Below are 144,179 nucleotides of genomic sequence, written 5' to 3'. Positions count from 1 at the left end.
GTATTTGATCTGAGTCTGGCCACTGGCCTATACGCACTAACCAACTACGCGGGAAAGATATGGGCACTCGACGTCGTGGTATCAGCTGAAGCCTTCGTGACGTTAGCGACTGAGCGGCGCGCGCCGGATTGGAACGTAAGCCTGCTCTTGTATTAAGGGGGCTAGTTCTGCTTCCGGCCGCATTCGCAACGTGCAGGTGTGCAATGGGCGATGGTCCCAGACCCTTGCGCGCATAGGATTTAGACCGGCGTGCTGACCTCTCTGTTGTGCCTAGGTGGGGTTGCAACGTGTTGATCTTCCGAGGCCGGGCATGACCTAGGAAAGTGTGTCCGGCCAAATGGGATCGAGCGTGTTGGGTTATGTGGTGCACCCCTGCAGGGAAGTTCATCTATTCGAATAGCCGTGTCCCTCGGTAAAAGGACGACCCAGAGTTGTACCTTGACCTTATGATAACTAGAACCAGACACTTAATAAAACACACCCAGACAAGTTCCATAGACAACCCGATGATCGCTTTTCCACAGGGCAACGAGGGGAGGATCGCCGGGTAGGATTATGCTATGCGATGCTACTTGGAGGACTTCATTCTAATCTCTTCTACATGCTGCAAGACGGAGGCTGCCAGAAGCGTAGTCTTTGATAGGACTAGCTATCCCCCTCTTATTCTGGCATTCTGCAGTTCAGTCCACTCATATTGCCTCCTTACACATATACCCATGCATATGTAGTGTAGCTCCTTGCTTGCGAGTACTTTGGATGAGTACTCACGGTTGCTTTGCTCCCTCTTTCCCCTGTTTTCCTCTTCTTCTCTGATGCCTTAACCAGACGTTGGAGCCCAAGATCCAGACGCCACCGTCGACGATGACTACTACTCTGGTGGTGCCTACTACTACGTGCAGGCCGCTGATGACGACCAGGAGTAGTTAGGAGGATCCCAGGCAGGAGGCCTGCGCCTCTTTCGATCTGTATCCTAGTTTGTGCTAGCCATCTTATGGCAACTTGTTTACTTATGTCTGTACTCAGATATTGTTGCTTCCGCTGACTCGTCTATGATCGAGCACTTGTATTAGAGCCCTCGAGGCCCCTGGCTTGTATTATGATGCTTGTATGACTTATTTATGTTTTAGAGTTGTGTTGTGATATCTTTCGGTGAGTCCCTGATCTTGATCATACATGTTTGCGTGCATGATTAGTGTACGATTGAATCGGGGGCGTCACAAGTTGGTATCAGAGCCGACTGCCTGTAGGAATCCCCCTTCCACACTCCTTGGCCGAAGTCGAGTCTAGTCACTACAAAACTTTTACTAACATGGATGTGTGCCTTACGGGCCCACATTGCCTTTGGGTGGTATTAGGATCTTTTACTTCTCGACCTTAATCTGGGGCTCTGAACTCTCTCCTACTCGGGTTAAACGAATTTACTAACTCTGACATTAGGATCCCGTTACCACGTTCACCCCAAAGTTGGATAAGCCATAGTTATTCTGTAGGATAGTATTTTGAATAGTGCCCATATTGTCATTTGACTCCATTGAAACATCTTTGTTTTCAGATGGAACCCACGAGGAAGGTCGTGCGCCACACGGCGGCCATTGGTGCCTCAGGATCACCTGCTGTGCTAGCTGAGATGATGACCTATCTAGGTTATCGCTGGCACCTTGAGTACACCGTCTACGAGGAGTACCAGGACTTTAACCAGGAGCAGTATTGTGCCATCGTCCACCTCTACTCTCGGGAGTATGACTCCACTACTGTGCTGCATACTGCTCATGGTGTTGGAGTGACCATCAAGATGGCAGTCCACGATGCTGCTCATGCTACTCTGACATGTCTTCGTGGAGAGTATCGGGCGTTGGACACTTCCCCTTTAAGGCACATTCCTATCGCATCTGACGTTGGTGCAGAGGGATACTACACTGCTGCGTACTCCACCGTCACCCGAGATCCCTTCCACCATCAGAACCTAGTTCTGCATGCTGATGGGCTGGACCGAGCTAACAGAGCTCTTCGCCATGAGTTGTACACCACTCGTCAGCACCTTTATAGTGCTCTGACGCTGTTGCACCCCTTTGTCCGATCTGGACAGCTGCCGCGTTCTGCGATCTACCCAGCCAGGACCGTGATGCCCCACAGTGTCGGTTGGCCAGAGGTGGGAGGCTACTCTCCCACACTTGGTCCTCTTCTGCCACCTGAGCGTCGGGTTCTATACCAGAGTATCCGCGGCCCCCAGGCCGCTGACGTGGAGGACTATCTGTTGCCTCACTACCAGCTGTCAGGCTACGACTACCTTCACAGTACCTCCTGGGACTGATGTAGTCTTGCTTATTAGTATTAGATGCATTCACCGCGAGCCTGCGTGCCGCCTATCATGATTCGTCTATGTACTGAACTCTGTGTACTGAAATCTATGTCCGACCCCTTTTGTAAGTTATGCGAACTACTATGTAGTATGTGTCATGCTCCTTTCATTATGCATGTTTCATCCTGAATGATTCTTGTCTATGCAAATTTCTCAATGCTGAACTACCCCTGTTATATATTAGCAGGATGGTTAGACCAGGTGGTCATGGTCGTGGCGGCGACGCCCCACCACCTCCTGAGTACATGGCCGGTATGATCCAACAGCTCGAGATGAATCGCCAGTTCATGGTGAATATGATGGCTTAGTTCCCTCGCCCCAATGTGAACCAGCAGCCAGCCCAAGTGACTCTGCAGGATTTCATGCGCCTCAACCCGACTGTGTACCGCAGCTCAACTCAGCCGCTGGATGCTGATGACTGGCTCCATGACATCACCTATGAGATGGAGTCTGCTGATGTAGCCCCTGCCCGCTATGTCACCTTTGCTTCCTTCTTTCTGAAGGGACCCGCAACTCAATGGTGGGACAACCACATGCGTACTCTGCCAGCTGGAACAATCATCACCTGGCCAGACTTTCAAGCTGCCTTCCGTGCCCGCTTCATTCCTCACGGGATCATGGATAGGAAGAAACGTGAGTTCCGCAACCTCACCCAGGGCAACAAAATTGTAGAAGCTTATCAGCGGGAGTTTCTGGACTTATCCCGCTATGCTGAAGAAGACATTGCAACTGATGTATGCAGACAGGAGAAGTTCCGTGACGGCCTTCAAGCTGACATCAAGCTCGCACTTCTAGTGCATGACTTTGCCGATTTCGCCACCTTGGTGAATAAGGCCATCAATGTCGAGACTGGTCTGCAGGAACACCAGAGCTCTCGCAGGCGCAACCGCGACACGGGCTCATCTTCGGGCCCGCCCTCGCAGAAGCGTAAGATATGGATCCCGAACAACATGTACCATCCAAATGCACCTTCCCCAAGGCAGACCTATGTTGCACCTCGTCTGCCTCCTCCACCATCTAGGCAGCCAAGGCTTCCAGCTCCACCACCCCAAGCTCCTGTTCCACTCCCAATAATGGTCTATGCTACAAGTGTGGTCAACCAGGTCATCGTGCGAGGGACTGCAGTCAGAATTAGAATCAACTGGCCCTTCCAGCAGTTGGCCGTGGTAACAACCAGCCCCGCAATAACAATGCCAAGTCTTATGGTCGTGTTCATGCCAACCACGTTGATCTGAACGAAGCTCAAGACCAGCCTGCTACTATGATGGGTACACTCCTCGTAAATTCAGTACCAACATCCGTTTTATTTGATACAGGCCCACCTGTCATACGGGTGTTCATTGGATATCCATGGAGCAAAAATTATACCCATGCCCAATCCGGCTGTTCGCGGGTATCCAGATCCATGGATCCATGGGCAGAAATGTGCTCCATACCCTTTCTCATTCGGGTCGGGTATCCACGGGTATCCGGATCCATGGTTAAAATTGCCATCCCTAGATACAGGAGCATCGCATTTGTTCTTATCAGCAGAATTTGCATTCATGCATGGCATTAAATACGAAGAGATGAACACTCCGCTAGTGGTACACACCCCTGCGGGCCAATGTCAAACCTCTATGGTTAGTCACAACGTCCCCGTTGAAATCGAAGGGTTGGAATTCTATGCCTCCCCCATAATCCTGAAGTCGTCTAGCATCAACCTCATTCTTGGTATGGATTGGTTGAAAGCGCATACTGCTTCTATAGTTTGCGCCACTAAGACCGTCCATCTGCTACACCCTTATGATGAAATAATTATCTACAATGCTCGTCTGGTTCAAAATGCCGAGGCAAGGATTTATGCGTTGAATGCATCGAATGTTGCACCCCTTGAGGGCATTGATAACATCCCTGTTGTTTGCGATTTCCAAGACATCTTTCCTGAAGAACTTCCAGGGATTCCCCCTGCTAGAGCTGTCGAATTCATCATCGACTTGAAACCAGGCACCACTCCTATAGCCAAACAACCCTACAAGCTGCCGCCACATGAACTCATTGAGCTTAAGGAGGAAATCGACAAATCTCTTCACAAAGGTTTCATTCGCCCAAGTTGCTCTCCTTGGGGAGCACCTTCTCTCTTTGTCAAGAAGAAGGATGGGACAAACCGATTGGTCCAAGACTACCATCCTATTAACCAAGCTACCATTCAGAACAAATATCCTCTTCCTCGGATCAATGATCTGTATGACCAACTGGCTGGTTCGTCAGTGTTCTCTAAACTCGACTTGAGGTTGGGTTACCACCAGATCCGTGTTCGTGAAGAAGATATCCCGAAGACCGCATTTGTGACTCGCTATGGTTCATACGAGTACACCGTCATGTCTTTTGGATTAACCAATGCTCCAGCCACCTTCTCTCGTCTGATGAACTATATATTCATGGATTACCTCGACAAGTTCGTCGTGGTTTATCTGGATGATATCCTGGTATTTTCCAAGAATGAAGAAGAACATGCTGAACATCTTCGTCTTGTTCTGGAAAAGGTGAGAGAGCATCAACTCTATGCCAAGTTCTCCAAATGTGAATTCTGGCTACCCGAAGTAACCTATCTTGGGCATGTCATCTCTAAGGATGGTATTACCGTCAACCCTGAACGAGTTCAGGCTATTCTCGATTGGACTCCTCCGAAGAATGTCAAGCAAGTCAGAAGTTTTCTCGGACTCGCCAGCTATTGTCGTCGATTTGTCGAGAACTTCTCCAAGATTGCTAGACCTCTGACTAACCTGCTTCATAAGGGCGTCAAGTTTGAGTGGACAGAAAAGTGTCAGGAAAGTTTCCAGGCACTCAAAGACAAGTTGACTTCTGCCCCAGTGCTTGCTCCTCCAGATACTAAGAAGGACTTCGTCATTTATTGTGATGCTTCACGTTAAGGCTTAGGCACTGTCCTAATGCAAGAGCGCAAAGTGATTGCTTATGCCTCTCGTCAATTGCGCCCTCACGAAGAGAACTATCCATTTCACGACCTCGAGCTTGCTGCTGTTATCCATGCACTAAAACAATGGCGACATTACCTTCTCGGCAATCGTTGCGAGATCTTCACTGACCACCAAAGTCTGAAGTATCTGTTTACTCAACCAGACCTAAACCTCCGTCAGCAGAGATGGATGGAGATTGTTGCAGATTTTAACTTGGGTATTTCGTATACCCCAGGCAAGGCTAATGTAATGGCTAATGCCTTGAGCCGCAAGTCATATTGCAGCCACCTCCAGGTTCACAAAGTTTAACCCTCGCTTGTTGAAGAATTCAGGAAGCTGAACCTCCATATTGTTCCTCCTGGTGCTCTCACTCCCCCTCCTCCCGGGAGCCGCAAAATAAACCTCCATGTTGTTTCCCAGGGTTCTCTCAATACCCAGGTTGCTATACCAGATCTCGTGGAAAGCATCAAGACGCTGCAGAAGTATGACTCTCAAGCCCACAAGATTAAGTGCTACCTTGAAGAAGGAAAGCCCTCGTTCTTCACAGTTGATGATACTGGCACTTTGTTCTTTAAAGGTCGCCTAGTGGTCCCTTCAAAAGATAACCTGGATATGACTCAGGAGGTTATGAAAGAAGCCCATGATACACCTTTGTCTATTCATCCCGGTAGCACCAAGATGTACCAAGACATTCGTCAAAGATTCTGGTGGTCTAATATGAAGCAAGATATTGCTCCTTATGTTGCTGAGTGTGACGTTTGTCGTATCAAAGCAGAGCATCAAAGGCCTGCTGGAACTCTACAACCTATCTCTATTCCTGAATGGAAATGGGACCATGTTGAAATGGACTTCGTCACCGGTTTTCCCAAATCGTAGAAAGGTAATGATGCTATTCTTGTCATCATTGACCGGCTTTCTAAGGTTGCACATTTTCTGGCTGTCAAAGAGACTATCACTGCTAGTCAGCTGGCAACCCTCTACATGTCCAGAATTGTCTCATTACACGGTATTCCACTGGTTATCAGTTTAGACCGTGGCAGTTTATTCACTTCAAGATTCTGGGCAAGTTTCCAAGAAGCTATGGGAACTCATCTGTCATTCATTACCGCTTTTCATCCTCAGTCGCAAGGGCAAGTTGAACATGTCAACCAAGTTCTCGAAGACATGCTTCGAGCTTGTGTTATTTCCTTCGGCAAGAAATGGGAGGAATCTCTCCCGTATGCTGAGTTCTCTTATAATAATAGCTATCAAGCTAGTCTGAAGATGGCCCCCTTCGAAGTGTTATATGGACGAAAGTGTCGAACCCCTCTGAACTGGTTAGAAACTGGGGAACGTCCACTCTTTGGTCCGGATATTATCCAACATGCCGAAGAACAAGTTTGCATTATTCGCGAGAATCTCAAGAGTGCTCAGTCGCGTCAGAAGAGTTAGTATGACCGTCATCATAAAGACATGGTCTATCAACCTGGTGAAAAGGCCTATCTTCGAGTTACACCAATGAAGGGTGCTCATCGCTTCGGAATCAAGGGAAAGCTAGCTCCTCGCTATATTGGTCCATTCACTATTCTGGAAAGGCGAGGAAAAGTGGCATATCAACTCGAACTTCCGCCGAACCTTTCTCAGGTTCACAATGTGTTCCACGTGTCACAACTCCGCCGCTGCTTCAAGGACCCAATCCGAGCAGTGGATCATGAAGTGCTCGAATTGCAACAGGACCTCTCTTATAAAGAGCATCCGGTCCGCATTCCCGACCAAGCTGAACGCCGCACACGTGAGAAGGCGATCAAGTTCCTCAAAGTCCGGTGGTCGCACCATTCTGAAGATGAATCCACTTGGGAACGCGAGGATCGCCTGCGTGATGAATACCCCGCGTTGTTTCCTTCTACCTCCTAAATCTCGGGACGAGATTTCTTGTAGTGGAGGAGATTTGTAACGCCCGGATAATTAAGCTACAGTGAAACTCTGCAAATGATGCCACGTCACCTTCGTTACTGTTGCTAATCTTGCGTTAGTTCAAAACCGGTCCAAAAATCAAATTCAAAATATGACAAAAAAAGAAGTTTTCAAACATCAAAACGAAAAAGTTCGGTGGGTGCCAAATATTGCACTGGCAATTGTTGTGGAGAAGACATGTTTTTAGAAAGTGCATAAATATTTTTAAGTGATATAAAACAGAAAAGAAAAAAAAAGAAAAAGAAGAAAAGGAACAGACCCCCCTGGACCAGACGGCCCAGCTCACAGCCAGGCCCGCCCACCTGGCCCAACCGGCCGACCCAGCCCGTTCCCCTGGTCGCTCTCTCCCCTTCCCTATTCCCCCGACCAGGGTCGGAACAGGGGCGCGTCCTCGCCCGACCGCCTCGCCGGCACCGTCGCCGGGAGGGGATAAGATCGCCACGCCCCCGCCTCCTTGATCCCCTCTCCCACTCACCCCGCTCGCCCTCTCGGTCCCTGCGCCTCCCTCTCCCCTCAGATCCACCTCGCTATATCTCCTTCCCCTTCGCATCTAAGCGCCACCGCCGCCATGGCTCCGGCCTAGCCATGACCACAGTGCCCACCCCGCCACCCCACTGTGTCTGCAAGGGCCACCGTCGTCCGCTGCTTCGAGTGGTGCAACCCGTTGGAGACTGGAGCCACCGCAACGCACACGACGCTGCCGTCTTCCTCCTCTGCTCCGACGAGCTTCGCTGCCGCTCTTCACCAACTCCAGCGAAGCCCCTGCTGCTGCTAAACCCCCAAGGGCCACCATGTGTGCCGCTCGGTGAGCCCCTGCTGCCTCCTCTCTCTCTCGCGTGCCGTAGCTACCTCGTCGCCGTTGCCGTGAGCCTGTCGCCGCGGATCGCCTCGCCGCCATGGCCATGCTCTCCGACGTGCTCGCCTGAGCACGACATCGTGTTCCTGGAGCTTCTAGGAACCCAACACGCACGCGCACACGCCTTCCCATGCCCCCTAGCACTGGATTCACTGATGCCCGAACTCCGGCGTCCGCTTCGCCGCTCGCCACCGCTGTCTCCGGCTGTTTCTGGCCAAGCCCCCTCCACCATTCGACGCGCCTCGACGCGCTCGTCTATTCGGTCCCAAACCCGCCTCATTCGAATGGCCCATAGCGCGATCCCCGTCCGCGCCCGAACTGCCATCCGCCGCGCTCGTCGCCGGCGACCATTCTGGCCACCCCCGCCGCCGTGCTCCCCTCCATTAGACGCGGCGCGAAGAGGCCGTTCTAGAGAGCCTAGCCGCGCCCGATTTGGTGCCCCATAGGAGAAACCCGACGCTCGCCGACGTTCGGCCGCTGCGTGCGAGCTCGCCGGAGCTACTCCGGCGGCTCTACTGAGCTGGCACACCGGGGCCCACCCCCTGGATCACTGCCTGTGGGCCTAGGGGCCCCAACTAGCCATGTTGATTGAAGTCAACTGCGCTGATGTGGCAGCTAATGCCACTGACATGCGGGGCCACGTCGTTTAAAACATTTTTGTAAATAAATAAAGTTATTTCCTTAATTAATTTAGTTAACTAAATAGTCACTGGCTGTTGGGACCCACCCACTAATTAACCCATTTAGTTAGTCTAAACCCCCTATTAGTGCCCCTGACAATGACATGTGGGTCCCCCTGGACCCACCTATCTGGTTTGACTAGTCAACCGACCAGTTGACCTGCTGACATCACTATGATGTCATGCCTGCATCATCATGCACTATTCTAGATAATGTTGGATTTAAATAAATAATTAAAATCAGAAAATGATTAAAACTTTAGAAAATCATATAAAATAATCCGTAACTCGGATGAAAATACTTTCTACATGAAAGTTGCTCAGAACGACGAGACGAATCCGGACACGCAGCCCGTTCGTCCTCCACACATCCCTAATATATCAAACATGCAACTTTCCTCCTCCGGTTCATTTGTTTGTAAACGCGAAACTCCGGGGATACTTTCCCCGATGTTTCCCCCCTTCACCGGTATCACCTCCTACTGCGTTAGGGCACACCTGGCACCATTACTTGTCATGTTATGCATCGTTATGCATCTGTTTTGCATTGTATTCATTGTTTCTTCCCTCTCTTCTCTCCGGTAGACTACGAGACCGATGCTGCTGCTGCCCAGTTCGACTACGGAGTTGACGACCCCTCCTTGCCAGAGCAACCAGGCAAGCCCCCCCCCTTGATCACCAGATATCGCCTATTCTCCTCTATACTGCTTGCATTAGAGTAGTGTAGCATGTTATTGCTTTCCGTTATCCTATTCTGATGCATAGCCTGACATTGTTGCTACATCTGTTGACACCTTACCTGTAATCCTAAATACTTAGTATAGGATGCTCATTTATCATTTGTGGCCCTACATTCTTCTCAGTCTGCCTTGCTATACTATCGGGCCGTGATCACTTGGGAGGTGATCACGGGTATATACTATACATACATACTATACAGATGGTGACTAAAGTCGGGTTGGCTCGTTGAGTACCCGCGGTTGATTCACAAATTGGGGGCTGAAAGGACATACTTTCCCGATGGCCCTCTATGTGGATCTTTGTGGCGGAGCGACAGGGCAGGTTGAGGCCACCTAGGAGAGAGGTGGGCCTGGCCCTGGTCGGCGTTCATAGGTTGCTTCATAATAACACGCTTAACGAGATCTTGGTATTTGATCTGAGTCTGGCCACTGGCCTATACGCACTAACCAACTACGCGGGAAAGATATGGGCACTCGACGTCGTGGTATTAGCCGAAGCCTTTGTGACGTCAGTGACTGAGCGGCGCGCGCCGAATTGGAACGTAAGCCTGCTCTTGTATTAATGGGGCTAGTTATGCTTCCAGCCGCATTCGCAACGTGCATGTGTGCAATGGGCGATGGGCCCAGACCCTTGCGCGCATAGGATTTAGACCGACGTGCTGACCTCTCTGTTGTGCCTAGGTGGGGCTGCGACGTGATGATCTTCCGAGGCCGGGCATGACCCAGGAAAGTGTGTCCAGCCAAATGGGATCGAGCGTGTTGGGTTATGTGGTGCACCCCTGCAGGGAAGTTAATCTATTCGAATAGCCGTGTCCCTCGGTAAAAGGACGACCCGGAGTTGTACCTTGACCTTATGACAACTAGAACCGGACACTTAATAAAACACACCCAGACAAGTTCCACAGACAACCCGGTGATCACTTTTCCACAGGGCGACGAGGGGAGGATCGCCGGGTAGGATTATGCTATGCGATGCTACTTGGAGGACTTCATTCTACTCTCTTCTACATGCTGCAAGACGGAGGCTGTCAGAAGCGTAGTCTTCGATAGGACTAGCTATCCCCCTCTTATTCTGGCATTCTGCAGTTCAGTCCACTCATATTGCCTCCTTACACATATACCCATGCATATGTAGTGTAGCTCCTTGCTTGCGAGTACTTTGGATGAGTACTCACGGTTGCTTTGCTCCCTCTTTCCCCTGTTTTCCTCTTCTTCTTGGATGCTGCAACCAGACGTTGGAGCCCAGGATCCAAACGCCATCGTCGACGATGACTACTACTCTGGAGGTGCCTACTACTACGTGCAGGCCGCTGACGACGACCAGGAGTAGTCAGGAGGATCTCAGGCAGGAGGCCTGCGCCTCTTTTGATCTGTATCCCAGTTTGTGCTAGCCATCTTATGGCAACTTGTTTACTTATGTCTGTACTTAGATATTGTTGCTTCCGCTGATTCGTCTATGTCGAGCACTTGTATTTGAGCCCTCCAGGCCCCTGGCTTGTATTATGATGCTTGTATGACTTATTTATGTTTTAGAGTTGTGTTGTGATATCTTCCCGTGAGTCCCTGATCTTGATCGTACACGTTTGCGTGCATGATTAGTGTACGATTGAATCGGGGGCGTCACAACATAGTAATCTAAAAAAAATTCCTACGATCATGCAAGATCTATCTAGGTGATGCATAGCAACGGGGGGAGAGTGTGTCCACGTACCCTCGTAGACCAAAAGTGGAAGCGTTATGTAACACGGTTGATGTAGTCGAACGTCTTCACGATCCAGTCGATCAAGTACCAAATGCACGACACCTCCGCGGTCTACACACGTTCAGCTCGGTGACGTCCCTCGAACTCTAGATCCAGCTGAGGCCGAGGGAGAGTTCCGTCAGCACAATGGCGTGATGACGGTGATGACGAAGTTACCGGTGCAAGGCTTCGCCTAAGCACTACGACGATATGACCGAGGTGGAAACCTGTGGAGGGGGGCACCGCACACGGCTAAAAGATCAACTTGATCAACTTGTGTATCTCTGGGGTGCCCCCTCCCCCATATATAAAGGAGGGAGGGAGGAGGAGGCCGACCAGGGGAGGAGGCGCGCCAAGGGGGGGCAGTCCTACTCCAAGTAGGTTTTGGCCCCCCCTTTCCTATTCCAACAAGGAGAAGGGGGGAAGGAGGAGGAGGAGAGAAGGAAGGAGGAGGGTGCCGCCCCTCCCTTTGTCAAATTTGGATTAGGGCAAGGGGGGCACGCGCCACCTCCTGGCCGGCCCTCTCTCTTCTCCACTAAGGCCCATGAGGCCCAATACCTTCCTGAGGGGGGGGGTCCGGTAACCCCCGGTACTCCGGTTTTATCCGAAACTTCTTTGGAACACTTCCGGTGTCCGAATATAGTCATCCAATATATCAATCTTTATGTCTCGACCATTTCAAGACTCCTCGTCATGTCCGTGATCATATCTGGGACTCCGAACAACCTTCGGTACATCATATCACATAAACTCATAATACCAATCATCATCGAACGTTAAGCATGCGGACCCTACGGGTTCGAGAACTATGTAGACATGACCGAGACACATCTCCGGTCAATAACCAATAGTAGAACATGGAAGCTCATATTGGTTCCTACATATTCTACGAAGATCTTTATCGGTCAAACCGGATAACAACATACGTTGTTCCCTTTGTCATCGGTATGTTACTTGATCGAGATTCGATCTTCAGTATCGTCATACCTAGTTCAATCTCGTTATCGGAAAGTCCCTTTACTCGTTCCGTAATGCTTTATCCCGCAACTAACTCATTAGCCACATTGCTTGCAAGTCTTATAGTGATGAGCATTACCGAGAGGGCCCCGAGATACCTCTCCGAAACACGGAATGAAAAATCCTAATCTCGATCTATGCCAACCCAACAAACACCTTCGAAGACACCTATAGAGCACCTTTATAATCACCCTTTTATGTTGTGACGTTTGGTAGCACACAAAGTATTCCTCTGGTATTCAGGATTTGCATAATCTCACAGTCTGAGGAACTTGTATAAGTCATGAAGAAAGCAGTAGCAATGAAACTGTCACGATTATAATGCTAAGCTAACGGATGGGTCATGTCCATCACATAATTCTCCTAATGATGTGATCCCGTTCATCAAATGACAACACATGTCTATGGTTAGGAAACATAACCATCTTTGATTAACGAGCTAGTCAAGTAGAGGCATACTAGGGACTATATGTTTTGTCTATGTATTCACACATGTACTAAGTTTCTGGTTAATACATTCTTGCATGAATAATAAACATTTACCATGAAATAAGGAAATAAATAATAACTTTATTATTGCCTCTAGGGCATATTTCCTTCAGTCTCCCACTTGCACTAGAGTCAATAATCGAGTTCACATCGCCATGTGATTTAACATTAATAGTTCACATCTGTATGTGATTAACACCCATAGTTCACATCACCATGTAACCAACAAGCAAAGGGTTTACTAGAGTCCATAATATAGTTCACATTGCTATGTGATTAACACCCAAAGAGTACTAAGGTGTGATTATGTTTTGCTTGTGAGAAAAATTTAGTCAACGGGTCTGTCACATTCAGAGCCGTATGTATTTTGCAAATATTCTATGTCTACAATGCTCTGCATAGAGCTACTCTAGCTAATTGCTCCCACTTTCAATATGTATCCAGATTGAGACTTAGAGTCATCTGGATCGGTGTAAAAGCATGCATCAACATAACTCTTTACGACAAACTCTTTATCACCCCCATCACCGAGAAACATTTCCTTAGTCGTCCCTAAGGATAATTTTGACCGCTGTCCAGTGATCTACTCTTAGATCACTATTGTACCCCCTTGCCAAACTCATGGCAAGGTACATAATAGGTCTGGTACACAACATAACATACTTTATGGAACCTATGAGTGTGGCATAGGGAATGACTTTCATTCTCTTTCTATCTTATGCCATGGTCGACCTTGGAGTCTTACTCAACTTCACACCTTGTAATACAAAGAAGAACTCCTTCTTTGACTGATCCATTTTGAACTCTTTCAAAAACTTGTCAAGGTATTTACTCATTGGAAAATCTTATCAAGCTTCTTGATCTATCTATAGATCTTGATGCCCAATATGTAAGCAGCTTCACCGAGGTCTTTCATTGAAAAAATCTTATTCAAGTATCCCTTTATGCTATCCAGAAATTCTGTTTTATTTCCAATCAACAATATGTCATCCACATATAATATTAGAAATGCTACAGAGCTCCCACTCACTTTCTTGTAAATACAGGCTTCACCGCAAGTCTGTATAAAACCATATGCTTTGATCACACTGTCAAAACATTCATTCCAACTCCAAGAGCCTTGCACCAGTCCATAAATGGATCGCTGGAGTTTGCACACTTTGTTAGGACCCCTTGGATCGACAAAACCTCCTGGTTGCATCATATACAACTCTTCTTCCAGAAATCCATTCAGGAATGTAGTTTTGACATCCATCTGCCTGATTTCATAAAATAGGGCAACTGCTAACATGATTCGGACGGATTTACGCATCGCTACAATTGACAAAATCTCATTGTAGTCAACACCTTGAACTTGCCGAAAACCTTTTGTGACAAGTCGAGCTTTGTAGATAGTACCACTACTATCAGTGTCCGTCTTCCTCTTGAAGATCCATTTATTTTCTATGGCTTGCTGATCATCGAGCAAGTCCACCAAAGTCCTCACTTTGTTCCCGTACATGGATCCTGTCGGTGTCAAAACCGGCGGATCTCGGGTAGGGGGTCCCGATCTGTGCGTCTAGGCGGATGGTAACAGGAGACGAGGGACACGATGTTTTTACCTAGGTTCGGGCCCTCTTGATGGAGGTAAAACCCTACGTCCTGCTTGATTAATATTGATGATGTGGGTTACAAGAGTAGATCTACCACGAGATCAAGGAGGCTAAACCCTAGAAGCTAGCCTATGGTATGATTGTTGTTCGTCCTATGGACTAAGGCCATCCGGTTTATATAGACACCGGAGAGGGCTAGGGTTACACATAGTCGGTTACAAAGGTAGGAGATCTACATATCCGTATCGCCAAGCTTGCCTTCCACGCCAAGGAAAGTCCCATCCGGACACGGGACGAAGTCTTCAATCTTGTATCTTCATAGTCTTGGAGTTCGGCCGATGATGATAGTTCGGCTATCCGGACACCCCCTAGTCCGGGACTCCCTCAGTAGCCCCCGAACCAGGCTTCAATAACAACGAATCCGGCGCGTATGTTGTCTTCGGTGTTTGCAAGGCGGGTTCTTCTTCATGCTCCATGTGTTTGCCAGATAGTGTCCGGTTACTTCATAAATGCTGCGCTCCTTGGCATCCGCGTCCAATAATGGTCTTCTTCCACGCGTCGCACGAATGCGAAAAGCCAGGGTATTTTTATGTTTTACCCCTTAACTGCGCAAATAAGCTGCCTATAAGAGAGGCGAGGATCCAGATCCAAATCACATCATCCTCCTTCCGCAAGTACTCATCGAGGCGCATCTGACACCAAACCCATTCCAACATGGACAGTCGATGCGGCTCCTCTTCTCGCGCTCCCAGCCCTAAGCCAGGAGATTGGAGGAGATACTCAGTCCTGCACAACGAGTTAGTGATGCTCCAAGCAGAGGGATATCTTCCCCCGGCCTTCATGGTTCCGGTTCGAGCCGGACTGGCCACCTACAAAGGTGGGAAGCAGGCGGAGAGCGCCCCCAATCCCTCCAAAGGAGAGCGGGTGTGCTTCGTCTCCTACTTAATAAGGGGACTCGGATTTCCTATACATCCATTTCTCCGGGGGCTCCTGGAGTTCTACGGACTCCAGCTTCATCACCTCACACCTGCCTCCGTTTTGCACATCGCGGGCTTCGTAGCTCTGTGTGAGCTTTTCTTGGGCATTGAGCCCCATTTTGCGCTGTGGAAGAGGCTGTTTTGCCTCGTACCCCGCTCTCACGAGGGGTCGATATATCAAGTGGGCGGAGCCGAAATATGGCGCATCGCCAGGACCGGATACCTGTCCGGGACCCCGAAGAAGGCGTCCGAAGACTGGCCTTCGGAGTGGTTTCATATGGAGGACGCTCCGCTGCCGGATCCAGTCTGGATCGGCCTTCCGGAGTTCAACAACGCTCCTCTGAAGAAATGCCTAAGTTGGCGCCCACGGAGCCCTCAACGAGAAGATGATAGGAGCGTCCAATACTTGATGGGCCGGATACGGCTGCTAGCCCATTCTGGATTAACCATGATCGGAGTCATGGCCACATGCATTATGCGTGGGGTGCAGCCGCTCCAATACAGGGGTCACCCTATGTGGGACTTCAACGGAGACGACGACGCCACCCGTCACGGCCGCAAGGGACCTGGCTCGACCGATGATCTGGTGAAGATCCTGTCCGGCATGTACAAGGGGGAGAAGGAGGATTTCCTCCGCACGAATCCTCTGAACGGATTTTCCATGAACAACCCTCGTTGCTGGGTAAGCGGTCGCATGCATATCCGATCCGTGCCTTTAAAGGCAACTGTCTTATTGTATGATTTTGACACAGGAACTGCGTCGGGATGTGGAGGGCATAAAAAGCCCAGCCCCACAACCCGAAGACCCAGAAAGGTCCCTTGATCCGGCCTCCGAAGAGGATCCGGACTTAGCGGTGGAACTGATCGACGGGGTGTACCACCAGCTCAGCATAGATAATGCTTTAGTCGCCATTATGGCTGACTACCCCGGTTTGTGTCCGGCTTCCCCGGTGAGTACGACCGAAGTCCTGGCACCGTTACTTCTTTAATGCTTAGTTCTGACCACCGTGCACCAACGGTGTTTGACAGGAGGCGCCTTTACGGCAGGAAGTCGAGCCCGCGGTGACCGGCCAACATGGGCCAGTCCGGCCCAGCAGGAGGAAGAGGAGTGCAACGCGAACTAAAATGTCACCGCAACGGTATGGAGCACCGCTATTTTTAAGGGAAGGATTCCCAGGAGGTATATTAATGCTCATAACTTTTCCAGAAAGAGCGCTCGCCGGACAGTGTCCGGAGAGGTTGCCAATCAAGCCTCCGCCAGCCATGCTCCAACACATGGCCCGGGAGGGGAGGCGAATACAAGGCATGAGCCAGACGCTCCTCCGACGGAGGATGCCGACAGGCTGTCCGCCACCCAGTCTGAGGTGGAGAGTGCCATGAATCACAGGCGTCGCCGGACAGTTCTTCATGACACGTGTTTCTCCCCAGAGGCGTTAAATGCCTTTGATGCAGGAAACGGCACCTCCGTGCCGCTCAAGATGGGTTAACCAGAGCCGCGGAGCAGTATGTGAAAGACATACGTGTAAGTAATTTTAATAGTTATATATACCAGTAGCCCCCGAGACTTAAAATAGTTAAAATAACTGATTTAAGGATCAATTTCTATGCAGGATCTTACGGAGAAGAATACCCATATGTCCCAGGAGCTCCAAGAGTGCAAGGCCCAACTTGAAGCCACACTGGCCGCCACAGGGGAGCCATAGAGACCCCCGCTGGTAAGACGTACTTCGGAAAGATAATTAATTAACAAAGTGCGGCGTAAATCTAACAATAATATTGCAGAGGGCGCCGGACTAGATCCGGACAAGCAACAACTACTGCTTCAGCTAAAGGCCGGCAAGAGGGTGCTTATGAAGGTGCAGCAGGAGAGAAACAAGCTCCAAGATGCCCACACCCAGCTAGGAGAAGAGCTGAAAGGTGTTCGGGCCTAGCTGTCTGGCTCCTTGAAGGAGAATCAGCGGCTTCATCGCGGCATTTATAGTAAGTGCATGAGCAAATTCCTTTGAAAAGAAGAATTCAGCGAGGAAGTCGATTGACAGAAATATGTCTTTAGGTGTGCTCACAGGTCACCCTGCGGAGGAAATGCCTGGGTTAATAGGTGACCAACTTCTCGAGCTGGCGTAATTGTTCGAGCGTGTTCGGCAGGCGATGAGTGGCGTCGTTCAGGCTTTATGGCCATCCGTCTCCCTACCCGAGGGCCTTGGTGAGCTTGCTGAGAAGCTTCAGGGAGCACGGCGACGCCTCCGTTTGTGGAAGATATCGGCCTGCCGTCAGGGCGCCAGGGAGGCCTGGGCCATGGTGAAGACGCGCTACCCGAAGGCTGACCCAAACCACATGGCCGAGGTCGGACCTGCGGGGCCTGATGGGAAGGAGATCCCTGTGAGCTTGATGTACGGCCAAGTAGAACTGGCCGCGAAATATTCCCAACAGGACTGTAAATTAGACAGCCTGTTAGATGGGATTGAGGAGGAGTACAATCAGTCGGTTTGACGATGTAATTTGAAATGACATGTAAGATGCCTTCTAGCCGGATTGTAGATCATTTGTCTTTGCGGACCGTTTTGCTTCAACCTCGGGACCCAACAGTCCGGAGTGTGTCCGAATACCCTTACGGTTATAAAAGAACCGGGGCATGCATGGAGACAAGGCGTCGGGGTCATAATTGCTTTATCAGACAAGTGCCCAACTAGTTATGTTATATTACATGGTTAGTAAGAAACATCTTCCAGGGAGAATAGTTCCGTTAAGGGTTCCTTTCCCTGGGAGGCATGCCCTAAGGTGCAATGCCAAACTGCGAAAATAGCAGAAAAAGCATCTGGGGGCAGATAAATAAGTAAGTAATAAATCATCTTTTAGGTCACCGACCGAATATTCTCTTAAGAACGCTAGCTTTCGGCTTCACCCAGTCTGAGGTACACATCCGGCTGACCCGGCAGTAACAATCGCAGAGGTGCTCCCTTTACCTCCTAGCCGAACAATCGGGAACATAGGGGTAAGCACAGGAGCCAGGCAACCCAGCTTGGCCAAAACTTAAGTCATATCGATGCATATAATGGTGAATAAAAGGTACATGCGGAAGTATGTAACATGTATTAGGCGTGAAGCCCATATTAATAAGCTTCTGGTAAAGAAGCCCCCAGGTATAATGAGTGCTAGGAGCACATCAAGTGTGTGCGAACAAAGCGCAAATCAGCCTATAAAACGTATTGAGAAAAAAAAGGTGGGAAGAAGGAGGGGGACAAGAGACAGTAAAAAAATATAAAAAGGCGGACGGGGGAGTGAGACGAACTCTGAGTCTGGTGTTTAGGCGTAGAATCTTTGGAGACGGGCTGCGTTCCATGGGTTCGGCTCGAGTCGGTTGTCAGATGCTTTACGTAGACGGTATGCTCCGCCGGTCAGGACTTGGTCAATGATGAAGGGACCTTCCCACTTGGGCTTAAGTTTGTCCTTTTTCTTGTCCGGCAGGCGTAGAACGAGTTCGCCGACATTGTAAGTTTTGGCCCATACTTCTCTGCTTTGATATCTTCGAGCCTGCTGCTGATAAAATGCGGAACGAGCCTTTGCCACATCCCGCTCCTCCTCTAAGGCGTTCAAACTGTCCTGCCGATCCAACTCGGCTTCTCTTTCTTCGTACATGCGCACTCGAGGTGAGTCATGAATTATATCGCAGGGCAGAACTGCCTCTGCGCCGTATACCATGAAAAATGGTGTGAATCCAGTAGTTTGGTTTGGCGTGGTCCGCGGTCCCTAGAGTACGGAGTCGAGCTCCTCTACCCAGTGCGTGCTAGATTCCTTGAGGGACCGCACTAGTCTGGGTTTGATGCCGCTCATGATTAGACCATTTGCTCGCTCGACTTGACCGTTAGTTTGTGGGTGATAGACTGAAGCGTAATCGAGCTTGATGCCCATGTTTTTGCACCAGAGTTTAACCTCGTCGGCCGTGAAGTTCGTGCCGTTATCAGTGATGATGCTGTGGGGGACGTCGAAACAGTGTACTACCCCAGATATGAAGTCTATCACCCGTCCGGATTCTGCCGTTTTAACCGGCTTGGCCTCAATCCATTTGGTGAATTTGTCCACCATGACCAATAAGTATTTGTGCTTGTGGGTTCCCCCTTTAAGGGGTCCAACCATGTCAAGCCCCTAGACCGCGAATGGCCAGGTAATGGGTACGGTTTTGAGGGCGGTGGGTGGCATGTGACTCTGATTAGCAAAGAGCTGGCAACCGACGCATCGTTGGACTAAGTCCTGAGCATCTGCCCGGGCTGTCGACCAATAAAATCCTGTACGGAAGGCCTTGCCTACAAGGTCCCGGGCTGCAGCGTGGTGCCCGCCGAGTCCGGCGTGAATTTCAGCCAGGAGATTCCGCCCCTCCTCTTCGGAGATACACCTTTGAAGGACTCCGGTTGTGCTTTTCTTATAAAGTTCTCCCTCATGGACCTTGTAGGCTTTAGATCGCCGAACTATGCAGCGGGCCTCATTTTGGTCTTCGGGAAGTTCCTGCCGAATTAAGTAGGCTAGGAATGGTTCTATCCACGGGGCAATTACTGCCATTATTTCATGAGCTGAAGGTGTTATTTCAATGGCTGAGCCGCCGATTGTGTCAGAATGGTCTGAGTTAGGTGATGCAGCTGGCTCCGGATTGTTATTTCCGGACTCCTCTTCCCATAACACGGATGGCTTAAAGAGCCGTTCCAGGAAGATGTTTGGAGGGACGTCGTCTCGTTTCGCACCGATGCGCGCTAACACGTCTGCTGGTTTAAAAGAGGTGGACTTGGACCTTTTATCGAGTATCACATCGTCCCTATCCACCGTGGAGCGTAGCGTAGTTAGTTCCTCTGCCGCTAGGGCTTCGGACGATGCCTCTAGGGCCAGTGCGGCTATCTTATTTTCAGTGCGGAGTGCTGTATCTGGATCACTGGCAAGAGTGATTATCCCATTGGGTCCGGGCATTTTGAGCTTCATGTACCCGTAGTGGGGTATAGCTTGGAAGATTGTGAATGCCTCTCGCCCTGACAAAGCGTGATATCCGCTACCGAATGGGGCCACTTGGAATGTGACCTCCTCGGACCTGTAATTGGCCGGTGAGCCGAACACTACATCTAGTGTGATTTTTCCTGTGCAGCGTACTTCTCGACTAGGGATTATCCCTCTGAAGGTTGTGCTGCTTCGCTCGATGCGGCTCCAGTCAATATCTATTTTTTTGAAGGGTTTCCTCGTAGATGAGGTTTAATCCGCTGCCGCCATTCATGGGTACCTTGGTAAGGCGAAAGCCGTCCACTATCGGACTGAGGACCAATGCGGCTGGTGCTCTAGCTATTCGGAATTTAGGTTCGTCGCTGGCGTTGAAGGTGATAGCCGTGTCACTCCATGGATTTGCTGTTGCTACTTGGTAGACTTCGGCGAGGCCGCGGATTGTTCGTTTTCGCATGTTATTTGATGTGAAAGTCTCGAAGACTGTTAATACCGTACTGGTACTGCTGGGCTGTTTGCCCGGGGCTAAAAAGCCTTCGCCACTTTTGGCCACCTACCGTAGTATCCAACATGCTCGAAGGCTGTGTGTTGGAGTGGCGCCCTCCGTACTGTGGATTTTGCAGGGTCCGTTGAGCCAGCCCTCCAGTACGGTTCCATGCCCTTTAGGGTTTTTTTGCTTTTTGGTTTTTAACCCAGGTGCTTGAGTATGGCGCACCCTTTTACTTCGGACTAGGGTTGTAGTCAAGGCCGGATTGTCCCAAAACCCAGTTTTGGTGTTCCTGGCACTCTCCACCGCATAGTATTTTTGTACGATGGTCGCTAGGTTGACGAAGCATGTAACTTCGCGACGACTTATGGCGTTCATGATTCCCTTGTCCGTGCAATTGTTGCAGAAAATTGAAATCGCGCTTTCTTCGCAGCAGTCCTTTATCCTATTCATAACTAGGAGGAATCTGGCCCAGTAATGATGTACTGTTTCATCGGGCTCTTGCCGTATTCGAGATAGATCGCTTATGTTTGGGTGGGCGAGTGGAATCAAGTTCGGAACCACGCCCGATCTGAGGCTCAAAGGCCAAGAAATTTCCGGATTTGGAAGCTTGACTTGCTGGATGCTTTCCAACGAATCTAGTCCGATGCCTGACTCTAAGTTCAGTATTTGATTAGCGTCCGTCCCTCCGCGGGAATCCGGCTTGGAGGGATCAGGAATCCGGACATAGTTGGTTTTCAACGTAGAAGAAGGGTTGCCGCATTGTTCCTCTACCACGACAACATGGTGGGTAGCCTGAGGAGAGTTAATCTCTCTCAGATCGGTTTTAAGCCCAATCCGATCGTAGTCTGTAGAGACTCCCAGGGCGGAAATGCGATCCAAGAGCTCTTTTACAAAGGATAGCTCAATCGGATCTAACTGCTCGGCGAATTCCGAGCTGACGTGAAGATCGCTTTTGATGACCTGAGAGGTCATCGTCGGAGCGGTGGCCGAATAGGCGGTCATAAGAAAACCACCTAGCCGGATAGTCTGGCCGGCGGCCAGAGCTCCCTTGATGACGGCGCCGTCTTTGAAGATGGGAAAAGGCATCCTTCCTGATGGTGACGGCACAGAGGAACTCTCAATGAAAGCACCAATGTCGGTGTCAAAACCGGCGGATCTCGGGTAAGGGGTCCCGATCTGTGCGTCTAGGCGGATGGTAACAGGAGACGAGGGACACGATGTTTTTACCCAGCTTCGGGCCCTCTTGATGGAGGTAAAACCCTACGTCCTGCTTGATTAATATTGATGATGTGGGTTACAAGAGTAGATCTACCACGAGATCAAGGAGGCTAAACCCTAGAAGCTAGCCTATGGTATGATTGTTGTTCGTCCTATGGACTAAGGCCATCCGGTTTATATAGACACCGGAGAGGGCTAGGGTTACACAGAGTCGGTTACAAAGGTAGGAGATCTACATATCCGTATCGCCAAGCTTGCCTTCCACGCCAAGGAAAGTCCCATCCGGACATGGGACGAAGTCTTCAATCTTGTATCTTCATAGTCTTGGAGTCCGGCCGATGATGATAGTTCGGCTATCCGGACACCCCCTAGTCCGGGACTCCCTCAGATCCCATCTCAAATTTCATGGCCTCAAGCCATTTCGTGGAATCTGGGCTCATCATCGCTTCCTCATAGTTCGTAGGTTCATCATGGTCTAATAACATGACTTCCAGAATAGGATTACCGTACTACTCTGGTGCGGATTGTACTCTGGTCCTACGAGGTTCGGTAATAACTTGATCTGAAGTTTCATGATCATCATCATTAGCTTCCTCACTAATTGGTGTAGGAATCACTAGAACTGATTTCTATGATGAACTAATTTCCAATTCGGGAGAAGGTACAATTACTTCATCAAGTTCTACTTTCCTCCCACTCACTTCTTTCGAGAGAAACTCCTTCTCTAGAAAGGATCCATTCTTAGCAACGAATATCTTGCCTTCGGATCTGTGATAGAAGGTGTACCCAACAATTTCCTTTGGGTATCCTATGAAGATGCACTTCTTCGATTTGGGTTTGAGCTTATCAGGTTGAAGCTTTTTCGCATAAGCATCACAGCCCCAAACTTTAAGAAACGACAACTTTGGTTTCTTGCCCAACCACAGTTCATCAGGCATCGTCTCAACGGATTTTGATGGTGCCCTATTTAACATGAATGCAGCTGTCTCTAATGCATAACCCCAAAATGACAGTGGTAAATTGTTAAGAGACATCATAGATCGCACCATATCCAATAAAGTGCGGTTACGATGTTCGGACACACCATTATGTTGTGGTGTTCTAGGTGGCGTGAGCTGTGAAACTATTCCACATTGTTTTAAATAAAGGCGAAACTCGTAACTCAAATATTCTCCTCCACGATCAGATCGTAGAAACTTTATTTTCTTGCTACCATGATTATCCACTTCACTCTGAAATTCTTTGAACTTTTCAAATGTTTCAGACTTGTGTTTCATAAAGTAGATATACCCATATCTGCTCAAATCATCTGTGAAGGTCAGAAAATAACGATACCCGCCACAAGCATCAACACTCATTGGACCGCATACATCGGTATGTATTATTTCCAATAAGTCCCTAGCTCGTTCCATTGTTCCGGAGAACGGAGTTTTAGTCATCTTGCCCATAAGGCACGATTCACAAGCATCAAATCATTCATAATCAAGTGATTCCAAAAGTCCATCTTTATGGAGTTTCTTTATGCGCTTTATACCAATATGACCCAAACGACAGTGCCACAGATAAGTTACACTATCATTATCAACTTTGCATCTTTTGGCATCAATACTATGAATATGTGTATTACCACGATCGAGATTGAATAAACCATCAACATTGGGTGTATGACCATAGAAGGTTTTATTCGTGTAAACAGAATAACAATTATTCTCTTTCTTTAATGAATAACCATATTGAAATTAACATGATCTAATTATATTCATGCTCAATGCAAACACCAAATAACATTTATTTAGGTTCTGCACTAATCCCGAAAGTATAGGGAGTGCTCGATGATGATCATATCAATCTTGGAACCACTTCCAACACACATCGTTACTTCATCCTCAACTAGTCTCTATTTATTCAGCAACTCCTGCTTCGAGTTACTAATCTTAGCAACCGAACAAGTATCAAACACGCAGGGATTACTACAAGCACTAGTAAGGTACACATCAATAATGTGTATATCAAGTATACCTTTGTTCACTTTGCCATCCTTCTTATCTGCCAAAAATTTGGGGTAACTCCGCTTCCAGTGACCATTTCCTTTGTAGTAGAAGCACTTAGTTTCAGGCTTAGGTCCAGCTTTGGGCTTCTTCACGGGAGTGAAAACTTGCTTGCTATTCTTCTTGAAGTTCCCATTCTTTCCCTTCGCCCTTTACTTGAAACTAGTGGTCTTGTTTAATCATCAACACTTGATGCTTTTCCTTGATTTCTACCTTCATTGATTTCAGCATCACGAAGAGCTCGGGAATTTCTTTTTGTCATCCTTGCATATTATAGTTCATCACGAAGTTCCAGTAACTAATGGTGACTAGAGAACTCTGTCAATCACTCTCTTATCTAGAAGATTAACTCCCACTTGATTTAAGCGATTGTAGTACCCAGACAACCTGAGCACATGCTCACTGCTTGAGCTATTCTCCTCCATCTTTTAGCTATAGAACTTGTTGGAGACTTCATATCTCTCAAGTCGGGTATTTGCTTGAAATATTAACTTCAACTCCTAGAACATCTCATATGGTCCATGACGTTCAAAACGTCTTTGAAGTCCTGATTCTAAGTCGTAAAGCATGATGCACTAACCTATCAAGTAGTCATCATATTAAGCTAGCCAAACCTTCATAACGTCTGCATCTGCTTCTGCAATAGTTTTGTCACCTAGCGGTGCATCAAGGACATAATTCTTCTGTGTAGCAATGAGGATAAACCTCAGATCACGGACCCAGTCCGCATCATTGCTACTATCATCTTTCAACTTACTTTTCTCTAGGAACATATAAAAAATATAGGGAAGCTATAACGCGAGCTATTGATCTACAACATAATTTGCAAAATACTATCACGACTAAGTTCATGATAAATTAAAGTTCAATTAATCATATTACTTAAGAAATCCCACTTAGATAGACATCCCTCTAGTCATGTAAATGATCACGTGATCCAAATCAACTAAACCATGTCCGATCATCACGTGATATGGAGTAGTTTTCAATGGTGAACATCACTATGTTGATCACATCTACTATATGATTCATGCTCGACCTTTCGGTCTCCAGTGTTCCGAGGCCATATCTGCATATGCTAGGCTCGTCAAGTTTAACCCGAGTGTTCTGTGTGTGCAAAACCGGCTTGCACCCGTTGTATGTGAACGTAGAGCTTATTACACCCGATCATCACGTGGTGTCTCGGCACGACGAACTGTAGCAATGGTGCATACTCAGGGAGAACACTTATACCTTGAAATTTAGTAAGGGATCATCTTATAATGCTACTACCGTACTAAAAAAAGATGCATAAAAGATAAACATCACATGCAATCAAAATATGTGACATGATATGGCCATCATCATCTTGTGCTCATGATCTCCATCACCGAAGCATCGTCATGATCTCTATCGTCATCGGCGTGACACCTTGATCTCCATCATAGCATCGTTGTCGTCTCGCCAACTATTGTTACTACTACTATCGCTACCGCTTAGTGATAAAGTAAAACAATTACATGGTGATTGCATTGCATATAATAAAGTGACAACCATATGGCTCCTACCAGTTGCCGATAACTTTGTTACAAAACATGATCATCTCATACAACAATTTATATCACATCATGCCTTGACCATATCATATCATAGCAAGCCCTGCAAAAACAAGTTAGACGTCCTCTATGTTGTTGTTGCAAGTTTTACGTGGCTGCTACGGGCTTCTAGCAAGAACCATTCTTACCTATGCATCAAAACCACAACGATTTTTCGTCAAGTGTGTTGTTTTAACCTTCAACAAGGACCGACCATAGTCAAACTCGATTCAACTAAAGTTGGAGAAACAGACACCCGCCAGCCACCTTTGTGCAAAGCACGTCGGTAGAACCAGTCTCATGGACGCGGTCATGTAGTGTCGGTCCGGGCCGCCTCACCCAACAATACCACCAAATCAAAGTAAGACATTGGTCGTAAGCAGTAGGCCTATCATCTCCCACAAATCTTTGTGTTCTACTCGTGCATATAACATCTACAAATAGACCTGGCTCGGATGCCACTGCTGGTGTCGTGGAATTGTCACGTCAGATGTCCTCGTGAAAGGACTTAGTTGTGGAGCCATCGCAACTAGGAAGCTTGAAGGGGTGAAACGGGACAAAGGACACGAGAGGGTTTATACTAGTTCGGCCCCTTACGGTGAAGGTAAGGCCTAAGTCTAGTTGGGTTGGTATTGATGTTTCGATGACCAGGGAGCGAGATACGCTATGCCTGGCTCTCGATGAGTTGTTTCTTGCCCTAAGCCGCCAGTGGGTTGTCCCCTTATATACACGGGTTGACGCCCTGCGGCTTACAGAGTCCCGGCCGGCTCATAAACAATGTCCGGCTTGGTGACTAGTTAAGTCTACCTTATGATACAAGTAATATTATTACAGCGGGTTACTACAATGGGCCTTAAGTTGCCTGCGGGCCTTAAGCTCTCTATGAACCGCCATCTTCATACTTTGTCTTGGGCTTCTCTCTGGTGACTCCTCTTTGCGTAACCCGGCCCCTCCTGGGCGGCTTACACAAATAGTTATATCCCCAACATTAGGCCCCAGATTGATTTGAACCGGTTCATGTCAATCTTAAAATACCTTATGAACCGCCCTGCAGTCTTTTATCTTGCGCAAAGGATTTTAACCCGCCATGACGTCATCATCTAACTCCGGGTTAAATCTCTGTGACGTCATCTTCATTAAAGCTTATTTTTTATACGTCACATCTTCAACGGATCTTTGTCTTTACTGACCATCCCGAGAATCGAGGCGCCAGAGCCGCTGGATAATGAATGTTATCTCTTCATTTTTGCGCCCGCTCGGTCAGTCTTCCCTTATAAATAGAGCGACCTAGGTCTTCCCCAGTCGTCCTCTTCCTCTTGCCTCCTCCTGTGCTCTGCCGCTGCCACCGCCGAACCCCTCGTCTTCATCGACTCAGGCCGCTGCATCGACCTGACTCCGACTAGAGATCAACGGCGAACTCCCGCGGCACATCTGCATCTGTGAGCTCTTCTCATTCCCTTTCTCAGATCTGCGTTGAGTTCTTGCCGAGTTCGTTGATGTTCATCACTGCCCGACGCAAACCTTCTCTAGTTCTTTCCTCCAACGCCCTGTTTAGACCGTAGAAACTACATAGAACTGCTGCAGTGCTTATTTGTATTGATCTCGCATAGGAATAGATCTCATTTCCCTTGCATAGAACCCCTTTTCGAGTATACGAGCTTCTCTGCTTTGTTTTTATGTCTAGGAAAATGTCTTTCCAGGGCAATATTTTGATCCAAAGTAATAACTGTCCTCTGTGAAACTTGTCTTCATCACCCGGAAAACCTCCTATGGTAAATGTCCTGAAATACAACTGTCGAGGTATCCGGCTTAAATAAATGATACAGAACCTTGACTGTCCTTCATGACCCGGAAATTTCTTGAATTGCACTTGATACTTGTAGCGGCTTAAATATTGTTGCACAGTCATCCTTATATCATTAGGCCCCTCATTAAGCCGCCACTTTTAATCAAGATTTTCCTCCCGGGTTAAAATTGAACCGGATCTTCTTGTTTTCCATAGGCCAATTCCTGTGATGGCTCCTAAGGCTACCAAGGCCCCTGTAACTTGCAATTGGGTTCCATCCATAGTGACCAATAGCAAACTAGCTGAGTTTGTAAAGTCTGGGCATCTGCCAAAAAAGGACGTCATGTCGTACCGTGCCCCTGACCCATCTGAAGAAAAGCCTCACCCCAAAGTAGGGGAAGTAATCATTTTGATAGATCATATGAGCCGTGGATTTGCTCCTCCCGGCTCAAAATTCTTCAGAGAGGTTTTAAATTTCTTTGACCTTAGACCTCAAGACATCGGACCCAATTCCGTGTCAAATATTTGCAATTTTCAAGTCTTCTGCGAGGTGTACCTGGGAGAGGAGCCAAGTCTGCTTTTGTTCAGGGAACTTTTTTACATGAACCGGCAAAATGAACGTGCCAACGGGCCCAGTCTTGAGCTTGGCGGCATCTCAATCCAGCGACGGAGAGACTGTCTTTTCCCTTATGCTGAGCTGCCGAGTCACCCCAAATCTTGGAACCAGACGTGGTTCTACTGTCAGGACACTTCTCCGGCTGATGAAAAGCCTCTGCCCGGCTTTCGCGCCCTGCGCCTTGAATCTAACCATCAGTTACCCGACAAGCTGACAACACTTGAACGCGTGCCTCTCAATCCTACCATCAGGAAGATTAAAGCTCTCTTGGGAAATGGGTTAAACGGCATCGATCTGGTCCGAGTCTGGGTTACTTGGCGAATACTTCCATTAAGCCGCCGTCCCGGCTTAATGTGTACTTATACTGGAGAAAAGACTGATCCGCAACGCCATAGCCCTGACGACTTACCAGATGACGTGGTGGATGCTACAACCCAGTCACTGCTGAAGGAGGGCACTGTGACGAGCAACGCCTTCGGTTTACTTCCATTTTGCAAGAATAACCCGGCCCCTGCGGTAAGTTATCAATCATAACAAATGTTTACGGATATATGATACCTTTCTTGATACTCATGATTCTTTAACTTTTTCCACAGGCTGGTGATGACTTTTGGAAAGCCAAATATGACCATGAAGCTGCCAAACAAGCCAGAACGACCAAGAAAGCTGAAAGGAAAGCCGCCAAGGTAGGAACCTCGAAGAAAAAGAAACCCAGCGCCTCCGACTTACTCAGATTGGAGGATAGCTCTTCGGATGAGGAAGAGGTAATCTTTAAATTTTCTTAAGTCCCTTGTTATCACCTGTCTGACATTTTATCCTTTCAGGAGGATACGGGGAACAGTCGAGCAGCTAATGAAGAGGTAACTATAATCTCCTCCGACTCAGAGCCTTTGCCAAAGCGAAAGACCCGAAGGGTGACCCGGAAAGTAAGATTTTCACATGCACTTGCTTATCAAGATCCTCAATTTATTTTGAAGCAACAACAGCTTGAGAACCGGAGGCAGACCCGGAACAACAAGGATGCAGAACTCTCCTCCGGCTTACCTGATGTAACCAGGAAACGTCGGACTGAGGTTATCTCCGATTTACGCTCTGTCTTACCTTTAGCAGGCTTAATTCGTCAACCTCTCAATTCATCTGACTCCAATTATCAGGATACCTCTCCTTCTTCTGGTGAATCCATGCAGTCAAATATGCCGACTTTCAAAACTGCTCCCGGGTAATGTAAACTTATGCACTTTTACCTTACCCGTGCTTGCGTATTCATCCTTCTGCTTTTGTTAACAGTATGCAAGTGAAGCCCAGCAAGCGGGCAAAGAAGAATAAGCCGTCCGAAGAACCGGTCGTGGCTGAACCGGTGATTAATGCGTCTGCTCCAGACAACGCTACCCATCAGCCGCCGCCTGACCCGGCTTCTGATATTCCAGTGCCAACCTCTGATCCACCTACCGAAGACATTCTCCACACAAGTGACCCGGAGACTCCTAGCCCGGTGAAGAGAAATGACCCGGAAGTTGAGATTGTGAAGTCCCAATTTGTTGAACCAGGGCGGCCTACAGTCCTTGCCAAATGTACTGCCAAGGAAGAGTTTGCCCAACGCCGAAAAGCCAAGCAGGACATTGCGGATTATACTCACCTAAGCATTGGTGATATAGTCTCAGGCTATCTGAATCAAGTGCATAATAGCCGTGACCTGGAAATTGACATGGTGAAACAAATACAGCATAAATCTGAGGTATAAACTTATACTTTTATCTGAGCCTTATATATACTGTACCAGCCCCCAAGTCTACTGCTTATGAACAAATACGCTGTAGACTTAGAAATCTGCTTTCACTTGTTAACTGATCCGGCTTAAAAAGAATTTATTTAACCCGGTATAACATAAGGTCTTTAAATTTGCAACACACATTAGTCCCCAAGTGTCAAGTATCTTTACTTGTAAGGTGCTTGAGACTTAATATGTTTGACCCGACAGGATAAAGTTAAAATTTCTTTCAGCATACATTAGCCCCCAAGTGCCAAGTATCTTTACTTGTAAAGTGCTTGGGACTTGAATGTTTACCTTATTAGAATCCTTACCATAACCCGGTGTCAATGCAGGCTGCCATAAGTCAATTTGAATCAGAGCTCGCTGCCCTGAAGAGTCGTCTAGAAACTCAAGAGCTTGAGACGCAAAAAGCTAACACCAAATTTGAATTTAGTGTCTCTGAAAATGAGAAACTAAAGAAGAATTTTGAGTCGAAAAGGAAAATTTGGGTTGATGAAAAGGCTTCCCTGGTGACTCGGGCGGAAACAGCCGAAGCATCTCTTGCAGAAGCAACAACTGAGCTGTCAAACTTAAAACAGCAAATATCCCAAATGGTCTCAGCCATCTTTGGTAAGTTATTGTGACATAGTTTTAACATGGCAACCGTACAATGACTATTGTAATAAGTACTTCCGGCTTACCGTTATGCTTGTGCACATACAGGCTCCAGGAGTGTCAATCTGAAGCAGAACACGTTGATCAAGCTTAAAGCAGTTTATACGTTAGTGGAACAGCTATACTCCGGGACACAACGTGCCCTGGCCGTTGTAGCTTTATCAACTCCACACCCCCGCCTTTTGCAAGATGTTTTGAAGAGCCTTGCCTTTCTTCCTCAGCGGATCCAAGACTTAAGGCGTTCATCTTCAAGAGCCGGGGCCGTAGCTGCATTGAGCCGGGCAAAAGCATGGCTCCCAGAACTAGACCCGGCAGATCTTGCTCTTGGATATCCGAGTCTAAAGGAAGACGGCAATGCCTTTGATGATCATGACTTCCACGCCTGTGTTAAGGCCATACGTCCGGTGGCCACCCTTATTGGAAACGATACTGACCTCAGCAAGTATACGTCGGCTTATGACAGCAACAACCGGAAAATCCCAAATGCTCCATATGATCAAATCAGCCTGATACCTCCAATTCGTAAGCATACTTTTGCCCCTGAAGTGGACCCGGCCGGTTTAATAGATGATGAAGCTGAATTTGAAGCTTTGAGCGGCATTGATTGGGCTTCATCAACTTTCCAGGAAACAACAGCCGACGGAGAAGCGGAGAAGGGTAACCCGGAGCCTTCAAGCCCGCCGAAGGAGTGAATCACCGGGTGTTTGGCCAAAATACAATGCTTCACCTATTCAGACTCGGGGAGTCATGTAATAGGGTAGAAATAACTTATTAATGCTCATCATGCCTTCGTGCATGCTTTTATCACTTAACGCTTTTCGTAAGCCGCCATGGTTGTATATTTCTGGCTTTTACTTCCTTGGCGTGTTAAATTTTGCTTGCCTTATTCTGCAATCCTTGAATGATCTTCCCGGCTCATATAATGTTCACCCGGTACTTAAATAACCTGGGGTGACGAATATTAAACCGGTAAGACAAAAAACACTTTAAAATGCTTTCCACAAGGTATCAGAATGATCAAAAAATACTTTTACAGGCCTCTGATTCGGATACAATCAGTAAACCGTTCCAAAGGGGTTAAGCTAAGATTCGGATACGATCATATAGCCCCCAGTGGCGTGGCGATGCCAATCAAGTGGGTATCGACAGCTATGTTCTCTTTGGTTCGAATACGACCTATGTTTGAACAGGAAGCCCCCAAGTGACCATAGGATTTGTTTAATGACGCTGATTCATATACGATCCACGTCAGACCTAAAGGGGTTAAGCTGTGATTCAAATATGATCAGGAAGCCCCCAAGTAGGCTTGGCAAGTATGCCGATCAAGTGGGTATCGACAGCTATGTTCTCTTTGGTTCGGATACGACCTATGTTTGAACAGGAAGCCCCCAAATGACCATGGCTAGATTCAGATATGATCATAAGCCGGACCAACGGTAAGACCGGATTCAGATTTGATCCGGTCCCTATTGGTTGTTTCCACCACCTGTCAAAAAGGACATATACACTTTTTTGAGGGTGAAAAAAGGACAGAGGTCCTGCTTTATTACTTTATATAATATGTACATTGTCAAAAATATATACATCTAAAGAGCCGGTGGCTTAAGTATAATAAGGCCGAAGATGGGCTATATTCCACGGCCGGCGGGTCTCCTCCTCCGATTTACCTGAGTCCTTGTGCTCTCGAATATCGATGAGGTAATATGACTCGTTGTGCAGATTCTTGCTGACCACAAAGGGTCCTTCCCAAGGAGGGGATAGCTTGTGCATATCGGTCTGATCCTGGATGAGCCGGAGCACTAAATCGCCTTCCTGAAATGTTCTGCTTTTGACCCGGCGACTGTGATAGCGACGAAGGTCTTGCTGGTAAATCGCCGAGCGGGCTAGTGCCAAGTCTCGCTCCTCATCCAACAAGTCAAGAGCCTCCTGTCGAGCCTTCTCATTATCAGCCTCAACGTAAGCCACCACACGGGGTGAATCGTGCCGGATATCACTTGGCAGAACTGCCTCTGCTCCATAAACCATGAAGAAAGGCGTGTAACCCGTTGATCTGTTAGGCGTAGTGTTGATGCTCCACAGCACAGAGGGCAACTCTTCCACCCAGCAACCCGGAGTCCGCTGTAAGGGGACCAAGAGTCGTGGTTTGATACCCCTTAAAATCTCCTGATTAGCTCGCTCTGCTTGACCATTGGACTGAGGATGAGCAACAGCCGAAACGTCAAGCCGGATATGTTCCCGTTGACAGAATTCTTCCATGGCACCCTTGGAGAGATTAGTGCCATTATCAGTTATGATGCTATGTGGAAAACCAAAACGAAAGATCACCTTTTTGATGAACTGCACCGCTGTGGCTTCATCACACTGACTGACCGGCTCTGCCTCAATCCACTTTGTAAACTTATCCACTACCACCAGGAGGTGCGTTTTTTATCCTTAGACCTTTTGAAAGGTCTCACCATGTCAAGCCCCCAGACTGCGAACGACCAAGTAATTGGAATCATCCTCAACTCCTGAGCCGGCACATGAGCTCGTCTTGAGAACTTTTGACACCCGTCACATTTGCTAACAAGATCTTCTGCATCAGCATGAGCCGTCAGCCAATAAAAACCATGACGGAAAGCCTTGGCCACCAGAGATTTTGAGCCGGCATGATGACCACAATCCCCTTCATGGATCTCTCGAAGTATCTCTTGACCCTCTGCAGGCGGCACACAACGCTGGAACGCACCTGTGACACTGAGATGATGTAACTCGCCATTAACAACTGCCATGGATTTAGATCATCTGACAATTTGTCTCGCCAAGGTCTCATCCTTAGGCAGCTCTCCCCGGGTCATATAAGCCAGATATGGCAATGTCCAATCCGGAATGATGTGAAGTGCAGCCACCAACTGTGCCTCCGGGTCTGGCACTGCAAGCTCTTCCTCTGTAGGTACCTTGACAGAAGGATTATGTAAAACGTCCAGAAAGGTGTTAGGCGGCACCGGCTTACACTGAGAGCCCAACCGGCTTAAAGTATCCGCCGCCTCATTCTTCCTTCTGTCAATGTGCTCCACGTGATACCCTTTGAAGTACCCAGCTACAACATCAACTTCACGATGATAAGCCGCCATAAGGGGGTCCTTAGAATCCCATGTGCCTGAGACCTGCTGAGCCACAAGATCTGAGTCGCCCAAGCACCTTACCCGGCTTAAATTCATCTCCTTAGCCATCCGGAGACCATGGAGCAAGGCCTCGTATTCAGCTGCATTGTTAGTACAAGGAAATATGAGCCGGAGCACATAACGAAATTTGTCACCTCGAGGGGAAGTTAAAACAACCCCAGCCCCTGATCCTTCTAACTGCTTGGACCCATCAAAATGAATAATCCAATATGTATTGTCTGGCTTCTCCTCAGGTGCCTGCAACTCTATCCAATCATTGATAAAATCCACCAGCGCCTGAGATTTGATGGCAGTACGGGGCATATACTTTAAACCATAAGGCCCAAGCTCAATGGCCCACTTGGTGATTCGCCCTGTAGCTTCTCTATTCTGAATGGTATCTCCCAAAGGAGCTGAGCTCACCTAGGGTGACCTTGGAAGTACTGCTTCAGTTTCCGATTTGCCATGAACACACCATAAACAAGCTTCTGCCAATGTGGATACCTTTGTTTAGACTCAGTGAGCACCTCGCTGATGTAGTAAACCGGCTGTTGAACCGGATACTCCTTGCCTGCCTCCTTTCGTTCCACCACGATGGCCACACTGACAGCCCATGAGTTAGCAGCCACATATAACAATAGCGGCTCTTTATCAATGGGAGCTGCAAGAACCGGTGGCTTAGACAACTGTCTCTTTAAATCCTCAAAGGCAGTGTTAGCAGCATCACTCCAGAAAAAAGTGTTTGTCTTCTTCATCATCTGGTATAGCGGCAAGGCCTTCTCCCCTAACCGGCTTAAAGCAGCAACACGTCCCGCCAGGCGTTGAACATCATTGATACACGCCGGCTTAGCCAGAGAGGTGATCGTTGTGATCTTCTCCGGATTAGCTTCAATGCCTCTATTTGACACCAGAAAACCCAAGAGCTTTCCTGCAGGTACACCAAATACACACTTGGCCGGGTTAAGCATCATCTTGTAAATCCGAAGATTGTCAAAGGTTTCTCTCAAATCGGATATTAAAGTTTCCTTTTCTCTAGATTTCACCACGATGTCGTCCACATAAGCATGAACATTGCGCCCAATCTGATCATGCAAACAGTTCTGCACACATTGCAGATAAGTTGCCCGGGCACTCTTGAGCCCAAACGACATGGACACATAACAGAAGGCCCCAAACAGAGTGATGAAAGCTGTCTTCTCCTGGTCCTTAACTGCCATCTTGATCTGATGATAGCCAGAGTAAGCATCCAAAAAGCTCAAAGTTCACAACCTGCCGTAGCATCAATGATTTGATCAATACGGGGGAGTGCAAAAGGATCAGCCGGGCAAGCCTTGTTTAGGTCCGTGTAATCCACACACATCCGCCAAGTGCCATTCTTCTTGAGTACCAGCATCGGGTTAGCCAACCACTCTGGATGAAAGACATCGGGTTAGCCACCTCTTCTCCAATGGCTGCTCGTCTCTCTTCGTTGAATCGTCGGAGAAACTGCTTGACCGGCTTATACTTTGGATCAATATTGAGAGTGTGCTCAGCGAGTTCCCTCGGTACACCCGGCATGTCAGAAGGTTTCCATGCAAAGATGTCCCGGTTCTCACGGATGAACTCGATGAGCGCGCTTTCCTTATTAGGATCCAAATTGGCACTGATACTGAACTGCTTAGTGGTGTCCCCCGGGGTGAAGTCAACAAGCTATGTATCAGCGGCCGATTTAAACTTCAACGCCGGGTTGTGCTCTGTAGTTGGTTTCTTGAGGGAGGTCATATCCGTCGGGTCAACATTGTCTTGATAAAATTTGAGCTCCTCCGCGGCACAGGCCGTCTCAGCGTAAGCCGCGTCACCTTCTTCTCCTCCCAAGGCTACCTTTAGACTCCCATGCACGGTGATGGTGCCCTTGTAACCCGGCATCTTGAGCTGTAAGTAAACATAACATGGCCGTGCCATGAACTTAGCATAAGCCGGTCGCCCAAATAGAGCGTGATACGGGCTCTTGATCTTGACCACCTCAAACGTCAACTTCTCAGCCCTGGAATCATACTCATCTCCAAAAGCCACCTCTAATTCAATCTTACCAACTGGGTAAGCTGACTTACCTGGGACCACCTCATGAAAAACAGTGTTGGACGTCCTCAGGTTCTTCTCAGTTAACCCCATACGCTGGAAGGTCTCATAATAGAGGATATTGATGCTGCTACCTCCGTCCATGAGTACTTTAGTGAATTTTTATCCACCAACCTAGGGTGCTACAACTAAGGCTAACTGACCCGGATTATCAACTCGTAGAGGGTGATCCTCCCTGCTCCAAATGATAGGTTGCTCTGACCATCTCAAATAACGAGGGACCGCCGGCTCAACCGAATTTACAGCCCTTTTATGAACCTTCTGGTCACGTTTGCATAAGCTAGTGGTGAACACATGGTATTGCCCACCGCTCAACTGTTTCGGTTGGCTCTGGTAATCCGACTGCTGCTGTGGTTGTCCTCCCTGACCAGCTTGTTGTTGACTATTTCCACCCGGTTGTCCCTGAAAACCGGAATTTGAACCGCCACCCGGGACATGAAAGCCGCCGGCCCCTGAACCGCCACCAGGTCCATGACCACCATCGAAGATATTGGAATTTTTAAACACCTTCATGATCGCACAATCTTTCCACTAGTGAGTAGCGGGGTGCTCCTGGGTGCCGTGTTTCGGACAGGGCTCGTTGAGTAGCTGCTCAAGAGATGGACCTGACCCGCCGGTTCGAGGCCATTTACCCTTGTGTCTCTGATTGTTACCCTGTGTACTAGCATTAGCCACAAGCTCCGGACTACCGTCCGCCTTACGCTTATTGCTGCCTTGATTCCCCGGGTTATGCTATTGACCTTTTCCATTACCGTTCCTTTTACCCTTCCCTGTTTTCTTATCGTCAGATGCAGGGTCCTTGGTATTATCAGAATCGGCGTATTTGACTAAAGTCGCCATCAGCGTTCCCATATCGGTGCAGTCACGCTTTAGGCGTCCCAATTTCTGCCTCAGTGGCTCAAAGTTGCAATTTTTCTCCAACATGAGGACTGTAGAGCCGGCATCCATCTTATCAGATGAATGAATTATCTCCTTGACCCGGCGTACCCAATGGGTGGTGGACTCACCCTCCCCCTTCTTACAACTTGTCAAGTCCACGATTGACATGGACTGCTTACAGGTGTCTTTGACGTTCTGGATGAACTGGGCCTTTAACTCCTCCCATGAACCAATGGAATTGGGTGGTAAACCTTTTAGCCAGGACCGGGCCGTTCCATCTAACATCATGGTGAAGTATTTAGCCATTGCCGCGTCGCTAACCTCCAACAGCTCCATGGCCATCTCATAACTCTCAATCCATGCTCCGGGTTGTAAGTCGGCCGTGTAATTCGGCACCTTCCGAGGTCCCTTGAAGTCCTTAGGCAGGCGCATGTTGCGCAAAGCCGGTATCAAAAAAGGAACTCCACCGGTTCTGGTGGCTACTCCCAACTCAATAGAAGTCGTTGGGTACTCCAGGATGTCCTGATGAGCCATCAGCTGAGCCGCCTGTTGAGCCGCCCGCTCGTTCTCCTGACGTATTCGGTCTTGCACCGGGTTATAGCCCCCATGTTGGTTACGGCATTGGGCGTTGCTTGATAAAGCTTCGAACTCCATGTGCCTGCTGTAACTAGGGCTCCAATTCTGACGAGGTGGCGCTAACCAAGGCGGAGGGGTTGAATGAATCCTATCCCGGCTGTAAGAATAGGTCTCCTGCTGAGCCAGGGCCGTCTGGACAAGTTCCCTGATCCTCCGGGTCTCCACTGCTGTTGGATCATCACCGTCCACTGGAAGAGCTGCTAAACGTGCTGATGCTGCGATTAAATTCTCCATGGGGTTGGAAAAGTGACCCTCCGGTATTGGTACATAACGCAGCGGTGCCATGCTCATATGAGGAGGTGGCATCTCCTGACGCTGAGCCGGTCCTCCCGCTCCGGGTGTCATAAACTGATTGGCATTGGGCGGGTTACTTGGGCCGGCCCCGGGTGTGGCAAAAAGAACCCTAGGATCGTAATTCAGAGGCAACCGGGATTGGGCCTTGTGGTGTCTCCTCCTCATTACTTCATTGGACGTGTTTAAACTCATTGTGAGCTGATAAGCCTCTGACTGCAACCGCTGTGCCCGGGCATCGAGAGCCGCCCGCTTCGTAGCTAGCCTAGTATCCTGAGCTGCTAAGGCCTCCTTGGCTTGAGCTATCTCCTCACGTACCTGTGCTACCTCGGCGTCATGCTCATATTTGTTTGGAGGGATAACCGTGGCGGTTAACAGGGTCGTAAGCTTGTCCATGAGGTCTATCAACACTTGAGCCGGCGGACGCACAGGGCCTCCTGCCCTGGCTGCTCCTAACCCGGAAGTAATTGCGACCGTGGTTGTAGAGTTTTGTCTGGGTTGAGTCCCAGCTATAAAGACTCCTGCCCAATTTGGCGGCTCACAGGAATACTAAGGCCATAGGAACAGCCCCCGAGCGCACCATCTTGAACTTGATACAAAGAATCTGTTGAACCGGTGGACGAATCACCGTCAGAGGGGACGGCCGTCCAACCGCCGTCTTCAGGGCCTTCAGAAAGCTCTTCTCCGTGGACGCAGCCCACAAAGACGCGCTTCATGCCGGGTTGAACTCGGGCGGGTTTCGCACGCTGAGCCATCTCGACGAGGTCGGTGCAGTTGTCTGGTTCAGGCCTCGGCTCACCAATCCGGCCGATGAAGACGTGGATCCCTCCGAAGGGGACCCGGTACCCGTACTCAATTGAGCTGGCGTCGGGGCCCCAGCCTTCGTGGTCGATGTAGATCTTGCCGCGACGACTCTTGGTCATCCGGCCCACTACGTATCCCTTGAGCCCTTCGAAGTTGCCCTTCAAGAACACAAATCCACCATGCGCTGGCCCCACGGTGGGCGCCAACTGTCATGGAATTGTCACGTCAGATGTCCTCGTGAAAGGACTTAGTTGTGGAGCCATCGCAACTAGGAAGCTTGAAGGGGTTAAACGGGACAAAGGACATGAGAGGGTTTATACTAGTTCGGCCCCTTACGGTGAAGGTAAGGCCTACGTCTAGTTGGGTTGGTATTGATGTTTCGATGACCAGGGAGCGAGATACGATATGCCTGGCTCTCGATGAGTTGTTTCTTGCCCTAAGCCGCCAGTGGGTCGTCCCCTTATATACACGGGTTGACGCCCTGCGGCTTACAGAGTCCCGGTCGGCTCATAAATAATGTCCGGCTCGGTGACTAGTTAAGTCTACCTTATGATACAAGTAATATTATTACAGCGGGTTACTACAACGGGCCTTAAGTCGCCTGCGGGCCTTAAGCTCTCTATGAACCGCCATCTTCATACTTTGTCTTGGGCTTCTCTCTAGTGAGTCTTCTTTGCGTAACCCGGCCCCTCCTGGGCGGCTTACACAAATAGTTATATCCCCAACAGTTGGGGAACATAGTAATTTCAAAAAAATTCCTACAATCACGCAAGATCTATCTAGGTGATGCATAGCAATGGGGGGAGAGTGTGTCCACGTACCCTCGTAGACCGAAAGCGGAAGCGTTATATAATGCGGTTCATGTAGTCGAACGTCTTCGCGATCCAACCGATCAAGTACCAAACGCACGGCACCTTCGCGATCTGCACATGTTCAGCTCGGTGATGTCCCTCGAACTCTAGATCCAGCTGAGGCTGAGGGAGAGTTCCATCAGCATGATGGTGTGGTGATGGTGATGATGAAGTTACCGGCGTAGGGCTTCGCCTAAGCACTACGATGATATGACCGAGGTGGAAATCTGTGGAGGGGGCACCACACAGGGCTAAAAGATCATCTTGATCAACTTGTGTATCTCCGGGGTGCCCCCCTCCCCCGTATATAAAGGAGAGAGGGAGGAGGAGGACGGCCAGGGGAGGAGGCACGACAAGCGGGGGGGGGGGGGCAATCCTACTCCAAGTAGGTTTCGCCCTCCCTTTCCCATTCCAACAAGGAGAAGGGGGGAAGGAGGAGGAGGAGAGAAGGAAGGAGGGGGGCACCTCCCCCTCCCCTTGTCCAATTCGGACTAGGGCAAGGGGGCGCGTGCCACCTCCTAGCCATCCCTCTCTTTTCTCCACTAAGGCCCATGAGGCCCAATAGCTTCCGGGAGGGGGGGGGTCCGGTAAGCCCCGATACTCCAGTTTTATCCGAAACTTCTTCGGAACACTTCTGGTGTCTGAATATGCTCGTCCAATATATCAATCTTTATGTCTTGACCATTTCGAGACTCCTCGTCATGTCCGTGATCATATCCGGGACTCCAAACAATCTTCGGTACATCATATCACATAAACTCATAATACCAATCGTCATCGAACGTTAAGCGTGCGGACCCTACGGGTTCGAGAACTATGTAGACATGACCGAGACACGTCTCCGGTCAATAACCAATAGCAGAACCTGGATGCTCATATTGGTTCCTACATATTCTATGAAGATCTTTATCAGTCAAACCACATAACAATATACGTTGTTCCCTTTGTCATCGTTATGTTACTTGCCCGAGATTCGATCATCGGTATCATCATACCTAGTTCAATCTTGTTACCGGGAAGTCCTTTTACTAGTTCCGTAATGCTTCATCCCGCAACTAAATCATTAGTCACACTGCTTGCAAGGTTTATAGTGATGAGCATTACCGAGAGGGCCCAAAGATACCTCTTCGAAACACAGAGTGACAAATCCTAATCTCGATCTATGCCAACCCAACAAACACCTTTGGAGACACCTGTAAAGCACCTTTATAATCAAACTTTTACGTTGTGATGTTTGGTAGCACACAAAGTGTTCCTCCGGTATTCGGGAGTTGCATAATCTCATAGTTTGAGGAACTTGTATAAGTCATGAAGAAAGCAGTAGCAATGAAACTGTCACGATCATAATTCTAAGTTAACGGATGGGTCATGTCCATCACATCATTCTCCTAATGATGTGATCCCATTCATCAAATGACAACACATGTCTATGGTTAGGAAACATAACCATCTTTGATTAACGAGCTAGTCAAGTAGAGGCATACTAGGGACTATATGTTTTGTCTATGTATTCACACATATACTAAGTTTCCGGTTAATACAATTCTAGCATGAATAATAAACATTTATCATCAAATAAGGAAATAAATAATAACTTTATTATTGCCTCTAGGGCATATTTCCTTCATAAAATGGATGATTAAGATATATGAGTCCTTGAAGTAAAGGGTCGGATGATGGGATAACAAAGACAACTTGGGACGGATGAAACAAACACCGTTGCGAAGAACTGAGAATTGATCTAGAAAATATGGAAAGGATAGGATTAACTTGAAGGGAAGCACGCCGGTTAGAAAAGAATGAACATGACAATCTAGATGATCAAGAAGGATTAGCACTCCCATAAAATATGAGAACACCACTTAGGACTGGTATGGAATCTACACTAGACTTCGAAGCAACTCGAATACCACAAATAAAACCAATCAAAGGATTTGGCTTGCAGAATAAGCCGGAACAAACATATGATAGAGATTTCATCCGAAATTTTAATGGTGGGGCCCACATGGGTTCGATCGTACATCACCATCATTTACAATGCAATGCACATGACATACGAAGCGTCTGTCGTTGCCAAAACCGGCAGATCTCGGGTAGGGGGGCCCAAGCTGTGTATCTAAGGATCAATGGTAACAATGGACAAAGGGACACAATGTTTACCTAGGTTCGGGCCCTCCTTAAGGAGGTAAAACCCTACATCCTGCTTGATTATATTCGATGAATATAGGGGTTACAAGAGTTGATATACCTCGAGATCGTAATGGCTAAACCCTAGCTTGTCTAGCCTATGACTATTATGATTGTGATAGCCTCTACAGACTAAACCCTCCGGTTTATATAGACACCGGAGAGACCCAGGGTTATACAAAGTCGGTTTACAAGATAGGGAAATTGTACATCCAAACACCAATCTTGTCGTTCACGCATATAGGAGTCCTACCCAGACATGGGAGATGATCTTCTGCCTTGTCTTCACGGCCCATCAGCCCGGCCCATGTCAAATAGGCCGAACACCTGAGGACCCCCGAATCCAGGATTCCCTCAGTAGCCCCCAAACTCGCCTTCAATGATGATATAGTATCCAGCTCATGTCTTCGGCTTTGTTAGGCGGGTTCTTCTCCACACTCCGGATCGACGACAGCCCGGTATCGGCTTCTATGCCCCGTCTTTATGACTCCCTCCTGCCGTTGCCTCAATTTCCACGCGTTAGGTGAATGCAAATGGCCTATTATTTTATTTCCAATAAGCCCATTGCTTCGAATGGGTGACATCTATAAAGGAGGATAAATCCCCAAATGTCATCCCACCTCACGCAAAGAGCATCGGAGCAAAACCATGAAAAATTCCAAAACATGACGAGCGCCCCTAGCTCTTCCTCGCACCCCCATGGCCCTCAAGAGGGTGATTGGCGAAGCTGTTCAGTGTCTCATCTCGAACTGAGCCGACTTCAAACGCAGGGATATCTCCCTCCCGCAGATCTAATCTCTGTACGGGTGGGTTTGGCTTCGATGGGCAACGATGCATTAGCAGAGAATTTCTCCAACCCCGGGTGAGCTTCGTCTCGTTTCTTCTGAGGGGCTTAGGATTCCTGATTCATCCCTTTCTCAGGGGTCTGTTAGAATTCTATGGGATCCAGCTGCACAACCTCACGCCAGGTTCGATCCTGCACATTTCGGGTTTTGTTGCTCTCTGCGAGCTGTTCTTAGGCTGCGAGGCTCATTTCGAACTATGGAGAAAATTCTTCTGCCTCGTCCCCTGCCACCAAGGCGGTTCTATATTTGAAGTGGGCGGTGCCGAAGTATGGCACATAGCCGGATCATGCTACCCCATCGGAACTCCCAAGAAGGGGTCCGAAGAATGGTCTTCGGAATGGTTCTATATTGAAGATGTTCCCCTTCGAGACCCAGTTCGGCCTGAGCTTCCCAAATTCTCCAGTGCTCCTCCAAAGAAGTTACTTAATTGGCGTCTCCGGAGCCCCAAGCAGGAAGACAACGCGGAAGTAATGAGGTAAGTTAGCAAGGTCAGATTACTTGCCCACTCTGGACTCTCCATAATTGAAGTCATGGCTATCGCGATAAAGCGATGCATCCAGCCTCTTAAGTCTAGAGTGGCCCCTTTATGGTGTTACAATGGGGATGATGACTCATCTTGCTATAAGCACGAGGGTCCGGATACCTCAGTCACTCTGGCCGCCATTATGGTCGATCTTTACAAGGGGGAGGAAAAAGAATTTCTCAGCTTAAATTGTCGGGAAGGTTTTTCCATGTATAACCCTATTGACTGGGTAAGTTTATCATTTTATCAGCATTGTTCTACCTCGTTATAGAGGGGTGCTAACCATTCTGACTGTCTTCTGAAACATACATGGAGGAAGGTAGTCGAAAACATTCACTGCCCCTCCCCTCAGCCAGAGGATCATGCTCACAATGAGGACCCCAGCTTCGGCGAGGATCCGAATATATTTGTGGAGTTTTATGATGGAGTCTATTATCAAGCGAGTCTTAACGGTTCGGAAGTGGCGATTACAGCCGACTACTCTGGCTTTTATCCTTTCATTAAGGTAAGTGTTCGGAAATCATCTTCAAAGAGAGGATCCCTTGTTTGCACCTCACCCATCACACTGAACCATGTTTCATAGGATCGGCGCTCAGCGAGTGCTACATTTTGAGCTTGCGTTGGTTTTCCTTGAAGAGGAAAGGGTGATGCAGCAATAGTAGAGTAAGTATTTCCCTCAATTTTTGAGAACCAAGGTATCAATCCAGTAGGAGGCTCCTCAAAAGTCCCACGCATCTACACAAACAAACAAAGAACTCGCAACCAACGAAATAAAGGGGTTGTCAATCCCTTCACGACCACTTGCGAAAGTGAGATCTGATAGAGATAGTATGATAAGATAAATATATTTTTGGTATTTTATAATGTAGATTAGAAAAGTAAAGATGCAAATAAAAGTAGATTGAAAGCTTATATGATAAAAGATAGACCCGGGGGCCATAGGTTTCACTAGTGGCTTCTCTCAAGATAGCATAAGTATTACGGTGGGTGAACAAATTACTGTCGAGCAATTGATAGAAAAGTGAATAATTATGAGATTATCTAGGCATGATCATGTATATAGGCATCACGTCCGTGACAAGTAGACCGACTCCTGCCTGCATCTACTACTATTACTCCACACATCGACCGCTATCCAGCATGCATCTAGAGTATTAAGTTCATAAGAACAGAGTAACGCATTAAAAAATATGACATGATGTAGAGGGATAAACTCAAGCAATATGATATAAACCCCATCTTTTTATGCTCGATGGCAACAATACAATACGTGCCTTGCAACCCCTGTTGTCACTGGGTAAGGACACCGCAAGATTGAACCCAAAGCTAAGCACTTCTCCCATGGCAAGAAAGATCAATCTTGTAGGCTAAACCAAACTGATAATTCGAAGAGACTTGCAAAGATAACTCAATCATACATAAAAGAATTCAGAGAAGATTCAAATATTTCTCATAGATAAACTTGATCATAGACCCACAATTCATCGGATCTCGACAAACACACCGCAAAAAGAGTTTACATCGAATAGATCTCCACAAGAGAGGGGGAGAACATGGTATTGATATCCAAAAAGAGAGAAGAAGCCATCTAGGTAATAACTATGGACCCGAAGGTTTGTTGTAAACTACTTACAACTCATCGGAGGGGCTATGGTGTTGATGTAGAAGCCCTCCATGGTCGATTCCCCCTCCGACTGAGCGCCGGCGAAGGCTCCAAGATGGGATCTCGCAGATACAGAAGGTTACGGCGGTGGAAATTGTTTTTCGTTGGCTCCCCGGATGTTTTCGGGTTTACGTGGGTATATATAGGAGGAAGAAGTACGTCGGTGGCCGCCTGAGGGGCCGAGGAGACAGGGCACGCACCCTGTAGGGGTGGGCGCGTCCTCCTATCTCCTGGCCACCTCGATTGCTTCTTGACTTGCACTCCAAGTCCTCTGGATCACGTTCGTTCCAAAAATCACGCTCCCGAAGGTTTCATTCCGTTTGGACTCCGTTTGATATTCCTTTTCTTCGAAATACTGAAATAGGCAAAAAAAACTAGCAATACGAGCTGGGCCTCCGGTTTGTAGGTTAGTCCCAAAAATGATATAAATATGTAAAATAAAGCCCATAAACATCGAAAAGGTGTAATATAATAGCATGGAACAATCAAAAATTATAGATACGTTGGATACGTATCAAGCATCCCCAAGCTTAATTCCTGCTCGTCCTGGAGTAGGTAAATGATAAAAACAGAATTTTTGATGTGGAATGCTACCTAGCATAATTCTCAATGTAATTTTCTTTATTGTGGCATGAATGTTTAGATCCAAATGATTCAAAATAAAAGTTCATATTGACACAAAAAATAGTAATACTTCAAGCATACTAATCAAAGCAATCATGTCTTCTCAAAATAACATGGCTAAAGAAAGTTCATCTCTACAAAATCATATAGTTAGGCTATGCTTCATTTTCGTCACACAAGAATGTTCCCAAATTCTACACCCCCGATGACAAGCCAAGCAATTTTTTCGTACTTAAATAATCTCAAACTTTTTCAACTTTCACGCAATACATGAGCGTGAACCATGAATATAGCACTATGGGTGGAATAGAATATGATGATGGGGATTGTGTGGAGAAGACAAAAAAGGAGAAAGTCTCACATTGACGAGGATAATCAACGGGCTATGGAGATGCCCATCAATTGATGTCAACATGAGGAGTAGGGATTGCCATGTAACGGATGCACTAGAGCTATAAATGAATGAAAGCTCAACAAAAGAAAACTAGTAGGTGTGCATCCAACTTGCCTGCTCACGAAGACCTAGGGCATTTGAGGAAGCCCATTGTAGGAATATACAAGCCAAGTTCTATAATGAAAAATTCCCACTAGTATATGAAAGTGACAACATATGAGACTCTCTATATGAAGAACATGGTGCTACTTTGAAGCACAATATATGAGACTCACTATATGAAGGACATGGAGCTACTTTGAAGCACAAGTGTGGAAAAAGAGATAGTAACATTGCCCCTTTTTATTTATTTTCTCTTTTTATTTTTATTTTTTCTTTTTTTTCTTCTTTTTTTTGGGCCTTTCTTTTTCCTTTTGGCCTTTTCTTTTTTTTTTCTTTGGGACAATGCTCTAATAATGATGATCATCACACTTTTATTGATTACAACACATGAATTACAAGTCGAAACTAGAACAAGATATGACTCTATATGAATGCCTCTGGCGGTGTACCGGGATGGTGCAATGAATCAAGAGTGACATGTATGAAAAATTATGCATGGTGGCTTTGCCACAAATACGATGTCAACTACATGATCATGCAATGGCAATATGACAAAAGTAATGTATGTCATGATGATGAACGGAACGGTGGAAAGTTGCATGGCAATATATCTCGGAATGGCTATGGAAATGCCATAATAGGTAGGTATGGTGGCTGTTTTGAGGAAGATATAAGGAGGTTTATGTGTGATAGAGCATATCATATCACGGGGTTTGGATGCGCCGGCGAAGTTTGCACCAACTCTCAAGGTGAGAAAGGGCAATGCACGGTACCGAAGAGGCTAGCAATGGTGGAAAGGTAAAAATGCGTATAATCCATGGACTCAACATTAGTCATAAGAACTGATACGTCCATTTTGCATCACGCTTTTATATCAATATTTATTGCATTATGGGCTATTATTACACATTATATCTCAATACTTATGGCTATTCTGTCTTATTTTACAAGGTTTACCATGAAGAGGGGGAATGCCGACAGCTGGAATTCTGGCTGGAAAAGGAGAAAATGTTGGAAACCTATTCTTCACAACTCCAAAAGACCTGAGACTCCACGAAACAACTTTTTGGATTTATTAAGGAATTATGAGCAAAAGAAATAGGCCAGGGGGCCCACACCCTGTCCAGGAGACAGGGGGCGCCCCCTAGGGGCGCGCCCCTATCTCCTGGGCCCCCCTGGTGGGCCTCCGGCGTCCATCTTCTGCTATATGAAGGGTTTTGTCCTGGAAAAATTTGTGGGCAAGCTTACGAGACAAAACTCCGCCGCCACGAGGCGGAACCTTGGCGGAATCAATCTAGGGCTCTGGCGGAGCTGTTCTGCCAGGGACACTTCCCTCCGGGAGGGGGAAATCATCACCAACGTCATCACCAACGATCCGCTCACCGGGAGGGGGTCAATCTCCATCAACATCTTCACCAGCACCATCTCCTCTCAAAGCCTAGTTCATCTCTTGTATCCAATCTTGTATCCAAAACCACAAATTGGTACCTGTGGGTTGCTAGTAGTGTTGATTACTCCTTGTAGTTGATACTTATTGGTTTACTTTGTGGAAGATCATATGTTCAGATCCTTAATGCATATTATTACACCTCTGATTATGAACATGAATATGCTTTGTGAGTAGTTATGTTTGTTCCTGAGGACATGGGTGAAGTCTTGCTATTAGTAGTCATGTGAATTTGGTATTCGTTCGATATTTTGATGAGATGTATGTTGTCTCTCCTATAGTGGTATTATGTGAACATCGACTACATGACACTTCACCATTATTTGGGCCTAGAGGAAGGCATATGGAAGTAATAAGTAGATGATGGGTTGCTAGAGTGACAGAAGCTTAAACCCTAGTTTATGTGTTGCTTCGTTAGGGGTTGATATGGACCCATATGTTTAATGCTGTGGTTAGGTTTACCTTAATACTCCTTTTTGTAGTTGCAGACGCTTGCAATAGAGGTTAATCATAAGTGGGATGCTTGTCCAAGTTAGGGCAGTACCCAAGTGCCGGTCCACCCACATATCAAATTATCAAAGTACCGAACGCGAATCATATGAGCATGATGAAAACTAGCTTGACGATAATTCCCAATGTGTCCTCGGGAGCTCCTTCCTCATTATTAGAATTTGTCCAGGCTTATCCTTTGATACATAAAGGATTGGGCCACCTTGCTGCACTTTATTTACTTTATTTACTTTTGCTCGTTACTATTTATCTTATCACAAATCTATCTATCACCTACTATTTCAGTGCTTGCAGAGAAAACTTTACTGAAAACCACTTATCATTTCCTTTTGCTCCTCGTTGGGTTCGACACTCTTACTTATCGAAAGGACTATGATAGATCCCCTACACTTGTGGGTCATCAAGACTCTTTTCTGGCGCCGTTGCCGGGGAGCATAGCACTCTTGGTGAGTGGAACTTGGTAAGGAAACATTTATATTGTGTGCTGAAATTTTCTATTACTTGTCACTATGGAAACTAATCCTTTGAGTGGCTTGTTTTGGGGTATCTTCACCCCAACCAGAAGAGCAAAGAGATGCTCCTCAACCTACTGAACCTTATGAAAATGTTCACTTTGAGATTCCTTCGGGTATGATAGAAAAACTGCTAGCTAATCCTTTTGCAGGAGACGGAACATTGCATCCCGACTTACACCTTATCTTCGTGGATGAAGTTTGTGGATTATTTAAGCTTGCAGGTATTCCCGATGATGTTGTCAAAAGGAAGGTCTTCCCTTTATCTTTGAAGGGAGATGCAATGACACGGTATAGGCTATGTGATGATACGAGATCTTGGAATTATAAGCGATTGAAATTGGAATTTCACCAGAAGTTCTATCCTATGCATCTTGTTCATCGTGATCATAATTACATATATAATTTCTGGCCTCGCGAAGGAGAAAGCATCGCTCAAGCTTGGGGGAGGCTTAAGTCAATGTTATATTCATGCCCCAATCATGAGCTCTCTCGGGAAATGATTATTCAGATTTTTTATGCTCGGCTTTCTCTTGATAATCGCAACTTGCTCGATACTTCCTGTGCTGGTTCCTATATGCTGAAGACTATTGATTTCAAATGGGACTTATTGGAAAGAATTAAACGCAACTCTGAAGATTGGGGTTCCGACGATGGTAAGGAGTCAGGTATGACACCTAAGTTTGATTGTGTTAAATCTTTTATGGATACCGATGCTTTCCGTGGATTTAGCTCTAAGTATGGACTTGACTCTGAGATAGTAGCTACTTTTTGTGAAACTTTTGCTGCTCACGTTGAGCTCCCTAAAGAGAAGTGGTTTAAATATAATCCTCCTGTTGAAGTGAAAGTAGTTGCACCTATTACAGTCGAAGAGAAGACTATTACATATAGTGATCCTATTATTCCTATTGCTTATGTTGAAAAACCTCCTTTTCCTGTTAGGATAAAAGATCATGTTAAAGCTTCGACTGTTGTTCGTAAGAGTAATACTAGGACCTATACACCTTCTGAGAAATTAATGTTGAACCTGGTTTGTTATGATTAAAGATCTCTTGGATGAGGACTTAGATGGGCATGTTATCTCTTTCTTGGGTGAAACTGCTAATATTGCTAGACCCGATACTAAGACACGTAGACCTGTTGTAGGCACGCCTGTTATTTCTATTAAAATTGGAGATCATTGTTATCATGGCTTATGTGACATGGGTGCTAGTGCTAATGCGATACCTTATGATCTTTCTAAAGAAATTATGCACGATATTGCACCAATTGAATTAGAAGATATTGATGTTACTATTAAGCTTGCTAATAGGGACACCATTAAACCTATTGGGATTGTTAGAGATGTTGAAGTCTTGTGTGGGAAGATTAAATACCCTGCTGATTTTCTTGTTCTCAGTTCCCCACAAGATGATTTTTGTCCCATTATTTTTGGTAGACCCTTCTTGAACACTGCTAGTGCTAAGATTGATTGTGAAAAGAATATTGTCACTGTTGGCTTAGATGGTATGTCTCATGAGTTTAATTTCGCTAAGTTTAGTAGACAACATCGTGAAAAGGAACCATCTAGTAAGGATGAGATTATTGGTCTTGCTTCCATTGCTGTTCCTCCAACTGATCCGTTAGAACAATATTTGCTAGACCATGAAAACGATATGTTTATGAAGGAAAGGGAAGAAATAGATGAAGTGTTCCTTAAACAAGAACCTATGCTAAAACATAATCTTCCCGTTGAAATTCTTGGGGTTCCCCCTCCACCTAAGGGTGATCCCGTGTTTGAACTCAAACCATTACCTTATAATCTTAAGTATGCTTATCTTGATGAAAAAGAAATATATCCTGTTATTATTAGTGCTAACCTTTCAGAGAAAGAAGAAAAAAGATTATTGAAAACTCTGAAGAAGCACTGAGCTGCTATTGGATATACCCTGGATGATCTCAAGGGCATTTGTCCCACATTATGTCAACACAAAATTTCAGTGGAGAAAGATGCCAAACCTGTTAGAGATCCTCAAAGACAATTAAATCCCAAAATGAAGGAAGTGGTGAGAAAGGAGATACTAAAACTCCTTGCGGCAGGTATTATTTATCCCATTGCTGATAGTGAATGGGTAAGCCCTGTCCATTGTGTCCCTAAAAAGGGAGGTATTACTGTTGTCCCTAATGATAAAGATGAATTGATCCCGCAAAGAATTATTACAGGCTATAGGATGGTAATTTATTTCCGCAAGTAAAATAAAGCTACTAAGAAAGATCATTACCCTTTACTTTTATTGATCAAATGTAGAAAGGTTATCCAAACACATGCATTTTTGCTTTCTAGATGGTTATTCTGGCTTCTCTCAGATACCTGTATCAGAGGGGGATCAATCTAAAACTACTTTTACTTGCCCTTGGTACTTTTGCTTATAGACGTATGCCTTTTGGTTTATGCAATGCACCTGCTACCTTTCAAAGATGCATGATGGCTATATTTTCTGATTTTTGTGAAAAGATTTGTGAGGTATTCATGGATGACTTCTCCGTCTATGGATCCTCTTTTGATGATTGTCTGAGCAACCTTGATCGAGTTTTGCAGAGATGCAAAGACACTAGTCTCGTCCTGAATTGGGGAAAGTGTCACTTTATGGTTAATGAAGGCATTGTCTTGGGGCACAAGATCTCTGAGAGGGGTATTGAAGTTGATAAAGCCAAAGTTGATGCTATTGAAAAGATGCCATGTCCCAAGGACATAAAAGGTATAAGAAGTTTCCTTGGTCATGCCGGTTTTTATAGGAGGTTCATTAAGGACTTTCCTAAAATCTCTAGGCCTCTGACTAATTTATTGCAAAAAGATATTCCTTTTGTCTTTGATGATGATTGTGTAGATGCATTTGAAACACTTAAGAAAGCTTTGATCACATCACCTATTATTCAGCCACCTGATTGGAATTTGCCTTTTGAAATTATGTGTGATGCTAGTGATTATGCTGTAGGTGATGTTTTAGGGCAAAGAGTCGATAAGAAATTGAATGTTATCCATTATGCTAGTAAGACTCTTGATACTACCCAGAGAAATTATGCTACCACTGAAAAAGAATTCTTAGCAATTGTGTTTGCATGTGATAAGTTTAGACCTTACATTGTTGATTCCAAAGTTACTATTCACACAGATCATGCTGCTATTAAATATCTTATGGAAAATAAAAATGCTAAGCCTAGACTCATTAGATGGGTTCGCTTGCTCCAAGAATTTGACTTGCATATTATTGATAGAAAGGGAGCTGAGAACCCCGTTGCAGACAACTTGTCTAGGCTAGAGAATGTTCTTGATGACCCATTGCCTATTAATGATAATTTTCCTGATGAACAATTAGCGGTTGTCAATGCTTCTCGCACTGCTCCTTGGTATGCTGACTATGCTAATTGCATTGTTACTAAATACATACCGCCTAGTTTCACATACCAGCAAAAGAAAAAGTTCTTTTATGATTTAAGACAGTACTTCTGGGATGATCCACACCTTTATAAAGAAGGAGTAGATGGTATTATTAGACATTGTGTGCCTGAGCATGAACAGGAACAAATCCTACGCAAGTGTCACTCTGAATCTTATGGAGGACACCACGCTGGAGATAGAACTACACACAAGGTAGTACAATCTGGTTTTTATTAGCCTACTCTTTTCAAAGATGCTCGTAAGTTTGTCGTGTCTTGTGATGAATGTCAAAGAATAGGTAACATCAGTAGACGTCAAGAAATGCCTATGAATTATTCTCTTGTTATTGAACCGTTTGATTGTTTGGGGCTTTGATTATATGGGACCTTTTCCTGCCTCCTATGGTTATACACATATTTTAGTTGCTGTTGATTACGTTACTAGGTGGGTAGAAGCTATTCCAACTAGTAGTGCCGATCATAACACTTCTATTAAAATGCTTAAAGAAGTTATTTTTCCGAGGTTTGGAGTCCCTATATATCTTATGACTGATGGTGGTTCACACTTTATTCATGGTGCTTTCTGTAAGATGCTTGCTAAGTATGATGTCAATCATATAATTGCATCTCCTTATCACCCGCAGTCTAGTGGTCAAGTAGAGTTGAGCAATAGAGAGCTCAAATTAATTTTGCAGAAGACTGTGAATAGATCTTGAAAGAATTGGTCCAAAAAACTTGATGATGCATTATGGGCCTATAGAACTGCATACAAAAATCCTATGGGTATGTCTCCATATAAGATGGTTTATGGAAAAGCATGTCATTTACCTCTTGAACTTGAACACAAAGCATATTGAGCTATTAAAGAGCTTAATTATGACTTCAAACTTGCCGGTGAGAAAAGGTTATTTGATATTAGCTCACTTGATGAATGGAGAACCCAAGCATATGAGAATGCTAAGCTTTTCAAAGAAAAAGTCAAACGCTGGCATGATAGGAGGACACAAAAGCGTGAGTTTAACGTAGGAGATTCTGTGTTATTGTTCAACTCTCGTTTAAGATATTTTGCAGGAAAACTTCTCTCAAAATGGGAAGGTCCCTACATTATCGAGGAGGTCTATCGTTCTGGTGCTATAAAAATCAACAACTTTGAAGGCACAAATCCGAGGGTGGTAAACGGTCAAAGAATTAAACATTATATTTTAGGTAATCCTATCAATTTTGAAACTAATATTATTGAAACCATAACCCCTGAGGAATACATAAGAGACACTTTCTAGAATGTTCCAAACTCCGAAAAGGCATAGGTACGTGGTACGGTAAGTAAACTGACTCCAAAACAACTCTAATGGCAATTTTCATCAGTTTTGGATTATTTAAGGATTTTAGGAAGAAAGAAGTAGTCCGAAAGGGACACGAGGCTCCCACGAGAGAGGAGGACGCGCCCCCCCTTGTAGGGCGCGCCCCCTGTCTCGTGGGCACCTCGTGTGCCTCCCGGACTCCGTTTTCTTGTATGTTACGTATTTTGGTCGGTAAAAATTCATTATATATACTCCCAAAGGTTTTGACCACCGTATCACGCAAATATCCTCTGTTTTCGTTTCGAGCTGTTCTTGCTGCAGAATTGAACAAGATGTCGTCCCAAGATTCGGAGGGAGAAAGCTACATATCTGATTATATTGCAAATCCAAAAGTATATGGGGATGTGGAATGCTATGGCTGGACCACAGAGGAAGAAGAAGACTATGATCCAAAGAGGAAGGAGGAGACAAGCTCTGATGAAGAGGACGATCCATTGCCTCAACTTGGTGATATGCATGTGGAGTTCAAGAAATCAAGTCTCCCTAAGGTCCAATCTATCTCACCACGTTTTTTGCAGGACAGCAAGGCAACACTATGCAAAAAGATAATGAAACTTGAACTCGAGAATGAGGATCTGAGGGAGGAAAATTTTTTAGCCTCAGACGCAAGCTAGAGAAGAAAAGTGTGACAACTCTTACTTCACCACCTCCGAAGAAATAATCACATGGGTATGGGCACTCCCCTTGGCAACTGCCAAGCTTGTGGGAGGTGCCCCGGTATCGTATCACCATCACACTCCTATCTTTACCGCTTTAATTAGTTCGATCCTTTTAGTAGTATCTTGATCTATTAGTTCGAAGTTTTGATATCAAGTAGTTTTGAGTTTTTCGTTGTGATCTCTTTTTGTAAGTGAGTCCGTGTGCTATCTATAACAAAGACTAGTGTTGAGTCAAGGGATTTTCTATGTTGCTATGATCTTGAGAAAGTAGAAAGAACAAAAGAGTTCATATTGATCTTATGGATAGTGATAACTTCACATATAGAAAGTATGAGGCATAAAAATTGTTGAGAGTTGATAAACGTAGCCTTGGTCATCGTTGCAATTAATAGGAAGTGATAAGGAAAGAGGGGTTCACATATAGATATATTATCTTGGACATCTTTTATGATTGTGAAGCACTCATTAAGTATGACATGCTAAAAGAGTTGACGTTGGACAAGGAAGACAACATAATGGTTTATGTTTTCCGACATCTCAGTTAAAGTATATTGTTAGTGAACTTCTAAACATGTTGAGCTTGCCTTTCCCCCTCATGCTAGCCAAAACTCCTTACACCAAGTAGAGATACTGCTTGTGCTTCCAAATATCCTTAAACCCAGTTTTGTCATGAGAGTCCACCATACCTACCTATGGATTGAGTAAGATCCTTCAAGTAAGTTGTCATCGGTGCAAGCAATAAAAAATGCTCTCTAAATATGCATGACTTATTAGTGCAGAGAAAATAAGCTTTGTATGAACTTGTTGTGGAAGTAATAAAAGCGACGGATTGCATAATAAAGGTCCACATACAAGGGGCAATATAAAGTGACGTTCTTTTGCACTAAGATTTTGTGTATCCAACCATGAAAGCGCATGACAACCTCTGCTTCCCTCTGTGAAGGTCCTATCTTTTACTTTATGTTTTACTTTAATACTTGAGTCAAGGTGATCCTCACCTTTTCCTTTTTCATTTTATCCTTTGGCAAGATCTTCATGTTTGAAAGATCATGATATATATATCCGATTGGATGTAAGTTGGCATAGGCTATTATTGTTGACATCACCTAAAGGTGAATACCTTGGGAGGTAACACAATAAGCCCCTATCTTTCTCAGTGTCCGGTTAAAACTCTATAACCACAAGTATTGCATGAGTGTTAACAATTATGGGAGACTACGAGATAGTTGAGTATGTGAGCTTGCTGAGAAGCTCTATTATTCACTCTTTCTGATGTTACGATAAATTGCAATTGCTTCAATGACTGAGATTATAGTTTGTTAGTTCCCAATGAAGTTTTTGAACCATACTTGACATTGTGAATTTCTTATTACTTGAACATAGGAAATCATATGACAAAATCCATATATGTTGCTGTTATTAGAATGATCATGATGCCCTCATGTCCGTATTTTTATTTTTATCGACACCTCTATCTCTAAACATGTGGACATATTTTTCGATTTTGGTTTCCGCTTGAGGACAAGTGAGGTCTAAGCTTGGGGGAGTTGATACGTCCATTTTGCATCATGCTTTTATATCAATATTTAGTGCATTATGGGCTGTTATTACACATTATATCTCAATACTTATGGCTATTCTCTCTTATTTTACAAGGTTTACCATGAAGAGGGGGAATGCCGACAGCTGGAATTCTGGCTGGAAAAGGAGCAAACGTTGGAAACCTATTCTGCACAACTCCAAAAGACCTAAGACTCCATGAAACAACCTTTTGGATTTATTAAGGAATTATGAGAAAAAGAAATAGGCCAGGGGGCCCACACTCTATCCAGGAGATAGGGGGCGCGCCCCCTATCTCCTGGGCCCCCTGGTGGGCCTCCGGCGTCCATCTTCTGCTATATGAAGTGTTTTGTCCTGGAAAAATTCGTGGGCAAGCTTCTGAGACGAAACTCCGCCGCCACGAGGCGGAACCTTGGCGGAATCAATCTAGGTCTCTGGCGGAGTTGTTCTGCGGGGACACTTCCCTCCGGGAGGGGGAAATCATCACCAACGTCATCACCAACGTCATCACCAACGATCCTCTTATCGAGAGGGGGTCAATCTCCATCAGCATCTTCACCAGCACCATCTCCTCTCAAACCCTAGTTCATCTCTTGTATCCAATCTTGTATCCAAAACCACAAATTGGTACCTGTGGGCTGCTAGTAGTGTTGATTACTCCTTGTAGTTGATACTTATTGGTTTACTTGGTGGAAGATCATATGTTCAGATCCTTAATGCATATTATTACAGCTCTAATTATGAACATGAATATGATTTGTGAGTAGTTACGTTTGTTCCCGAGGACATGGGTGAAGTCTAGCTATTAGTAGTCATGTGAATTTGGTATTCGTTCGATATTTTGATGAGATGTATGTTGTTTCTCCTCTAGTGGTGTTATGTGAACGTCGACTACATGACACTTCACCATTATTTGGGCCTAGAGGAAGGCATAGGGAAGTAATAAGTAGATGATGGGTTGCTAGAGTGATAGAAGCTTAAACCCTAGTTTATGTGTTGCTTCGTTAGGGGTTGATATGGACCCATATGTTTAATGGTGTGGTTAGGTTTACCTTAATACTCCTTTTTGTAGCTGCGGACGCTTGCAATAGGGGTTAATCATAAGTGGGATGCTTGCCCAAGTTAGGGCAGTACCCATGTGCCGGTCCACCCACATATCAAATTATCAAAGTACCGAACGTGAATCATATGAGCGTGATGAAAACTAGCTTGACAATAATTCCCAATGTGTCCTCGGGAGCTCCTTCCTCATTATTAGAATTTGTCTAGGCTTATCCTTTGCTACATAAAGGATTGGGCCACCTTGCTGCACTTTATCTACTTTATTTACTTTTGCTTGTTACTATTTATCTGATCACAAATCTATCTATCACCTACTATTTCAGTGCTTGTAGAGAAAACCTTACTGAAAACCGCTTATCATTTCCTTCTGCTCCTTGTTGGGTTCGACACTCTTACTTATCGAAAGGACTACGATAGATCCCCTACACTTGTGGGTCATCAAGAACTCAGATACTTATTTGCAAAAATTTAGAATTCATCAAAAACCAAGCACTATGTGCATGCTCCTAGAGGGATAGATTGGTAGGAAAAGACCATCGCTCGTCCCCGACCGCCACTCATAAGGATGCACAATCCAGGTAAACTTCATGCTTCAAATTTGTTACACAACTTTAACCATACATGCATGCTACGGGACTTGCTAACTTCAACAAAAGCATTCTTTAAATTCATAATCACCCAACTAGCATGACTTTAATATCACTACCTCCATATCTCAAAACAATTATCAAGTATCAAATTGATTATAGCATCCAATTCACTTCCTATGATAGTTTTTATTATACCCATCTTGGATGCCTACCATTCTAGGACCAATTTTATAACCACAGCAAATACCATGCTGTTCTAAAAGACTCTCAAAATAATATAAGTGAAGCATGAGAGTCTAGAAATTTCTACAAAATTAAGCCACCGCCGTGCTCTAAAAGATATAAGTGAAGCACTAGAGCAAAAACTATCTAGCTCAAAAGATATAAGTGAAGCACATAGCATATTCTAATAAATTTCAATCAAGTGGGCTTCTCCCAAAAGGTGTGTACAGCAAGGATGATTGTGGTAAACTAAAAAGAAAATACTAATATCATACACGACGCTCCAAGCAAAACACATGTCATGTGGCGAATAAAAATATAGCTTCAAGTAAAGTTACCAATGAACGAAGACGAAAGAGGGGATGCCTTCCCGGGGCATCCCCAAGCTTAGGCTCTTGGATACTCTTGAATATCTTGGGGTGCCATGGGCATCCCCAAGCTTAGGCTTTTTCCACTCCTTATTCCATAGTCCATCAAATCTTTACCCAAAACTTGAAAACTTCACAACACAAAACTCAACAGGAAATCTCATAAGCTCCGTTAGTGAAAGAAACAAAATCACCACATAAGGTACTGTAATGAACTCATTCTTTATTTATTTTGGTGTTAAACCTACTGTATTCCAACTTCTCTATGGTTTATAAACTATTTTACTAGCCATAGATGCATCAAAATAAGCAAACAACACACGAAAGGCAGAATCTGTCAAAAACAGAACAGTCTGTAGCAATCTATAACTAACGCAAACTTCTAGAACTCTAAAAATCCTACCAAATAGGAAGTCCTATAAAATTTGTCTATTGATCAGAAACAAAAAGAATCAACGCAAAATCATGTTTCTGTGATTTAACAAAACTAAATTCGTGCGTGCAAAGATTCTGTTTTTCAGCAGAATCAAATCAACTATCATCATAGGTTATCCTATAGGTTCTACTTGGCACAAACACTAACTAAAACATAAAAACACATCTAAACAGAATGTAGATGCAAAATTTATTACTAAACAGAAACAAAAACAAAAAACACAAATAAAATTGGGTTGCCTCCTAACTAGCGCTATCGTTTAACGCCCCTAGCTAGGCATAAAAGCGAAGATAGATCTAAGTAGTGCCATCTTTGGCACTCAATTCCTCAATAGAGCACTTATAATCTTTAGGGATTTATCCCTTTTTAGCAATGATTAAACCTTTAGGCAAAAATTCAAGAAATTCGTTTGTAGCAAAAGGTTCCTTAACGATAGAGAGACAATTGGGATGAACACTTATGGATTTGAGATCCGCATTTCCCTTACTAGAAGATTCACCCTTATTTTAGGAACATAACTAAATTTGGCAGTTTTGGTAGGAGGTTTTGGAGTGTTTTTCATGGAAGAAAACGCCGAACCCAAGTTGGTAATGATATCCTCAAGTTTAGCGATTCTTGCTTAATCTAGATCTATTTTTTCATTAACTATAGGTTCTTTCTCTTTAAGATTTTTCAAAGTAACTCCAACCCTAGATCCATATTGAGTAATATGATTATGAATCTTTTTATCCTAATTTTCAATCAACTAAATAGTGGCAATTTTATTTTCAATAATCTCAAGCCGTTGCATAACATGTTGTAAAGTTAAAACAGTTCCATTAACCAAAAGAGGTGGTGGGCCAAACAAATCTAACAAAGCATTATAAGCATCAAACGTATGGCTACTCAAGAAATCCCCTCCAGTAACGGTATCAAGAACACATCTATTCCAAGGAGTAGTGCCCACATAAAAATTGCAAAGAAGAACAAAAGTAGAAAGCTTCCAAGGAGTAGTGCCCACATAAAAATTGCAAATTCTATGCCAAGCATCTTTTAAGTTTTCTCCGTCCCTTTGCTTAAAATTGAGAATTTCATGTTCGAGAGTAATAACAAGGATAGGAGGACTAGCCATAACAATAAGGTAAACGATCTAACACACAAGCAAACGGAAAAAGGCAAGCGAAAGAGAGGAGAAGATTGGGAAAGAGAGGGCGAATAAAACGGCAAGGGTGAAGTGGGGGAGAAGAAAACGAGAGGGAAATGGAAAATAATGTAAATGCGAGGGAGATGAGTTTTTGATGGGTACTTGTTATGTCTTGACTTGAGCGAAGACCTCCCCAGCAACGGCGCTAGAAATCCTTCTTTCTACGTCTTAAGCTTGCGTTGGTTTTCCTTGAAGAGGAAAGGGTGATGCAACAATAGTAGCGTAAGTATTTCCCTCAGTTTTTGAGAACACAGGTATCAATCCAGTAGGAGGCTCCTCAAAAGTCCCACGCACCTACACAAACAAACAAAGAACTCGCAACCAACGCAATAAAAGGGGTTTTCAATCCCTTCACGGCCACTTATGAAAGTGAGATCTGATAGAGATAGTATGATAAGATAAATAATTTTGGTATTTTATAATATAGATTGGAAAAGTAAAGATGCAAATAAAAGTAGATTGAAAGCTTATATGATAAAAGATAGACCCGGGGGCCATAGGTTTCACTAGTGGCTTCTATCAAGATAGCATAAGTATTAAGGTGGGTGAACAAATTACTGTCGAGCAATTGATAGAAAATCGAATGATTATGAGATTATCTAGGCATGATCATGTATATAGGCATCACGTCCGTGACAATTAGATCGACTCCTGCCTGCATCTACTACTTTTACTCCACACATCGACCGCTATCTAGCATGCATCCAGAGTATTAAGTTCATAAGAACACATTAACGCATTAAGAAAGATGACATGATGTAGAGGGATAAACTCAAGCAATATGATATAAACCCCATCTTTTTATCCTCGATGGCAACAATACAATACGTGCCTTGCAACCCCTGCTGTCACTGGGTTAGGGCACCGTAAGATTGAACCCAAAGCTAAGCACTTCTCCCATGGCAAGAAAGATCAATCTAGTAGGCCAAACCGAACTGATAATTCGAAGAGACTTGCAAAGATAAATCAATCATACGTAAAAGAATTAAGAGAAGATTCAAATATTTCTCATAGATAAACTTGATCATAGACCCATAATTCATCGGATCTCGACAAACACACCACAAAAAGAGTTTACATCGATAGATCTCCACAAGAGAGGAGGAGAACATGGTATTGAGATCCAAAAAGAGAGAAGAAGCCATCTAGGTAATAACTATGGACCCGAAGGTCTGTGGTAAACTACTCGCAACTCATCGGAGGGGCAATGGTGTTGATGTAGAAGCCCTCCGTGGCCGATTCCCCCTCTAGCGGAGCACCAAAGAAGGCTCCAAGACGGGATCTCACGGATACAGAAGGTTACGGTGGTGGAAATTGTTTTTCGTTGGCTCCCTAGATGTTTTCGCGGTACGTGGGTATATATAGGAGGACGAAGTACGTCGGTGGCCGCCTAAGGGGCCCAGGAGATAGGGGCGCGCCCTGTAGGGGTGGGCGCGCCCTCCTATCTCCTGGCCACCTCGATTGCTTCTTGACTTGCACTCCAAGTCCTCTGGATCACGTTCGTTCCAAAAATCACGCTCCCGAAGGTTTCATTCCGTTTGGACTCTGTTCGATATTCCTTTTCTTCGAAATACTAAAATAGGCAAAAAACAACAATATGGGCTGGGCCTACGGTTAGTAGGTTAGTCCCAAAAATGATATAAATATGTAAAATAAAGCCCATAAACATCCAAAAGGGGTAATATAATAGCATGGAACAATAAAAAATTATAGATACGTTGGAGACGTATCAGCGAGCTGAACCCAGTCGTGGACGGCCTTAAGGACAACAACATCTTCGCGAGGTGAGCGTTCAAAATGAAAGGAGATCGAGAGCGCCGCTGATCCTCCTCCGTCATCAAAGAGGTATAACTCTTAATATATGCCTAGGCATAAGATCAAATTGTCATATATCTCCCCTTCTATTATCCCAGGAGGAGTACACGACGAACCGTATCCATGATCCCGGCTAGCCAAGCTTCAGCCAATCCGGTGTCGGACTCGTCAACCAGGACGAGGGCTTATACGGAAGCGGCGCCGACTGATAACCCACAAGTATAGGGGATCAATTGTAGCCTCTTTAGATAAGTAAGAGTGTTGAACCCAATGAGGAGCTAAAGGTAGAACAAATATTCCCTCAAGTTCTATCGACCACCGATACAACTCTACACACGCTTAGCGTTCGCTTTACCTAGAACAAGTATGAAACTAGAAGTACTTTGTAGGTGTTGTTGGATAGAATTGCAAGATAATAAAGGGCACGTAAATAAAAGCTAGGGGCTGTTTAGATAAAAAAGCAATAAAGTAAATATAGCGAGTGTGGAAAAGTGGTGGTAGGAGTTATGAAATTGTCCCTAAGCAATTGACTACTTTACTAGACCGATAGCAAGTTTTATGTGGTAGAGGCATAAGCTAACATACTTTCTCTTCTTGGATCATATGAACTTATGATTGTAACTCTAGCAAGCATCCGCAACTACTAAATATCATTAAGGTAAAACCTAACCATAGCATTAAAGCATTAAGTCCCCTTTATCCCATAAGCCACAACCCCCTTACTCGGGTTTATGCTTCTGTCACTCAAGCAACCCACTATAAGCGAATCATGAACGTATTGCAACACCCTATAGCGGGAATCCCTCACGCTTGCGTGACACGGAGAGCACGATAGGACAACAACATAACCACAAGCAAATTAAACCAATCGTAGCAATTCAGCAATTACCGAAAGGACAATGAAAATCTACTCAGACATCATAGGATGGCAACACATCATTGGATAATAATATGAAGCATAAAGCACCATGTTCAAGTAGAAGGTACAGCGGGTTGCGGGAGAGTGGACCGCTCAATATAGATGGGGGAAGGTGATGGAGATGTTGGTGAAGATGACGGCGGTGTTGGTGTAGATCGCGGTGATGATGATGGCCCCCGGCGGCGTTCCGGCGCCACTGGAAGCGAGGGGGAGAGAGCCCCCATTGTTCTTCTGATTCTTTGACCTTCTCCCTAGATGGGAGAAGGGTTTCCCCTCTAGTCCATGGTCTCCATGGCATGGGAGGGGTGAGAGCCCCTCCGAGATTGGATCTGTCTCTCTGTCTCTCTTTGTTTTGTGTTCCCTATTCTGCCCTTTCACCATTTCTTATATATCCGAAGATCTGTAATTCCGATTGGATTGAAACCTTCGCCAAGATTTTTCTCTGAAAATTAGCTTTCTTGCGGCAAAATAAGAGCATCATCCACCTTACGGGGTGCCCACGAGGGTCAGGGGCACGCCCACCCCCCTGGGGAGCGCCCCTGCCTCGTGGCCCCCTCGGGCACCGTATCGCATTGATTTTTCTTCCCAAAAATAATGAATATTCCAAAAATATTCTCCGTCCGTTTTATCCCATTTGGACTCCGTTTGATATGGGGTTTCTGCGAAACATAAAACATGCAACAAACAGGAAGTGGCACTCGGCACTGGATCAATATGTTAGTCCCAAAAATAATATAAAAAGTTGCCAAAAGTATATGAAAGTTGTAGAATATTGGCATGGAACAATCAAAAACTATAGATATGACGGAGACGTATCAGCATCCCCAAGCTTAATTCCTACTCGTCCTCGAGTATGTTAATGATAAAAAGATAATTTTTTATGTGGAATGCTACCTAGCATAATCTTGATCATATATCTAATCATGGCATTAATATTAAGACACGAGTGATTCAAGGCAATAGTCTATCATTTGACATAAAAACAATAATACTTAGGGCATCCCAACAAGCAATCATGTCTTTCAAAATATCAATGCTTCATAATGTTATCCCTACAAAATCATATAGTCTTGTATGCTCCCTTTTCTTAACACAAGGTACCCCTCATGCCTATCCCGGTGTCAGCCAAGCAATTGGTTCATACTTTTTAATGCGCTTCAGCTTTTTCAACCTTCATGCAATACATGAGCGCAAGCCATGGATATAACACTATAGGTGGAATAGAGTATGATGGTGGAGGTTGTGTGGAGAAGACAAAAAGGGAGAAAGTCTCACATCGATGCGGCTAATCAACGAGCTATGGAGATGCCCATCAATTGATGTCAATGTGAGGAGTAGGGATTTCCATGCAACAGATGCACTAGAGCTATAAGTGTATGAAAGCTCAAACTGAAAACTAAGTGGGTGTACGTACAACTTGCTTGCTCATGAAGACCTCGAGCATTTGAGGAAGCCCATCATCGGAATATACAAGCCAAGTTCTATAATGAAAATTCCCACTAGCATATGAAAGTGACAATATAGGAGACTCTCTATATGAAGAACATGGTGCTACTCTGAAGGACAAGTGTGGTAAAAGGATAGTAACATTGCCCCTTCTTTTTTTTCTTTTTTTTGGGCGGGGTTCTTTGGCCCCTTTTATTTATTTATTTAGGCTTCTTTGGCCTCTCTCTTTTTTCATGGGTAAATGTTCTAATAATGATGATCATCACACTTTTATTTACTTACAACTCGATATTACAACTCAATATTAGAACAAAAATATGACTCTATATGAATGCTTCCGGCAGTGTACCGGGATGTGCAATGATCTAGCATAGCAATGACATCAAAAAACGGACAAGCCATGAAAACATCATGCTAGCTATCTTACGATCATGCAAAGCAATATGATAATGATTGCTCAAGTCATGTATATGATGATGATGGAAGTTGCATGGCAATATATCTCAGAATTCTTCCTCGTGGTTTCTTTCTCCTCGGCCTCATTCCCGTTAACAGAAGAATATGTGGCTCTTGCTTTACAATCTTGTATTGGTGGCATCAGTTCGGGGTTTAGAGTTTTGAGGCTAGTTGATCGTCGTTTTCGGTTTTCTGTGCCATCCAACCGAGTTGGTCATTTCATTTATGGTCTTAAGGATCGCATTTGGCCAGATTTCATCTGTCATTTCCACCTTTTCCGTGGTGATCTTTCATCTCTTGATTATTGGAATAATTATTGGCATGTGGATGAGCATCTTCCTGAGGTGAGGCTACAACCAATTGCAGTCAGATCTAATTGGCTTTGGGATCAGCAGCGGATGATGAATTCTAATTCCCCAAAGCTGCCGGCGACGAGCTTGCATACCTCGTCAGCCGTCGAGAAAATTCCGTTTGGAAAGTTTAACTTCCCTATTATTTCAGATCCTGATTTGCCTATTCGGTTGGGTGATTTTGTTATGAATCACAAAGGTATCCTGCCTAGTGCTAAAACCTTATTTCAGGGCCCGCGGTTTAGAGAATCTTATTGGCAATCTATCTCAGATGAAAAGTTATTTCACATTATGGATGGCTGGCAAGCTGGGTATTCGGATCATGATGTTAAATTGATGGTCCAGATCAAGGATGTTCCTACACAAGATTATATTGATGCTAGGATTTTGAAATGTTTGAATTGCTCTCGTCATGGTCATTTGATTGGTGATTGCCCTGGTAAGTTCTGTCAGCGATGTGTTCAGTTAGAGCACCGATGCACTTGTCATGTGTCACGTACTTTGGAAGATACATGCATATTGGGCCATCCTAAGGTTTCATGCAGAATTCGTCGACGCAAATACCACCAAGTGATCCATTGCCCTATCCTTATAAGATGAGGATCTTGTGGTTTTTTCGGTTGCACGGCCCATGCTAGAAGGCATCATTGGCCCAGGTATCAGTGGCAGCCCATATCCTCCTCGTTACCTTCCGGGGTTCCTTCCAAGTTAGATAATATTGTCCTGATTAATTTCCATAAACAAAATCGAGAAAATCGGAACCCACAAGGAGGAAATTGGCGGGCGGTTTGGCAAGTAAAAAAGAATTTACCCCCCCCCCCCCCGTGAAGACGTGGCGGTATCTCATTGCTTGGCGATACGCCTCCCCCCACTTCAGCTGTCAACTCCACCGCCCGCAGGACCCAATACCTTTCAGTCTCCTCTGTTTCCAATACCACATCTTCTTCCTCCAAACTCGCTCCCTCTTCGCTGCCCCAGAGCATTGCATCACTGGCGATCATCGATGGCAACAAGATGGCGAACTTCCCGGTCCAGCCTTTCACGTTTGCTCCGTTGGGCGCCAACATCGAGCATGGGCTAGATCATCGGCTGCACAGGAGTGTCATGGTGGTGGATGACCCGCCCTTGAACTTGACATGTATGCTATCATCTCGATCCAGCCCCCCGTTCCTGATCATCAGAAGGGTTTTTGGTTAGAAGAGGTTTGCCGCATCATTAGGGAAGATTTGGAATACCAGATTTCAGATGAGTTTGTTTGTCCGCTTGGCATTGGCAGTGTTGCGTTTGAAGATATGCAAAGCCGTGACAAGGCCCTTAAAGAGGGTCCGCACGCTCTGGATAATGATTCTTACTTCACCCTCACACCCCATGATGAAGGGATTAATATGCGGATGTCTGCTTTCCAGTATGAAGTTTGGGTCATGATGTTAGCTTTTCCGATAGATTATATGACAGAGCACTATGTGTACAAAGTTGTTTCCAATTTTGGGAAGCTGATTGCTTGGCCTCGGCCGAATGAGAACAAAGCTAGGGTTTTGGTTAAGTGCCATATCAAGGATGTGGCACAAGTGCCTCATTGTTTGGTGGTCTCTAGGGTGGGGATGCTTCCTGGTGTGGGCCGTTCTTGGTCAGTCCCCATTTATGTTCTTAATGGAAGGGATCTTGTGCCAGGTCTGGTGGATAACGAGGATGCCCCACCTCTCCTCAATGCATCCCCACATCCTTATTCACTACCATACTATACTTTGATGCAGCAAGCCAGAATTGATGAGATGGAAGCCCAACAAGTGGCCAATGAACAACTGTGGAATGCTGCATGACAGGCGCAAGATGAGGTTTAGGAGAACGGATGGGCAGCATGGCCGGTCATCCTGCCTCCCTATACTGGAGTTAGCTTCAGAACTTTTTTTGAGTATGATGGGCCTTCCCTCATGGATGGTGTGCCTCAAGAGCACAACATTGTGGATAATCTTTCAGATGTTTGGTCGAAATACTCCCAGGTGGAGGAACTGGCTGATAAATTTATCAATGGTATCCCATCAGCTTAGTTTGCGTTTGTCAGGGCTGGTGGTGCTTCAGTTTCTATGTTGATTACTGCTAACACTGAATTGCTGCGTTGGATTGGCAGCATGTTGAAGAAGATCTATACTAGATCGCTGTTACCTGCTATGCACCCTGATGGTGCTTTTCTACCACTCAATCCTTTCTCTATCATAAAGATGCAGCTTAATATGGTTTCCAAAGCGATCATGAGTTCAATCTCTCCTGAGTCTGATGTGCTTGGGACCATCTTCTCCAACTCCTTTAATGTAATCCTCATTGACAGAGATTGCTTCAGTGATGGGGTGGGGCTGCCTGAATTTGATATGCATCTTGATGAGGTTTCTGTTGTTGAAGAGCAAACTTTGCCAGTTTCTTCTCTGCCACATAACTCAGTTACTGCTCACATTGGTTCTTTGCTCTCCAGTGAGCCTGCCCATGTGGATACTGTTCTGCTTCGCTGAAGTGCATGCACTAACAAATATGATGGGTTTAAGGTGTCACCGCTTTATGACAGGAAGCTGGGAGTGTCCAAAGTAAAACCCAGGAAAGATCCTGTGGCACAATGCTCCTCTTCTTCCACTTTGCCACGTGTCTCTATCCAGAAAGACAAGGTACACTGTGAGATTCCTCCTCCCATACCTATTTCTACCATTCAGTCTATTGGTACTAATATGTGTGGCATGCGTCCAAACCAAGTATGCAAACAGAAGCTACTGTCGCCCATGGTGGCGCAGGAGAAGGACAGAGGCGTCCCCAATTCCGATGCTTAAGGCGTGGAAGGTGCTGTGCTAGAACGTCCGGGGGATCAACTCCGTTCAAAAGCTTTTGGCGCTGCGTAATGCAGTTGATAGTAGTGGATGTTCTGTTATTTGTCTGCAAGAAACTAAACGTGCCGCTTTCGATATGTCTTTTGCGAAAACTTTCTGTCCCAAAAGGTTTGATGAATTTGAGGTGGTGCCCTCCCAAGGTGCCTCTGGTGGTCTGGTTATATTATGGGATAGATCGATCTTTGTGGGCAGTGTTATCTGTGCTGAATCTTTTGCTTTGGGTGTTAAATTCACTTCCATGCAAACTGCTAAATCCTGGAATATGTTTATTGTGTATGGCCCATGTGATGGATCCGCTAGGGCCGCTTTCACCTCCTGGATGTTTGATCTTGACATTCTGGACGATGAGGACTGTTATTGTGTGGTGATTTTAATTATATCAGAGCACCTGATAATCAAAACAAGCTAGGGGGGAATGTGAATGACATGCTTACCTTTAATGATTTCATCCAATCGCAAGCTTTAGTTGAATTGACAATCAAAGGGAGGAGGTTTATGTGGAGTAACATGCAGACAGACCCACTTTTGGAACAAGTGGATTGGTTCTTCACTTCGGCCAATTGGACCTCTAGTTATCCAAACACAACAGTGCCCCCCTCCAAAAACTAGTCTCGGATCATGTGCCCTGTGTGATCTCCATTGAAACAACAGTGCCTAAAACCAAAATCTTCCGTTTTGAGAATTTCTGGATCTCACACCCATGATTCTTTGAGGTGGTTCAGTCCACTTGGGACAAAAGTTGTTTTGCTCACAACTCGACTGCCATGCTATGCAAAAAATTCAAACACTTGAGGTACGCTATGAAGAAGTGGAGCAAAAACATCTCAAGATTGAATATGTGCATTGATAATTCGAATTGGGCTCTGCTTGAACAGGATGGAATTGAGGACCTCAGGCCTCTCACAACCCCGGAGAAAAACTTTCGTGCAATTCTCAAAGAACACTTGGTGATTCTCCTGGGATACAAACGGGAATATTGGAAGAAGAGGTACACTGTGCGTTGGTTCCAGTGTGGTGGAGATAACACTCAATTTTTCCATTCGGCTGTGAGTGAACGATTCAGAAGAAATTCCATTGCCTCTCTGAAACTCTCTGATGGGACTGTCGTCTCTGATCATGCTGGGAAAGCACAAGAGCTCTATCAGACGTATATAAACAGACTAGGGGGGTCAGAACCGCTTGAGATGAAATTTGATCTTGCACGGATTATTAAAAGGATTGAAGGGCTTGAGGATTTGACAAAACCTTTCACAAACGATAAGATTTACAAGGTGGCCCAAGAAATGCCGTCTGACCATGCTCCTGGTCCGGATGGATTCAATGGTTGCTTTTTGAAGTCTTGCTGGCACATTATCAAACAAGACTTCTATAAGCTGTGTGCGGATTTCCATGAGGGAAAGCTGGACTTGCAGAGTCTTAACTCTGGGTTTATCACACTGATCCCGAAAACCTATTCTCCAGAGACTGCAAATGATTATAGGCCTATCACCCTCCTCAACTGTTGCTTGAAGTTGATAACCAAGTTGCTGGCTAATAGGTTGCAAGGTATAATCCTCAAAATCATCCACAGAAACCAATACGGCTTTCTGAAAGGGAGGTCCATCCAAGACTTCTTGGCCTGTGCGTTCAAGTACATCCACCAATGCCAAGCCTCTGGTCGTGCCTGTTGTCTGCTGAAGTTGGACTTTGCCAAGGCGTTTGATACGATTCAACATGAACCAATGATCGAGATCATGAGACACACGGGATTTGACGAGAAACGGATTGGATGGATTAAATGCATTTTTCCTCGGGCACCTCGTCTGTCCTACTTAACGGAACCCCTGGGAAGCAGTTTCCCTGTCAGTGTGGTGAGAGACAGGGGGACCCTCTCTCGCCCCTCATCTTTGTCCTCGCTGCAGATCTGTTACAAGCAGCAATAAATGAGGCGTCTAGGGACGGTCAGCTGCATCTGCCAATTCCATCACATGATGACAACTACCCCATGATCCAGTATGCAGATGACACTATTGTGGTGTTCCCTGCCTGTCCTAGCCAAGCTCAAGTCCTCAAAGGGATACTGATGGATTATGCCACGTCGGTTGGCCTGAAAATTAACTTCCATAAATCAACTCTAGTGCCAATCAACATGGATCCGGGGACGGTGTCAGACATGGCTGCAATCTTTGGCTGTGTTGTGGGACAAATGCCTTTCACGTACTTAGGACTGCCCATGGGGACGACCCGCCCCTCGGTGACTGATCTGATGCCCATGGTTATAGCAGTGGAGAGGAAAATTCCGTCCGCGGTCTCTTTGCTTGATTATGGCTCCAAGCTAACCCTCCTAAATTCAGTTGTCACCTCTTTAGCGATCTACGCTATGTGCTCCATCAAGATAAACCCCATGATTGTTGAACACCTGGACAAGCTCCGTACATCTTGCCTCTGGCTCAAGAAAACTGATGTTGGTACCAAGGGTAATTCTCTGGCAGCGTGGGACTTGGTCTGTAGACCGAAGAACAAGGGAGGTTTAGGGATCATAAACCTTAAAATTCAGAACCAGGGGCTTCTGCTGAAGCAACTACACAAATTCTACAACAAACAAGATGTTCCTTGGGTTCAGCTTGTCTGGCAATCATACTATGTTGATCGCACCCCGCTTGCGACTGACCTTTGTGGCTCGTTTTGGTGGAAAGATCTCATTCAACTGTCTGATATTTACAGGGGGGGTTACCAAAGCTTCAGTGGTGGCAGGAGATACAATTCTGTTCTGGAAAGATGAGTGGAATGATACCATGCTCCAAGAAGCTTTCCCGAGGGTGTTTTCTTTTGCCAAGGACCAAGACATATCAGTTGCATCTCTGCTGTCCTCGGTGAGTGTGAGTGATGTGTTCCATCTACCCCTATCGGTAGAAGCCCGACTAGAAGTGACAAAATTGCAACATGCCACGGCTGATGTGGCACTTACTGAGGGCATGGATATTTGGACCTGTGTCTGGGGTGGGAGTGCATTCAAAGCATCCAAATTTTATGAACATTACTTCAGAAACATGCATGTTGATGAGGCCATTTGTTGGATCTGGAAAACCAAGTGCACAATGCAATGTTTGCTTGGTTACTGCTAGCTGACCTTTTAAACACCAGAAATATGTTGAGAAGGAGACACTACAAAATCCAAGATGATGACTACACATGTCTATTATGCCAAAACCCTCCTGAGGAAGATGTGGCACATCTCTTCTTCAATTGCCCTTTCAGCCGGAGATGCTGGGATAGCATAGGGGTCCAGTGGCCGGCTGCTGATTGCAGACTGGAGATGCTGCACGCTGGCAAAAATTCTTGGAATAGTCCCATGTTTATGGAGGTGTTCATAGTGGCTGCTTGGGGGATTTGTAAGGAAAGGAATGAAAAGCACTTCAGAGGGGTTCAACCAACCTTGAGATCTTGGAAGGCCGGGTTTAAGAGTGACTTTGCTACATTGGTCCATAGGGCCAAGCCAGAGTCTGCTCCATATATTTTATCTCTAGTTGCTACATTGTAAGAGTTGTGCTCCTTTTGTAACCTCTACTCCCCCCACTCATATGTAGATCCTGTATGTAGGATGACTGGACTGTACTGGACTGTACTAACTATTTAACTTATTAATTTAAAGTCAGTGGGATCCTCTCCCACAGTCATCAGTTCCCAAGAAAATATATCTCGGAATGGATATCGAAATGCCATAATAGGTAGGTATGGTGGCTGTTTTGAGGAAGATATAAGGAGGATTATGTGTGATAGAGCGCATCGTATCACGGGGTTTGGATGCACCGACGAAGTTTGCACCAACTCTCGAGGTGAGAAAGGGAAATGCACGGTACTGAAGAGGCTAGCAATGATGGAAGGGTGAGAGTGCGTATAATCCATGGACTAACATTAGTCATAAAGAACTCATATAATTATTGCAAAAGTTTATTAGCCCTCGAAGCAAAGTACTACTACGCATGCTCCTAGGGGGGAGGTTGGTAGGAGTTAACCATTGCGCGCCCCCGACCTTCACGGAAAGATAAACAATCAAAATACAATGCGCGCCAATTTGGTTACATAGTTAGTAGACCATACATGCATGCTTCGGGAATCACAAACCTTAACTCCAATATCCTTTCTAAACACAACCATTTACTAGTACCTCCCACATATTATCATCTCTATATCGCAAAACTATTGCAAGGAATCAAACATATCATATTTAGTGATCTACAAGTATTATGTAGGATTTTATGACTAACCATGTGAATGACCAATTCTTGTCATCTCTCTAAATAGATATAAGTGAAGCAAGAGAGTTTAATTCTTTCTACAAAAGATATTCCCATGCTCTAACAAATATAAGTGAAGCAAAAGAGCATTCTACAAATGGAGGTTTTCTATGTGAAGAGAAACAGGCAATCCAAACTTCAAATGATATAAGTGAAGCACATGAAGCATTGTATAAAGCCATACTCAAAAGATATAAGTGAAGTGAAATGAGCATTCTATAAATCAACCAAGGACTATCTCATACCAGCATGGTGCATAAAAGAAAAGTGAAAACTAAATGCAAAAGATGCTCCAAGATTTGCACATATCGCATGAACGAAACGAATCCGAAAACATACTGATACTTATTGAAGAAAGACGGGATGACTTCCGGGGCATCCCAAACTTAGACGCTTGAGTATCCTTGGATATTTACTTGGGTTGCCTTGGGCATCCCCAAGCTTGAGCTCTTGCCTCTCCTCCGTTTCCTCATATCGAGACCTCCTCAATCAAACACTTCATCCACACAAAACTTCAACAGAAAACTTGGTAAGATCCGTTAGTATAATAAAGCAGATCACTACTCTAAGTACTGTTACAAACCAATTCAAATTTTGTTTTTGCATTGTGTATACTGTTATATAGCTTTTACATGGCTTATTCCACTGATAGAAATTGATAGTTTCATCAAAACAAGTAAACTATGCACCAAAAACAGAATCTGTCAAAAACAGAACAGTCCGTAGCAATCTGAACATTCACCATACTTCTCGTACCCCAAAAATTCTACCAAAATTAGGAAAAATAAACAATTTGTATAGAAATACAGTGCAAAAAGTTTCAGAACCGTTTAATGTTCCAGTAAAAAAGTAAAATCGCGCACTACAGCCAAAGTTTCTGTCCTGCACCGTACAAACCTACAAGCATTGTAAACTTCCTAAAGGCAGACCTTAGCACATTATTTTTATAATACAATGGAATTGTACAAGGGGATACTTATTTTTGATGAAAAGTTTCTGTAATTAAGATTCACAAAGTTTTCGTGAGCATGAACAAAGTTCAAGGAGCTCTCCCACTTCAACAATGCTTCTCCCTCTCACTTTCACTTTCCTTTTTGAAAAGTTTTGGGTTCTGTTGGGGATATAACTATTAGGTATGACCTGCCCAGGAGGGGCCGGGTTATACCTATGACGATTCATGAAGCCCAAGGCGACACTTGAAGATGGCGGTTCAGTTAAGGGCCCAAATCCCAAAGGCGACTCAAGGCCTGTTGAGATAAACTGCCATATGTAAATAACTTGTATTGTAAGGCATGAATAGAGAGAGACCGAGCCAGACACTTTTTGTGAGTCGGCCCGGACTCTGTGAGCCACTATGCGTCGACCTCTGTATATAAAGGGACGGCCCGGCGGCGGTTCAGGGCAAGTAACATTAGATCAAGAGCTAGGTCAAGCGGATTCGCTCCCTAGTAATCAAGACATAAGCAATCCCACTCAAAACTGGATCGTAGCCTTTTACCTTCACCGTAAGGGGCCGAACCAGTATAATCCCCGTGTCCTTTGTCCCGATTAACCCCTTTAAGCTTCCTAGTTGCGATGGCTCCACGACTAAGTCCTTTAACTAGGACATCTGACGTGACAATTCCACGACAGTTGGCACCCACCATGGGGCCAGCGCACGGTGGATTTGAGTTCTTGAAGGGCAGCCTCGAAGAGCTCAAAGGATACGTTGTGGGACGGATGACCAAAAGTCGTCGCGGCAAGCTCTACATCGACGATGCAGGCTGGGGCCCCGACGCCGGCTCAATTGAGTACGGGTACCGGGTCCCCTTTGGTGGAATCCACGTCTTCATCGTCAAGATCGGTGAGCCGGGCCTTGAGCCAGACATCTGCACCGACATCATCGAGATGGCTCAGCGTGTGAGACCCGTCCGGGCTCAGCCTACCGTGGAGCGTGCCTTCGTGGGATGCATCCACGGAGGGGGACTTTCTGAAGGATCTGTATCTGGCGATGAGACGACCATCTACTCTGATGGTGAGTCGTCCACGGGTGAGACGGATTCGTTGTATCAACTGCAAGACAGTGGGCTTGGGGGCTGTTCTGATGGCATTAGTATTCCGAACCTCCTTGAGCCGCTGAGCAGAGTCAGGATCTTCATGGCTGGCACGCAACCCGTTCAGAACTCTACGGCTGCGGCAGCGATAACCTCCGGGTCAGTGGCAACCGGGGCAGGAGGCCCTGCGCACCCGCCGGCTCAGGTGCTGATGGACCTCATGGATAAGATGACAACTCTATTAACCGCCGTGGTTATCCCGGCGGATCAAGCTCAACATGATGCGGAAGTGGCGCAGTTAAAGCAGGATATAGTGCAGGCTAAGGAAGACCTGGCGGCAGAAGATGTCAGGATGACCGCAGAGCGGGCGACTCTGGATGCTCAAGCTCAGTGGATTCAGTCACAAGCTTTCTAGCTCACGATGGATCGGAACGCGTCAAACGAGGTCATGAGGAGAAGGTACCAGAAGACTCAATCCTGCCTGCGTCCGGTTTATGATCCTCAAAACCTCTTCTGTACACCCGATGTAGGGCCGAGTAACCCGCCGGAGGTAAACCGGGTTGCGACGCCCGGGGCTGGGACGCCAGTTCAACAATGGGCTATGGAACCTCCTCGTATGAATACTGCTCCACCTCATTATGTATCAACACCACCGGGTCATTATTCTAACCCTTTGGATAACATGATCACTGCAGCGGCACGATTGGCGGCTCTCCCGGCGGAGGGTGAGGGAGTCTTGGATTAGGGGGTGTCCGGATGGCCAGACTATGACCTTCTGCCGGACTCCTAGACTATGAAGATACACGATTGAAGACTCCGTCCCGTGTCCGGATGGGACTTTCCTTGGCGTGGAAGGCAAGCTTGGCGATACGATATTAACATCTCCTCCCATTGTAACCGACTCTGTGTAACCCTAGCCCTCTCCAGTGTCTATATAAACCGGAGAGTTTTAGTCCATAGGACGAACAACAATCATACCATAGGCTAGATTCTAGGGTTTAGCCACTCCGATCTCGTGGTAGATCTACTCTTGTACTACCCATATCATCAATATTAATCAAGCAGGAGTAGGGTTTTACCTCCATCGAGAGGGCCCGAACCTGGGTAAAAACATCGTGTCCCTTGTCTCCTATTACCACCGCCTAGACGCACAGTTCGGGACCCCTACCCGAGATCCGCCGGTTTTGACACCGACATTGGTGCTTTCATTCAGAGTTCAGCTGTGTCGTCACCATCAGGAAGGATGCCTCATCCCATCTTTAAAGACGGCGTCGTTGCTAAAAGAGCTTTGGCTGTCAGCCAAACTCTCCGGCTAGGCAGGTTTTTGATGACCGCCAGTCCGGCCGCCGCGCCAACGATGACCTCTCGGGCCATCGAAAGAAATCTTCACATCAGCTCGGAGCTCGCCGAGCAGTTAGATTCGATGGAGCTCTTCTCCCTGAACGAACTCTTGGATCGCATCGTGGCCCTGGGAGTCGCGACTGATTACGACCAGATTGGGCTTAAACCTGATCAGAGAGAGATCGACTCTCCCAGATCACCCACCACGTCGAAGTGGTGGAAGAACAATGCGGCGAGTCTTCGCCCGCCCTAAGGACCAGATGCGTCCGGATTCCCGATCCGTCCAAGTCGGAAACCAGCGGAGGGGAGGATGTCGCCCGAACCCTGAACCTAAAGTCAGGCAGTAGGCCCGATTCATTGAATAATATCCGAGAAAGCAAGCTTCGGAATTCGGAAACCGCTCGGCCCCTGAATCTCACATTAGGCAGGGTTCCGGATTTATTTCCACCCGCCCACCCAACTATATGGGATTTATCCCTAATACGGCAAGAGTCCGGAGAAACAGTACACCACTACTGGGCCAGATTCCTCCTGGTTATGAACAAGATAAAGGACTACCGTGAGGAAGAAGCAATTCCACTCTTCCTTAACAACTGCACGGACATCAGAATCCTCAACGCCATAAGTCGCCACGAAATTTTACGATTCGCCGACTTGACATCCATAGTATGAAAGTACTGCGCGATTGAAAGCATTCGGAAAACCGAAGATAAATTCTGGGACAATCTGGCCCCGAATATAACATGAGTCCGAAACAAAAGGGCGCACTATCGCCAGGCATCTGAGCCAAACATCAAAAAACAAAAACCCTCTACATGGTACGGGACCGTATTGGAAGGATGGCTCAATGGACCCTGTAGAATTCATAATTCAGGGAAAGCCACACCAACGCACAGCCTCAGAGCATGTTGGATACTACGGCAGGTAGCCAGAAGCGGCGAGGAGCTTTTAACTCCAGCACCCGAAGAATACCTCCCCAGTACGGTGTCGACAGTCTTCGAGACGTTCACATCAAACAATGCAAGGAAACGAACGCTCCGCAACCTCGCTGAAGTCTACCAAGTAGCAACAATAAACCCAAGGAGTGACATGGCTATCACCTTTAACGCCAGTGACGAACCTAAATTCTGGACAGCCCGAGCACCAGCCGCATTGGTCCTCAGTCCGATAGTGGACGGCTTCCGACTTACAAAGGTACTCATGGACGGCGGCAGCAGACTCAACCTCATCTATGAGGAAACCCTGCAAAAAATGGAAATTGACTGGAGCCGCATTGAGCGAAGCAACACAACTTTTAGGGGAATAATCCCAAGCCGGGAAGTGTGCTATTCAGGAAAGATCACACTAGATGTGGTGTTCGGCATGCAGGACAATTACAGATCCGAGGAGGTCACGTTTCAAGTGGCCCCGTTCAGCAGCAGCTACCACGCTTTGCTAGGGCGAGAAGCATTTACAATTTTCCAAGCCATACCCCATTACGGGTACATGAAGCTAAACATGCCCGGGCCCAACGGAATCATCACTCTCGCAAGTGATCCGGACATAGCACTCCACGGTGCAAACAAGACAGCCGCGCTGGCCCTGGAGGCATTATCTGAGGCCCTAGCGGCCGAGGAGTTAACGACATTGCGCTCCATGGTGGACAGGGACGACGTGATACTAGACAAGAGATCCAAGTCCACCTCTTTTGAACCGGCGGATGAAATAGTCAAATTCCAAGTCCATCCAACGGACCCTACAAAAACGGCCTCCATCGGGGCACAATTAAAATCCGATGTAGACGCCGCACTCAGAGACTTTCTGCGAGAAAATTGGGACATTTTCGCCTGGCACCCCTCAGATATGCCAGGAATCCCACGCAGGCTGGCCGAGCACAGCCTGAACATCATAAAAGGGTTTAAACCCGTCAAGCAGATCCCACGGTGCTTTTCCGAACCTAAGAGACAAGCCATGGGAGAGGAGCTAGCAAAACTGCTGGAAGCCGGGTTCATCAGAGACATAAAACATCTGGACTGGCTAGCAAACCTGGTGATGGTACCAAAGAAGGACAAATCCTGGCGCCTATGTGTCGATTTCAAAGACCTAAACAAGGCCTGTCCAAAGGACCCTTTCCCACTCCCCCGAATTGATCAAATCATCGACGCCACTGCAGGACACGACTAATTGTGTTTCCTCGATGCATACTCTGGCTACCACCAAATCAAGATGGCAGAGTCAGACCAGGCCGCAACGGCATTCATCACCCCATACGGCCCATTTTTCTTCAACACGATGCCCTTCGGGCTCAAAAACGCCGGCGCAACATATCAGCGCATGATTCAGACATGTCTGGCCAACCAGATCGGCAAAATGGTCGAAGCATACGTAGATGACGTGGTCGTCAAAACCAAACACGTCAATACTCTAGTAGACGACTTGAGGCTCACGTTCGACAATCTCCGAACATATGACATTAAGCTCAACCCGAAAAAATGCGTTTTCGGCGTACCAGCCGGAAAGCTCCTAGGCTTCATCGTATTCGGTAGAGGAATCGAAGCAAACCCAGCCAAGATCCGAGCTCTGTCACAATTAGATACCCCATAGGACCTCAAACAAATACAAAAACTGACAGGATGCATGGCGGCTCTAAGCCGCTTTATCTCGCGCTTAGGAGAAAAGGCATTACCCCTCTATCGCCCCCTACGGCGCACCGACCACTTCAAGTGGACGAAGGCCGCCACGGCCGGACTCGAAGAAATAGAAGCCATATTGGTAACAAATCTAGTCCTGGCCGCGCCCAACACGGGCGAACCAATGCTATTATACACCGCGGCAACCCATCAAGTGGTAAGCGCGGTGCTCGTCGTCGAACGAGAGGCGGACGGACACAAGTTCCCCCCTCCAAAAACCAGTGTACTACGTGTCCACTATGCTAACTACATGCAAGTAACGGTACCCGCATTATCAAAAGATAGCATACGCGGTGTTCATGGCATCCCGGAAGCTGCGACACTACTTGCAAGAGTGCTCCATAACAGTGGCATACGAAGTACCCCTTAATGACATTATAAACAACCGCGACGCAACGGGCCGGATTGCCAAATGGGCCATCGAGCTCCTCCCGTTCGACATAACCTACAAGCCAAGGCGAGCTATTAAGTCGCAGGTTTTGGCCGACTTCATTGCCGAATGGACTGAAGCCGAACTCCCTAAAGAATACGACGCATACTCCAACTGGATCATGCACTTCGACGGCTCCAAAATGTTGGCTGGCCCGGGGCTGGCGTCGTTCTGACGTCCCCAACCGGGGACACAGTCCAATACATACTTCAGATAATGTACATGGATTCGAACAACGCAGCCGAATACGAGGCCCTTTTACATGGCCTCCGAATGGCAGTCTCCATGGGCATTCAGCGCCTAGAGGTCCGCGGGGATTCAAATCTCGCAATATCCCAAATAAATGGAGACTTCGATGCCAAGGACCCGAAAATGGCAGCTTACCGCAACGCCATCTTAAAGATGTCGGCTCGGTTTGAGGGGCTCGAATTTCATCACATAGCCCGGGAAAAAAACCAAGCCGCAGACGTGCTGGCATGCATCGGCGCCAAGCGCGAGGCCGTCCCTCCCAACATCTTCCTAGAAAGGCTGTTCAAGCCATCTGTATCATGGGACGGAGAATCCGGAAACGATAGCCCGGACACAACTACACTGCCCCTCACCGAGCATCCTGACGCAATTGGGGGCTACGCCAACGAAACAACGCCGTCAGCCCACGAAATAATGACAGTCATTGCCCCTTGGACAGAGCCATTCCTAGCCTACCTAACTAGGCAGGAACTTCCCGAGGACCAAAATGAGGCCCGCTGCGTGCGGCGATCTAAAGCCTACAAAGTCCACGAGGGAGAGCTTTACAAGAAAAGCACAACCGGAGTCCTTCAAAGGTGTATCTCCAAAGAAGAAGGACGAGACCTTTTGGCTGAAATCCATGCCGGACTTGACGGGCACCACGCCGCAGCCCGGGCCCTTGTAAGCAAGGCCTTCCGTACCGGATTTTATTGGCCAACGGCCCGGGCAGACGCTCAGGACTTAGTGCAACGATGTGTTGGTTGCCAGTTATTCGCCAAACAAAGCCACATGCCGCCTACCGCCCTACAAACAATACCCATTACCTGGCCTTTCGCGCTCTGGGGGCTTGACATGGTCGGACCCATTAAAGGACGAACCCACAAGCAAAAATACCTACTGGTCATGGTGGAAAAATTCACCAAATGGATAAAAGCCAAGCCTGTAAAGACGGCCGAATCCGGACCAGTGATAGACTTCCTTTCCAGGGTTGTACACCATTACGGTGTCCCCCACAGCATCATAACTGACAACGGCACAAACTTCACGGCCGATGAAGTCAAACTTTGGTGCAAAAACATGGGCATCAAGCTCGACTACGCTTCAGTCTATCACCCTCAAACTAACGGTCAAGTCGAACGGGCCAACGATCTCATTATGAGCGGCATCAAACCCAGACTAGTGCGATCCGTCAAGGAATCTGACACGCACTGGGTAGAGGAGCTTGACTGCGTACTCTGGGGGCTGCGGACCACGCCGAATCGCACTACCGGATTCACACCATTTTTTATGGTATACGACGCAGAGGCGGTACTGCCATGCGACATAATCCATGACTCACCTATAGTGCGCATGTACGAAGAAAGAGAAGCCGAGCTCGATCGGCAGGACAACTTGGACGCATTGGAAGTGGAGCGCGACGTGGCAAAGGCTCGTTCCGCATTCTATCAACAGCAGGCTCGAAGATATCAAAGCAGAGAAGTACGGGCCAAAACATATAACGTTGGCGAACTAGTTCTATGCCTGCCGGACAAGAAAAAGGATAAATTAAAGCCCAAATGGGAGGGGCCCTTCATCATCGACCAAGTACTAACCGGCGGAGCGTACCGTCTGCGAGGCGCATCGGACAACTGACTCGAGCCGAACCCATGGAATGCAGCACGCCTACGAAGGTTCTACGCCTAGCACCGGACTCCGTGTTCGTCTCCTTCCCTCGTCCCTTTGTTTATTTTTTGTTTTTATTTTTGGCAGTCCGGGATTTTGTTCCTTCTCCCTCCCCTTTTTTTCTCACAAGCCCCTAGGGGCTCGCATGTGCAAAATTCGCACGCACCCGACGCGCTACCTGCGCTCACAATACCTGGGGGCTTCTCTACCAAGAAGTTTATATAAAATGGGCCTCATGCCCAAAACATGTGTAATGCTTCCGCATGAACCTTTTATACACCATTATATGCATCGATATGACTTAAGTTTTGGCCAAGCTGGGTTGCCTGGCTCCTGTGCTTACCCCTACGTCCCCGTTCGTTCGGCTAGGTGGTAAAGGGAGCACCTCTGTGATTGTTACTGCCGGGTCAGCCGGATGTGTACCTCAGACTGGGTGAAGCCGAAAGCTAGTGTTCTTAAGGGAATATTTGGTCAGTGAGCTAAAAGATGATCTTTCGTATTTACTTTTTTGCCCCTAGATGCTTTTCTGCTCTTTCTGGCAGTTCGGACATGCACTTTAGGGCTTGCCTCCCAGGGAAAGGAAACCCTAACGGAACTATTCTCTCTAGAAGATGTTTCTTACTAACCATGTAATATAACATAACTAGTTGGGCACTTGTCTGCTAAAGCACTTATGACCCCTACGCCTTGTCTCCATGCATGCCCCGATTCTTACATAACCAAGAGGGTATTTAGACACACTCCGGACTATAGGGTCCACAGGTCGAAGCGAAAAGTTCCGCAATGACAAACGATCTACAATCCGGCTAGAGGACATTTTTTATGTCATTTTTACATAGTCAATCCGACTCGGCATATTCTTATTCAATGCCATCTAACAGGCGGTCTAATTTACAGTCCTGTTGGGAATACTTTGCAGCCAGCTCCACCTGGCCATATGCCAAGCTGACCGGGATCTCCTTTCCGTCCGGACCTATAGGGCCGACCTCGGCCATGTGGTTTGGGTCAGCCTTCGTGTACCGAGTCTTCACCATGGCCCAGGCCTCCCTGGCACCTTGACGGCAAGCCGATATCTTCCATAACCGAAAGCGCTGCCGCACTCCCTCCAGCTTCTTGGCAAGCTCCTCAAGGCCTTCGGGCACGGAGAGGGATGGCCACATAGCCTGGACGATGCCTCACATTGCCTGCCGAACTCGCTCGTGTAGTTGCAACCGCTCGGAAAGAAGGTCTCCCGATGAACCGGGCATTTCCTCCGCCGGACGACCCGTCAGCAGACCTACAGACATAGCTCTGTCAATCGACTTCCTCGCAGAATTCTTTTTTCGAAGATTCGCTCAAGCACTTACTAAAAATGCCGTGTCGAAGTCGTCGATTCTCCTTCACGGTAGAAGACAGCTGAATGCAAACGTCTTTCAGTTCCTCGCCTAGCTGGGTATTGGCGTCTTGCAGCTTGTTCTTCTCTTGCCTCACCCTCGTCAGCACATTCTCGCCAGCCTTTAGTTGGCATAGGAGTTGTTGCTGGTCCGAATTTACTCCGGCCTCATCTGCATTACTATAGTCAGGGTTGCACGCCTGCCGCATTTTAAAACGGAGGTACCTTTCGAAGCACATATTACCTGCGGGCGTCCCCTTGACATTCTCTGAAGTGGCCAATGCGGCCTCGAGCTGAGCCTTGCACTCTTCGAGCTCCTGGGACAATTGCGTGTTCTTCTTTGTAAGGCACTGCATTCCGCATGATCCTTCAAACAGTTATCTTCACCGTTTCAAGTCTCGGGGGCTACTGACATATATAACCTTCAATTCTACTCACATGTATGTCTTTCACATACTGCTCCGTGGCTCTGGCTAGACCATTTTGAGCAGCACGGAGATACGCGTCACGGAGAAACATGCGTCACGGAGAACAGTCCGGCGACGCCTGTGGTTTAGGCCACTCTCCACCTCTGAATTGGTGGCAGATAGCCCGTCAGCCTCTGTCGGAGGAGCGCCCGAGGCGTGTCCCATGTCCGCCTCCGCTTCCGGACCTAACCTCGAACCTTGGCCGGCGGACATAGTCCGGCGGGCTCTTGTCACGCCCAATATGCGATACTATCCTAAAGAGACTCGAAGGTCCCACAAAGGATAGAACCGCATATTGAAACGCTTTTGCAAGGTGGATATCATTACATCAACATTACATAATTAATGGGGATACATACAAGAGGCATAGAATGCCACACGAATACAACAATACATCATACATGAGAACAACATCCGACTACGGATGAAACACATACAGAAACTCAAACGACATCCACCCTGCTAGCCCAGACTGCCGTCCTGGAACCTATCCCCTGATAGAAGAAGCAGAAGAAGAACTCAACGCAAGCAGGCATCGCTCTCGCGGCATGATCATCGCAGAACCTGTACCTGCAATTGTTGTTGTAGTAATCTGTGAGCCACGAGGACTCAGCAATCCCATTACTATGGGTATCAAGACTAGCAAAGTTTAAAGGGAAAGGAAGGGGTAAAGTGGTGAGGTAACAGCAGCATCTAAGCATATATGGTGGCTAACATACGCAAATAAGAGCGAGAAGAGAAGCAAATGGAACGGTCGTGAAGCTAGCAATGATCAAGAAGTGATCCTGAACTCCTTCTTACGTCAAACATAACCCAAAAACCGTGTTCACTTCCCGGACTCCGCCGAAAAGAGACCATCACGGCTACACACGCAGTTGGTGCATTTTAATTCGGATCTGGTGTCAAGTTATCTACAACCGGACATTAACAAATTCCCATCTGCCCATAACCGCGGGCAGGGCTTTCGAAAGTTTAAACCCTGCAGGGGTGTCCCAACTTAGCCCATGATAAGCTCTCGCGATCAACGAAGGATATACCTTCTCCCAGGAAGACCCGATCAGACTCGGAATCCCGGTTTCCAAGACATTTCGACAATGGTAAAACAAGACCAGCAAAGCCGTCCGATGTGCCGACAAATCCCGATAGGAGTCACACGTACCTCGTTCTCAGGGCACACTGGATAAGTAAAGCTACGAGTAAAACCAGCCCTCAAGTTGCCCCGAGGTGGCCCCGCAGGTTGCTCGGTTCGGACCAACACTCGAAGGAGCACTGGCCCGGGGGGGCTAAAACAAAGATGACCCTCAGGCTCCGGAAACCGAAGGGAAAAAGGGCTAGGTGAGGCAAATGGTAAAACCAAGGTTGGGCCTTGCTGCAGGAGTTTTATTCAAAGCAAAATGTCAAGGGGGTCCCATAAATCACCCAACCGTGTAAGGAACATAAAATACGGGAACATAACACCGGTATGACAGAAACTAGGGCGGCAAGAGTGGAACAAAACACTAGGCATAAGGCCAAGTCTTCCACCCTTTACCAAGTATATAGATGCATTAATTAAATAAGAGATATTGTGATATCCCAAACATAATCCTGTCTGTCATGGGGCAATCTTCAACTTCACCTGCAACTAACAACGCTATAAGAGGGCTGAGCAAAGTGGTAACATAGCCAAGCAATGGTTTGCTAGGAAGGTTGAAAAGGTTAGAGGCTGACATGGCAATTTGGGAGGCTTGAAGAACAAGTGATAGGTAGCGCAACATAGCGATAGAACGAAGCAACTAGCATAGCAATGATAGTAGTGAGATCCAGGGTAGCGGTCATCTTGCCTGAAATCCCGCAAGGAAGAAGAACGAGTCCATGAAGAAGATGAACCAACGTAGTCGAACGAATCCTCACGATCGCAACATTACCGGAACTAAGAAGCAACACCGGAAATAAACAAACAACATGGTAAATGCAAAGGCATAAACATGTCATGATGCACAAACAAGTATGATGCATGTCTGGTTTAAATGAGGCATGGCATGGCAAAGTGCAACAAACAATACTACAAGTTAAGTGGAGCTCAATATGCAACGAGCTGCATATTGACAAAACACCACATGGACATATTTAATTTAATCTTGTTTAAGCTACCAAACAATATTAAATGTTGTTAAACATGGCAAGAGGTGAAGCATAATTAAGCTACCTATCTAGGCAAGTTTAAATGAGGCCAGAACAACAAACAATAATTTCGGAAAAACCTCATATGCATATTTATTGAATTCGGTACTGTTCTGCCCTAAACCATATATTAAGGTTGTTAAACAGGAAAATAAAGTCTACCACGTTAAACTAGGCATTTTTCCACCCCATTTACATATAAAGTTTATTTAAAACAGAGTTACGATTATTTAGTTATGAATTAAATCATTTTAACATGGCAATTGAGAAAATTTAAACAAACAACATTTTATACATTTTAAACATGGTTGAAAGTGGCATATTATTAATCTACACAAAATTCTAAGCATTTTACATGTTTGAAACATTTTAAAACGATGCACGGTTTGTGAGTAATTAAATGCATGAACATGAAGGGGTTTTCTATATAACAACAATTCACTGGATAATGGATAAAATCGCAGACGAACAAAAAACACATCGGGCCGAATCTAGTTGGCCCAACAGTGTACAGGAGATGGACTGGAGGGGGGCTACTCACATTGGGCCTTGGGCCAGCGGATCTGGTGGGCTGGGGTGGCTGGAGGGGCGCGGCTGGGCCTGGTGCAGTGTGCTCGCACACACGCGAGAAGCGAGGCAGCACCGCAGCAGTGCTTGAACTGGAGCAGGGGAACGGCGCGCCAGGACGATGCAGGGGAGGCAGCAGGCGGCAGGGCGCAGGGAGATCATCCGGATCTCGTCAGATCCAAAGTGAGGAGGATGGGAACGGGCGGTTCAACAACGGGGCAGCTTGAGCACAGGGGATCTGGCCATGGGACGAGGCCAGGGCGCAGGGCCGAGCTGCAGCTGGCTCCGGCGTGGTAGGGGACTTGGCGGGACTTGGGACGAGCTTGCTCCGGCAAGGGTGCAGTGGTCCAAGGTGCGGCTTCCGGCAACGTGGATGATGCGAGGAGGAGCGGATCCGGGCGTGGGGAGCTCGTTCCCGGCGGCGGCGGGGTTCCTGTGATCCACGGGAGAGAGACCATGAGAGGAGGAGAAGATATGAGACGGGAGAAGGCAGGAGAGGGAAGGGCGCGGGAGGTGGAGCACTGGCCTGGTCGACGGAGGGAGCTCTGGTGGCGCTGCGGAACTTGCGGCCAAATGGGGCGAGGCAGAGGAGATTGGGTGCTGGTTGGTTCAGACGCGGGTGGGCTCGGTGGATTTGGATCGAGGCAAGGTGGAGGTTGTCGGTTGGGGTGGTGCTGAAAATGAAGGAGAAATGGTGGCTGGATCAGGAGGGATCCCAAGGATGGAGGGAGGTTGTCGGCTGGCTCGGCTGGTCGGGGAGGGGAATAGGGTTAGACTAGGGTTTGATCTGATTTAGTAAGTAGGTGGTCTATATATCGGAAGAATTATCTTAGGGGCTACCTAGTCCCTCCGATCAAAATCGGACGGATGAGAATAAATATGCTAGGGAGTCCAAAAACAAAAACGGAGTGTTTTAGGGATGTTTGGGGATGAACTAAATTCAACGGTAACGAGAGACTGGTTCGGGTTCGGAGCAGGTTTCGGACGCACGCGAGGGGGCTGCGAGCTGGCAAGAGAGGTTAGGTGGTCACGGTCAAGAGGGAAGCGAAAACCCGATTGGTCTCGGAACAGTCAACGAAAGCAAGGGGAACGCGGCAACTATGAACGGGTGCAAGTTTTATGAAAACAAATGCAGATGCAAAGCGCATGATGCCATGATGAAATGCAACAACAACACCAATAAAACACACGACGGTCACACAAAACATGGAAGGCATCTGGAGCGCCGGTCTTGGGGCGTTACAGCTCTCTTCTTTCTAAGAAAATCATGAGCATTAGTAAGACTCAAGGGCATAAACCCTAGGCGTTAAATCCGCACACCATACCGTTGCACCGGAATCTCGATCTGGTCCGCACTTTGTTTTGGCCCGCCTAGTTTCAGCGGCCCTTGTTGGCTGCCCACCGTGGGCTCGGCCTTCCGCCTCAAGGATTTACCCTGCGAAGCGCTGTTAGTGCACGACATGCAAGATAAAGCATGAGAATACTGGGACTTCGGTCTTAGTTACCTTGGAAGCTAGAAGTAGTCCGGGGTAGTCGGCCGTGATGGCCACTGAGGAGTTATCCTTGCTCAACTGATGAAATACTCCATCAACCAACTCCACGCATAAGTCCGGATCTTCTTGGGAGTCCGGATCGAGGGACCATTCCGGATCCTCGGGTTGTGGAGCAGGGCTGTTTATTTCCTTCACAGCCTGGCGCAGCTCCTGCGTTTAAACATTACTACTCTAAGTACTCAACTACGGGAATTTCGAAGATGGATAGGCAAGTGAAAGTGTCCGCTCACCCAACTAGGAGGATTGTACATAGAGAATCTGCCTTCTGGGTTGACATGGAGGAATTCTTCCTCCTCCCCCTTGTACAAAGCGGATAAGATTCTCGTTAAAGTGGCGGCCGAATCTGGCCCCTTGCGACTGCACCGGGTAGCATCATCCTCCTTGTTGAAATCCCACATGGGGTGGCCTCTGTATTGAAGCGGCTGCACCCCTCGCGTGATGCATATGGCCATGACCTTGATCATGGTCAGTCCGGAATGAGCCAACAACCTTATCCGGCTCATCAGGTACATGACGTCCCTGTTAGCTTCCCTCTGAGGGTTCCGTGGGCGCCAACTCAGGTGCTTCTTCCATGGAGCATTATTGAACTCGGGGAGGCCGATCCGTACAGGGTCCGGCAGGGGGACGTCATCTATATAAAACCATTCCGAGGGCCAGTCTTCGGACACCCTCTTTGGGGTACCGGATAGATATCCTATCTCGGCGATGCGCCATAGTTCGGCTCCGCCCACTTGATAAATAGACCCCTCCTGAGAACGAGGCACAAGGCAAAACAACCTCTTCCACAACGCGAAATGGGCCTCAACGCCCAACAACAGCTCGCAGAGGGCCACGAAGCCCGCAATGTGCAGAATGGAGGCGGGCGTGAGGTTGTGTAGCTGGAGGCCGTAGAACTCCAGCAACCCTCAAAGAAACAGATGAATTGGAAATCCGAGTCCTCTCATTAAATAAGGGACTAGGCATACCCACTCTCCTCGAGAGGGATGGGGGACGCTCTCCGCCTGCTCTCCGCCGCTATAGGTGGCAATCCCGGCTCGAACTGGGACCATATATGCTGGGGGGAGAAGCCCCTTGGACTGAAGCACTACTAGCTCGCTATGCAGGACGGAACACCACCCCCAATCTCCGGGCCGAGCGCTGGAGGGGCGAGAGGAGGAGCTGCACCGACCGACCATGGTGGAATGGATCTCTGTCGAAGGCGCTCTGATGAAATCTCGCGGAGGGAAGATGGTATGAATTGGATCTAAATCCCCGTCTCTTTTATGGGCGGTTCAGTAAAAACACCAAGGGGTAAATGAAAAAAATCCCTTGGCTTTTCGCATTCGTTTGACACGTGGAAGATGGTCATTATGGGGAACAGAAGCAGAGGAGGGGAGCACGCACTAGAAGCCGGACACTATTCGACGGATACAGAGAATTTGTAGGAGAACCCGCCTTGCAATGCCGAAGACAACTTGCGCACCGGACTCGTCGTCATTGAAGCCTGGTTCAGGGGCTACTGAGGGAGTCCTGGATTAGGGGGTGTCCGGATGGCCGGACTATGACCTTCGGCCGGACTATGACCTTCAGCCGGACTCCTGGACTATGAAGATACAAGATTGAAGACTCCGTCCCGTGTCCGGATGGGACTTTCCTTGGCATGGAAGGCAAGCTTGGCTATACGATATGAAGATCTCCTCCCATTGTAACCGACTCTGTGTAACCCTAGCCCTCTCCGGTGTCTATATAAACCGGAGAGTTTTAGTCCGTAGGACGAACAACAATCATACCATAGGCTAGATTCTAGGGCTTAGCCACTCCGATCTCGTGTTAGATCTACTCTTGTACTACCCATATCATCAATATTAATCAAGCAGGAGTAGGGTTTTACCTCCATCGAGAGGGCCCGAACCTGGGTAAAAACATCGTGTCCCTTGTCTCCTGTTACCATCCGCCTAGACGCATAGTTCGGGAGCCCCTACCCGAGATCCGCCAGTTTTGACACCGACAGAGGGCGACTCTCCAACGGCTGTTGAAACACGGACTTCATAGAACTTCTTCAGACGGCTCTGGCGCAGCTAGAGGCATATTCTTATAGTCGAGACAGGATTCACTCGACCCCTTGCCCAAGTCGGAGCCCGAGTTATAGCAGTCACATGGATTCAGCAGCTGTTTCAAGCAACGCTCGGCGCCATGACCAGTTGTGTAGGCATGACCCACCGTGTGATGGAGCGCCTAACTTGGTTGACCAGGACAGGATACATCAAGAGGCTGAGCGGGCGGCTCTGCGGGTGGCTTACCAGCCCTTTCAGGTTTATCCGACGACTTCTATTGAGGCAGGCATGACCACTAGGACTGGAGGTGTCCCTTGTCTGGTGCCGGCTCTGCGTAACGAGCGTTTGCCCGGGATTTCAAGGGGCCTCGAAAGGTGCCCAATTATACGGCTGACTTACGTCGTGGGGCATGGATTGAAAGCTACAAGATGGCCATGGAGCTACTGATAGTCAGTGATGTTGCAATGGCCAAGTACTTCACCATGATGTTGGATGGAACGGCCCGCACTTGGTTGAAGGGGCTGCCCCCCAATTCCATCGGTTCATGTGCAGAGTTAAAGGCCCGGTTTATCTAGATCTTCAAAGATACATGCAAGCAACCCATGTCAATTGTGTATTTGACCAACTACAAGCAAGAGGAGGGCGAGTCCACGACCCATTGGGTACGCCGGGTCAAGGCCATAATACATTCGTCTGATAAGATGGATGCCGGCTCTGCAGTCTTAATGTTGGAGAAAAATTGTCGTTTTACGCCTCTGAAAATCAAGCTGGGGCGGCTCAAACACGATTGTAATGACATGGGCCAGCTTATGGCGGCTCTAGTCAAATACGCCGACTCTGATAGTGCCAAGGATCCCTTGTCTGACGATGAGAAGACAGGGAAGGGAAAGAAGAACGGCAACGCTAAGGGCCCTCGGCATAACCCGACAAATCAAGGAGGTAATAATAAATGTAAGGCTGATGGTAGTTCGGAGTTTGTGGCTAACACCAATGCATAGGGCAACAACCAACAACGTAAGGGGAGACCACCTCATCGGTCCGGCGGGTCAAGTCCCACTCTTGAGCAGTTGTTAAATGATCCCTGTCCGAGGCACGGTACTCCGCAGAAACCGGCCACCCACCTGTGGAAGGACTGTACGATCATGAAGGCTTTCAAGAACTCTAACATGTTTGATAACAATCATGGGCCGAGCGTCGGCTCAGGTGGCGGCGGTTTTCATGGCTGGGCGGCTGTTCAAATTCCAATTTTCAAGGCTCTTAAGGTAATCAAGGTGGTTATAATCAGCAATTTGCCTAGGGGGTCAGCAGCAGCAGCAATCTGGATATCAGAGTAATCCAAAGCAGCTGAATAGTAGACAGTATCCTGTATTTACCACCAGTTTGTGCAAACGGGACCAGAAGCTTCATAAGTGTTGTGAATGTTGTTGAGCCGGCAGTTCCTCATTATTTGAGATGGTCTGAGCAGCCTATTCTATGGAGTAGGGAAGATCACCCTCCCCGGGTTGACAATCCGGGTTACTTGGCCTTGGTGGTGGCACCTCAGGTTGGTGGATATAAATTCACTAAGGTGCTCATGGATGGAGGCAGCAGCATCAACATCCTCTATTATGAGACTTTCCGTCGCATGGGGTTGACTGATCAAAATCTTAAGACATCCATCATTGTTTTCCATGGAGTGGTGCCTGGTAAGTCAGCATACCTAGTGGGAAAGATTGAATTGGAAGTCGCCTTTGGAGATGAGCATGATTCCAGGGCTGAGAAGTTAACTTTTGAGGTGGTCAAAATCAAGAGCCCGTATCACGCCATGTTTAGACGGCCGGGTTATGCCAAGTTCATGACACGGCTGTGTTATGTTTATTTGCAGCTCAAGATGCCGGGTCATAAGGGCACCATCACAGTGCATGGGAGTCGAAAGATAGCCTTGGAATGTGATGAAGGTGATGCGGCTTATGCTGAATCTGTTTGTGCAACATAGGAGTTGAAGTTTTACAAGGACAATGTTGACCCGACGGACATGACATCTTTGAAGAAGCCAACCACAGAACATGAGCCGATGATGAAGTTTAAGTCGGCTGATGACACCAAGCTTGTTGATTTTGTTCCAGGCGACTCATCTAAGCAGTTCAGTATCAGTGCTAATCTGGATCCCAAATAGGAAAGCGCGCTCATCGAGTTCATCCGTGAGAACCGGGACATCTTTGCATGGAACCTTCTGACATGCTAGGTGTACCGAGAGAACTCGTTGAGCACACTCTCAATATTGACCCAAAATTTAAGCTGGTCAAGCAGTTTCTTCGGTGATTCAATGAGGAGAGACGTAAGGACATTGGTGAGGAAGTGGACTGGCTCTTGGCGGCCGGGTTTATTGTTGAAGTTTTTCATCCGGAGTGGTTGTCTAACCCGGTGCTTGTGCTTAAGAAGAACGGCACCTGGTGTATGTGTGTGGATTACACGGACTTAAACAAGGCTTGTCCGGCTAATCCCTTCGCTCTCCCTCGTATTGATCAAATCATTGATGCTACGGCGGGTTGTGAGCGTTTGAGCTTTTTGGATGCTTACTCTGGTTATCATCAAATCAAGATGGCAGTTAAGGACCAGGAGAAGACGGCTTTTATTACTCAGTTTGGAGCCTTTTACTATATGTCTATGCCTTTTGGGCTTAAGAGAACCCAGGCGACTTATCAGCGATGTGTGCAGAACTGTCTTTACAATCAGATTGGGCGCAACGTTCATGCTTATGTGGATGACATTGTGGTTAATTCCAGAGAGAAGGAGACCTTGATAGATGATTTGAAGGAAACCTTTGATAATCTCCGGGTCTACAAGATGTTGCTTAACCTAGCCAAATGCGTTTTCAGTGTGCCAGCAGGCAAGCTTTTGGGTTTTCTAGTTTCTAACAGAGGCATTGAGGCTAACCCGGAGAAGATCAAGGCAATCACTTATTTCACTAAGCCGGTGTGTATCAATGATGTTCAGCGTTTGGCGGGTCGTATTGCCACTTTAAGCCGGTTCATAAGCCGGTTAGGTGAGAAGGCCATACCACTGTGTCAAATGATGAAGAAGACAGACGACTTTGTCTGGAGTGATGCTGCTAACACTGCCTTTGAAGATTTGAAGAGACAGCTAGCTGAGTCGCCAGTCCTTGCTGCTCCCATTGATAAGGAGCCATTATTGTTATATCTGGCTCCTAACACACGTACCGTTAGTGTGGCCATTGTGGTGGAGCGCAAGGAGGCTGGTAAGGAACACCCGGTTCAACAGCCGGTTTATTACATCAGTGAGGTACTTATTTTGTCCAAGCAAAGGTATCCACATTTGCAGAAGCTCGTTTATGGGGTGTTAATGGCAAGCCGGAAGCTTAAGCAATATTTCCTGGGTCATCCCATCACTATGGTCAGTTCTGCTCCTTTGCGAGATATCATTCAAAACAGAGAAGCCATAGGACGAGTCGCCAAGTGGGCCATTAAACTTGGGCCTCATGGTATAAAGCCTCATGGTATAAAGTATGTGCCACACACTGCGATCAAGTCTCCAGCACTGGTGGACTTTATCAATGATTGGACAGAGCTGCAGATGCCTGACGAGAAGCCATACAACACATATTGGACTATTCACTTTGACGGGTCCATGCAGTTGGAGGGCTCAGGGGCTGGAGTTGTTTTAGCTTCCCCTTGAGGTGACAAATTTTGTTATGTACTAAGGTTGATGTTTCCCTGTACTAACAACGCAGTTGAGTATGAGGCCTTGCTCCATGGTCTTCGGATGGCTAAGGAGATGAGCTTAAGCCGGGTAAGGTGCTTTGGTGACTCAGACTTGGTGGCTCAACAAGCATCAGGTAAGTGTGATTCCAAGGATCCCCTCATGGTGGCTTATCACCGTGAGGTTGATGCCATTGTTGAACACTTCAAGGGTTACAAAGTGGAGCACATTGATTGCAGAAAGAATGAGGCGGCTGATGCTTTAAGCCGGCTGGGGTCTCAGCGTAAGCCGGTGCCACCTAATACCTTCTTGGATATTCTGCATAACCCTTCTGTCAAGTTGCCTACAGAGGAAGACTTGGCTGTTCCTGACCCAGAAGCGCAATTGGTGGCGGCTCTTCACGTCATCCCAGATTGGACAATGCCATATTTGGCTTACATGACCCGGGGCGAGTTGCCTGAGGATGAAACTTTGGCCAGGCAGATAACCCGACGGTCTAAGTCAATGACAATTGCCAATGGCGAGTTGCATCACCGCAGTGTCACTGGGGTGTTTCAGCGTTGTGTCTCTCCTGAGGAAGGACAAGAAATTCTTCATGAGATTCATGAAGGAGTTTGTAGCCATCATGCCGGTTCAAAGTCCCTTGTGGCCAAGGCTTTTCGTCATGGGTTTTATTGGCTGACGGCTCACGCTGATGCGCAGGATTTGGTTAGTAAATGTGACGGTTGTCAAAAGTTCTCAAGACGTGCTCACATGCCGGCTCAAGATTTGAGGATGATTCCAATTACTTGGCCGTTTGCAGTCTGGGCGCTCGACATGGTTGGGCCTTTCAAAAGGTCCAAAGATAAAAAGACCCACCTCTTGGTGGCGGTTGACAAGTTCACAAAGTGGGTTGAGGTAGAGCTAGTTACTGAGTGTGACGCATCCACGGCGGTTCAATTCACGAAAAAGGTGATCTTTCGCTTTGGCTTTCCACACAACATTATAACTGACAATGGTACTAATCTGTCCAAGGGTGCCATGGAGGAGTTCTGTCAACGCGAGCATATCTGGCTTGATGTTTCATCAGTAGCTCTCCCTCAATCCAATTGTCAAGCTGAGAGAGCCAATCAGGAAATCTTGAAAGGCATCAAACCCCATCTTATTGTTCCTTTGCAATGGACGCCGGGTTGTTGGGTGGAGGAGTTACCTTCTATGATATGGAGCATCAATACTACTCCCAATAGATCTACGGGTTACATGCCTTTTTTCATGGTTTACGGAGCAGAGGCGGTTCTACCTAGTGACATCCGTCATGACTCGCCCCGTGTGGCGGCTTACGTTGAAGCTGATAATGAACAAGCCCATCAGGATGCACTTGACTTGTTAGATGAAAAGCGTGACTTGGCAGCATCCCGCTCGGTGATTTACCAACATGACCTGCACCGTTATCACAGCCGCTGGGTTAAGTCCAGAACCTTTCAAGAAGGTGATTTGGTGCTCCGGCTCATCCAGGATCAAACTGATGAACACAAGTTATCCCCACCTTGGAAAGGGCCCTTTGTGGTCAGCAAGAACTTGAACAACGGGTCATACTATCTTATCGATGTTTGAGAGCACAAAGATTCATGTAAGTCAGAGGAAGAGACCCGCCGGTCGTGGAATATCTCTCATCTTCATCCTTACTACACTTGATCCACCGGCTCTCATGATGTACATATTTTGACGATGTACATATTATGATAAGTAATAAAGCAGGACCTCTGTCCCTTTTATCCTCAATGATCTTATGTCTTCATCATCATCATTTCAAACGACCGATTGGGGGCTAATCTAGCTTAACCCTTTTGGGTCCGGCTCATGATCGTATTCGAACCTAGCTGGTAAAACTCATGATCTCTAGGGGGCTTCCTATTCAAACATAGGTCGTATTTGAACCTAGCCGGTAAAACTCATGATCGCTAGGGGGCTTCCTGTTCAAACGTAGGTCGTATTCGAACTAAAGAGAACACAGTTGTCGGTACCCTCTTGACCGCACACTGCCAAACTCACTAGGGGGCTTCTTGATCCTATTTGAATCATAGCTTAGCCCCTTTTGGGTCCGACTTTGATCGTATTCGAATTAGAGTCATTAAAAAAACTCTCAAGGTCATTTTCCTGTTCAAACATAGGTTGTATTCGAAGCAAAGAGAATATAGCTGTCGGTACCCTCTTGATCGGCGCAACACCAAAGCCACTGGGGGCTACATGATCGTATTCGAATCCTAGCTTAACCCTTTGGAATGGTTTACTGATCGTATTCGAATCAGAAGCCTCGATTTTTTTCTTTGTATTTGGCTTAAGTTTTGTTTGAAAGCAACCTTTGTTTTGTCTTGAGACTTTTTTGTTCAAAGATCTAAGTGTAACGTGTGGTTTAAATTTAACCCGGCTTGGTTTTGGATGATAAGTCGACGACATATGACAATCATCATATATTTGGAAGTGTTGGTTTCCAAAGATTGGGTTATCACCCTTACTGTTCGGGTCACATAAACCGACAATATAAGTTCAAAGATCACAGGTATGATATTATAGTTGTGTTTCAAAGCTATATTTCACAACAGGATTATCTGTGACTCTTTGTTCCATATTAGAGGTTATATGTAAAGATATTATGACCCGCCCTACAGTAAGCCGCCAAGGGTTTCTTGTGATCTATTTCTGTGTGCAGGGCTGGTCAAAGACTTTCTTAAGCATAAGGAAAACATATGATATGTATAAAAAGGGGCGAATATGAGATGGCGGCTTAACAGTGTTGAGCACCAAAACATGCACGACGACACAACAAAGCAAAGTCATTTCTACCCTATTACATGACTCCCCGAGTCCAAATGATTAATTTGTTTTTCAGCAGGCTACAAATATGAGCCGCTCGGCGGATCAATTCTCTTGTTGACCTGAAGCTTCCAGGCCAGCCCTCTCCGCTTCTTCGCCCTGTTCCCTATCCTGGAAGGTCGATGATGTCCAGTCAATGCCATTCAATGCTTCGAATTCAGCTTCATCATCAATTAGTCCGGCCAGGTCAACGTCAGGGGCGAAGGTATGCTTACCGATTGGTGGGATCAGGCTGGTCACTTCATAATGTGGTGCTGGAATCCTCCGGTTCTCTGCGTCATAACCCGGTTGGTACCTGGTGAGATCCGCCTCATCGGCAATCAGTGTGGCCACAGGGCGTATTTCCTTCACACAAGCGGTGAAGTCCTCCTGTTCAAATGGCATGCCATCCTCCTTAAGGCTTGGATACCCAATGGCGATATCGGCCGGGTCTAATTCTGGAAGCCAATCTTTGGCCCGACTTAAGGCGGCCACGGCTCCGGCTCTTATAGATGACCGCCTTAATTCATTGAATAGCTGGGGTAGCACAGAAAGTTTCCTTAGCACATCCACTAGGAGTGTGGGAACTTCATTTGACAGGGCCACTATGGCTAACGCACGCTGAGATTCAATGTAGAGTTGTTCCACCAGCGTGTAAACCGCCTTCAGGTTTATAGCATGTCTTGGTTAAGATTTGAACTCCTGGGGCGTGCATAACAATGTAAGGTGAGTTAATGACAATATGATCTCTAGATAGATTCAAATATTTGACACTTGCAGGGCGACTTACCAAAGATTGCTGAGACCATCTGAGATAAATGGTGTTTTAAGCCGGACAAATTCGGCTGTCACCTCTTCAAGACCCGCCTCTGCTTTCTCAGCCCGATTGGTCAAGGCGATTTTCTCTTCAGCCCAGGCCTTTTTCTCTGCTTCAAAATCTTTTTTCAGTTGCTCTTGTTCAGATACAGTGAATTCAAGTTTGGAGTTGGCTCTCTGGGTTTCAGTCTCCTGTGCTTCCAGGAGGGTTTTCAAGTCAGACACGTCTAATTGAAGTTGAGTGGTGGTGGCCTATACAAATACCGGGTCAGAATCATGATTGTTAGCATACAATGTTAAGTCCCAAGCCTTTTGCAAGCAACAACACTTGGCACTTGGGGGCTAATGTCTACAAAAGAATTTCATCTAGGTGGCGGTTCATGAGAGTAAGTCCCAAGCACCTTGCAAGCAAGAGTACGTGGCACTTGGGGGCTAATGCATATTTCTATTCAATCTACACAAGTACTATATTCTATACCAGCAGGAGAAGGACCGGCTTATTCATGATCGATTAAACCGGCCCTTGGGGACTATGGATTAAGCCGGATTTTTACAAGTTTGACCAAAGGATATTACTAATGCTTACATGTATGTTCTAAGTCTACAACATATTCGTCATAAGCAATAGACTTGGGGGCTAGCATAGTAAGGATAATTCAATGAAGGTAAGAGATTGTACCTCAAACTTCTGGTGCATTTGCTTCACCATATCAATGTCGACATCACGGCTGCTGTGTACTTGGCTAAGATAGCCAGAAAAAACTTTCCCAATACTCATGTGAGTGTAATCTGCAACATCAAACCTGACCCTGCGGCGTTCCAAGTGATCCTCCTTGGAAGAACACTTGGCCAACACATTAGGTCTCCCAATAATCTCAACATCAGTATCTTGGGGATCATCTGTCTTGGCTGGGCTAGAAACTTCCGGGTTTTCAGAGCAATCGGCGGTTTGCTTGGCAGGCGGGTCAGCTAGTGGCGTTCGCGTGTCATGAGCTGGTTCAGGTGGTGGCTCATGAACAGAGGTCTCAGGCGCAGCCGCCCCAAGTTCCGGCTCTTTGAAGACCGTCTCTTCAGTCGGCTTGTTTTTCTTTGACTTTTTGCTGGCTTTGTTTTTTCGTTGCATAAGATGAAAAGATCGGTACAAAGATAACGAATTGAAATGAATACATGATAAATAAGTCATCATCACCCTGGAGTGGTCTTGAAAGCAGGCAAGTTGGACTGGATTGAGTCGCCGAAGGAAGGTGAAGTTTCCTGATAATTCGAGTCAGAAGAGCTGAGTGGTTGACGAGTGAGACCCGCCAAAGGATAAAGGGATTTAAATCGGGGGTGACGTCGTTCCGGCTCTTCTTCGGTGTATTTGGTAAGACGGAGGAGAGTTCCGCATTTTTGCTGGTCCAGGTCTGCCTCCGGCTCTCATGAATCAGTCGCCTCAAAAGAAATTGAGGATCTTGATAAGCTAAGGGATGTGAAAATCTTACTTTCCGGGTTACTCTTCGGATTTTTTTTTGCCTTGGCAAAGGCTCTGAGTCAGAGGAAATAATAGTTACCTCTTCATCTACCCCATGGCTCGTTCCCGTTTCATCTTGATCATAATCGGTATCAATAAGGTGATTAAAGAACGAGCCAAGAGAGTCAAGGGCTACCTCTAACTCAGAAGAGTCCTCCAGTTGAAACGGCTCAGAGGTGCTAGACTTCTTTCCTCTTTTCTTAGCGGCTTCTTTCCTGGTGGCTCTCTTGGCCTTCCTGGCTCTCTTCGCGGCCTCACGATCATATTTTTCCTTCCAAAATTTATCATCAGCCTGTGAAAATCAACAAAGGTTGAGTACAGACAAACATCAAGGTTAAAGGTAATTTACTCAGGTTGGCAGCTTACCGCTGGAGCCGGGTTAGCTTCGCAGAAGGGGTTTAAGCCCACCTTACCACAATCTGCTAGGCTTTCATTCAGCAGTGATTTTGTCATGTCATCAATGACGTGGTCAGGTAAATCGTCAGAGCTGGGCCGCAGAGGGTCATTCTTCTTGCCCGTGTAGGTGCACATCAGACCGGGGCGGCGGCTCAACGGAATGATCTGCCAGGCAAGCCAAACCCAGACTAAGTCAATACCATTTAGCTCGTTCCCCAAAAGAGCCTTGATTTTAGCCATGGTGGGGCGAGCGTCTAGCGTTCGGCGGCTGTTATCTTATCAGGGAGCGGATGATTGGAGTCAAGACACAGAGCACGAAAGCCGGGCAGAGGGTTCTCATCAGCCGTAGAAGTGTCTTGGCAATAGAACCATGTCTGGTTCCAGTCTTTGGGGTGATTTGGTGGATTTGTATAAGGAAAAATGATGTCTCTCCATCGTTGGATTGAGACCACCGCCAAGCTCCAAGCTAGGTCCATTGGCACATTCGTTCTAGCGGTTCAAATAAAATAACTCTCTGAAGAGTAGCAAGTTGGGATCTTCTCCAAGATACACCTCACAGAACACTTGAAAGTTGCAAAAATTGGACACGGAGTTGGGTCCGATGTCTTGAGGTCGGAGGTCAAAAAAGGGCAGGACGTCTCTGAAGAACTTTGAGCAGGGTGGTGAAAACCCTCAGTTCATATGGTCGGTGAAGACGATGACCTCCCCCTCTTTGGGCTGAGGCTTTTCCTCTATTGGGTTAGGAGCACGATATGACATAACTTCCTTCTTTGGCAGATATCCAGTCTTCACAAAGTCATCAAGCGTACTATCTGTGATGATGGATTTGACCCAATTGCATGAAGTGGGTTGTTTGGGCGGCATTGTGAAGGAAGCCTAACAAAGAGTAAAGTTTCTGGTTCAAAATTAAGCCAGAGAAAAACATTACAATGCATGTTCAAGATGGCGGCTTATAAAGGGGCCTAATGGTATGTGGCTAATTATGTCAAGTTATTTAATCCGCCATGTGTGCCATGAGCAGTCAAGTTATCTAAACCGCCATGAGTAGTTAAGATTATCAATTGAAGCATTGCAAATTTTAAGCCAGTGATAAGAGTCGCCATGGCTAGGTGGATCCAACAAAATACAGTTTTTTGCCGAAGTGTTACACAAACAAGTTTCACAGGCTGCAACTATTATTTTGGATCAACGGCTGTTCAGGAAAAGAAAATATTCTAGACCTAAAAAAACTAGTACATCTGAGTTCGTGAGTTCTAATGAGGCCTCTTTACAGAAAAAAGGGATTCGCTAGTATAAAAAATGGACGCAAAACAAATACCGCATGAGTTCTATATTCTTTTGGATCAAAAGAGGCTGCTGTGGAGGAACTACGAAGAAACAGTGAAGAACACGAAGAACAGGCAGAAACCCTAATGCAGATCTATATGGTGCGGGAAAGCAGAAACTTATAGTTGCAGATCTACTACAGAGGGTCGCCGCCATTCTCTGGATCGACTTAGGTTGATGCAGCAGCCAAGGTTGAGGAAGACGAGGTGTGCTGTGGCGGCGGCGGCGGCGGAGCTCGAGCGACAAAAGGGTTGCGAGAGGAAGAAGACGCTGGAAAGGAGAAGAATGAGGAAAGACCGGTCGGGCCTATTTATAAGGAAAGACTCTTAAGTGGGCGCAAAAAACGAGGAGGCTAAAAATATGGTTATCCAGCTACTAGGACGCCTTGATTCTCGGGATGACCATTAAGATAAGGATTGATTGAGATATGTTGGACAAAGTGCGAACTAAGACAGACAACGTCATGGCGGGTTACCACAGATCTAGAGGATGACGTCATGGTGGGTTACAAAATTTTCGTACACCCCAAGAGCAGAAGATTTTTCCAAGTGTTGAAGATTGACATGAACCAGCTCAAATCAATCTGGGGCCTAATGTTGGGGATATAATTATTAGGTATGACCCACCCACGAGGGGCTGGGTTATACTGATGAAGATTCATGAAGCCCAAGACGACACTTGAAGATGGCAGTTCAGTTAAGGGCCCAAAGCCGAAAGGCGACTCAAGGCTTGTAGAGATAAACCGCCATATGTAAATAACTTGTATTGTAAGGCATGAATAGAGAGAGAGACCGAGACGGACACTGTTTATGAGCCGGCCGGGACTCTGTGAGCCGTTGGGCGTCGACATCTGTATATGAAGGGACGACCCGGTGGTAGTTCAAGGCAAGTAACATCAGATCGAGAGCTAGGTCAAGCGGATTCGCTTCCTAGTAATCGAGACATAATCAATCCCACTCAAAACTGGATCGTAGGCTTTTACCTTCACCATAAGGGGCTGAACCAGTATAAACCCCGTGTCCTTTGTCCCGATTAACCCCTTTAAGCTTCCTATTTGCGATGGCTCCACGACTAAGTCCTTTCACTAGGACATCTGACGTGACAATTCCATGACAGGTTCCCCTCTTTATTTTTTTGTTTTTTAAACTATATAAAAGCACTCAACAGAAATAAATGACTCTCTAAAACTTCCGGGTTGTCTCCCTGGCAGCGCTTTCTTTAAAGCCATTAAGCTAGGCATAAAGTAATCAAGTAATGGATCCACCCGGATCCCAAGGTATATCAAAGCCAATTTTAATTAACAATGATTTGTAATTTAGAAGTGAGCACAAAGTAACATATATCATGCAACAATGAAGTCTACCTCTTTTCCTATGCATCGGCATGTCATAAAAGAACAATTCATGCACACATAGTAAAGGCCAATGCATAGTATAAGCAGTTCCTTGCAATTTTATCATATTGAAAACATAGAGAGGTGGAGATATAGTTCCTCTCTCATAATAATTGCAAGTAGGAGCAGCAAGCACATGCATATTATATATGAAAATCATCAAGTGTACTAGTAAAACGCAACCCAGCAATATAATCCTTAATAAGGGAAAACTTCTCCAATATAGTGTAGTAGGGAGAATTCAAAAAGATAATAGGACTATCATGCGTGGGTGCAATAGCAACAATTTCATGTTTAACATAAGGAACTATAGCAAGATCATCTCCATAAGCATCATTTGTATTGGCTTCTTGGCCGCAAGCATAGCAAACATCAAGTTCATCAAAAAGGGATATTTCAAACGGATTAAAGGGATCATAGCAATTATCATAGCAATCATCCTTCGGTAAGCATGAAGGGGAATCAAACAATGAATGGGTTGAAGAGTTACTGTAATTATAAGGTGGGCACGGGTGATCAATCCGCTCTTCCTCCTTTTGTTATTCACTCTCCTCCTCGTCTTTTTCATCTAATGAGCTCACAGTTTCAGTAATTTCCTCTTCCAGAGTTTCCTACAAAATATTAGTCTCTTCTTGGACAGCGGAGACTTTCTCAATAAATGCATCAATATCGGAATTGTATTCATAATTCTCATCACAATATTTAAGTATAGAAACATTTTCAGGTCTGTAAACAACATCATCAAGATTTTCACACTCTTTAAACAAAGATTCAATCTCATAAGCACCCATAAAAGCAACAAATTCTTCTATTTGTTCCACATCATAGTAATCATATATACCATTAGCATAAGAAGCTAAGGTTTCATTATCATTAAATTTGCATGAAAAGGGAAGGTGTGGAGCCTTCATCCTAGAGCAACAAGTATAATCATATCTCAAACATAGTTGCCTAGCATACCAACGCAACATATAAATTTGATCCCATAATAGTTTCCCTTTTTGTGTCAAGCGATAATCCCTAAAGTATTCACATTGATCCAACGTGTCTCCCATAACATAATTGAATGGGGTTTTCTCAGGATTATTAATGTAGTACATAATTTCTTTCACATAATGAGCATCGAGGGTTTTAGGAGGTTCCCCATTTCCATGAGTAGCAAGTAAACCTAATTTTTTTTGGTATTTCGTGTTCCATATCCATAACTAAAGATAGAGAACAACTTAGAACAACAAATAAATATAAAAATAACTTAGTGATAAAGCAAACAAGCACACATGAGAATATTCACCCCATGCTATGACTCCCCGGCAACGGCGCCAGAAAAAGGTCTTGATAACCCACAAGTATAGGGGATCAATTGTAGCCTCTTTAGATAAGTAAGAGTGTTAAACACAATGAGGAGCTAAAGGTAGAACAAATATTCCCTCAAGTTCTATCGACCACAGATACAACTCTACGCATGCTTAGCGTTCGCTTTACCTAGAACAAGTATGGAACTAGAAGTACTTTGTAGGTGTTGTTGGATAGAATTGCAAGATAATAAAGGGCATGTAAATAAAAGTTAGGGATCTTTAGATAAAAAAAGCAATAAAGTAAATATAGAGAGTGTGGAAAAGTGGTGGTAGGAGTTGTGAAATTGTCCCTAAGCAATTGACTACTTTACTAGAACGATAGCAAGTTTTATGTGGGAGAGGCATAAGTTAACATACTTTCTGTTCTTGGATCATATGCACTTATGATTGGAACTCTAGCAAGCATCCGCAACTACTAAAGATCATTAAGGTAAAACCCAACCATAGCATTAAAGCATCAAGTCCCCTTTATCCCATATGCCACAACCCCCTTACTCGGGTTTATGCTTCTGTCACTCAAGCAACCAACTATAAGTGAATCATGAATGTATTGCAACACCCTACAACGGGAATCCCTCACGCTTGCGCGACACGGAGAGCACCATAGGACATCAACATAACCACAAGAAAATTCAAACAATCATAGCAATTCACCAATTACTGAAAGGACAACGAAAATCTACTCAGACATCATAGGATGGCAACACATCATTGGATAATAATATGAAGCATAAAGCACCATGTTCAAGTAGAGGGTACAGCAGATTGCGGGAGAGTGGACCGCTGAATATAGATGGGGGAAGGTGATGGAGATGTTGGTGAAGATGACGACAATGTTGGTGTAGATCGCGGTGATGATGATGGCCCCGGCGGCGTTATGGCGCCACCGGAAGCGAGGGAGAGCGAGCCCCCCTTCTTCTTCTTCTTCTTACTTGACCTTCCCCCTAGATGGGAGAAGGGTTTCCCCTCTGGTCCATGGTCTCCATGGTGTGGAGGGGCGAGAGCCCCTCCGAGATTGGATTTGTCTCTCTGCCTCTCACTGTTTCTGCGATTCCTATTCTGCCCTTTCACCGTTTCTTATATATCTAGAGATTCGTAACACCGATTGGATTGAAACCTTCGCCAAGATTTGTCTCCAAAAATTAGCTTTCTTGCTACGAAAGAAGAGCATCAACCGCCTTACGGGGTGCCCACGAGGGTTCGGGGCGCGCCCACCCCCTAGGGCGCGCCTCCTGCCTCGTGGCCCCCTTGGGCACCGTCTCGTGTTGATTTTTCTTCCCAAAAATAATAAATATTCCAAAAATATTCTCCATCCGTTTTTATCCCGTTTGGACTCAGTTTGATATGGGGTTTCTGCGAAACATAAAACATGCAACAAACAGGAACTAGCACTGGGCACTGGATCAATATGTGAGTCCCAAAAATAATATAAAAAGTTGCCAAAAGTATATGAAAGTTGTAGAATATTGGCATGGAACAATCAAAAATTATAGATGCGACGAAGACGTATCACCGACTCATCCAGGTCATGAGGATTCAGATGACGTATCCATCACGAATTCTGAAGTGGAGAGTGCGATGAATCATCGATGCCTGAAAGAGACCCTGCGCTCTTCGGCTTTTACTGAGCAGGAATTTACCGCTCTTAGCACATCGACACATATATCCGGGCCGCCCGGGATGGACTTACTGGAGTTTCTCACCTGTTTTCGAAAAATATGCAGGTGACAATTTGTATAAATTTAATAGATATGTGTCAGTAGCCCCCCAGACTTGAAGCGGTATAGACTAACCGATTTAAGGATCATTATGACCGCAGGTTCTTAAAGAAAAGAACAACACGTTGTCCCAGGAGCTTGAAACGAGCCAGACACAACTTAATGCTGCCACCTCAGAACTAGAGGAAATGAAGAAAAGCTCAATGACCACTGACGAATGAAAAAAACTGGAGGAGGAAATGAACAAGCAATCCAAAGATATAAGGATCTTAAAGGCTCAATTATCAGCCGTGCAAGAAGAGAACACAAAGTTGAAAGGCGGCATATTCGGTATGTCCTTTGATCTATCCAGGGGACTCATATAATCTAATAATATGACATATTATAATGTTGTCCTTGCAGGTCTGTTAACCGGGCGTCCCGAAGAAGAAGTGTCCGGATTCCAAGGCGGCGTTCTAAAAGAACTGTTTAGAGTGCACGAATGAGCTCGGAAAGCCATGAAGTCCATGATTAGAGCCTTATGGCCATCTGATGCCCCTCTAGAAAGTATGGAGGGGTTGGCAAACCTGTTCAAAGGTGCCCGTCGCTGTTTTGAGCTATGGAAGTCGTCGGCATGCCAGGAAGGTGCACGAGAGGCATGGGCGATGGTGAAGACACGCTACACCGGACTCAATCCGAATCATATGGCCCGAGCTGGACCTCAAGGACCAGACGGAAAAGAAATTCATGTAAACTTGGTATATGACCAGGTGATGATAGCTGCGAAATATTCACAAGAAGACTATAGGTTAGATAGACTTATAGATGGCATAGAGAAAGAGTAGGCGTTCGGTTCTATGTAACAATGTACTTTATCATCGAACTTTATCTCTGACCGAACTTGTCAAAAAAATTCATCGTAGGCCTTCGGCTTCGACCTCCAAATCAAGAAGTTGGAGTGTTTCCGGATACTATGTTAAATGAGAAAAATTTAGTATGTCCGGAAACTAGGCAATCCGGTCATATTGCTCGAACAGACAAAATTTGTTTGGGGAGTTATGTTATATTATTGTTTAATGTAAGAAACATCTTCCAGGGAAAATAGTTCCGTTAGGGGTTCCTTTCCTTGGCTCGACATGTTGAACTATGCATGCCTAGGCTTGTATACGAATTACGGGAAGCCTATCCCGTATTTGTTGTAAAACAGCCCGTCGTTGCTTGCTGACCAATTATTCCCGTAAGAACGCTAGCTTTCGCCTTCACCGTCTGAGGTACAAATCTGGATAATCTGGTTGCAACAATCGCAGAGGTACTCCCTTTACACCCTAGCCAAACAATCAGGAACGTAGGGTACAAGCACAGGAGTGAGGCAACCTAGCTTCGCAAAAACATAAGTCATAGAGGTGCATATAATGGTGAAAGATGTATAAAACAAACGACATAGACAATGTAAGCTATAGGCATTTAATAATAAGCTTCTTTAAAGAAGCCCCAGGTTATAGTGGGGTGTATACATTTAAAGATGTGTACCCCTAACAGTTCAGCAGATCCAAACATACGTTGGGGCATAAAAAGTAAAAAACAAGAAGGAGAGGAGAAGGAGAACCTAGTCAAAATATAAAATAAAGAGACCGAACTATGCATAAAATCTTCGGAGCCGAGCGGCGTTCCATGGGTTCGGCTCAAGGCGATTATCCAATGCATTACAAAGGAGATAGGCTCCCCTGTAAGGACTTCATCTATGATGAAGGGGCCCTCCCATTTTTGTTTGAGCTTATCCTTTTTCTTCTCTGGCAGGCACAAAACAAGGTCACCGACATTATATGTCTTAGCCCGCACTTCTCTGCTTTGGTATCGCCTGGCTTGTTCTTTATAAAATACGAAACGGTCCTTTGCAACATCGCGCTCCTCTTTGAGTCTGTCTAGGTCATCCTGCGGATTGAGCTCGGCTTCTCGCTCTTCATACATGCACACTCGAGGTGAGTCATGAATAGTGTCGCAGGGCAGTACAACTTCTGCGCCGTACACCATAAAGAAAGGTGTGTATCCGGTCATTCGATTGGGCGTGGTCCGCAGCCCCCAGAGTATGGAATCGAGTTCCTCAACCCCATGCTTATCTGATTCTCATAAGGAGCGTACCAGTCTGGGCTTAATGATGCTCATTATCAAGCCATTGGCCGTTCAAGTTGACCATTTGTTTGAGGGTGGTATACAGATGCATAATCGAGTTTAATGCCCAACTTAGCACACCAGGTTTTCACCACATCAGCTGTGAAATTAGAGCCATTATCGATGACGATACTATGCGGGACACCATAGAGGTGTACCACCCCGGATATAAAGTCAATCACAGGCCCTGCTTCAGCTGTTTTTACTGGTTTGGCCTCTATCCATTTAGTGAATTTATCTACCATCACCAGCAAATATTTCTTTTTGTGGATTCCCCCTTTAAGGAGACCTACCATATCAATCCCCTAGACCGCGAAGAGCCGGGTGATGGGGATTGTTCTTAAGGCAGTGGGAGGCATATGACTTTTGTTGTCAAAAAGCTGACAACCCACACAACGTTAGACAAAGGCTTGTGCATCTGCTCGTGTCGTGGGCTAGAAAAAACTTGCCCTGAAAGCTTTGCTTACGAGAGCCCGAGCTGCGGCATGATGACCGCCTAGACCAGCATGTATTTTTGCCAAGAGATGACGTCCCTCTTCTTCGGAGAGCACCTTTGGAGGACTCCGGTAGTGCTCTTCTTCTACAGTTCACCCTCATGCACTTTGTAGGCTTGAGAGCATCAAACTATGTGACGGGCTTCATTTTGATCATTGGGAATTGCTCCTGCCTATTAAGGTAGGCTAGGAAAGGTTCGGTCCATGGAGCAATAACAGCCATGATCTCATGAGCAGAGGGTGTTATTTCAGCATCCAAACCCCCGATGGTATCTGCATGGTGTTCGGCTGCTGGGGGTGTGACCAGGTCCATGCTAGCTTCTCTGCTCTTGCCTTGCCACATTAGGATAGGTTAAAGAGCCTATCCACAAAGGTGTTAGGTGGGACGGGGTCGCCCTTTGCGCCCATGCGAGCGAGGATGTCGGCTGCCTAGTTACTATCTCGAGCGACATGATGGAATCCCAGTCCCTCGAACCAGGCTGATATTTTTAATATGGCGTTTCAGTATGCCGCCATTTTTTGGATCTTTTGCATCAAATTCTCCATTGACCTGGGATATTGCAAGATTAGAATCTCCGCGCACCTCGAGGTGTTGTACACCCATGGAGACAGCCATGCGAAGACCATGTAGAAGCGCCTCATATTCGGTTGCATTATTGGAGTCTGTATTCATGATTTGTAACAAGTATAGGATTGTTTCCCCGGTGGGGGATGTGAAGATGACGCCAACCTCCAGTCCGGCTAGCATTTTAGAGCTATCGAAGTACATAATCCAGTTGGGGTATGAACTATAGTCTTTAGGAAGTTCGGCTTCCATCCATTCAGCGACGAAGTCGGCCAGCACCTGAGATTTAATAGCCCAGCGTGGCTTGTATGTTATTTCGAACGGTAGGACTTCGATGGCCCATTTGGCTATGCGCTAGTGGCATCCCTGTTGTTGATAATGTCTTTAAGTGGTACTTTAGATGCCACTGTGATCGACCACTCTTGAAAATAGTGTCATAGTTTTCAGGATGCCATAAAGACCGTATAAGCTATCTTTTGGTAGTGGGGGTATCGGGATTTTCATGGTGTGAGGACCTCCAATACATAATAAACTGGCTTTTGGATGGGGAATTTGTGTCCCTCTTCCCCTCTCTCGATGATGAGTACAACCCTTACTACCTGGTGAGTTGCAGAGATATAAGGCAACATATGCTCGCCAACACCTGGGGCAGCTAGGATTAGGTTGCCTGCTAGTAAGTCCTTGATTTCTTCCAATCCGGCCGTGGCAACGTTTGTCCATTCAAAGCTATCAGTGCGTCCAAGTAGCCTGTAAAGTGGTAATGCTTTCTCTCTTAATTTGGAGATAAATCGGCTTAAAGCCGCCATGCACCCTACTAGGTTTTGGACTTGCTTTAGGTCTGTTGGTATAGCCAATTGTGACAAGGCTCAGATTTTAGCCGGATTTGCTTCAATTCCTCTATGGGAAACAATGAACCCTAGCAGCTTTCCGGCTGGAACTCCGAAGACACATTTTTCCGGATTGAACCGTTTGTCGTATGTTCGGAGGTTGTCAAAGGTGAGGCGAAGGTCGTCCACCAGTGTTTTGATGTGTTTGGTTTTGATGAACACGTCATCCACATATGATTCGACTATTTTGCCGATTTGTTTTTCCAGGAATGTTTGCATCATACGTTGGTAAGTGGCACCAGCATTTTTGAGCCCAAAGGGCATAGTGTTGAAGCAGAAAGGGACATACGGGGTGATGAACGTTGTTGCGGCCTGGTCAGATTCCTTCATTTTAATCTGATGGTATCTAGAATAAGCGTCGAGGAAACACAATGAGTCGTGTCTTGCGGTCGCATTGATGATCTAGTCAATGCGGGGCAACGGGAAAGAATCTTTAGGTCAAGCCTTATTGTCGTGGAATTGTCACGGCAGATGTCCTAGTGTGAGGACTTAGTTGCGAGGCCAACACATCTATGTGGTAGCTTGAGAGGGGTTGAGTGGAATTGAGAGACGGAACACACGACAAGGGTTTAGACAGCTTCGGGCCCCGGGAAACATCATCCGGTAACAACCCTACATGCTATTTGAGGCTAGATCTCATTATCATCACGAGGGAGTCGTCGTAAACCGGCTCTCCTCTAGTTGTGTCTAGCCCTAGAGATTGTTTCTTGATTGTCCCTCTTTGGGGAGCCCTGCCCCTCCTTATATAAGTTAAAGGGGCGGGTTACATGTAGAGTCCATCTCAGACTAAGACTTAAACTATTTTGACTTCCCTTCCTGGGCTTCTTAACGTCTGCCAGTTTTCACATTGGCTGCCGGTTTAACATTATCTGTCGGTTTAACATTGTCTGCCGGTTTAACATTGTCTGCCGGTTTAACATTGTCTGCCGGGTTATGATTGACTTAACAACTGCCGCTGCTATCATCTGTCTGAACTCTACCGGTTTAACACTCGCCGGTTTACCGTCTATCTTAGCCATCTATCTTAACTGTCTGCCGGTTTAACACCGCCCCAGTTTACCAAGTCCCAACCGGATTATGACTCCGGCCGGGTCATACCGCGGGGTATATCCCCGACATTAGGCCCTAGTTTAATTTGGATTTATCCATGTTAAACTGATCCTGATCATCCTTAAGTCCTTGTCACTTCCTTCTTCCAGAAAATCTGGTTTAATAGGCCAGCTTCATAATCAACTTGCTGACATTGATTTCTCATAGAAAATATATTATGAAGAATAACTCCTTTGATTTAGCTCCCAATGCTTAAAAACAATATTGGTCCTTGAAATACTCATCTGATCTTCAGCCGGTTGTAAAACTTGCCTGTTTATCATTGCCAAGATCACCGGTTTGTAAATATTGATTGCACAGGGTCATACTTGTAGTTAACATACAGCTTGAAAATATTCCTTTTATATGCCTATCACTTGTAGCCCCCAAGTCTTAAGAAGGTAGCATAGCAACAGCTAAAGACTTGCTTCAATATAAATATCACAATGTTGAAGAAATCCAGGTTGTTCATCACAATCACTAGTCAGAATTGAGTATTCCACATATGTAGCCCCCAAGTGTCGAGTTGTCATGCTTGCAGCAACCTGGGACTTGTAATTGCCTGATCCTCATAAAAACTTCAACGAGTGTAGCCCCCAAGGCTCGGGTCATTATGCAATAATGAGCAGGGACATTGTAAATATAATTTTGTAAACTTTGAACAGCAACATGTAGCCCCAAGGGCCGGCTCAGTAAGATAATATTGAGCTGGGACTCTGAATATACTTTAATGAAAATAACATCATATGATGTAACCCCTATCATGGGGCTTGAATTCACGTCCACAAGGTTAAGAGCCTTGTGCTTTACCAACTGAGCAGTGGACCTTTCAATATAATGGATAAAAAGCTTTGTACCTTGAATTGTTGACAGGAGCAATTGGTAGCCCCCAAGGGCCAGCTCATTACAATGTGATGAGTCGGGTCTTGAATAAGGTGAGCAAAAAATGACTTTGCATTAGCCCCCAAGTGTCATGGTGCATGCTTGCAGCGACATGAGACTTGTGTATTTGATGTAATTTCAACTGAAATAATGTAGCCCCCAAGTGCCAGGTCGTAAGCCTGTAGCAACTCGGGACTATTCCTTCAATTGTAGAATAAATCATATCTATTGATAATATGATAGCCATTGCGCTAAAGCGACTTTGAAAACCTTAATCATAATACTGGTTATTGATAACCATAATAAAAATCTAGCCATGTTGGCTATTTGAATAATATACCCAATGATTTATAAGGGCATAATTCCAATGGCGCAATCAAAATATATACTGGCGACTTATAGTCCAAAGCCAGGTCGGGTCAATAAACACCGGATTATAAATGATTATGTACTAACAACTTGTAGTTGAAAGTCGAGCCGGGTTAATGAACACCAGCTTAATTTAATGACTGATAGTCATGCCGGGTCAATAGACGCCGGTTCAACATAAAATTTATCAAAGGATAAAAATTTGGCAAAAGCAAATAAAACCATGTAGTCGAGGCTTTTCAAGGGCTTCCAGGCCCAAATTCGAGGCTTTTCATGGACTGCCAGGCCACTGAGTTAAACCATTTGACAAAGCCTTTTAAGATGGACCTCCAACTAACCAACTGTCATTTTAACTTTGACAAGTTCAGGGTCTGTATAAGATTGGCTTGTCAAACGTTCGGCGGGTCATGCCAGTATTACCTAGATAGGAGTGGCTTACTTGATGAAGGCAGGTTAACCCAGGGTTTTAGGTGAATACACCAGGCTTCCAAGCCGTGCTTGATAGCATATTACAAGGGTCCTTTCAAACTCTTTGTTGCAGTGCATAAAGAGCCCCCAAGTAACTTTGTGAGCTGTGCTCAATGGGTGCCTATGTTTGAGCTGTGCATAGCAACAAGACTCTCTTTGGCCCCTTGGGTGTGAAGCTCCCAAGCTATGTTATGGTGTGATGGCCGGATTAATGGATAGGACTCCGTTTTGTTAGTTGAAGCCCACATGTAACCAATAATATGATAAGCCAATAAGGCGGGATACCCATGTTTGAACCGCGCGTCGGGGCAGCAGGTCCTCTTCGGCAACCCTTAACTTTTTTCAAGAGATAAATTCTTCTTGAACCGGTATTTTGAACCGGCTATCGAGACCTTCAAAGCTTTGTGGGAGATAACTTTCCCTTAAGTCGGATATTAAACCGAAATCCTTCTTTTTAAGCCAGAAATTTTCCGACGGCCTTTAAATTTACACCAATATGGCGGTTTAGGGTCCTGCATTAGACAACTTTGCAAGTCGGAGTAATTGCTCTTTTAAAGTAGGCAATATGTAATATAAAATATATTGGATGGATTTCACCTGATATATCATGCCAGGGGTTTATCCATCATGGAGTTGATGATCACCATGGTGAAGCGGAAATTAATCACGGGTAAGTCTGCCGTAGGAGCAGACAGATGAGTCAGTCGCGATATTATAGGCCGGTGCGGACGGGCAAGTTGTCCTCCATGTTGTAAACCGGTGCGGATGCGTGAACCGGCCGTCCGTTCATCTGGTAATGTGAGACGGAGGAAAACACCGTTGTAGAACGTTGCCAGTGTGTGATTTATACCCGCAGTATAACAATATTTTTTCCTATATATAAAAACACCAATAGGGCAGTGTAATGGTGCTCAAAGGAAAAATGTCCTGATAAAATATATAGGAGGGATAACACCTAATTTTGTTTTTGTCGGATGAACGCAGACACTGGTGTTGGATACTGCATAATGCTGCTTTGGCTTTTGACAAAAGATTTGATCTGAAAAATCGTGCCATGTTGAGAGGAGTAGTAATACTGGTCCTCTTGTCTTCAAATGCGTAGGATGATTGAGGTCTCCACGTGGGGGCGCAAAATTTTGACAGCGACTTGGCAGCTCGAATCATGGTCCCAATCCTTCTTCGGCAGAAGCGAGGCCAGCATGGCGCGAGGTGGGTCCGCCGCGAGGTCATGGAGCGGCAAAAGAGTGGCAGGACGAAGACTAAACCGGATCTCATGTGCCCAGGCGGTTTGACCAGGGCCGGCGGCTCATCGGCAGCGGATTGAAACCGGGCTCGCGAAGGCAGTGGAGCGGCACCGGCTTCATTTCATAGGCGACAGCAAGAAACGACGGTAGCTGGAACTTGGAAAAATGCCAACACGGCAGGGCTATAGCCGAGCCGCCGGAGCAGGGAGAAGAGGCTGGGGCCATAGCCGCGCGCGGAGGCGCACGGGCGAGCGTCGCAGGGCTGGCCGTTGGAGTAAAGCGGCGGGGCGGCTTAAAGCAGCAGGGCAGGTCCATGCAACAGGGCGAATCCATGGCGGCCCGGTGGCGATTCAGACAGAGGTGACCCGGCACGGAGACGGCCCGTCAAAACTGATGTTTGACCGCTGCGGCTTCGATGCAGGGGAACGCACCGGCGGTAGCTCTCGGGCAGGCGGTGGTTGACGGGGCAGGAGGTGACTCGGTGCAATGATTTAAGGCAGAGACATGCCATTGACACCAGCCGCAACAGCTCAGAGCTGCACCGGCCATCCGGGACTGAAACTGGTCAGCACGGCGGTTTGGAAGCAGGGGCGATTCGAGGTGACTCGGAACCGGCACGAAATCGCATCAACGACTCAGAGTTGAGGCCCGAAGCGGAAGCGGGTTGAGAATAGAGCAAGGACGGCCCGGCGGCGAAGTAGACAAGTCCGTGACGACAAAGACCGCATCAGCAAGGACTGCTCAGGAGTGCACGCAGTTTAGATAACTCCAGCGAGGCATAACGGGTGACGACCTGGTGGGCAACCTAGCGGCTCACAATGTTGGGCGACTCTCCGGTGAGGGCGAGGAGAATGCTGTGGCATCGAACGGCGGAAGCAGAGATGGCTTCCGAGGCGGGTCCGGACAGCGGCTCACAGGCGCCGCGGCGGGTCAAGGCGGCCACAGCAGACGACAGCTCAAGGTCAGGCCGCGACGGTTGCGAGGCGCCTGGCGGCGTGAATCCGGTGATTCGGCGGACGTGGCGGCTTGCAGCGGCTTGCGCAGGTGGGCGGCTTGAGATGGCGCGGCGGCTCACGGGTGAGAGGCACAGTGGCATAGCAGGAGGAGCGGCCCAGCAGCCAGTCCTGGTGAGGGCAGTTCAACGGCGAAGACGAGGCGTAGCCGGCTTGAGGATGTGGTCCGTGCAACAGTCCGAGGCGGATGGCTTTCTCTCTTGTGAAGGTGTAGCAGTTGACTCGGACTCGGTGAGTTGCGGTTGTTTGAAGACCAAAACCTTCTCAAAATTGTAATTGCTTTGGACAATCCACGTCCGGGTCGTGTTGGTCTTCTACCAAAATAAACTTTTATCTTTATCCTTTGTTCCTGGCGTTTTGTCCCAAGATCAATCTGGTGCATATCCCGTCTGGTTAATGCCTGTTGGTCTTGGCGATGTGTGGCAGCCGCAGTAGAATTTAACTTCTTTTCAGATCTGGTTCACAAAGGCGGCGGTTTGCAGCGTAGACCTAATTTTTTGCTTAACCTTTAACCTCACCGATCACAAATCTGGTCCGAAAGACTTGAAGCTGACACAGATTCTTTCAAACCGGCTCTTCTTCATGAGGTAAACTGTGACCTCCTGATCCCTAAGAAAGATCCCTCCAAGAACTCAAAACCACCGTGCGCAGGTCCCACGATGGGCGCCAACTGTCGTGGAATTAACACGTCAGATGTCCTAGTGTGAGGACTTAGTCGCGAGGCCGACGCACCTATGTGGTAGCTTGGGTTGAGAGGAATCGAGAGACGCAACACAAGGCAAGGGTTTAGACAGCTTCGGGCCCCGGGAAACATCATCCGGTAACAACCCTACATGTTGTTTGAGGCTGGATCTCATTATCATCACAAGGGAGTCACCGTAAACCGGCTTTCCTCTAGTTGTGTCTAGCCCTAGAGATTGTTTCTTGCTTATCCTGTTTTCGGGAGCCCTGCTCCTCCTTATATAAGTTAAAGGGGCGGGCTACATGTAGAGTCCATCTCGGACTAAGACTTAAACTATTTTGACTTCCCTTCCTGGGCTTCTTAATGTCTGCCAGTTTAACATTGTTTGCCGATTTAACATTGTCTGCCGGTTTAACATTGTCTGCCAGTTTACCATTGTCTGGCTGGTTATGATTGACTTAACACCTGCCAGTGCTATCATCTATCTTAACTCTGCCGGTTTAACACTCGCCGGTTTACCGTCTGTCTTAGACATCTGTCTTAACTGTCTGCCGGTTTAACACCGCCCCGGTTTACCAAGTCCCAACCGGATTATGACTCCGGCTGGGTCATACCGCGGGGTTTATCCCCAACACTTATTGAGGTCTTTGAAATCGACACAAAGGCGCCATGATTTCTCCTTCTTTGGCACCATGACCAGGTTGGCTAACCAATCCGGGTGTTTGATTTCCCTAATGAACTCGACCTCTAACATTTTGGCTAGCTCTTCTCCCATGGCTTGACCCTTGGGTTCGGAAAATCGCCGCAGTGTCTTCTTAAACGGGTTTAAACCCCTTAATTATGTTTAGGCTGTGTTTGGCTAGCCTGCGTGGGATGTCGGGCATGTCCGAAGGGTGCCAGGCGAAAATATCCCAATTTTCGTGTAAGAATGTGCGTAAGGTGGCGTCTAGTGCCGGATCTATTCGCGCTCCGATAATCGCTGTTTTGTTGGGGTCCGTTGGGTGCACTTGAAATTTAACTATTTCATCTGCTGGCTTCAAAGAGGTGGATTTAGGTCTCTTATCGAGAATCACATCGTCTATGTCCACCGTGGATCATAGGGTGGTTAGCTCTTCGGCCGCTAGGGCTTCAGATAGTGCCTCGAGGGCCAAGGATGCGGTTTTGTTTTCGACACGGAGTGCTTTATCCGGGTCACTCTAGATTGTGATGACTCCATTGGGTCCTGGAATTTTAAGCTTCATATTCTCGTAATGGGGTATGGCTTGGAAACGTGAGAAAGCTTCACGTCCGAGGATAGCGTGATATCCATTGTTGAAGGGGACCACATGGAAGAGCAACTCTTCGGACCTGTAATTTTTGGGCGTGCCGAATACCACATCCAATTTAATTTTCCTATAGCATGGTGCTTCTTGACTGGGGATGATTCCTCGAAAGGTGGTGCTGCTTTGCTCGATGCGTGTTTTGTCAATTTGCATCTTGTTGAGCGTGTCCTTGTAGATGAGGTTAAGCCCACTGCCACCGTCCATGAGCACTTTGGTGAGTCAAAAACTGTCCACTATGGGTTTTAATACTAGGGCGGCGGGTGCTCGGACTGTTCGGGCCATTGGTTCATCTTCGGCGGTGAAGGTTATTGCCGCATCATTCCATGGGCTCAGTGCTGTTACTTGGTGGACTTCGGCGAGCTCACGGAGTGCCCTTTTACGCTGATTATTTGAAGAGAAGGTCTCGAAGGCCGTGAGGACGTTAAAATCGTTCCTCTCCTGAGAGTATCTCCCTGGATTGATGGTGGCAAGGATGGCCTCCCCACTCTTTGCTACCTGCCGGAGTACCCAACATGTGTGAAGACTATGAGTTGAATCTATACTTGGAGTCGCATGTATCGGATAGGGCTTGTCCAGGAGTTCGTCAAGAACGGATCTGTATCCCGTAAAGGGTTTGTTTATTCTGCCAATGGACTGATAATCGGATGCCTCGCTAGGGTGTATCCATTTAGCCCGGGCTGCACACTGCTTAAAGGCAACGGGCTCTAGTTTAGTTTTTTGTGCCTTCCCTGTGCTTTCCATCGCGCGGTACTTTTGTACCACCTATGATAGCTCCATGAAGCTCTGTATGTGATGACGGTCGAGGGCATTCCGAATTCCCTCATCGGTGCAATTGCGATGGAAGACTGAGACTACGTTGTCCTCGTAGTAATCTTTTATCTTGTTTTTAACAAGTAGGAATCTCGCCCAAAAGTGATGGACCATTTCCTGAGGTTGCTGTCGTACATATATACATCAGGTCATATATGAATAGAGGGCCTGAATTGCCTGGAGAATATGGATTGTGGTGTGTGGGTGGGCTAAAATTTGAATCCCGACCCACATCTGTGTCTGGAGCTTGCAAAATCTCTGAGGTGAACAGTTCGGGTGTGGGGAGATCCAAGTACTCCTCCGATCCTATGTCCGATTCAAAGTTCGGGGGACACGAAGTCCCATCCGAAGGGAGGGTATCCGGCTCGAGGGGTTCGGAGACCCGAACATATTTGGTTCTCAACATTGGAAGAGAGGTGTCATCAGCTCGTTACTCGATGACCGCTACCAGGTGGGTGATCGGCGGGTGATTAATTTCCCTCTGGTTAGGTTTAAGCCCGATCCGACCATAATTCGTTGAAACCCCAAGGGCGGCGATGCGATCTAGCAGCTTGTTTAAGGATGAGACGTCTGCCGGATCCATCTTTTTGGAGTTCTCGAGACCGATACGAAGGCGGTGTTTGGCGATTGTAGGGGGCGCTATCGGCTTAATAGCCATGCGGGAACCGAAGATGAAACCGCCGAGCTGGAGGATCTGCCCAGTAGATAGGCTCCTTCCAGAGGTGATGTTGTCGTTGATGACAAGGCGAGCCATAGATCGCTTTTTCGGGACTACACAGCAGAGCTCTCAATGAAAGCACAAATGTCGGTGTCAAAACTGGAAGATCTCAGGTAGGGGGGCCAAGCTGTGTGTCTAAGGATCAATAGTAACAATGGACAAAGGGACAAAATGTTTACCCAGGTTCGGGCCCTCTTTAAGGAGGTAAAACCCTATGCCCTGCTTGATTATATTCGATGAATATAGGGGTTACAAGAGTTCATCTACCTCGAGATCGTAATGGCTAAACCCTAGCTTGTCTAGCCTATGAATATTATGATTGTGATAGCCTCTACGGACTAAACCCTCCTGTTTATATAGACAACGGAGAGACCTAGGGTTATACAAAGCCGATTTACAAGAGAGGGAAATTGTACATTCGGACACTAATCTTGCCATTCACGCATATAGGAGTCCTATCTAGACACGGGAGATGATCTTCTTCCTTTTCTTCATGGCCCGTCAGCCCGGCTGCAGTGGAAATATCACGTCAGATGTCCTCGTGTAAGGACTTAGTCGTGGAGCCATCGCGACGGGTTAGCTTAAAGGGGTTAAACCGGACAGTAGAAACGAGGGATTTTATACTAGTTCGGCCCCTTCCATGAAGGTAAAAGCCTACGTCTAGTTGTGATGGGATTATTGGGGTCTCGCTAACCAGGGAGCTAAACAAGCTATGCCTGGCTCTCGAGTTGTGTTTCTTGTCCCTAAACCACCCCCGGGTTGTCTCCTTATATACACGGGTTGACGCCTGACCGGTCTACAAAGTCCCGAGGCCGACTCATACAAGTGTTCGGCTCGGTCTCTCCCTTCCTTATCTTACAATACAAGTTACATGACTATGGCGGTTTACCAATATGGGCCCTAATCCTCCTTTGGGCTCCGGGCCTCTAAGTTTCATAGTAAAGTGCCATCTTCTAATCTTCGTGGGCTTCAATACGGTTGAATGTAGACCGGCCCCTCCTGGGCGGTTTATACTCAATAGTTATATCCCCAACATTAGGCCCCAGAGTGATTTGAATTTATTCATGTCAATCTTCAGTACTTAGGAAAATCCTGTGAACATCTTCCTTTGCTTCTCGTAAGCCGCCATGACATCTTTTTTCATAAACTTTGTTAACGTCATCCTCTGGATACAACAACGGATCATCATGACGTCATCTCTATAAAAACGAATAAAAAGATTCCTCTTATTAATGTCATCCCAGAAATCGAGGCGACAGCTGTGCCACTTGCCGCTTTTGACTCCTTGATTTTCGCGCTGGTCTTTATCCATTTTCCTTATAAATAGACCCGGGGAGCCTTTCCTTTCTTCCCCTTCCACACTTCTTCTTCTTCCTCGTGACGCCCCAGCTCTGAAGCTCTGCCGCCGCTCTCGACCTTCAAACGTTGCATCAGCAAAGGGCACTGCATCAACCTGGTTGTACCATAGACCTTTGGCGTTCCTCCGCTATCCTGCGCATCCGGTAAGCCTCTCCCCTCATAACCCTAGATCTATATTTTAGGGTTCCTGTTTTCATCTGCGTTCATAGGTGCTCATCCCTAGTCTTTCCATATTCACTGCCGCCATAGCTTTTTCATTCAACCGTAGCATAAATCCCATGCGGTAGTTGCTCCGCATCCAGTTTAGTACTTAGTAGGTCTTCCTCCTTGCACAGATTCCCTTAATAGAGCACACAAACTTCTCTGCTCTGTTTAACACCTTTATAGATCACAGAAAATTTTCTCACTGAAACTTTGGTAGATCCAAATTAATTCCGTCACTGTGTGAAACCTGCTTCTGTCAATACTTAGCAGATTTTGAACCCAGGCCCTTCTGCCTACGGGCGGTTTAACCTTTGATGACCAATCCGCCATATAGCATTATCCCTCTCTTAAACTGCCAATTAAATCTGGACGGCAATTTGCCGGTTTAACACTAAATAATATGCATAAACCGTTAATCATAAACCGGCTTTTATTTTCCTTTCACATTTTTTTTCTTCCGGAATGGCCAAACAATTCTCTGCCTATAATTGGGTTCCATCCAAGATCACGCAGACTCAAATCAATGGATATGTCACCACTGGCGCTTTAGCCTCCAAAAGGGTCCTTAATTGGCGTGTCCCGGATTCTGAATTCCCTCCTGAACCTCAAGATGGAGAAGTGATTGTTTTTATGCAGCACTTAGACCGGGGATTCAGCCCCCTGGATCAAAATTCTTCCGGGATGTCCTCGCAAGCTTCCAACTCCATCCACAAGATATTGGACCGAACTCCATGTCCAATATATGCAACTTTCAAGTATTTTGCGAAGTCTACCTTCAGGAAGAACCATCAGTGGAGTTGTTCCGGGATTTCTTCCACTTGAACCATTGTACGGAGTTCTCTGACGGTCCCAACACAGAACTGGGCGGTGTTTCGATTCAGAAAAGAAAATAGGTTGACTTCCCACATGCAAAACATCATAGCCATCCTAAGGATTGGAACCAGACTTGGTTTTACTGCCAGAACACTTCCCCTGATGGAGAAAATCCTTTTCCGGGTTACTGTCCCCACCGGCTTAGCAATAACCACCCATTACCTTCACGCTTATCCGCCGCAAAACGAAGAACTTTTGCTCCTCAAATCGCCAAGGTATGGGCCCTCATGGCCAACGGTTTAACTGGCATTGATCTCGTCCGCTGCTGGGTATCTTGGGGTATTTTGCCTTTAAGTCGCCGCCCTGGATTGATGCATGAATACACTGGCAATGTCAAAGACCCTCAACGCTATCATGAAATAGTAATGACGGACCTTGAAGTTACTGAATCTGCAAAGAAGATGCTCGATGAAACAATCTCTGCATGTAGTCAAACCGGATTGGCACCTTTTTGCATCTCCAATCCTCCACCAGGGGTAAAGTTTATCTGAATATTTATTGATTCGCCTCCGCTTTAACTGTGCGCTAACATTTCTTTGCCTTAATGTTATAGGCCAACAGCTCCTTCTGGAAGCGAACTAAACCGGCCAGGGCTCGTCCAAAAACCAAGGTTACCAAGAAGGTTCCCAAGAAGAAAATCGCCGAGTCTTCTGATTCGCCAGAGGATGTGGAATCAGACGTAGAGGTAAAATTTGACTTACTTGGTTCCTTTATTCGTACATCTTATTGACAATGATTGTTCCCAGGAGGAAGCTGAGGCCAGCCACGCAGACAATGCTGAGGTAATCACTCTTTCTTCCGATTCTGATCTTGTGCCGGTTCAAAAAGTTCGCCGCACAGTTCAGAAAGTAAAACTATCTCACCCTCTTGCTCATTTGGATCCAAAATTTTCTGTGAAGACACAACAAGTTGTAGATTGTCGCACAACCCGACATAGTGGTCAGCAAATCACCTCGTCCGGTTTACCAGATACACCAATCCGAAAACATCGTCCAGAGGTGACTTATTCTTCTGAAAAGCTTTATCCTTTGAAGGGTTTCTTCCGATGCCCACTCAATCCGTCTGATCCAAATTATCAAGCATCTTCCAACTCGTCTAGCGGTTCATCAACCACATAGTTGCCTCCCCTCAAGATCATTGTTGGGTAAGTACACTTTCTCAAGTTGTTGCTTCATGCGTCGGTTTATCATATTCTAACTTTGGATGTTGTAGCGCCAAGGCCCGATTAAGTAAAAAGGCCAAGACCAGCGACCATACTGACGATGTTGATCCGGAGAAGACCCTAGAAAATGAGGGTGAAAATCCTGATATTGCCACAGATCACTCTGCTCCGCAAAACCCAGGCGCTGATGCCAATCCGCCAGAAACTGAACCGGAGACACAGGTTGATACATCAACTCCTGATGCCACCCCTCCAAGTCCAACTGTTGATCCGCAATGCCCTGCTACAAAACCGCCGAGCCCTGCTGCCAAAGCGCCAAGCCCTACTAAGGAGATTATCAATCCATCAAGCCCCGCCAAGGATGATGACGTTGTTGTTACTGGCACGGCATATACCGCCCTAGGCAATCCAGTTGCTTTATCCAAGCATACCGCCAAGGATGAATTTGCGTTTATGAATAAGGGGAAAATCAAGGATGATTTGTCAGACTATGCTGACTTATCTGCCCAAGACCTTCATTCTGGCTTCTTAAACCGTCTCTTCACCAGCCGAGACTATGAGGCCGGTTTGGTAAATTTGATGAAGGAGCGCTATGAGGTAAACCGTTGGATCCTTTACTCTGTACCTTCATTACATTGTAGCCCCCAAGGGCCGGTTTGCCTGTAGAAAGTTAAACTGGGACTTTGCATATTTCAGACTGTACTTTATTGATTTCCCTTGTGTATTTTTGATCAAACACACATTAGCCCCCAAGTGCCATGATTAAAACTTGTATTAATCTGTGGGACTTCAATAATAAGTAGAAAAAGTAATCCTCATTGGCCCCCAAGTGCCAAGTGTATAACTGGTTATATGCTTGTGACTTTCAAAAAGGTATTTATATGCTCTTCTCACTGTTGCAGAGTGACATAAATCAACAAGCCTCTCAGATTGCCGATCTTCAAGAAAATTTGAAATCCCAACAAGCAGAAACCACCAAGGCTAGGGATGAATTGAAAACTGCCTTAACCACCATGGAGCAGCTCAAAGAGTGGTTCAAATCTGAGTGGACCAACTGGGATACCAAAAAGGCTGGGTTGCTGAAGCGGGCGGAAGACGCTGAAGCAGCTCTTAAACCGATGACGGAAGAACTTATTGGATTAAAGCGCCAAATCAATGCCATGACTTCTGCAATATTTGGTAAGTACCTTTTGCCAATGCCTTATGAATATTCCGCTTTGAAATTTGCCGGTGTCAAACCGATGTAGGTGGCCGCATTGCTCAGCTGGGCTCTGATATGCGGAGGAAGCTCAAGGCCGCCTATACGCTGATTGAATAGTGGTATACCGGTGCCCAACGGGTTATCTTTGCAACTTCTTATGATAATGCGGCCCCAACATTGATCAAGGACACTCTGGCTAAGTTATCTACGACGCCAGGTCAGATAGAAGAGGTGAAGCGATCCGCCACCAGGGCTGGCGCTTTGTTAGCACTGACCCGAGCCAAGGCATGGATAGCTGACCTTGATCCGGTCGATATTGCCAAGGGTTTTCCCAGTGAACAGGAAAATGGGGCAGTGTTTGACAATGACACCCTCAAACGTGTGACAAGGGAGATGCGTCCTCTCGCGAGTCAACTGGCTGAAGAAGAAAACTTGAAGGTTCACCGGTCTTTCTATGATGCTGACAACAAACGGGTTGAGGCTGTCATTCCGGAAGTGCAAAACCTTATTCCGCCAATCCGTAAGCATACTTACCCCCCTGACGTTGACCCGACTGATCTTATAAGTGAAGAGGCTATCTTTCAGGCCTTAACCCGGATTGACTGGACCACCGCTGACTTCCAACCACTGGGTGAAGATGAGGAGGTTGAACCGACGCCAGATGATCCATCTACTTCACGTCAACATGGCGATGATGCTTGATCCGGCAATCCGGTTGACTTTGCACAAAACTGTCTGGTTTAAGACAATTCCATATTTTGGGCTGTTTAAGCGCCTTGTAATAGGGTAGCAAAAATACTTTGATCTGTTGCCATCATGCAGTGGGAAATACTTTATGTGTTCCATCACGAAAATTTCAATGTTGGCTCATATATCATAAGATACAATCCCTATGTCTGCATAAAAAGAATTGTCCTGGCGGTTTACCGCCGGACCATCATAATGCCCAAGGTAAAGCCTGTTTGATAACCAAACTTTACGAAATATGAAATAACTCATACCTTGTACTGATGGTGTATAAGAAGTCATGTTGGGTTACAATGAACACCAGATGATCAAAACTAGCGACAAGTAGTCAAAGCCAGGCCGGGTTAACTAACATCGGGTTAATGTGATGACTGAAAAGCCATACCAGATCGAAGATGTCGACTTAACACAAAAGTCAGCAAAAAGAAAAATAGTGACAAGTACAAATAAAACTGTGTAGCCGAGGCTTTTCAAGGGCTACCAAGCCCAAATTCGAGGCTTTTCATGGGCTGCCAAACCGCTGAGTTAAACCATTTGACAAAGCTTTTAAGATGGGCCTCTAACTAACCAATCACCGTTTTAACTTTGACAAGTTCAGGGTCTCAATGCGAGTAACTGTCAAACGTTCGGAGGGTCATGCCAGGATTACCTGGATAGGAGTGGCTTACTTGATGAAGGCAGGTTAACCCGGGGTTTTAGGTAAATATACCAGGCTTCCAAGCCATGGGTTGATACCCAGCTACAAGGGTCCATTCAAACTCCTTGGTATTTGACACAAGGAGCCCCCAAGTAACATGATGAGCTGTGCTCATTAGGTGCCTATGTTTGAGCTGTGCATAGCATCCAGACTCTCTTTGGACCTTTGGGTGTGAAACTCCCGAGCTGTATTGTGGCATGATAGCCGGTTTAATAGATAGCACTCTGCTTTGTCAGCTGAAGCCCCCATGCAACTCAAAGGATATTTGAGAAAAAACAGCAGAGGCCCTGCTTATAGCAAGGATGCCCGTTTATTGTATTGATCATAATATATACATTATCGAAATATGTACATAAGAAAAGCCTATGGCTCAAGTATAGTAAGGCCTTATGAGAGCTATGTTCCACGGCCGTCGGGTCTCCTCCTCAGAAGTGTGTGAGTTGTCTCGAACGTCAATGAGGTATTATGATCCGTTGTGCAGATTTTTGCTGACCACAAAGGGTCCTTCCCAAGGTGGGGATAACTTGTGCATGTCGGTCTGATCCTGGATGAGCCGGAGCACCAAATCGCCTTATTGAAAGGTTCTTATCCTAACCCGACGGCTATGATAACACCGCAGGTCTTGCTGGTAAACCGCTGAACGGGCTAAAGCCATATCTCGTTTTTCATCTAACAGGTCCAACGCCTCCTGGCGTGCTTGCTCATTGTCCGCTTCAACATAATTAGCAACCCGGGGCGAATCGTGATGAATATCAATTGGTAGGACCGCCTCTGCCCCGTACACCATGAAGAAAGGCGTGTAACCCGTCGATCTGTTGGGAGTGGCATTGATGCTCCATAACACAAAAGGCAATTCTTCCACCCAACAACCCGTCATCCGCTTTAAAGGAACCATAAGCCGGGGTTTAATACCCTTCAAGATTTCTTGATTAGCTCTCTCTGCTTGACCATTAGTCTGGGGGTGCACCACAAATGCTAAGTCAAGCTGGATGTGTCATCTCTGACAAAAATCTTCCATCTCACCTTTAGAGAGGTTTGTGCCATTATCCGTGATGATGTTGTGTGGAAAGCCAAAGCGGAAGATGATCTTTTTGAGAAATTGAACCGCCGTAGCCGCATCACACTTGCTGACAGGCTCCGCTTCAACCCACTTGGTAAACTTATCAACCGCCACCAGCAGGTGGGTCTTCTTATCCTTGGAGCGTTTAAAGGGTCCCACCATGTCAAGCCCCCAGGTGGCAAACGGCCAAGTGATGGGAATCATCCTTAATTCTTGAGTCGGAACATGAGCCCTGCGTGAAAACTTTTGACAAGCATCACATCGCTTTACCAGATCCTCCGCATCAGCATGAGCTGTCAACCAGTAGAACCAATGACGGAAAGCTTTTGCAACCAAGGACTTTGAACCGACATGATGACCAAAATCCCCTTCATGAATTTCCCGTAGGATCTCTTGGCCTTCTTCCGGGGAAACACAACGCTGAAATACACCTGAAACGCTGCAGCGCTATAACTCGCCATTGTGAATAACCATGGACTTGGACCACCAAACTATCTGCTGAGCCAGGACTTCATCATCTAGTAACTCGCCTCTGTTCATATGCGCCAGATACGAAACTGTCCAATCTGGTACAACGTGTAAAGTGGCCACTAATTGAGCCTCCGGATCAGGAACAGCCAAATCCTCCTCTATAGGCAACTTAAAGACGGGTTATGCAAGATATCTAGAAGGGTATTGGGGGGTACCGGTTTACGCTGAGATCCAAGCCGGCTTAAAGCGTCTGCTACTTCGTTTTTGTGCCAGTCGATGTGCTCAGTCTGATACCCTTTGAAATAACCCGCCACAATATCCACCTCACGTCTGTAAGCCGCCATGAGTGGATCCTTAGAATCCCATCTACCAGAAACTTGCTGAGCCACCAGATCAGAGTCTCCAAAACATCGCACCCGGCTTAAGTTCATCTCCTTGGCCACGCGGAGCCCATGGAGCAGAGCCTCGTACTCATCTACATTGTTAGTACATGGGAACATTAAACATAGGGCGTAACGAATTTTATCACGTCGAGGGGAAGTAAGAACAACGCCAGCCCCCGAGCCCTCCAATTGCCTGGAGCCATCAAAGTGAATAGTCCAGTATGTATTATCCGGTTTGTCCTCTGGCGCCTGCAACTCAGTCCAATCATTGATGAAGTACACAAGTGCCTGAGACTTTATAGTTGTTCGAGGCACATACTTCAGACCATGTGGACCAAGTTCAATTGCCCATTTTGCAACCCGGCCAGTTGCCTCCCTGTTCTGAATTATATCATCCAATGGAGCTGAACTGACCACTGTAATGGGATGGCCTTGGAAATATTGCTTGAGCTTCCAGCTTGCCATAAAACCCCCATATACAAGTTTCTGCCAATGCGGATATCGCTGCTTTGACTCAATAAGCACCTCACTGATAATAGTAAACCGGCCGTTGAATCGGGTACTCCTTACCAGCCTCCTTGCGCTCCACCACAATTGCCACACTGACAGCACGAGTATTAGCAGCCACGTACAACAATAAGGGCTCCTTACCAACCGGAGTAGCAAGGACTGGCGGTTCAGCCAACTGTCGCTTCAAGTCTTCAAACGCCACATTAGCCGCATGACTCCAGACAAAGGTGTCTGTTTTCTTCAACATCTGATATAGCAGGATCGCCTTCTCTCCCAAATGGCTGATAAACCAGCTTAGTGCTGCAATCCGACCGGCTAAACGTTGAACATCATTGATGCATGCCGGTTCAGCCAAAGATGTAATCGCTTTGATCTTCTCCGGATTAGCCTCAATCCCCCTGTTGTACACCAGAAAGCCTACAAGCTTGCCTGCCGGAACACCAAAGACACATTTGTCCGGATTGAGCATCATCTTGTAGACCTGTAGATTGTCAAAGGTCTCCTTGAGATCATATATCAATGTCTCCTTCTTCCTGGACTTTACTACAATGTCATCAACATAGGCATGAACATTGCGCCCAATCTGAGTATGAAGATAATTCTGCACACAGTGCTGATAAGTCGCCTGGGCATTCTTGAGCCCAAAGGGCATAGAAACATAACAGAAGGCTCCAAAAGGAGTGATGAAGGCGGTCTTCTCCCGGTCCTTAACTGCCATCTTGATCTGATGATTGCCTGAATAAGCGTCCAAGAAACTCAAACGCTCACAACCCGCCGTTGCATCAATGATCTGATCAATACGCGGGAGAGCAAAAGGATCGGCCGGACAAGCTTTGTTCATATCTGTGTAGTCCACACACATACGTCAAGTGCCGTTTTTCTTAAGAACAAGCACCGGATTAGCTCACCACTCAGGGTGGAATACTTCAACGATAAACCCAGCAGCCAATAGCCGGGCTACCTCTTCACCAATTTCCTTGCGTCTTTCCTCGTTAAAGCGACGAAGAAACTACTTGACCGGTTTAAACTTGGGATCAATATTGAGAGTGTGCTCAGCGAGTTCCCTCGGTACACCTGGCATGTCAGAAGGCTTCCATGTAAAGATGTCCCGGTTCTCACGGATGAACTCGATGAGCACGCTTTCCTATTTCGGATCCAGATTTGTGCTGATGCTAAACTGCTTAGATGAATCGCCAGGAACAAAGTCAACAAGTTTAGTCTCATCAGCCGGTTTGAAATGTAGGGTCGGGTCATGCTCAGTGGTAGGCTTCTTCAAAGGGGTCATGTCTGCCGGATCAACATTTTCCTTATAAAACTTCAGCTCCTCTGTAGCACAAACCGACTCAGCATAGGCCGCATCACCTTCTTTGCAATCCAAAGGGATTTTGCGACTTCCGTGAACCATAACGGTTCCTTTATGACCCGACATCTTTAGCTGCAAGTAAATATAATAAGGCCTCGCCATGAACTTTGCATAAGTCGGTCGCCCAAACAGTGCGTGGTACGGGCTCTAGATGCTTATCACCTCAAAGGTCAATGTCTCAGACCGGGAATCATGTTCATCACCAAACACAACTTCCAAAGCGATCTTACCAGCAGGATACGCCGATTTACCTGGTACCACACCATGAAAAACAGTATTGGACGGTTTAAGACTCTTGTCTGTCAACCCCATGCGATGGAAGGTCTCATAATACAGAATGTTGATACTGCTCCCTCCATCCATGAGTACCTTGGTGAACTTATAACCTCCCACTTGAGGTGCCACCACCAATGCCAGGTGACCCGGATTGTCAACCCGGGGTGGATGATCCTCTCTGCTCCATACAATAGGTTGCTCGGACCACCGCAGGTAACGTGGTACTGCCGGTTCAACAGCATTAACTGCCCTCTTGTGAAGCTTCTGATCACGCTTACACAAACTAGTGGTGAACACATGATACTCCCCACCATTCAACTGCTTTGGGTGACTCTGATAACCCGACTGCTGCTGATTTCCTCGATTGTTCTGCTGGTTATTACCACCTTGGTTGTTCTGGTTGCCCTGATTATTCTGAAATCCAGAGTTTGAACCGCCGCCGCCATGAAAACCTAGACCTGAGCCGCCCGATGGACCCTGATCATACCGGAAAAGATCAGAGTTTTCGAACTCCTTCATAATGTTACAATCTTTCCAGAGATGTATTGCAGGAGCCTCCTTGGTCCCATGCTTTGGGCAGGGCTGATTCAACAAACGCTCCAGGTTCATTCCGCCGGCACACTGGGGCGATTTACCCTTACGACGCTGCACATTAGCATTAGCTACAAAATTTGAATCCGCTTTACGCTTACCATTATTCCCATGACCTCCTTGGTTGTGCTGTTGTCCCTTTGCACCGCCGTTCTTATTTCCCTTCTTCGATTTCTCCTGATCAGAATCGGGATCCTTGGTATTATCAGAATCGGCATACTTGACCAAGGCTGCCATGAGGGTACCCATGTCATTGCTGTGACGCTTGAGCCGTCCCAACTTCATCTTTAGTGACTTAAACCGGCAATTACGCTCCAAGGTGATGATTGCCAAGCCGGCGTTAATACGGTCCGATGAGTGCAAGACTTTTGAAACCCGGCGCACCCAATGATTTGTTGACTCGTTCTCCCCCTACACACAGGCGTCAAGGTCCACAATGGACATAGGCTGCTTACATGTGTCTTTGAAGTTGGCTATAAACCGGGCCTTCAATTGGTCCCATGACTCGATGGAGTTAGGTGGTAAATTTTTCAACCAAGTACGGGCTGTTCCCTCCAACATCATCGTGAAGTACTTTGCACAGGCCGCTTCACCAACGTCCAGCATCTCCATCGCCATCTCATAACTTTCCACCCACGCCTCGGGTGGCTGATCAGCGGTGTAATTCGGCACCTTACGTGGGCCCTTGAAGTCCTTAGGCAATCGCACATTTCGGAGAGCCGGAATAAGGCACGGTACCCCCCACGAGCTGAAAGCAACTCCGACGCCATGGTCTACTGACGCTGCTGGCTGAACCGGGGCGGGTTGGTATCGACCCGTTTGTTGGGCTGCTAAAGTGGCTTCCCTTCATGCTCTGCCATTATCCACCATGTCCTGAGTGTTCATACCTCCATGCACCGGATTAGGCCCGTGAGGGACAATGCGGCGCCGCGCACTGCTAGACACCTCTAGTTCATCTATATGCCTACTATAGCTTTTGCTCGGTCATGGAGTTGAGTAAACCCTATCTCGGCTGTATGAGTAAGCTTGCTGCTGTGTCAAAGCTGTTTGAAGAAGATCCCTGGCCCGCCGTGTCACAACCGCTGCCGGCGATTCACCTTCGATCGGAATAGCAGCCAACGGGGATGTTGCTGCTATCATATTATCCAATGGGGTAGAAAAGTGACCCGGCAGCAGTGTGGTATACCGCGGCGGGTTGTCCGTATGCTGAGGCGGACCCATCACTTAAGGTTGATCTGGCGCCCCGGTCCTTGGATCGGTATGCCGGTTTACTGCTGGCGGGTTACTGGTTCCTGCTCCTGGCGTTCCAAAGAGATTCATCGCATTGTAATTCGGCGGCAGGCGAGATTGATGTCTCCTCCAGAATACTTGATTTGAAGCGTTCTGATCCATCAAAAGTTGATGACTTTCGGCTTGAATCCTCTGTGCCTGAGCATCTAAAGAGGCCTGCTCCTCAGCCATCCTGGTTTCCTCAGCTGCTAAGTCTGCCTTGGCTTGCGTTATCTGATCCTTCAGACTAGCAATGTCCGCATTATGCTGATCCTACATTGCTGGTGTAACTACTGTGGTCAACAAGGCCGCCCAGGCATCCATCAAACCGGAGAGAACTTGAGACGGCCCGCGCACGAAGCCTCCTGCCCCTGCCACCGGTCCAGACGCCGCCGTAGTAGAGTTTTGCAAAGTTGGTTGTGTTCCAGCCATGAAGATTCCAACGTGGTTTGGCATTTCAAGGAATTCTGGAATACTGGTGCCATTGGAATACCCTTCATACACGCCATCCTGAACTTGGTACAAGGATTCGGTTTCACCAGATGATTCATCGTCGGAATAGGCGACCGTGTCTCCCTCAGACACCGGTTCAGATCCGATCCCGTGGACACATCCTACGAATGCACGCTTCATGGGAGGCTGAATCCGGGCGGAACTTGCATGCTGAGCCGTTTCGACGAGGTCAGTGCAGATGTCAGGCTCAGGGCCCGGTTCGTCGATCTTGCCGATGAAGACGTGAATTCCGCCGAAGGGGACCCGGTACCCGTACTCGATTGAGCCGGCCTCGGGGCCCCAGCCTGCATCGTCGATGTAGAGCTTGACACGACGAATCTTGGTCATCTGGCCTGCCATGTATCCTTTGAGTCCTTCAAAGCTGCCCTTCAAGAACTCGAAACCGTCGTGTGATAGCCCCATAGTGGGCGCCAACTGTCGTGGAAATATCATGTTAGATGTCCTCGTGTAAGGACTTAGTCGTGGAGCCATCGCGACGGGTTAGCTTAAAGGGGTTAAACTGGACAGTAGACACGAGGGATTTTATACTAGTTCGGCCCCTTCTATGAAGGTAAAGGCCTACGTCTAGTTGTGATGGGATTATTGGGGTCTCGCTAACCAGGGAGCTAAACAAGCTATGCCTGGCTCTCGAGTTGTGTTTCTTGTCCCTGAACCGCCGCCGGGTTGTCCCCTTATATACACGGGTTGACGCCCGGCCAGTCTATAGAGTCCCGAGGCCGACTCATACAAGTGTTCGGCTCAGTCTCTCCCTTCCTTATCTTACAATACAAGTTACATGACTATGGCGGTTTACCAATATGGGCCCTAATCCGCCTTTGGGCTCTGGGCCTCTAAGTTTCATAGTAAAGCGCCATCTTCTAATCTTCGTGGGCTTCAATACGGTTGAATGTAAACCGGCCCCTCCTGGGCGGTTTATACTCAATAGTTATATCCCCAACACCAGCCCATGTCAAATAGGCTGAACACCTGAGGACCTCCGAATCCAGGATTCCCTGAGCGTCCCCGAGTCAACATAGCCAAGGACTCTTTAAGACACAGCGAGACCATTGTAAAACCAACCGTGGATAGGTGAACCACTCGATGTCGAACGCCAATCTCATATCATGCATCTGTCGGAAAGATATCCTTGGTAACTACTTGAATTCCCACCTATGAATTCCTGAATTTTTTTGGTTATGCCTTCTGGTGTTGGGGATACAGGGAGGCACAAATATCTCACACAACTAACAAATCCTACACTCCAACTGTATCCATCCGTCAACACATAACCAAGAAAACCTCGGAAATCATGTACCTCAGACCTTCGAACACACAACGATACTAGTCATGGAAGATCATCTATGCTATCTCCTCCAGTATTGTGGATAAGTCACGACACTATTTGCCACCATGAAAAGTATGAGAGCGTTTTGATGTCGGCGTCCTCTGGTATTCCGAAACTGAAACGATAGCACTGTGACAAAAACACCTTGGAGCTCAACTCCCTGGGTCTAATCCATACAATCGGGAGCCACCAAGACAGAATTCCCGTCACATCGATATCGTAACGATTCCAACAATACCTGCGTGATCCTATAAAAATTTGAGTGAAAAGGAGAAGAGTATTGGAAACAAAAACACCTACGACATTATTTCTCACCAAAGCAACGAAGGGGATGAGGAGTAAAAAGAATTCCTACTCTCTGATATAACTAGACTCAAAATAGTTATTTTTCTCTAGACTCGACAACGACAATGATTCGATCAATCAAGGGGGCTCCTGAGGTCGGTAAGACTCTGATACCAACTTGTAGCGCACAAGATGCGATTCTATCCCAATCACGTGATGAATTCATGATTGGGGCACAACCGCATTTCGAGCGCATAGCAAGGTGGGCATCATTACAACATACCATTTACTAAATAGATGAGAATACAAGATAAAGGCTTACACTCGCCAGAAGCTACAACATGAATACATCAATACATTGCAACCATCATACAGAAGAGAGAAAAGAGTCTTGATGACCCACAAGTGTAGGGTATCTACCGTAGTCCTTTCGATAAGTAAGAGTGTCGAACCCAACAAGGAGCAGAAGGAAATGACAAGCGGTTTTCAATAAGGTATTCTCTGCAAGCACTGAAATTGTAGGTACCAGATAGTTTTGAGATAAGATAATTTGTAACGGGTAACAAGCAATGAAAGTAAATAAAGTGCAGCAAGGTGGCCTAATCCTTTTTGTAGCAAACGACAATCCTGGACAAATTCTTATAATGAGAAAAGCGCTCCCGAGGAGACATGGGAATTATTGTCAAGCTAGTTATCATCACGCTCATATAATTCACGTTCGTTACTTTGATAATTTGATATGTGGGTGGACTGGTGCTTGGGTACTGCCCTTTCTTGGACAAGCATCCCACTTATGATTAACCCCTATTGCAAGCATCCGCAACTACTAAAGAAGTATTAAGGTAAACCTAACCATAGCATGAAACTTATGGATCCAAATCAGCCCCTTACGAAGCAACTTATAAACTAGGGTTTAAGCTTCTGTCACTCTAGCAACCCAACATCTACTTATTACTTACCAATGTGTCACATCCCTAGCTTCTCGCAATGCACTTGGTCTAGCTTGGTTGTTGCATTATGTTTAAATTTAAAAGAAACTTGAAATGGGGATTGTTTAAACCCTCGCACCAAAAGAATTCAAATAGGCTCAAATAAAATCATTTTCAATGAACCCAAAATGCCCTTTGAAAATGTTCATGATTTCTGATAAAGGTAAAAACCTCTGCCAAAAATGATGAACATATTTCTAGGTTATTCCTAGATTTTTGAATTAAATCATAAAGTATTTGCATTTTGGCATTTAAATGTTATATAATATTTTAAATGTCTAAATAATTCTGAACATAAGTGAGGGCTGTTGGAAATATTCCAAAAAGAGCCCACAATTATTTTCAGAGTTTTTTAAAATGCCTAAGCATTTTAATTAAGTCAAAACAATTGCAGAAAAATAGAAAACAGAAATAAAAGGGAGAGAGAGAGACTTACCTGGCATCACTGTGCAGCCCACCTAGTTGGCCCAGCTGTGGCCCAGCACTGCAGCTGGCCCAGCCCAGCCGCCCCACCGTCTTCAACCTCCTGCCAGTAGGCAGGAGGGTGTGTGCTCGCTACGCGCGCGCCACCTCCACCTTGCCGGCCTACGTCCCCATCGCTTGGATCTCTCCCGCGACACCACGCACCCCCTGGACCCCTTTCACTCTCTTTGTGCCACTCCCCTCCTCTGTTTCTCTCTCCCAAGCACACCCATGTGCCCCGTCGCCACCGCTTGTTGTTGCCGTGTCCACCGCCTCCCCCTCGCTTCCTCGACCAGTCCAGGAGCTCCTCCGCGCCGTCCTTGACATCCTCGCTGAGCTACGCAACGCCGGATGCTTTGAAGCCTCGCCAGCGCCGCGGTTTCTGACCTCGGGTGCCGGAGATCTCCGTCGTCGTTTTGTCGAACCCCGTGCCTCCCTTGCCTCGCTAGCACCACCAGAAGAACCACGGTGAGCCGCTATACCATTCCCTCCTTTCCCCGCCGCCTATCTTGCTCCCTAGCCGCATCAACCACCGGAGACGAGCGCTCCCCTCCGCCGGCCATGTCGCCGCCGCGGTTACAACGCCCGCACATCGCACTAGAGCACGTAGTCATGCTCAGCGTTTCCTCAGGAAGCCGCAGAACCCACCAGATCATCTCGAAACGCGCCGTAGCGCCTAACCCGTTGATGGCCGAACTCCGGCGGCCGAAAAAGAGCTCGCCGCCGTTAGCTCCGGCCACCCCAGCTGCTGCCGCTTGTTGGTTTCGATGCGCCTCACTACTAGGAACACGTAGGAGCAAACCGCACATCGAATGGTGCTCCGTAGCGAGCCAACGGTGCACCTCAGCCGACGGCTGTGGTCGTCGCCGGCGAAACTCCAGCGTGCTGACATGGCGCTGTCATTAGAGGCTAATGACCCTGCTAATTAACCCTCTCTCACACTGACAGCTGGGTCCCACTGCCTAACTAAACACCGTTTATTTTATGTTTAGATCTAGCTAACCCCAATGGGCCCACGCGTCAGCTTTGACCAAGCTGATGTGGCTGTTGACTGGGCCCACATGTCAGCGACACTAATCAGCCCCAGTCACTGACCAGTGGACCCCACTGGTCAGGTTTGACCTGGTCAGTCGTAGCTGACCTGCTGAGGTCACAGTTACGTGATGCTGACGCAGTTAATAATTTTCTGGATTTAAAATAATTCAGAAAATTCCAGAAAAGGCCCAAAACTTCTAAAATTCATATAAATTCAACCATAACTCCAAATGAAATAAGTATATATGAAAAATGGTCAGAAAAATCCAATCTATCAATCTGCATTGCTTTCATGCATGTTAAAGAAACTTAAACCTGCTATTTATATCAAAACATGATAATGCACTTTATAAAGTCATAGTTTGTGTTTGAACTTGAACCTTGGGTTCAAAATAACTCAATCCCATCTGGTTGTAGTTGCATTAGGACAACACACTCATATTTCCATGTCATGATCATGCATCATATTGTGCATTGCATTGATTATGTTTCTTTCTCAGTTACCGGTAATTGTTCCCTCTCGATAGACGTGGTTTCGACGATGAGTTTGATGACACCAATGAAGAACTATACTATTTTCAAAAGTGCCAGGCAAGCAAAAACCCCTTGTTCATTCCGATACAATCCCACTCTCTTGCTCCTGCTCTCTTTTACTGCATTAGGATAACAATGATTCATCTGTTACTTGCTGCGGTAGTTAAACCCATTTCCCTTTGCATGACATGTCATTGCCATAGTAAATATATGAAACCCACTAGCATGAGTAGGAGTTGTTTGAGCCCTGATGTGCCTACTCATTCATGCTTGTTGTCATGCCTGCTATGCTTAGAGTTGTGTCAGGTCTTATTCATCGGGGATGAATTGGAACAGTGATGAGCATGTCCTACTGTGTCTGAGCTAAGTGTGTGAACACGATTTGGTAAAGGTAGCAGTGAGAGGACATGTAGGAGTACATGGTGGCTTGTCTCATTGAAGCCATCCTCAGGAACTAAGTTCTGTGTTTGTGATCCATGAACAACTACTACCATTCATTGGGATCCTTAATTGACCCTCTCGGCTTCTTAACCACCCTTGTCCTCTGTCCAGGAGTTGCAAGTAGTTTCTGGTGTTTGTAGTATCCTGGAGGCCGTGCGCAGCGCTGACCTGAGGGGTGGGCTGTGATGCGGTAGGCACGTGACCGGGTATGCCGGGCGCCCGTTTGGTGTCGTGGAACCATGTACACATCGTTCGGGGCCATATGTGGAAACCTTGGTCGTACTCCCTGCGGATGGAACCTGAATAGGCGATAAACCTGGACTAGAGACTTGAGTGTTTAGGTAGGCCGTGGCTGACACCCTCATTGGGCTTCTGCTTGAAGGATGCCGAGTACATGTCGTGTAAACGATGGTAAGTGGTGAGAGCGTGTGTGAAGAAGTACACCCCTGTAGGGTTAACATCATCTATTCGAATAGTCACATCCATGATAAAGGACCTCTGGGTTGCCTATATAGTTCATAGACAAGTGAAAGTGGATACTCTAAAATACGCAAGATAAGCGTGAGTGCTAAGGATGGCGTTCTCATAGGGATACGGGAGCGGATCCATAGTGGTGTATTGATATGGTGAATATGTGGACGCGTGTGCGCCACCTCAAAAGAGTTATTTGTAGTCGTAGTTCAGGATAGCCACCGAGTCAAAGCTGGCTTGCTGCAGTTAAACCCCACCATCGCCTTGTTGATAATGATGCATATGTAGATAGTTCTGATGTAAGTCTTGCTGGGTACATTTGTACTCACGTTTGCTTAATTTATGTTTTGCAGAGAGACTTCAGTCTCGTTAGTAGTTCCACTTGGACTTTGATGTTTAGCTTGCTACCTCAGCTACGATCTTGTGCCCTCGGCAGGATCTGGTAGATAGTCAGCTTCTCAGCCTTTTTCATTTGTAGATGTCTGTACTCAGACATGTTAAGCTTCCGCATGTGTTTTTGACTTGTATGCTCTTAATGTTGGGTCATGAGACCTATGTTTGTAATATCTCGCTCCTCGGAGCCTATTGAATAATACTGGAGTTGTAGAGTCATGTTGTGATGCCATGTTGTATTTGCACATATGGAGCATATTGTGTGTATGTTATTGAAATGCTTGGTATGTGTGGGATCTCACTATCTAGTTGTTTATCCTTGGTTGCCTCTCTTACCGGGAAATGTCTCCTAGTGCTTCCACTGAGCCTTGGTAGCTTGCTACTGCTCCGGAACACTTAGGCTAGCCGACATGTGTCCTTCTTTGTTCCTGTGTCTGCCCCTTCAGGGAAATGTCACGCGGTGTCTACCAGATTCCTGTTAGCCTGCTACAGCATGGTTTACCGGAGTCCTGCTAGCCCAGTTGCTACAGCCCGGATTCACTCGCTGATGACCGACACATTCGTTGCTGGGTAATGTATGCCTATCCCTGTAAGTTAGTGCCACTTCGGGTTCACGACTAGCCATGTCAGCCTGGGTTCTTTGTCATATGGATGCTAGCGATGCTATCATATACGTGAGCCAAAAGGCGCAAATGGTCCCGGGCCGGGTAAGGCAACACCCGTGGTAATACCGTGCATGAGGCCGCAAAGTGATATGAGGCATTACATGCTAGATAGGTGTGGCAAAGGATCGGGGTCCTGACAGCGTTGGTATCAGAGCTTGACTGCCTGTAGGATTACCAAGCCAAACTGGTCGAAGTTGAGTCTAGAAATTCTTTAGTTATATAAGGGAATTGATTGTGGGATGGGACGTAAGGCTCTATTTACTTCTTATCCCTTATGCCTTCTGATCCAAGTCATCTTATCTTTCCTGCGGGGTTAAGAAACTAGGCTTTCTCTTCTTTCTATCAGGATCATGTGTTACTAATCCTTAGACTTATAGGATTGTTGGATATAAGCCTCAGTTTAGCTCCTACTATCTCCGCGTGTTGATAGATGATCTCGAAACCCTGATATTATGATGTTCGAGTGGTTATGCCACCATTTTGCAGAATGTCTAAAATCTTTTTGAGCATTTACAGCCGTTATGTTGCCCGAGTCATCCCAGGTTTCTAAACAGTCTGATGCACTTGCAAATTCTTTCCCTCTGGTTTTGATGTTCCTTGGGCCAGGTTAATCACACTAATTTCTAAGTTGAGGTGTTCTATTGCCTCGACATATATGTTGGAGTTATTATTATGACCCTAGGTGTCTAGAGTATCACCTAGTAACTTAGCCATGCTTTGTGTACCCAGTGTGATGATTCTGGCCGTCATTCTTGAAAGCATCCCGTGATGCCACTTAGTATGTAGGTATTCTACTTCTGGGTTTTGAACCCGAGATTCACCCTACTTACCTCCTGTTGATAGTGTTTTTCTCATTTCTTAGGTTATTAGTAATCTTTGCGATAGTCCTCGAGGTTCATGGTATAACATTCTTCCAAATACCATGAACTACTTATGGCAGAAGTTCCTCATCGAACCGAAAGATCACAACCAGAGTGCTCTTTGACGAGTTCTCGATTATATGATGTTACTCTGCTAGTTCAACCTTTCTGCATGAGTTATCCGGAAGAAATATGTTGAACTCGTTCGACATGCTAGTCCATGCATCCACAACTCAGAAAATCATATGTTCTTCTGGGATTGCCCCTCTTTAGTTGTTTTTTTCCCTCATCTATCAATTGATAGTCAGGAGTGGTTGTGCATTCGTGTTCATCGATGCCTTTTACTCCTGTGGTCCGTCAAGCCATTCTATTCTGGAATGTCTAGGAGAAATAAACTCCAGAACCTTATCCATTTCCAGGATTGGGTCAAAGCAGTTGTGTTCCAAAGATCAAATACAAATCCAGGTTTTGTTCTGTTCTACCCTGAAGTATTACCATCTTTATATCAATAATGTCTTGGGAATTGCACACCATCATATGAACTCTTGATAGAGTGATACTCTCTCCATCATTATACATTTATCGGCTCCCATGTTGTTGCAACCGGAATGCCGACAAGTGAATCGTGATGTGTGAAATCAATACTCCTAGCAACTCTGTTGCTCGGTAGCTAAAGGACAATAATTTCATCCTTAGCATGTTGGTTATTGAATCACCATCCTAAGGTTGGTCGTGCTACCTAGTCCTTATTCCTGGTGCACTTCCCGATCAATGAGTTAGGATAGTGTCAATCCTTGCTTATTCGATCATATCGTCTTGCCTGAAAAGCAAGATTGTTCTCAAGCTTAGTAACATATTGGTGGTTCATGATTTTCCGAATTTCTTCTCGGAAGTATCACCAGATCATCACTTGACCGCTATGTTGAGTTCGTGATCAAGTTGGTTTTCTTGTAAACCACCCTTTCTCCAAGAATCTGTGTCGGATACCCCGAGCGAGTTGGTTAGGCTAAACAACAACTCAGAGAGTTGGAATATGAAAGCTTGTCCGACTTAGTTCATTTTAAGGGATATCTTGTGTGTGTGTGTGTGTGTGTCGAAGATAGATGATATCTTCCTTGATTGAACCTAGTGGTCAATTATTGGATCTATTGTCTTGTCAAAACTTTGATTTGAGTATGGGTTATCCTCAAATCAAATCAGAACCAATGATGTTCGTAATGTTGTCTTACTCGTGGTTGATTACTCGGGCATACACCATTATATCCTTTGGTCTGACCAATGCTATCACCGTGTTCATTTAATTATGGAATTCCATTTATATGGAAACATGGATGAATTGTTGTTGAGCCCATCGACAACATCCTTATCTTCTCCATGATTTTGTGGAACATTAAGCTAGTGTTGGAAACTTTTGAAAGCATCTCTTCATGGTAGCTCATGAAGCATATGTTCGGATGTAACAAGTGACTTCCTCCATTTCATGTGTAGTTGATGCAAGTTGCCGCCGTGAATTCGAGAAAGTCAATGTTGCTTCCTTTGGAATCATCCCAAATCAGTCATGCATACGTGCGAAGTATTCTGTGGTTTGGAGATTTGCAACCTTCATTCTATATGTGTCCCTAGCACACCAAGCCACTAACTGATTTGTTCCAGGAAAAGGAATTCCTTCATAAGAGCTAATCATATGACTTATGCAAGGACTTCGTTATCCGCAATGATGGTTTCTCCCCTCGAACCCGGTAGTGTTTTATTATAAGACTACTAGGTGGTCATGCTTGTCTCGGATAGCATGTTCATATGCTTGTAGCAGAACCAGCTCATGTTTTGGAGCTTACTACCATAGTTCATTCCCTGAGAATCTTGCAACTTCATATCGTCGATTTGTGTTGCAAACTTTCATTTTTCTTTCTAGACTTGATGAGTCTAGAATATTCTGACTCCAACTGGATCTGAATCTCAGGCAGATATGATGGTTGGAATGTTTCCCAAGAAATATAATATTGGTCTCTCTGTAATCCGGTAAGTGGATGTCGTGGCTAACACACCCAGCCGGAAGACCTATTATTGTAGTGTCTTGATTGAGGAAGTTGGCCACCTCCCCATAAGGATCTCGTAGAATTTATTCCAGTAGTTGTTCCTTATGGATTCTTGAGTTCCCGAAGTCCGACCTGTTACTTGATATTCTAGATACTAAGCCATTTCAATCAATGGGTTATGCTAGCACATCAAGGATAACATTAGTAGCAGAGTGCTAAATGCTTCTTGGTCAATCATCCAGATTTTGATCCCTTGGCCTCGCTAAGGTGAAATATGAGAAGGTGTTATCTTCCTTTGCATCTGCATCGTCCATCACTATTCATCTTGGTGGTATGTTGTGTTGCCAGGATTCTTCACACGGATATTGGTAAAACCTTGATGAATATGGAAATGCTCAAGTTCTTGAGAGCACGCGCAAGCATCAGGTGTTATCATCGGCACTAACTAGGGATTGCTCCCAGTTTCCTCAGCCATACTATAATTTTTCAACAGTGGAATCACTCTCATCGGTTGAGTTATTTCCCAGTTACTAGAATCATTCCCATCATTTGCATTTTGTTCCCAGCTTGCACCGCCATCGTGCCACCCTACTCTGGATTACCCTTCTCAGTAATTACTGATCAGGATCGTTTTCAAAAGTGGTCCAACCATGGGTCCCATCCATTTCCGATGATAAGCGAAATCATCCATGACATTGTCTTCAACAAGGTAATCCACATCATCCATACTCGTCCGGGTATGTCACTCATCCGGACTCCTTCAACTGATCGATTATGATTTGCCTTAAGCTGGTATAAAGAGCTTCAATGATCCTTGAATCAAAGGTAATTCTTTTTGCCACTTAAGGGATGATTCTACGAGCCACCTCCTCTAAGATGTCTCGTTATGGTATCATGGCAATTCAACTCCTCGCTACGTTGACAACTGTTCATCACCTTCTTGAGTGTGAAATTGTTGTCTACCTGGTGCACCCTCGTCATTTGTTCCACTCCATCCCTCTAGATGTGTGCTTCGTGTCTCATCTTGAGAGATGTTGCTATGTATCATCCCATGAGTTGATCCTGAGTTGTTCAATCTTCGAGAAGATTGATCCTTCTAGAGTTTCCTTCTCCTCTTGTTGTCATGTTGGCTGGAGTTCTCAGAGCAAGACGACGAGACAAAGATGGTGACGATCAACGTTCTTATGAAGTGCAACCTGGATCGTGAAGATTGTGCTAGCTTTGTGTCCCCTCTGTCTTCTGACCTCACGTCTTGAATCTCGGGACGAGATTCTTGTTTAGTGGGGGTGAGTTGTCACATCCCTAGCTTCTGGAAATGCACTTGGTCTAGCTTGGTTGTTGCATCATGTTTAAATTTAGAAGAAACTTGAAATGGGGATTGTTTAAACCCAAGCACCAAATGAATTCAAATAGGCTCAAATAAAATCATTTTCAATGAACCCAAAATGCCCTTTGAAAATGTTCATGATTTCTGATAAAGGTGAAAACCTTTGCCACAAATGATGAACATATTTCTAGGTTATTCCTGGATTATGTAATTAAATCATAAAGCATTTGCATTTGGGCATTTAAATGCTATATAATATTTTAAATGTCCAAATAATTATGAACTTAAGTGAGGGATGTTGGAAATATTCCAAAAAGAGCCCACAATTATTTTCAGAGTTTTTGAAAATGCCTAAGCATTTTAATTAAGTCAAAATAATTGCAGAAAAATAGAAAATAGGAATAAAAGGGAGAGAGAGAGAGAGAGAGAGAGAGAGAGACTTACCTGGCCTCACTGTGCAGCCCACCTAGTCGGCCCAGCTGTGGCCCAGCACTGCAGCTGGCCCAGCCCAGCCACCCCACCGTCTTCAACCTCGTGCCAGTAGGCAGGAGGGCGTGTGCTCGCCGCGTGCGCCCCGCGTGCGCGCCACCTCCACCCTGCCTGCCTGCGTCCCCATCGCCTGGATCTCTCCCGCGATGCTATGCACCCCTTGGACCCCTTTCACTCTCTCTGTGCCCCTCCCCCCTCCTCTGTTTCTCTCTCCCGAGCACACCCGTGTGCCACCTTTGCTGCCGCTCGTCGTTGTCGTGTCCACCACCTCCCCCTTGCTTCCTCGACCAGTCCAGGAGCTCCTCCACATCGTCCTTGACATCCTCGCTGAGCTACGCAACGCCGGACGCTTTGAAGCATCGCCAGCGCCACCGTTTCCGACCTCGGGTGCCGGAGATCTCTGCCGTCATTTTGCCGGACCCCGTGCCTCCCCTGCCTCGCTAGCACAACCAAAAGAACCAGGTGAGCCGCTATACCGTTTCCCCCTTTCCCCACCGCCTATCTCGCTCCCTAGCCGCATCAACCACCGGAGCCAAGCGCTCCCCGCTGCCGGCCATGTCGCCGCGGCGGTTACAACGCCCGCATGTTGCACCAGAGCACGTGGTCGTGCTCAGCACTTCCTCAGGAAGCCGCAGAACCCACCAAATCGTCTCGAAATGCACCGTAGCGCCTAACGCATTGATGGCCAAACTCCGGCGGCCGCAAAAGAGCTCGCCGCCATCAGCTCCGGCCACCCCAGCTGTTGTCACTTGTTGCTTTGGATGTGCCTCACTCCCCGGAACCCGTAGGAGCAAACCGCGCATCGAATGGTGCTCCTAGCGAGCAAACGGTGCACCTCCGCCATCGGCTGTGGTCGTCGCCGGCGAAACTCCGTAGGCTGGGTCCCACTACCTAACTAAACACCGTTTATTTTCTGCTTAGATCTAACTAACCCAGTGGGCCCACGCGTCAGCTTTGACCAAGATGACATGGCTGTTGACTGGGCCCACATGTCAGCGACACTAATCAGCCCCAGTCACTGACCAGTGGACCCCACTTGTCAGGTTTGACCTGGTCAGCCGCAGCTAACCTGGTCAGCCGCTGCTGACCTGGTCAGCCGTTGCTGACCTGCTGATGTCACAGTGATGGAATGCTGATGCAGTTAATAATTTTCAGGATTTAAAATAATTCAGAAAATTCCAGAAAATGCCCCAAACTTCTAAAATTCATATAAATTCAACTGTAACTCCAAATGAAATAAGTTATATATGAAAAATGATCAGAAAAATCCAATCTATCAATTTGCGCTGGTTTCATGCATGTTAAAGCAACTTAAACCTGCTGTTTATATCAAAACATGATAATGCACTATATAAAGTCATAGTTTGAGTTTGAACTTGAACCTTGGGTTCAAAATAACTCAAACCCATCTGTTGTAGTTGCATTAGGAAAACACACTGATATTTCCATGTCATGATCATGCATCATATTATGCATTGCATGGATTATGTTTCTTTCTCTGTTACCGGTAATTGTTCCCTCTCGATAGACGTGGTTTCGACGATGAGTTCAATGACACCGATGAAGAACTATACAATCTTCAGAAGTGCCAGGAAAGCAAAACCCCCTTGTTCATTCTGATACAATCCCGCTCTCTCGCTCCTACTCTCTTTTATTGCATTAGGACAACAACGATTCATCTGTTACTTGTTGTAGTAGTTAAACCCCTTTCCCTTTGCATGACCTGTCATTGCCATAGTAAATAGATGAAACCCACTAGCATGAGTAGGAGTTATTTGAGCCCTGATGTGCCTACTCATTCATGCTTGTTGTCATGCCTTCTATGCTTAGAGTTGTGTCAGGTCTTATTCATCGGGAATGAATTGGGATAGTGATGAGCATGTCCTACTGTGTCTGAGCTAAGTGTGTGAACACGATTTCGTAAAGGTAGCGGTGAGAGGCCATGTAGGAGTACATGGTGGGTTGTCTCATTGAAGCCGTCCTCAGGAACTGAGTTCTGTGTTTGTGATCCATTAACAGCCACTACCACTCATTGGGATCCTTAATTGACCCTCTCGGTTTCTTAACCACCTTTGTCCTCTGTCCAGGAGTTGCAAGTAGTTTCTAGTGTTTGTAGTATGCCGGAGGCCGTGCGCAGCGCTGACCCGAGGGGTGGGCTATGATGCGGTAGGCATGTGGCCGGGTATGTCGGGCGCCCGTTTGGTGTCGCGGAACCCTGTACACATCATTCAGGGCCGTATGTGGAAACCTCGACCGCACTCCGTGTGGATGGAACATGAATATGCGATAAACCTGGACTAGAGACTTGAGTGCTTAGGTAGGCCATGGCCGACACCCTCGTTGGGCTTCTGCTTGAAGGTTGTCGAGTACATGTCATGTAGACGACGGAAAGTGGTGAGAGCATGTGTGAAGAAGTACACCCCTGTAGGGTTAACATCATCTATTCGATTAGCCGCGTCCGGGGTAAAGGACCTCTGGGTTGCCTATACAGTTCATAGACAAGTGAAAGTGGATACTCTAAAACATGCAAGATAAGCGTGAGTGCTATGGATGGCATTCTCGTAGGGAGACGGGAGCGGATCCATAGTGGTGTAATTATATGGTGAATATGTGGACTCATTTGCGCCACCTCAAAAGAGTTACTTGCAGTCATAGTTCAGGATAGCCACCGAGTCAAAGCTGGCTTGCTGGAGTTAAACCCCACCATCCCCTTGTTGATAATGATGCATATAGATAGTTCTGATGTAAATCTTGCTGGGTACGTACATTTGTACTCACGTTTGCTTAATTTATGTTCTGTAGAGAGACTTAAGTCTTGTTAGTAGTTCCGCTTGGACTTTGATGTTTAGCTCGCTACCTCAGCTACGATCTTGTGCCCTCGGCAGGATCTGGTAGATAATCAGGCTTCTCAGCCTTTTTCATTTGTAGATGTCTGTACTCAGACATGTTAAGCTTCCGCATGTGTTTTTGACTTGTATGCTCTGAATGTTGGGTCATGAGACCTATGTTTGTAATATCTCGCTCCTCGGAGCCTATTGAATAATACTGGAGTTGTAGAGTCATGTTGTGATGCCATGTTGTATTTGCACATATTGAGCATAGTATGTGTATGTTATTGAAATGCTTGGTATGTGTGGGATCTGACTATCTAGTTGTTTATCCTTGGTAGCCTCTCTTACCGGGAAACGTCTCCTAGTGCTTCCACTGAGCCTTTTGTAGCTTGCTACTGCTCCGGAACACTTAGGCTGGCCGGCATGTGTGCTTCTTCGTTCCTGTGTCTATCCCTTCGGGGAAATGTCACGCGGTGTCTACCGGAGTCCTGTTAGCCCACTACATCCCGATTTACCGGAGTCCTGCTAGCCCAGTTGCTACAGCCTGGATTCACTCGCTGATGACTGACACGTTCATTGCTGGGTCATGTATGCATGTCCCTGTAAGTTAGTGCCACTTTGGGTTCACGACTAGCCATGTCAGCCCGGGTTCTTTTTCATATGGATGTTAGCGACCCTATCATATACGTAAGCCAAAAGGCTCTAATGGTACCGGGCCTGGCAAGGCGACACCCATGGGAATACCATGCGTGAGGCTGCAAAGTGATATGAGGCGTTACATGCAAGATCGGTGTAGCATAGGTTCAGGGTCCTGACACAATGCCTTCCTCTAGTCCCAAATAATGGTGAAGTGCCATGTAGTCGACGTTCACATAACACCACTAGAGGAGAGACAACATACATCTCATCAAAATATCGAACGAATACCAAATTCACATGACTACTAATAGCAGGACTTCACCCATGTCCTCAGGAACAAACGTAACTACTCACAAAGCATATTCATGTTCATAATCAGAGGGGTATTAATATGCATTAAGGATAATCTTCCACCAAATAAACCAACTAGCATCAACTACAAGGAGTAATCAACACTACTAGCAACCCACCGGTACCAATCTGAGGTTTTGGTACAAAGATTAGATACAAGAGATGAACTAGGGTTTGAGAGGAGATGGTGCTGGTGAAGATGTTAATGGAGATTGACCCCCTCCTGGTGAGAGGATCATTGGTGATGATGATGGTGACGATTTCCCCCTCCCGGAGGGGAGTTTCCCCGGCAAAATAGCTCCGCCGGAGCCTTAGATTGGTTCTGCCAAGGTTCCGCCTCGTGGCGGCAGAGTTTTGTCCCATAAGCTTGCTTATGATTGTAGCGACTCGACCTCAGATGGTCAAGTCTCTGTTCTTCCGTGTCATCCCTGGATCAGTAATGCTGACACACACAGTACTCGAAGGATTTATAACAGAGTAGCATTCACACACTTATTACATCGAATGTCTCAAAAGAGAACTTATTACAATAATATGGCTTAAGGCCATCTAATGCGATAACAGCGGAAGGCTTGGAAGATAAAGTGAGTCCATCAACTCCAACGACATAGCTGAGCTGCACGGCAACGACCTACGAACCTTACTCCTCGTCTTAAAAGTCTGCAACATAATACGTTGCAGCCCGAGAACGGGTCAGCACATGGAATATGCTAGCAATGAAACACAAAAGAGCAATAACAGAATAATACTACCACTACATGCATATTTGGCTGGTGGAAAGCTCTATGGTTACAGTTTTGCGAAAAGCCAATTTTTCCCTACTTTAAAGGAATAAATTTTAATTTAACTATCATGGTGGTTGAAACAACATTTGAGAAGTTAACCCCAACTCAATGATCCCAATTAAAATAGTTAACAACCTAGCAAGATTAATTAGAAGTGTTGAGATACATGCGAATACTCAAATACTAGATACTCAGAATTGTCCATAAGCGGGGACACGGCTAACCATGATTAGATTGTACACTCTGAAGAGGTTTGCGCACTTTTCCCTGCAAGACTCGATCGCCTCCGCTGATTCCTCGCACTACATGATGTTTGA

This window comes from Triticum aestivum, chromosome 2B (assembly GCF_018294505.1).
Source record: "Triticum aestivum cultivar Chinese Spring chromosome 2B, IWGSC CS RefSeq v2.1, whole genome shotgun sequence".
Taxonomy (NCBI): Eukaryota; Viridiplantae; Streptophyta; class Magnoliopsida; order Poales; family Poaceae; genus Triticum; species Triticum aestivum.
Note: the sequence above shows the minus strand (reverse complement) of the source record.